Source organism: Chionomys nivalis, chromosome 9 (assembly GCF_950005125.1).
Source record: "Chionomys nivalis chromosome 9, mChiNiv1.1, whole genome shotgun sequence".
Lineage (NCBI taxonomy): Eukaryota > Metazoa > Chordata > Mammalia > Rodentia > Cricetidae > Chionomys > Chionomys nivalis.
In genome coordinates, this window is record NC_080094.1 from 56,542,448 (window position 1) to 56,686,626 (window position 144,179).

The window sequence follows — 144,179 nt, forward strand, 5'->3', positions numbered from 1 at the left end:
CTCTTTCTTCTTGCCTGTCTTGCTGAACAGGTACTTCTTATGTTGGTGTGAATGTCTTTTCATTTTGGGGCTATTTTTTCTAAAAAAAAAAAAAAAAGCGGAGAATCACAGTGTCTCCAGGCTGAAGTAACGGAAGAAACATCTCTCTCTGCTGCGTTCAGCATGACTCCAGACAGAAGCGGCAAGAGAATGAGCAACAAACACACAGACACAGAGAGAAGTTGGCATTGTGTGACCTGGCAATGTCTCTGCTGGAGAAAGCAGACTACCCCAGAAACTCAGCATGTTTCTTATAAACAGCTGAACAGAAGTGAGGGTTTACTGCCCACAACTGAACAAGGATGTGGGGTTATCACCTACAGATAAACAAGGAGGCGGGGTTAGCTAATCTCTGTAGGAGACATCTCTGTAGGGGAGCAGTCTTCAGGTAGTAACACCCAGGAGGGAGGAAACTCTGGTGGCCATTTCTGCACATAGATCAGAGGAAAGCTTTGCCATCCCTCTGCGTCCCCCCAGGAAACAGGGAATGGGGCTGGAGGTGGTGTGGGGGGCTTTGCCATTCTCGTGACTCTGAGGCTTTGGGGTCCTTGACATGGCTGTGCCTTTGTCAAACAATACATATTCACGTAGGACTTCCCACACTCGGGCTTCCTCCGCTCTCCCGCATAGTCTCCTCTATTGTATCAGCGGAACAAACATTGCGCAAGGTTGAGAGCCTGGCCGCTAGCCATGCAGCTCTTGGCAGAGAGAGACCTGGCGTCCAGTGATGTAAGATGTAGAAAGTGGTTCCGTGTGTTTGTAGGTTGAGTCCTGGGAACATAAAACATCAATTAGAATAGTAATTCTGGTTTGTCTGTTATGATAAAAATGAAGAGAAAACAAAGCAGACTCCATTAAATAAGGAGTTATGACCAAATACGCAAAAGGCCTCAAGTACAAAATCAACATTTATCAGGACGGCTCGCTCCTAGTCTACATCACACAGTGTGAGTTCAGAGAGAAACAGTATTTTGAATGTAAACTATGAAAAAGGACCCTTCAGAGACAGTGCAAGCTGTTTAAAATGCCTGGACGGGGCAGCCTGGCCTTGACTAATGAGCAGTCTCTGTGGCTATTCTCTTATTATTTATTTTGGAGATGTTACCCTGAGAAACACTATCTCTTTGCATGGCTGCTTAAGACCTCCGGGCTGGTTTGCATATAGCCTCACCATGCTACGCTAATTGCTCTCACTTCCTTAACTTTATATTACGCCAAGTACAGAAGTTTATGCTAGGGCCAAGCTCTCCATAACATATCATCTCATCATTTAATTACAATTGATGATTGATATTGTTTGCCAACGTGATAGGTTTAGAGGCAGTCTCATAGGAGAGAAACCTCTTACGGCTGTCGAGGAGGACAATTCCAGGGCGGTTTAACTGCAGGTGAGTAGCTGTACCATGAATACAGGGAGCACCACTCCCAGCCTGAACAAAGAGGAGAGGGTCTGTGGAGCACCAGCCTTCGTTTCCCCAGCTTCCTGACCAGGAAGAAGGCTATGTAACCAGCTGATTAATCCTCCAGTTGCCACAGGCTTCTCTGGCGTCATGGAGTGTGTCTCCTCAAACCAGGAGCCTAACTAAATCAACGCTTCTTTCCTTAGGTTGCTTTGATCTGGTGTTTTTTCATAGCAACTAGGCAAAGATAACTATCATAGAACCCAAGCTGTATTTTAATATGTAGGGCAAGCTACGGAACACAAGGGACAAACACATAAAACTCCGATGGGGTTAGTTCCATTTTGGATTCAAAGGCAAACTTACCAGTAGGAGGCCTGGCACCTATGTTGGTTTTCAGCCCAGGGTTGATGGTTGCCTTGAAATCATCCATCTTCTCCCCAGTAGTGGCTGTCTCAACAGCCCGCCCCCAGCAGTGGGAGATACCAGGAGCAGCACCGAGCAGTCTCAGCTGCTTCAGTGAGGGACCTGCGGCTTGTCTCAGGAAGTTCCTGGCAACTCTTTAATACTGTGCAGGTACAGGGTTGTGCAGGTGACATGACTTTGGAGCTAGCAACATGAGAAAGTTAATCAGGGTGCCACTGAGGGGACCCCCTCAGAGAAGAGAAATGTCTATCTGTCCCTTTATCTGAAGGAGGCACTGGGTCAGAAGCTCTCTTGAGGGCAGAGTTAAGAAGATCTTCTTCCCCAGCCCCAAATCACAGCAGGTATCAGAACATAGCTTCATCTTCATTCATGGTTTCTCTCTCTCTTTTTAAAAGATTTAAAGATTTATTTATTTATTGTGTATATAGTATTCTGTCTGCATACATGCCTGCAGGTCAGAAGAGGGCACTGGATCTCACTACAGAGATGGTTGTGAGCCACCATATGGTTGCCAGGGAACTCAGGACCTTTAGAAAAGCAGGCAGTGCTCTTAACCACTTAGCCATCTCTCCAGCCCCATTCGTGTTTAAAAACAAATCTCTAGGCATTGCTAAGAGCCCTGACTGCTTTTGCAGGGGACCTGAGTGCAGTTCCCAGCTCCCACATTGAGCTTCTTGCAACTGTCTGTAACTCTAGCTCTGGGTGGACCAGATACCCTTTCGTGGCCTTTAAGAGTACCCACAAGTGTGTGAGTGCACACTCATTTCTACACACACCCCAATTAAAATAGAAACCCTTAGAAACAAACCTCTGCAACTTACAGCTCTACTTCTTTGTGTGCGTGTGTGTGTGTGTGTGGGGGGGATGGTGGTGAGTGCACATCTGTGAGCACCAGTGAGTGCACATCTGTGAGCACCAGTGAGTGCACATCTGTGAGCACCAGCGTGTGCTAGTTGTTATCACCACCACCTGGCAAGCCGCACTCGACAGTCACAGCCCCTGAACAAGGTCACGTGACAATGCATGCCCTAACTCCTTTCACTTAAAAACAAAAACAACAGAAAAACCAAAGGCATCATTATGGTTTTGGAACAACAAGCATTGAAAAGCATCGAGCCTTAAACAAACAAACAAAAAACCCAAACAAACCATTGACCAGGACCTGATTCCATGCAGGCATCCACAGTGGACAGGAAGAAGAGGGAAGGTGCAGAATGAGGGAAATGGGAGGGGCAAAACTTTTCCTGTTTCCTACCTTTCTGTTTACTACAGAGGGATGTACCTGCTGCCCTGGAGAGCCCCAGGGAGCCATCTCTAGGAGCCGCACATTCTGGCAATGTGGCGCTCTCCCAGACCTCTCTGGATGCAGCAGCCTCACCACCCAGCCCTCTGAACCATGAACTCTGAACCACGAACTCCCATCATTGTTCCCCAACAGGCTCAGGGTCCAGCTGCCCCCAAATCACTACAGTACTAGCTAAAATGCAGGCTCCTATGTGGTACCCAGACCTGCAGAGTCAGGTTTATAATAAAAAAAAATCAGGGTGAAACTGGGGTTCAACCTGAAGGTCAGAAAAACAAAACAGCCAGCCCCTGGCTCTTACCTCTGCCTCAGTCTGAAATGGCGATCCTGCCTCCAGGAATCTCAAGATGAGACTGTGTCTGAGAGCTGTCTCCTCCAGTTTAATATTCCTCCCTAGGGCTAGGATTAAAGGCATGCACTGCCTGGCTTCTAAGGCAACTCCTGTGGCTACTGGGGTTAAAGGGGTCTGTAACCACTGCCTGGTCTGTAAGGCTGACCAGTGGGGCTGTTTTACTCTGATCTGGCAAGCTTTATTTATTAAAATACAAATGAAATGTCACTACAGGGTGAGACAAACACACCCCCAAGAGATACTCGGGCATCACTGAGAACCCACTGGCAGCAGGTTTAGTTCAGTTTTAGTTGTTAAAAATCATACCATAAAAAGATACTCAACCAAAACGCATTTTACTTGGAATAAAACAAGACTACCTGGGCTTCATTCTTTTAGACATGATTTACTTCCCAGTTCACCCTGGCTTATGTGGATGGCACTGTGGGTATGCTGGACTAGAACATGCTGGAAGTTAGTATAAAAAAGAGGAAGTAGAATAAAACATACCCTTTGAACACCTGCTGTTTTTATATAAATAAGTGAGAATTTCCTGTTTTTCTAAAGTCATCAAATGGTTTCTATTATCTATTTATAATATTTACTACTATTTTCAGATCTAATTTTCACTTCTCCCGTTTGAATGGCTATTTAAAGATACACCCAAGCACAGTTCAAGGAACCTGAGATTTCAGTCCGGTGGTCTCTCAAGTCAGACCTAACATCCAAGGAAAGCAAGAGCCTTTTAAAGGCAGAGGCAGTCATTTCAACAGATAACCAGCGCCATCTAGTGGATCTAAATAAATGTCAACTGTAGACCTTCGCAAGGCATGTTAGTTCTGATGTGACCTGAGGGGGAAAAGAACCCAAAACCTAATTTTTTGATGTCCACCTTCTCAAATATAAATCTGCACAATAATTATTCTAACTAGGGGGATATGAGAAATGAGCAATGAAGAATCTGAGACAAGTCCTAAGCATTCCACAAATGTCATTTTCAATAATGCTGAGCACAGAATCGTGGGAGGTATAGTCCGCTGTGGCACACACTAATAATCGCTGCTTCACAAGAAATGGCTTTTGAGTTTGCTCTGTGATGCTCTCCCAGCACACTGTTAAAGTTGGTAAAAAGTTTATGGTAAGACGAAGGAAATTGGGGCACTACATCTGGTAGCTGCAGCCCCAGATGGAGCACAATGTGGGCTTTTTCTCAGTCCTTCAAAACTGACTCCACTCAGAAGGAAAGTGTCAAGAGCGGGGAGAAGTGGGGAACAAAAACAAAATCTGACTCAAAATCAACACTGCCATATGTCCCCAAACCTGGAATCAGACCAGGGGAAATTCAGCTTCAAGCATGTTCATCCTACAAAAAGTCTTTCTGAATTCTCCTGCAGGCACACCGTTCTCCAGGGAGTATCGGCAGGATGCAGAACTGTAGAAAACACAGCTAGAAAAAGATGGCACTCCCTGTCCTCTTTGGACGTTAACTGTTTTGAGAGCATCACCCTCAATGTGACACAGAAGTATATGCAAAAAAGTTAAGAACAAATACATAACAACTCCAGTTTGTTAAAGTTTGCTCTCAGGGGCCACACAGACTCTGAGCAGTACAGGCAGGAAATAAAGTGAGAAGACATACAGAGACAGAAATGAACTCCTCAGCACTGTTTTAAGCAAATATGGTCAGGAAGGACTTAGTGTGGGATGACTGCAGAGTGAGAGGCACACATGTTGCTTCCATTTGGTTTATACAGTTCTCGTGTTGCATATATTTTCAAAGGCAACTGTTTAAAAAGGGAAAACACCAGAGATCATACGCAGTCTTCAGAGCTCTGTATTTTCCGTGTTTCCTTCCTTCGTCACATCACTAAGAAATGTGAAAAAATTTTAATGGGCCTCATTAAGCACCCAATATAAAAACTGGAGAAAGGGGTTGGGGACACAGCTCAGCAGGTTAAAAAAAAAGCACTTGAGTGTGAGGACCTGGGTTCATGTCCCTAAAGCCCCACAAAAGCTGGAGGGGTGATAGACATCTGTAAGCCCAGAGCTCCTCTGGGGAGATAAGGGGTGAGAAAAGGAAAATTCCAGAAAGTTCACGAGCTAGCCAGTCTCAATCTCACATATACCATGGAAAGATGAAAAAGAGATTCTGTCTCAAGCCAGGCGGAAGGTGAAGACTGACACTTGAGATTGTCCCTTGTTGACAGAGGTTTCTGTCTCGCCCGGTCCTGCAGCCGTTCATCCCAAAGAAATACACGAGGCCTACATTAATTATAAACTGGTTGGCCTATTAGCTCAGGCTTCTTATTAACTCTTATATCTTACATCTTAACCCATAATTCTTGTCTGTGTTAGCCATGTGGCTTGGTGCCTTTATCACAGGGCATCTCATCTTGTTTCCTTTTGCATCTGGGTAATGACTGCAGACCGAGCTTTCCTCTTCCCAGAATTCTCGTGTTCCTGTCGCCCTGCCTCCACCTCCTACCTGGCTACTGGCCAATCAGTGTTTTATTAAAAGTAATACAAGTGACAGGATAAAAGACCATTGTCCCACAGCAGTCCCTGACCTCCACACCCATATTGGCACACCTGGGTTGCATTTGCACACACATATGTGTATTACATAGTCCTTCACATAGTATACATACTTGCACATGCACATATATAAAGAACAGTGTGTTGGTATGTGGAAATCAAGAAGCAATTTGTGGTCCAGGAGCCCTGATGTCACCTGTGACAGTTCTACCAGAGACCTGATCAGCATTTTATCAAGATCATCCATTGGATGATGTATTTACCGTTAAAGGTGGAGCAGGTGGTGTCGATTTCTGACATCTTTGTTCTCAGGGCAGCCATGGTATCAGGAGTCTATGCAATAGTGAATCTAATGTGCATTGGGGACCAGAACTGCAAAGCCTGCCCAACCTCATTTCCCAAGTGCGGACATGGTGGCTCATAAACATTTGTGAATTTATCTAAGGCTATCCAACTATTCAATATTAGACCCCTAATAATGCTGCTTTCTTCCTTATTACAAACTTTTTTTAATTTCTTATTTTATGTGTATGGATGTTTTGCCTGCAAGTATGTCTGTGTATTATTTGTGTGCAGTGCTTGCGGAGGCCAGAGAGGGCATCAGATCCCACAGACTGTTGTAAGCCTATAGTGATACTTCGTTTATCATCTAACAAATGATGCCTGAAGATCAGAATGCAAAGCTAACCACACTAGTTAGCCATAGAGGCCGGGCAGTGGTGGCCACACTTTTAATCCCAGCAGCCACACTAGCCAGCTATGGAGGCCACCGGGCAGTTGTGCACGCCTTTAGTACCAGCTCTAGAGAGGAATATAAGGCAGGATGAGACAGGAACTCGCTCTCCTTTCAGTCTGAAGGTATCATAGAGGTAAGAGCTCTCTAGTGATTGGCTGCTTTGTTTCTCTAATCTTTCAGCTTGAACCCCAATATCCGCCTCTGTGTTTTTATTAGTAGTGTTACATAAGCCACCATATGGATGCTGAGGACTGAACCCCAGCCATCTTGAAGAGCAGCCAGTGCTCATAACCTCTGAGTCATATCTCCAGCCCTTCCTCTTTATTAAAACATTTAAAAAGTCGGTGTCATAATTTGGATAACTGTCCCCTAATGGTGCCAGGGCTTGTTGCCAGCCTGTGCTGCTATTGGGAGATGCTGCAGCCTTTTCATAAGGCAGTTGCATGAGATTGTTAGGTGACAGGGAAGGGGGGGGGACAGTCTCCTTGTCTTCGCTGCTCAGGTGTCATCAGGAAAGCTGGCCTGTCTACCAGTGCTTCTCCCATGATAGACTGTGCTGCCAGAACCCAAAGAGAAAGGGCCAAGTGACCATGAACTGAAAACGCCAAATGCATGGTCCAAAAATCCAAAAATCTTTCTTCTTTGTAAGTTTGTTTAAAGTGTGATTTTAGATGATTATGTCTTGGGGCAACAGGGCCTTCTCAGGAAGCAAGCCACATAGACAGCTGGGAAGCTGTATTCTAGGTAGAGAAACAGAGAAACTAGGGAGCTGGTGTGTGTGTGTGCCTGCACAAGCAGGCCCACTGCGCTCTCTCTCTCTCTCTCTCTCTCTCTCTCTCTCTCTCTCTCTCTGTATGTGTGTGTGTTGGAGAGACAAATTGTGTTTCTAAGCCCCTGACAAATACTGACCTTTCACATGGAGAGACAGGAAATCAGAACTGCAAGGTCTTGTTTCTCTTTTCCTTTGGTGCTGGTATCAAAGCAGGCTAAGCACACACAGGCTAAGTACAGATTCTGCAATTAAATTACTCTTAAAATACCTCCAACTTTTGTATTCTTACCATTATGATCCCCAAAGCATGTGTTCAAATAATAAGAACTATTAGGGCTGGAAATACCGCTTAGAGGTTAAACACTTGCCTCCTCGTACGTGTAAAGAAAACAAAGCTGTATTTCCATGTCCTCACCCCCACAAGGACAACAACACCAAAATACAAAGAAAGAAACCCCCCAAATCCAAATTATTAAATTTAGAAGAGTTTGGAAGAATTATAAATTATATTCAAATTCTGGAAAATGCAGAGACCATTACTAAGTAGTATTTGAATAATAAAATCTTAACTAAGAGACAACTGATACCAAGGCCAAAGGTTGTAGCATTTTTTGAGGAGAACAGAGGACACAGAATTATAGTTTAGGCCTACTGAACCAGGCTATCCCTGAGCAGTAGCTGTTAAGGTGAGCATAAGTGAGGTGTTTTTGTTTGTTTGTTTTTTTAATAGGTGACCTCCACAAACAGTAGTTTGTGGAGACAGTTAATTGGCGAGGCATTCTGATTAGTTAGCTAACTAGGCAAGTCCAGGCGAGAAATGCTGAAGGCACTGTGGACACTGTTTTTAGCTGCTTACCCAGCTCTGCTGGACCATTTTGTGTCTGGCTGTTAGCAGATGGGCAGTCCTCTCCCTGTATCTGGACTCCACTTTAGACAGGAAACCTTAGCTCCATCTTTGTCCTTGCTTTTGGTACTGCCATGGCTCGTACACAGGGCCTCTCACCTTCCAGTGAGGTACATGCCCAGTCTATTACTCATTTTTTCATATAGCATGTTAATCTACCAGTCAATACCGTGGATTGAAATTGGGAAGGTAAGGAATCCCAACATTGTGAATCCCAAACTCATTATTTCTTCGTTCTTTTTTTAATGTATGTATGTATGCATGTATGTATATATGTATGTGTGTATGCACATGTGCCATGATGCCCATGTGGAGGTCAGCAGAAACTGTGAGTTGTTTCTCTTCTCCTACCTTTACATGGGTTCTGTGGCTTGAATTCTGGCTTCCAGGCATGCATAGCAAATGCCTTTACTTGCTGAGCTGTCTCTCTGGCCCGCTTTTTTATTTCTTGAAACATTGTTTATAGAATTTTTTATAATGGATACAATGTATCAGCTTCCTAATGTTATTTTATTCCCAAGAATAATTCAGTGCAAGTTGGGTGTCGTGGTATAGGCTTATAGTTCTAGTGCTCAAGAAGCCTAGGCAGAAGGGTGGCAAGTTCCAGAACAATCTGGGATACACACACACACACACACACACAGAGAGAGAGAGAGAGAGAGAGAGAGAGAGAGAGAGAGAGAGAGAGAGAGCAGACAACACTAAAAGTGACTCCCTGCTGGCACAGGCAGGGCCCAAATACATATCAGCTCTAAGAAAGATGGGCAGACAAAACTGCATGCCCCTCCCTGGTGTTTCTGCCTGGGTTCCAGGAAGTGGGGACCCCAACTTGTGACTTAGCGTCATAATTTCTGCTCTTGCTTTGGCAGTGGTGCCCTGGATTCCTTTGGTTACATCTCTATGCAGGCTGTTAAGGGTTAATTCTCATCCAGAAGCAGAATATTTTCTCCATTGTTTTGGATCTCCAAACTTTAAGAAAAGGGGGATTTGGAAAAACATAAATTTTCTGAGAAGTCCAGTGGAAACATTAACAGTGAAGACTAGGGCAACAGAGGCTGGGGCAACATTTATCGGGAAGATATGGCAAGACTGGAGGCAGCAGTTTGATCATTAGGACCTGTGATCAGTGTAAGGATTCTGAGAAAAGGAGAGTCATGGGGGAGATGGAGCCAAGGACTGAGGTTCTGAACATACTGTAGGATACTGTGCTTCCAGTATATAGAAGGTGCGGAGGGGGGGGGGGGGGGAGGAGGTTGAACCAAAGAGACTACAGGTAGATTATTGCAAACAACAACGCGAAAGTGGGAACCCTGCAGGTGTGAGAAGCCTTCAGATTCTGATACATTTGAATGCAGACTGGTAGCATTCATAACACACGTGCGAGGAAGAAGAATAGGAGACTCGGTGCCAAAGTTGTTGAGCCTGAGAGCATGGGCTGGAGTGGAGAGAGAAGACTATGGAAAAGTGGCTTGATTTTTTTTTATCTGCTAAGTTTGAGAAGGTTCTCACACAGCTGAGGGGTCATGAGTTACTGAGGTCCGATAAAGGAATGGGGTTCAGGAGAGACGTCTGACCTGCAGATTTTTACACCCCGTTCTATTTTAGATTACAGCTGTGCTCTTTGGGCAACTCAATTTATACTCATTTGTTCTGACGAAAAAGGTTGAAGAAATACTGTACTTATCCAAAGGCGGGAGGATTAAGGGGCGCAGGGCGTAAAAACACCTTGTAAACAATCAAGGGCTATTCAGACCGTAACACAATAGGTGTTGCAAAAGTCCCGGGGATGAAGAAAGAACACCAGTTTGGTGATCCAGGCAGCGAGTCCTTATGCACTGCGCACAGAGGAATTATGAGTAATTATGAAGGTGTATAAAGCCATGATAATCCTTTATATTTTACTGCAGCCCAGTCCTTACAAAACACACACACGCACGCACGCATACACACACAGGTGTCCGAATTTGACAAGACTTTCACGTACGACACCTCTGAGCTGCACATCAGTTTTGCAAGGAGGAGATGACAGCGATACGGGAGGTAACTGAGATCTAAGAGGACAACTGGCTTGTAGGACATCCGAGAAGCCGGTCAGAGCCAAGTGAACAGCGGGATAATCGTTCCGGAGTCCAGCCTAAATAGGAACAAAGCATTCCTCACCTAGAACATTCAGTAAAGGTTATAGGCGGCCTTAGTCTCACAACCTCCACCCCCACCGCTTCAGCAATCTTCCTTGCACTTTCCGGTCCCCAGTGCCCATCTCCGACGGGACAGTCCTTTACACCTCTCGCGAGACCGAAAGCGCGCGCTTCTAGTTGCCAGGACAACAGCGTTCTTCCAGGCAGCGGGCTTGGGACCGCGGCATCTTTCATCTCCACAGAGGTGGTGGTGGTGGCGGGAAAGACCCGTCCCCTTCGAGGGGAAGTGGATGACGCTTGGATGTCAGCGGCGCCAGTTAGTGCCTAGGCGTCTAGCCTTCGTCCCTACCGGGAAGGTGAGGGACCGCACGGACCACGGGCAGAGGTCGGTAGCTGTACGGCAGGCACAACAGCGTGCGGACGGGTGGAGTCCTGTCGGGCCGCCACTAGGGGCAGAGGGCGGACTCGGTGCCTAGGGGCGGGGTCGTCGTGGTGGGTGTGGTCTGTCCTCCCAGGCCATAGCGGGGCGTGGCTACAGGGGCAAGGCTATGTCTGGGAGGGACTGTGGAGTCTCAGGGAAATCACAGTCCCAGCTGGAAACCCTCTGCAGTAGTCCATCTTTCTGAACCTTCTTGCCACTGAGGTCTAGAGAAATAGTAGTTTAGACTGTAAACCGCACATAGTCATGACGCAGAAAAAAGTGAAAATAGGAAGAGGACTGGTAGACATTGGCCGGGAACTCAGCTTTTCCTATGATGGAAGAAACGTAAACCAAACCTTTGAACATCCGTCAGGCTGGAGAATATGAACAGCCTTTTCAGACAACCAGATTGGCAACAAATCAATCTAGGGAAACGGGCGGTTTTACCACATCAGAGCAGATCATGTACTAACTACATGAGCTCATCAAAAGATGGTATAAAACGTTGGCATGTATGAGCAGCTATTTGCCACCATTAGAACCTGATCGCATATCTACTTCACTGACTATCATAAGATGTCTGATATTTTAATTTTGATTCTTTTAATACCTTAAGAAAATGTGCATTGTGTATCTTTAAACAAGGAAATGTCTGGAACAAAAATTCTGTTCGTACCAGTTGCTCTTTTCACAGTAGACCTGCATAAGAGTGATTACTAATAACCACATGACAAGCAAAATTAGGCTGTCCTGAAATCTCCTCTGCCAAGGAAACTGATCCATTGCTTTTCAATTTTGCCATAAGCAAATGTTTAGGACAAGGGCAGAAAGCATCCACATCCTTTGCACATGCTAATAATGTGCTGTGGCCCAGTTGGCTAGTTCTGTTCCCCCTGGAAGCTCTTGAGGTTTGTGGGCCTCCACAGACTACATAGCTCTCAGCACTTTGTCTTCCTCCCTCCTGCTAGGATGGCCAGATAAGCTCTGCTTACAAAGTTCAATGATTTTCCTAGTCTAGAGTCCCGGAGTCTTCCAATTCCTCCAAAACACAGTATAGTCAGACCTGTCCCAGAAATAATCCATTTCTTGGTTACCAGCTTCTGTCATAGTTACTTTTCTGTTACTGTGACAAAGAACCCAGACCAAGGCAACTTGTAAAAGAAAGCCTCCAATGGACTTACAGGTTCAGAAGGTTCGAGTTCATGATGGCAGAGCAAAGAGCATGGCATCAGGAACAGCTGCGAGCCACATCTGGGTCTGAAAGTAGAAGGCAGAGAGAGCTAAGAGGGAATGACAAGTGTTTATTGAAACCTCAAAGGGTGCCCCCTCTCTTGCAAACCACCTCCTCCAATAAGGCTACGCCTCCTAATCCTTCCCAAACATTTCTACCAATTGTGGACCAAGTAGTTCAACAGAAGAGCTTCTGGGGGTGTTCACATTCAAACCACCACACATGCTTAGCACATCAGTGACTTCTTTGCCAACTATATATTACTTTTAGCAATAGCTTTTGCTTTTACCAAAATAATATGGCCCAAGTGTTAAACTGTGAAGTGGAATAGAGAAGTTCCCGCTCACAGACGCTGGAGGCAGCCATCTTGAACTCTTAATTAACTCTTGTTTTGGCTTTATCAATTTTTGGATGTACTCTTCAATTTCCTATTATAACAGATTCTTCTAGATCCGTCCTTTTGGATACTGTTCCCCACCCCCATACATTCAGTGAAGGCATGATATTGGTTAAATCCATACTCAGTACTCATATAACTAAGCACACACTGTTTGGTTGCTTTCTTGTACAGCTCTTCATTTTTCACTTGGGATTTCTGTGTGACAAGTGGTTCCTTAAACACACAATACATCTATAAGCTCCCAGAACAATGGTCTTTATTCTGACTTCTTTTCCAGATGGTGAAATACAGACAGTCTGTGTCAGTTACATTTTCTGTGAACCATGATTTATTTAATTTGATATGCTTGGGAGGGAACATAATAGTAACAGACCAGATTTGGAAGCAAATGGAAAGATTTCTGGGCTCTTTTAACTGACCCATGACATGGATGGGTCCCTGTGCCCTGGCCTTTTTTGGATGTGTATTATATTGGTTCTGCCACATGCTTCCACTCCCCACTCCTCTCAGGCTGCAGTAAGTCCTCCTTGACAGGATGCTAAGGGCATGGAGAAGACATTTGGCCTTTTTGTGACTTATGCTTTTCAGTGGTGACGTGACGGGGCCAGGGTGATCCATCATCCCCCAGTAACCATGTCAGGCCCTTCCTGAGCGAGCCCTGGCCCTTTTACACCGTGTGAATAATGTTGACATCAATGCCTTTCAGTTGCTGAGTGGGAAGGGTTGGCCAACTGCTCTGTGCAGTCAGCAGCAGCAGCAGCACACCGGGCAGCTGGAGGCCAGGCCATGTCATTCCTCAGTGAGCTCGAGAGCAGCTTCAGCTCGTCAGTGTTGGTGGTTCCTTCAGTGTGCCGAGCCTCTTTGGACTCTGAGTCTGCGGCTCACACACTGAATGAAAGGCAGTTTTGTAGGATGAGGAGGGACGTTGCAGTCTTAGTGCCTACATATCCATTCATATTTGAGTGGGATTTTCAGTTTCTTCTGGTTTCCAGCATGATATTGTTCCCCCATCCCCAGCAGATCTGTAGGAGTCGTTATCAAGGGCAGGGTTTGGAAGGATCTCTCCACAGTGTTTGTCTTCTCCCGCTAGCTGAAGCCGTTCTGCCCAGTGTGAGGTAGTCTCACTTCCAGACTTCGCACTAGACATACAGTGGCGATGATGAAGACAGCCTGTGGACAGTCTTGTGCAAAGTGGTTAAGGAGGCGGTTGACAAAGCACAGCCAGATAATGCAAGTCTGTCCTGTAAATAAAGGCTGAAGGTTCTATTCCCTTGTGTCAGTTAGAAGCAAAACTGCGGACTTCAGGAGGGGAGAGCTGATTAAATGAGGGCTGTGCTGTGGGGGAAAGCGCTCCAAAAACTGTGGCCTATCTGGAGCAGGAAGGCTGGAAGGAGGCAGGCGGGAGGCCTTAGCAAGTCCTTATGATGCAGGGGGTTAGGGTTAGAGAGGTGTTCTTGGAGTGTTCTCCTGCGGAAGAGCAAGGTAGCACATTTTTGTTTTTGTTTTCCTGCATCAAGACAGTGAGACAGCGTTCACATCTGTATCCTGCTTTAACTGCTGTTGGTACCTGATGCATAATCCATGTACTAAGATTCTCTTGACACTGAGGAGCACTTGCTTGCGTATGTGACTGTGGTAGTGAATAGGTTCTGAGTCATTGTCTGGAAGCCTAAATTGATCAAGGAGACATTTAGACCTCTAAGTCACTTGCTTCTTAATTCTTTTGGCTTGGTTTAGGATGTCAATGGATATTATAAAGGGAAACTTAGATGGAATTTCAAAACCAGCCTCAAGTTCACGATCACGTCCTGGCAGCAGAAGTTGCAATGCTTCTCTGGAGGTGCTCTCGCCAGAGCCAGGGGCCTTCAAGGTAATCTTTCATTTGGAAAGGAATCAAGCTCTCTGCCACAACAATTGAGCATTTTGTCTTCAGACGGTATTCACAGGTTCCTGACTTTTCCGTAGATTGTTCAGGATGAGCATGCTAAGTTCTTTTCACTTCCTCCCCACTACCTTCTTTCTTTTTGGGTATGCTTTCTTAAAATCTGTGTTAAACTTCGTGTGTGTTGTTTGGCTTCATAAGGAAACTTTGTATTCCAGTATCTAATGTACACCCACTGACATTTACTATGAAAATGGCTCAGTATTTAAAAATAGATGGCTCAGGAGGTAAACTGCTTGCCGAGTACTGTGAGAACCTGAGCTTGAGCCCCCAGAACCACATAAATCTGGGTGTACCAGTGTACATTTGTACGTCCAGTGTGTCTGTGGTGAGGTGGGGGAGTGTTGGAGACAGGAGAACTCCCCAAAGCTTTTGGCTGGCTGGGTAACCTGCTGGCCACAGTGCCTAACAACAGAGACCTTGTGTTATGAAGAGACCCTGTGTTGCGCACTTGTCCGTTATTCTTAGAGTCCCTTTTGCCCTTGAGAGTGGTCTTAGGGCTGCCCATCACTGTGGTTGTGTGTCCCACGTGGGTCCATCCCAGCGGCTGAGGCTGGGGGGCTGGAGTAGACGGTCCCCCTCCGTGGAGAGAGTTTCTTTGAGAACTCAGCTCTTCCTGGGTGTGTTCACCTCACTGTGCCTCCCATTGTCCTGGGTGGATTTTGGAGGTTCGCCAATTGATTTCTCTTGACCCATCCGAGAATGTCCCTTTTTGCCCTCTCTCAGGAAAGCACGGTGGGGCCAAACTGCTGTTTTCACAATGAAGTTTGCTGAAGCACAAAGGGGAGCGGAAATAAAATAGGAGACTGAGATTCACCCAGCATGTGCGTCTCATTAGAAGACTTTCATTAGAAATACATCTCATTCACAATTCAGAACCGCTTCTGAGTCCTTCAGCTAGCTCAGCAGCGGGCCAGGGGACGGGCTGCTGCTGTGGACAGCGGGGAGCAGTGCTCCTGGCTCCCGAACAAAGCTCTTTGGGGCCAGTCTCAACTCTTCCCATTATTACTTAAGATGGGGGGGGGGCAATGGTATCAATTTAATTTTCAGTGAAGTTGCACTTCATTAACGTTTCTAGAACTCCAGTGCTGGTGTGGGTATTTACACAGCTCCATAGGGCTTTCATTAATGTTAAAGGCTACGATATGTGAAGTTTTAAGAAAACATATTATCCTTTTAAGTGTCTTTGAGTATGAGTATTGTAATTTGGAAATTCTTTTGTTGAAAATTATTTTCAGATTGACATGGTCAACAAGTTGAATTCTAATAAGGAGGGCCACTCATCCAGCAGTAGTGTGGAAGGGAGAAGAAATAGTCACGACTGTGAGTGGGCAGACGACTCTGAGCGCACAGGCCCAACCAGAGAGGGCTCAGATGAAGACCTGGACTTGGCTCAACCGATGGTCTCCGAGCCTTCAGGTGGGATGATCACTGGGATTGGCTGATGATAATCGCAGATACCATATTTAAAATATTAGAACTATACTTTTTCAGCTAAGTATAAACAATAAACCAAAAAGGAGACATGCTTTTGGTAAGAAATTAATCATGTTTTTTAGTCTTTAAATACATTTAGAAATATAACAAAACATGTTACTTGATAAGATTATTATTTTGCTCATATTCCATTCATTAAGGGGGAGTATTTCTGTATTGCATGGCGTGGTTCAAGGGTCAGTTTTGATGGCTAATGTTGCAGAATGAGATGTGTCAGGCCATTTCTAAGTACCTGTTAAGGGTAATCCCAGTGGTGATGACTGATCCTGATGTCTTAGGAGCTCTTTTTCTCATGATATTGAACTAATTCTGGTCAGACTGGGTTAGAACAGCAGTTCTCAGTTGTGAGGTGCAGACCTCTGGGGATGTGGGTGTCTCCGAGACTCTCACAGAGACCCTGGGAGGTGAACACCATTTTCATCCCACACTGAGGTGCCACCTGCATTTTGGCCTCCTGCCCTGGTAAAATGCTCTGGAAGTGATGATCCAGAAGTAATGGTGAGTCAGCTGCTTGGGCTGAACTGCCAGTCCAGACCCTGGCACCAAACTGTACGGGGTTGCAGTTGTTACACAGCTAAGGGGGTTGCTGAAATTAGCTAACTGGCTGTGCCCAGCATCTCTTTATATATTTTTTCATATTGTGCGAGTTTGTTCAAAATACAACCTGGCGTATGAACTAACTATGGACCGTGAGCCTGAGAATACCAGGACTGGTAGCTGGGAATTAAACTAGAAGCTATTATATTTGAAGTTTGCAAACAGCATCATCTTAGTAACCTCTTTATAGGTTGATGTTCTCTTTTGATGTCTTCCCTCTTTTTCTCTTAAAAAGGTAGAGATGTATGTTATAGGCAAACATCACTGACTCTGGGCTCTCACTTAGCATGACGCTCCTTTTCAAATGATTTGACCTGGGAGTTCTAAGACTTAGTACTGGAGCATTGGCGCCCATTTCAAGTTTGTCAGTTTTCACAGGGGGTAACTGAGGGGGTAGCTGGTAGCTAAGTGCTCGCACTATGGAGTCAGACACATGTGGGTGGAGCTTACCGTTTGTTTACTAGTTAGAACACTTTGAATATGCATGTAATTCAGATACAAATTTGCCTCAGTTTACTAATCAAAAGGAAGAGAGAATGCATTGGGCTGCATGAGACTGGCCAGGGTATATGAGTAAATCACTTTGCATTGTGCCCATTGGGCAAGTCTACCCATGACAGGTGCTGTGATTATCATTAGTTGTTATATTGTCAGTTAAGCCCTGAATGAGAAAACCTCCAAAGTCCTTCATTTTAAATAAGATATCACCTGTTATCATCTTCTCACAAACATCTTTATGTGATTCAGAAAACCGAAGAGAGAGAGAGAGAGAGCGAGAGCAGAAAAAGGCATGTTTGTTGATGTGGAATCAGTGTGTTTACCCACTCTGTGTGAATACCTACCCCGCGTGACCTGCCCTCTACTGGAGTTCTCTGGTACCTGTCTCCTCTTTCAGTCTGAAACAGTTTAAAAGAGGGTCCATGTCTCAGTCTTTACTTTGGATTTTGCAGGTTTGGATATAGACAATCTAGCAGGATGGAGGAGAAACAACTTGGGACTTAAAATGATAAGATAACCATTTCTGTGCCCAGCGCCATAACTTATTACCCCTTTAAAGGGTCCTGTGGTCCCACTGTACAACAGAGATAATAAATGTCTGCCTCTCAGTGTGATCAGACGGTTATATGAGAAGACACTCAAGAAATCACTTTGTCCATGAAATTTGTACTTGATACTAAATGTATTGGGTGTTACCATTGGCCATCGGTATTGATACTAAATGTATTGGGTGTTACCATTGGCCATCGGTATTGATACTAAATGTATTGGGTGTTACCATTGGCCATCGGTATTGATACTAAATGTATTGGGTGTTACCATTGGCCATTGGTATTGGTTGAATGAAAGAACGAGAAGTAAAATCAAAGCAAAGCTTTGCTGTTTTATCAAACCTCACATCGATTTCTCCCTTTAACACAATGCAGGTGATCCCAAGCTGGAAGAGCCAGCTGCTCAGCTCCTAAACGCTATTCGTAAGATGCACAGACTCGATAAGATACTGGCCAAAAGACAAAGCAGAGAGAAGGAAGTTAAAAAGCAAGGTGCAGAAATGAGGATTAAGCTGTGGGAAGAACTCAAGATGAGAACTGTAAGTCAGTTTCCTCGAATAGTAAGAAAAGTGTGGCCTGTGGTGGTGGTGATGTGGTTATGCCTTATTGATATGTTTCGAAAAAGTGGTGGCAGTGTGAGTGTGTGTGTGTGTGTGCGTGTGTGTGCGTGTGTGTGTGTTGGGATGGGTATTTTCTGGAGCCAGAGAGGATAATTGAGCTGTGACATTTCAGCCTTCTGGCCCTGCTCTGACACACTCATTACCTGTGGGCAAGCCCAGCAAACCTCTCTTGCTAGCATCTGAGTAGGAAGGGATGTGATGACGATTTTTATCAAAGATGTATACTGCTTTTTCTCCTTTGAGTTTATAGTTTGGAGAGAAATAGACAAGCACTCACAAAACATTAAGTCATTATTGGTGTTGTTGATTAAGTAACCCTTTGGGACAAACGAGTCACAGGGCTCACTACATAATGTGTTGCCCAGACTCTCCTGAGAAGTTACAAAATGGCCTCAGCCTGGGCTGGGCTCCATTTGCCTCCCTGTTGCCGCATTTCTGGAGCCTGATTTCAACTTTCTGTGGCCTTCGCTGGTCTCTGGTTCTCCATAGCATCAAGAGGTTGCAGTTGAACAAATGTTGGCACAGTCTCAGAGCCCTGACTCAGACGAGAGCAACTGTGAGAAAGGGATTCTGTGGCAGCACACGGGCCTTGCTGACAGTCATCCTTGTCACAGGCTAACTTCAGAGGACGCTCCCTAGGCAGTAAGAGTCAGAATGGAGTGAGCAGGGATACATTTGTGTGGGCCTCCTGGGAAGACCATCCGGGTGGGCAGAGAAACTTCTGCCAAATTTAAACAAGAGGATGATTTTATATAATTTAGCAGAAAAAGTGAGGCTGTTTTCTGCTGAAACACAAAACAAATTTTAATTTGTATAAAACTAAGAATTACAAATAGAAGCATAATAAAACATGAGGACAATTTTGAAATTTCAGTTTGGTGGGATACCTGTGGATAACTCAATACACACACATATGTAACTCAATATATATTTGTATGTACCTGTGCATCTCTCTCTCTATATATAGACACACACACATATATACATATATGAAGATATTTTAAACTATAACACTATGTATGTAAGTTCTTTTCTGGAATTTTGGGGAAACAGGAAATTGTAGCAGATTTCCTAGGCAAAGGAATGCAAATGAGTGACTGCTCCGTGTTCATTCCCAATTGAGAACTGGTTTGGAATAAGAACTGACAGGTATTTTTACTTTTCTTTTTCATATTTAAACTTAAACTCTTCTTCCATCAGTCTGCAAAAAGTACTGAAGACTTGGAAAATGACGAGGAGTTGGAAAACACGAAAACGTTTTTGTGTTTGACTTCGGAATCTGTAGGAACAGCTGGTAAGTGGAGGGAGGCCGCTAAGCCCTCTTATCCCAGGGTTAGTGTGTGCTGCCCCTTTTCTCTGTGAGTTGGCGTGTTTCAGAGGAAGAGATGATCACATTAGATAGGACTGGAGGGAAGTGTCTGAGGGTAGGTCTGCTTTAGTGTTTTCAGGGTTGTATCTATAGGGGAGAGAGGGCAGAGGAAACACTGAAGCCGGCCCGGGATGTCTTTGTATTCATTTCCTGTCCTCTTAGATCCTCTAGATGCTACTTCATAACCTCAGTCCTCTCCCTGCTGAGGTCTTGTAAGCAGTTGTTTCTTTCCTGCCTGCCAGTTCTCAAATAACCAACTCAGAGGTTGAATATGAATTATAAATTCTCAGCTGATAGCTGAGGCTTATTCCTAACTAGCTCTTATGCTTTAAGTTAACCCATATTCTTATTTACACTTTGCCACATGGTGGTACCTTTATTACTATAACACATTCATCTCCTTCTCCCTCTGTGTCTGGCTGGAGACTCCTCTGACTCCCATCATCCTTAGTTTGGTCACCCCACTGATAACTTCCTGTCTGGCTATAGGCCAATCAGCGCTTTATTAAACAAATTTGAGTGGCAAATCTTTTCAGTGTACAAGAGAGTTATTTTACAGCAAGGTGTCACCAGGGATCTCTCAGTCCTGTGCAACCCCTTTGTAAAAATGTATTGCTGGTTTGCCTATTTCTTGTTATCTCACAGCCCTGCCTTTAGAGGCCAGCTAGTTTGCTTCTTTCTTTCTTAGATTTTTTTTTGTTTCCCTGTCTCTCCTACCTTTCCTTCTTTCCTCCCTTCTTTTACAGTAGGGTAGTTTCAGACTCCCCTTCCACATGTCACATAGGTGATATTCCAGTTTTGTGTAGGTAGGGCTGCTCTAAGCAGGGCCTCTGAGTTCTGTGAGAAGGCTGGGTTCCTTTTGTCCTTTACAAAGGGAATGTTTAACATTTCAGAACCCAAATACTCTTCAGGCTACTGGAAGAGTTCTGGTGGAGGTGTGGTTTGAGGGAGAAAGTCTCTTCACACTTGCTCCTTTCTGGGTCCAGCACTGGGAGCTCAGAACCTTGAATGACTGTTTTTTTGTTTTGTTTTGTTTTGTTTTTTTCTAGTCAAGAATTTCTTTTATTGTTGTCAGTGTTTCTGCTGAATATATTTCTCCCAGCATGCATATTGCCTTTTCTGTGATGAAATAGCATTTAAGTCTATGGCACTTTGATGTTCCCGCTTAAAGCTTTAGGTATGCTCGTTACTATTGTGCACCAGACTTGTCTCCTAAGAGCCTGGGTGCTCCGTCTGCATTGCCCGTCTAGATTGAGGGACTTCTTTGTCAGTGAACTTTTCCAAGTCTTTGCTGGTTTTAATGAAAATGGTAAAAGATAGGCTGGAAAAAGGACAGCCTGTTAAATGACTAGTCCTGGCAAAACGTGATAGCCATCTGCAGAAGAATGAGACTAGACCCATGTCTCTCATCCCACACAAAAATCAATTCAAAGCAGATCCAAGTCCCTAGTTTAAACCCACAGTACTGAAACTGCTAGGGACACTTTAGGATATAGGCATTGAAGGAGTGTTCTGAATGGAACCCCAATGCCATAGAAAGTAGACCCAGGAATTGACAATGGGATTTTGAGAAACTAAAACCACTTGACGTGCCAACGACATGGCTCCGTGGGTAAAGGCACTTGCATCCAAGCCTGAAGACCTGGGTTCAAGCTCTAGAACCCACATGGTAGGTGGAGAGAACCGATCCTGCAAGTTGTCCTCTGACCTCCCATACCACACACATGCACATGAGAAATGAACAAATATATATTCAAATAAATTAAAATCTTTGACACAATGAAAGGAACTAACTACAAACTGAACTGAACAGAGAGCCTGCAGACCAGGAGACACTTTTTTTTTTTTTGGCCAGGACAGATATTCTCAAAAGGAGAAGTACAAATGACTAGTAAATATTTGTTAAAGTGTTCGGCATCCTTAATCACTGCAGAAATATCCATGAAAATGACTTAGGTATTCTGTCTCACACAAGTCAGAGTGACCGTCCTGGAGAAAGCAAATGACAGGTGCTGGGGAGGATGTGGGGAAGGAGGAACTCTTTCCCACTGGTCTGGGTATAAACTGGTGAAGCCACTGTGGAATCAGGGTGGAAGTGCCTCGGAAAGTCCAACCAGGACTGCCCTACAGCTCAGCGACACCACTCCCGGCCATCTGCCCCAAAGACTCCTGTTCTTACATAGAAACACACATACACTTGTGTTTTCTGCAGCTCTATTGACAACAACAAGAAAATGAATCAGTCTGGCTGTCCATCAAAAGGTGAACAGATAATGAAAATGCAGTTTATGCACACAGTGGGGTTTTACTGAGCAGTAAAAAAAATTGAAGTTTTCCAGAAAGGAGCTGATTTCCAGGGAAGTCGCCCAGTCTCAGAAAGCCTGGGGGAAAAAAATACACTTCCTTGTTCCTATGCTGATCTTAGATCCTACTTTTTATATGTGTGTGTTTATGTGGGAGTGAGTGTGTGCAGAGGTCAGGGAACTAGAAAATGGCCCAGGAGAAGGGGAAAAGCAGCACTGAGGGAGGCAGTTGGGCAGTGTAATAGAACTAATGTGAAAGCAGGCTGAGCGACAGAGGTGCTCTCAGTTAGGGTTTCCTTCTTCCTAGCTTGTGTCAAGTCGGCATAAAACTAGCTGGCACACTGATGTCTATCCATAGAGAGTTTCTGTGTCATTAGGAAAGTAGGATCTTCCCTTGCTGTGACCACAAAAGTGCCAAATATTTGTACATCAGCCACTGGGTGGCAGCATCTAGTCACAACCCGTTCTTAAAGGCCCAAAGCTCTTAGCAGGGGACCTAGTTTGTCCTGAATTTAAATTATGCACCTACAGTTAGTGCCGCCTGATTCCTAGAGGTCTTCCCTGAGTAACAGCTCCTCACAGGAGACTCTGTTCTGCCCCGGCAGCAGCTGGCTTTTTCTTCTCTCTTAGGAGTCTAGTCTTCAGCATTTCTCTCCTATACCATTTAGTTTTAGTCTCTCTCTCTCTCTTTCTCTTCCTGCTATCCTTATTTCCCTGTGGTATAACTGTATTAGTTTACCTGTTGCTGAATAACAAATTAACCTCATAACCTGATATATATATATATATATATATATATTTTTTTTTTTTTTTGGTTTTTCGAGACAGGGTTTCTCTGTGGTTTTGGAGCCTGTCCTGGAACTAGCTCTTGTAGACCAGGCTGGTCTCGAACTCACAGAGATCCACCTGCCTCTGCCTCCAAAGTGCTGGGATTAAAGGCGTGCGCCACCACCGCCCAGCATAACCTGGTATATTAAAAATAAAAAAAAAAAAAAAAAAAAAAAAAAAAAAAACCAAGCAAATCTTCTCTTAGAATTTTATCCATTTGGAGGCTGGGCGGTGGTGGCGCACGCCTTTAATCCCAGCACTTGGGAGGCAGAGGCAGGCGGATCTCTGTGAGTTCGAGACCAGTCTGGTCTACAGAGCTAGTTCCAGGACAGGCTCCAAAACCACAGAGAAACCCTGTCTCGAAAAACCAAAAAAAAAAAAAAAAAAAAAAAAAAAAAATCCATTTGGAGAAGTGTGGCTGGGTGGTTCTGACCAGGTTTCCTCCTGCCATCTGAACCATCTGAAGGCTCCGAGGAGGAGCCTGAGGCAGCTCCTAAAATCACTCACAGCGTTTCCAGGGAGATCTTAGTTCCCTGCTCACCCTTGACGGACTTCTTAAGTTTCTCATGAACTCCACGAATCCCACTGTAGAATGCTTATGTGTCCTTACAACGAGGCAGCTTGTATCCCTTAGTGCGGGGAATGAGTACTCAATAGATTGGGTTATAGTTAGCATTTCCGTGATTACTAGACAATAGTAAAAAGAATATGGTGTCTAACATAGGCTCTTTCGTGTACCAGGGAATTGGCAGGTTTCACATATTTATTAGCAGATTTATTGATTTTGTAGAGCTCTTTGCTATTGCTACCTCAATTAGGGACTACTTTGGCATATTTTCCCAAGGTCTAAGTGATATGGAGAAAAGAGTTTTTATAAATTTATGATTAACTATATTGTAATTTTTAATTATACTTGATTGCATAATATTTTATAATTAATTATATCATGCTATTCATTCTGATTATCTTTAGTTGTATGCCTTGGATTTTGTTAATTTTAAACATATCAACCAGAAAAAAATGTTATTTTTTTGTCTTCTTCAATAATTGTTTCATTCTCAACACTAACCATAGGTTTAGTGTTGAAGATTATTCAACCCATTTCAACACCTAATTAAATTATTATGGATTTCTTTCTTGATAAAATTAACATTTTTAAATTAACAGATTTAAACAATGAATCTATCTTTTACTCCTAGGTCAACCCTTCTTGCTTGTGGAAGATTATTCTTTTAGTTGGTACCGATTTGAATGATCAAATTTATTCAGATTTATTCAGAAGTTTTGTTTCTATAAAGCAGGATTAGAGGCAGAGAGATGGCTCAGTGGGTCGAGGTGCTGGCCGCCAAGCCTGATAAACCAAGTTCCATCTCAGAACCTGCATGGCTGAAGGAGAGAAAGAGGTCCCTTAAGTTGTCCTCTGACATCCACATGTGCACTGTGACTTGAGCATGCCCAGCATATATACACATCTATGCACATAAACAAACAAATAAGTAAACAAGTAGAAACAAAATGCGGCAGGATTAGGTTGTGTGTGTGTACATGTGTGAGCATTTGTATGTGCATGCACGGATGTTGTAGTGTGAGGGTGGGAGTGGGAGTAGTGTGTGTGTGTGTGTGTACATGTGTGAGCATTTGCATGTGCTTGCACAGATGTTGTAGTTTGAGGGTGGGAGTGGGAGTAGGGTGTGTGTGTGTGTGTACATGTGTGAGCATTTGCATGTGCTTGCACAGATGTTGTAGTTTGAGGGTGGGAGTGGGAGTAGGGTGTGTGTGTGTGTGTACATGTGTGAGCATTTGCATGTGCTTGCACAGATGTTGTAGTTTGAGGGTGGGAGTGGGAGTAGGGTGTGTGTATGCTTAGTTATGTCAACTTTAGAAAATGAGTGGTCATGGCCACCCATTTATTTCTATGCTTTGAAACAGTTTACATAACATGGGGATTATCTGTTCCCTGAAAGTCTGAACAATTTCACTGGGAAACCCATCTGGCTCAGATCATCTTAGAGGCATTCTCTGACTGTTTCCTTCCCGGCATCTGTCATGTCCACCGTCCTCGTTTGCTGGTTCTCTGACTCTCCCCGGCGTCTCTCATGTCTACCATCCCGTCCCCTTGTTTTCTGGTTCTCTGACTCTTCCCGGCATCTCTCATGCTCACCGTCCTCCCATTTGCTGTAGGATGTTCTTCTGGACAGGACTTCCTCACTCTAGACTTAAAGTCTCCACATACACAATAAGAAAAGCCCCACTAACGCAGCATCTCAGATCGGTATCTTATTAGTCATTCTCCGTTTTGTGTGTCTTCTCACTATGTCTAATTTTGTTCTTGGTTTTCCCTACTTGAAAAAATAAGAGAAAATTAAGAAAAAAATAAGCCTTTTAAATTTAGCATAGCTCCAAATTGGCAGAAAAATTACAAGGATGGTACAGAGATTTTTTTTTTCTGTCTACACTACCCCTTCAGGGATACCTTTCGTGAGTGTGGTATGTTTGAAGTGAACCAGGCTTGGTATGATCTTATTAAGAAGACTCCAACTCTATCCACTTTATTCACATTTCTTCAGTTTTTACCTGATGTTCTTTTCCTGTCCCAGGATCCCAGCGTTACATTAGCCCTCCTCATGGGCTCCTAGTTGTGGCACTTCTCCTGCTTCCTGTCTGAGATGGTCTTGGCAGTGCCGAGGCACACTGGTCTGGCATTTTGTAGCGTATCCACCAGTTGGAGTTGAGCTCATGATATTCCCATGATCAGACTGAATTGCACACTCTTGGGAGGAGGATGGTGAGGATGGCGGGGTTAGTGTGCCATTTTCATTACGTCACGGTGTTAGCTTGCATACCGACTGCGCTGTCGATGCTTACATCCCTCCCTGGCTGCGGCAGTGTTGGTCTGAGTTTTCCGTTGTAAAGCCACTCCCTCTGGCCAACTGTTGCTTTTATGAGGAAGAGACTACGCACAGTCTCCATCTGAGGACAGGGGAGCCTTGCTTTGCCTCAATGCAAGTAGACCATGGGCCTACATTATTCCGTGTTATTCTGCAGGGAGATGTATCTGTTTCTCTTTTACTCACGCACATCTGTATCAGCATTAGACTGGGAAAAGTGGGCTTTGGTTTTATACTTTGAGGTGGATTTCAGTGCACTTTATTGGGTTGGCTCCACTTTCCCATTTTGGCCACGCGGTGGTCTCTTAGCTGGTACTTGCCTCCCTTTCTGTCACTGTGGGATTTGTTCTGGGTCTCTTGCCAGGCATATCTTCTCGTTTTGGTTTCTGACTCTTCTATATTTCCAACCCAAGCTCCGAATTAGCCCCTTATGGACATGTCTGTAAGTGTGCCTATATGTAGCCTTCTCTGTATGACCCAAAATTGAGTTTGCACACACTCATGTGTCTGCCTGTACTCCACCACCCCACGTGGACCATGTGGCCTAACCCTCTTGCTTATCTGTCATGTTCTAGTTCTAGCCATCTCTCACCCTCTGCCATCTCCTTACTTAACTCTTCAGTTGCACGGCACACAGACAGTGTCGCTAACCCATAGAAGACACTTTGGTCACCTGCAATGTAGTCCTCACGTTTAGTTCCTGTTGCCTTTGGTCTTCCAGGCCCCATTTTTCAGAGAGAGAGTCTGGGCACCTTTTCATCTGTTTCTATTTCACAAGCTTGCACTCCGCATTTGTCGCACATCTGGATGGTCTCGCCGCATTTCTGCATTTCATATGCAGGATTCCTCAGTCTCTTAGTGAGTTTTTCAAAAGATCTACCAACGTTGATTTTCGCTCTTTATGTTCTGGTGGTAAATGCTTTTTAAAAAGCCAGTGCCATGCATTCACAATTACTGAGTGATATAGAATAGTTTAATTGCCCTAAAAGAACACATGTGTGAACCCTCATTCAACTCTCCTTTCTTCCCCAACCTTCTAGCTGCCACTAAATTTTACTTTATTTATCGTTTCGCCCTTTCAAGAATGTTGTGTAATTGGAATTTTCAGTGAAAACCTTTCCGGACTTCATTCTTTCACTCAGAAGTACGTTCTCATGCCTTCTGCAGACACGGTAGATAGTCTTTTGTTTGTTGTGAATAATATTTCATTCTATTGATTAATATCTCTTCTAGCTGCATTTTTGTTGCTGTGATAAAATATCCTGACAAAAAGCAATTTAGGGGAGAAAGAATTAGTTCCCAGTTCCCTGCTGCAGTCGTCACTGTGAGAAGTTACAGCAGCAGACGTTTGAGACCAGTGAAGGGGACAGGTGGTCACATCACACCAGTGAGGGGGACAGGTGGTCACATCACACCAGTGAGGGGGACAGGTGGTCACATCACACCAGTGAGGGGGACAGGTGGTCACATCACACCAGTGAGGGGGACAGGTGGTCACATCACACCAGTGAGGGGGACAGGTGGTTAGGCAGAACGGGTGCTGGAGGCAGGAACTGATGCAGAAGCCATGGAGGGGTGATGATTGCTGTCTTGCTCCTCATGGCTTTCTCAGACTGCTTTCTTATAGAACCAGGACCACATGCAAAGGATGATACCACCCACAGTGAGCTGGGCCTTCATGTACTTGTCTGTAAGCAACCTTTAGGGAGACATTTTCTCAACTGAGATTCCCTCTTCTCGAGTGACTTTCTAGCTGTGTCAAGTTGATGTAAAACTGGCCAGGACAAAGATACATTATGATCAAATTAGTTAATATGAAAACATAAAAAAATCACTGCTAAAGAAAAAAAAATGTTTAACATTGCAGTGTCCTTTATTCTGCATGGAACTTAGCTAACATGGAAGTTAGAAACTAAAAACTCTGTATGTGTATGTGTGCAGGTAGGTGGGAGATCAGAGGACTCTGTGGAGTTGGTTCTCTCCCTCCACCTGTACTTGGGATGGAGCTCAGGTCTTAAGGCTTGTGCAAGTGCCTTGGCCCGTGGAGCCATCTAGCAGGCTTTGTCTTTTTTTTTTTTTTTTTTTTTTTTGCATAGAGTCTTATGTGGCCCAGACTGGCCTTGAACTTGCTCTGAATTCCTGGGCCTCTTGAGTCTTTTTCCTGTTGCTGGAATTGCAGGAATTTTTAATTTTTTTATTTTTTATTTTATTTTATTTTTTTTGCCATCCTGCCTAGCTCAACGGCATTCTGCTAATGGCTGACTATACCTTTAAAACCTTCAACTTGGAGGCCTAAAATAAAGAGGAAAACATAATTCTGTTACCGACTGTGTACATTGCCTGTGTCACAAGCGCTGGGATCTGCCTAGGTCACCAACAGAGAATGGGGATGCTCTAGCATGTTCTCCTGTGTCTGGCCGTCCTCTACAGCTCTGAAGTGTGGTGATGACTGCCACGTCAACTTGGGAGCCACACTGACTTTTCCAGAACAGCTGTGGTGTATGGAGCAGACTTAGGAATAGTAGAGAGGTGTTCAATTCTTTCTCTCGTGTCCACTGTGTAGATTATTTTACTTTGTGGACGTTGAACGTTCTTTTTTTCTCTTTTTGTATTAGTAGAGCCTTCACACTGTGAGTTTGAAGACAACTTTTTCTCAGTGTTTCATACTCAGATTTCTCCAGAAAATTATGAAAATTGCATGCAGAATATGAAGACGGGTATGTTTAATTTGTGTGATTATATAGATTGCCACAAGAGAATGTTGACTGTATATGGAAATAGCCATGGATGAAGGGGACTTGGTACAATTTAGAGTAAATGGATGAAGAAGAAGGAGCTAGAGTTTGCACAAGGGCTTAGGCTGTAGCTCAATGGCAGAGAGCTCCCCTAGGACTTGAAAGGTACTAGGCTCAGTCACAGCACTACGAACATATGTGGCAAATAATCCTTTGTGAGTTGATCCATGGTGAAGTCACTGATTGAAACTTCATTATTGCATCCGATTACTGGATATTTGAAATTTTGCGTGATAGTTTTTAAAAAGTAGGTAGCAGACTACCTGTTCCTCTGGCTCTTTCAGCCTTTTTTTTTTTTTTTTTACAATTGTGATTACATAATTACTTTTAATTTTTTCAATGCTAGATTTTACCTGTGAGGAGGGAAAGAAATGATGCATTGATCAAAACAGAAAGGAAATCTTTTTCAAACACAGAGAGGAATTCCTCTTCCCTAACGTGCTCTGAGCCTTAGGTGCAGGAGTTGTCTTTAGATGTATCATTGGGGCTGGACGCTCCACCATTGTTTGCTCTCTGCATTTTGATTGGTTGTGAGAGAGGGGGAGATTGTTCTCTGCAGGAAAGAGCTTCCCAATTGGTTATCTAATACCAAGTGGTCAGTCCTCAAATCATATCATACAAGTAACTTTATGCAGACTGAGCAGATTGCATTTAAATGTTTGTGTATCTATATAATATATATGTCTCAACATTAAAGGAAAAGAGGCCATGATTTGGGAGATACAGAGAGCAAGTTAGGTACCTGGAAGTAGAGGTGGTAGGGGTTGGAGATAGGAAAGAGAAGGAGGGAAATGATATAATTGTATTTTAATTGCAAAATTATTTTAAAAAGTAGGCTGCCACTGATAGAAATCTGGCTTAAGGAGGATGGGGAGAAAATAAATCTAAAACAAAGAAAAAGTCCATACTCTGTTTCTGGGTCAAGAATTTAAAATTTATTTCTTCTATTTATGTTTTTTTTTTTTTTTTTTTTTTTTGGTTTTTCAAGACAGGGTTTCTCTGTGGTTTTGGAATTCTATTTATGTTTTTAAGATATATTTTAACATAAACTTAAATGAATTTTTTGTATGATTCACAATTGTAATTATGAGATCACTTTTAACTCTTCCAATACTAGATTTTACCTGTGATGTGCCATTGGTCAAAGCAGAAAAGAAACTCTTTCCAAGTACAGAAAAGATTGAGCTTAGGAGTAAACTCAGCCAAGACTTTATTAAGCGAAACATTGAGGTAGGTATCTCATGATTCGAGAGACAATGTGGGAGTAAGCTGGGGCAGAAAGGGTCCCAGTGTGTAGTTTATTTGCTGTCTCATGTGTGCATACATGGGTGCACATGCCCATACAAGCTTTCTAGTCTAATTACATCACGTCTCCCATCTTGCCCTGCCCTCCCCTGTCTCCTTCTATCCTGTTCTGTCTCTTTCAAAACAGCTAGCTGCAGCTAGGCTTTACTTGATCACTCAGGATAGTCAGAAAAGGGTTCGAGCAGTACTTTCCTCCAGATTTTAGTTTGTACATCAATAAAGTGTGCACACCAGTGTAACATGAGGGGGCCTGCTTGTTGGGGTTTCTGTCCTACCCGGTACCCCACAGCTGGCAAACCCCCAAAGAAAATCACACAGAGATCTCCATAAGTTATAAAACTGATTGGTCCATTAGCTCAGGCTACTTATTATCTCTTGTAGCTTATATTAACCCACTGTTCTTATCTATGGTAGCCACATGGCTCAATACCTTTCTCAGCTGGGCAGATACATCCTGCTTCTTCGGTGGTCTGGGCAAGACTGTGGAGGGAGCTTCCTGCTTCCCAGAATTCTCCTGTTCTCCTTGCTCCACCTCTACTTAATGTCTGGTTTTCCTGCCTATACTTCCTGCCTGGCCAATCAGCATTTATTTAAAACATGATTGACAGAATACAGACAATTCTCCCGCACCACGCCAGTATTTATTTATCAACTCATTTTCATTATGAGACTCGATATTGTAGCTACTGCATTTAGAACTTGGAGTGAAAACGTTCCTGGCAGAGCAGCAAGGCTGACTTAGAGAGACCAGCTGGTAATCTACCCCTCTGGCCCCACCTACTGAACCCACTTCCTACCCCCTTCAGCACCCCCTTCTATCCTCCCCTGATCCCCCAGCATTTGGTCACTATCCTTGATTCAGGGGTCCATCCTTGGTGCACCACAGTTCAGGTAACCTGATTTGGTGTGTCTTTAAGGTACACACAGATGAGTTAAGGGCACAGGGACTTCTTTATTAGCCCAGAATGCTAATTAATTAATCTACAAGATATGTCTGTGGGGTGTTCGACAGTAATGACTTGGACAGCTAGTCACTGGGAAGCCACATTGCAGCAGAGAGAGAGCTGTTTCCTCAGCTCAGGTCTGAAGTGCTTCTCACAACTGGCATGCCATTCCAGGCAGCTTGGTTCCAGAGTCAGTCTGCCACTGCCAGGCCGGCCTCGGCCACTCTGACTTCTGTGCTCCATGCGTGCGTAACTTCAGGGAACCGTCTCCAACCTCCTCTGCCCTTGTCTCTGCTGCCCGTTGGATCTTGATGTGCTGTTTTGTTTTCCAAGAGTAGTGGAGTTTCCCGTTTCTGAGTTCTTGCTGATGCACACAATAACTTCAACGTAGGTCCTCTTCTCCCCTTTCAACAGCAGCAATGGAATCTTTATTTAAATGCCTTCTATGATAGTCTAGAAATTAGTTTATTTTTGAGATAAGGTCTCATGTAGCCCAGGCTGGCCTCACACTTGGTGGGTAGTTGAGGATGACCTTGAACTTCTGATCCCTCTGCTTCAATGTCCCAAGTGCTGAGATTATAAATATGCACCATGCTGCCCAGCTTTATGACTGCCAGAGATTGAACCAAGGCCTTCATGCTTGGGAGGCTACTGATCTGTATGCCCGGTCCAACATTCTAAAAATACCAGAAAGTATCCAAGAGTCCTTCTTGGTGTTTCGGCAAATGTTTTTCTACTTCTACATCTGTATATCCATATCTTCTTTAGCAATACATCATCTATCATCTGTCTATCATCTGTATCTATATATCTGGAGAAGAAGTTTGAAAGCAGTTTACACTAATTTTTTTATATATATAAATGATTTTTGGTGTCTGGGCAGTGGTGGCGCACATCTTTAATCCCAGAACTCTGGAGGCAGAGGCAGAAGGATCTTTGTGAGTTCTAGTCCAGCCTGGTCTACAAGAGTGAGTTCGAGAACAGCCAGGGCTACACAGAGAAACCCTGTTTTGTGGTTAATAAGAAGGCCTGCCCGGAACCAGTGAGATGACTCAGTGGGTAAATAAAGGGTGCTTGCCTCAAGCCTGAGTTCTCTTCCTGGGCTCACACAATGAGAGAAAGGGCTCTTCAAGTTGTCTTCTGACCTCCACATATGTGCTGTAGCTGACAGATGCACACATGAGTTCCAGAACGTGAGCGCGCGCACACACACACACACACACACACACACACACACACACACACACACACACACACACAGATAAAAGAGGGCTTGCATGTCCTGAAAATATCTGCTTGGAGAATGGTCATCTAGATTTGTCATAAAATAAAATAACCTAGCAAATCAAAATGCCCGATCTCTCCCGTTTTAAAACTCAGTGTGTCTATTTTGTAGAGTTCTTGTTTATCCCTGGACTCCACACTGCACTGTTGTTTACATTTCTAACTGATACATCCTGTAGTTGGCCAAGAGCCCCAGAAGCCCGGTGGTTATGATCGACAGAGAGAAGAAAAGGCTGGACGAGCTCCTCAAAGGCCTAGACGACACAGACTCGGGCCTGTCCAGTTTTGAGGTATGTAAACTCGGATTGTGAATGACTTTACCTTTCTTAATCTTTATTACACCGTTGGCCTTTCATCCCAAATTGACACTTTTCCCCTTAGAAGATATTCTCTGCATTAAAACTCCTAATTTTTTCCAGGTTATTCCCTCAAAGAAACATGCTCTTTGTGCTCCCTGAAACACTTGGCATTCTGGTCTGACTTTAATTTCCTTGGGCTGAATAAGGATTTGACAGGAACAGAGCATCTCGGCCCTGCCTGTATCCCCTTTAGCCGTGTCTGTTTGTGTCAGATGGCCTGCAACCAAGTGGGAGACCACGGCACACAGGTGCACAGGGCAGAGTTGATTGGAGGTTCTAGAGCAGTCCATACGCAGTGATCACTGTGGTCATAGGGAGGCTGTGCCAGATAACGCTAGGCCTCAGCTCTGTGACTACCCCAGCTGCTAGGATCCTGCAAACATTTTGAGAGAAGCTAGAATATCAGACTTTTAAATGGGAAGCATGTGTTTTAAATGTCACCAATTAATTTCTTGGAAAAAATTGTATGTGAACAAACATAATAGCCCTTCTTCCACTCCAAATCCAAAGCAAACATCAGAACCTCACAGATTACAACCTCTGAAGGCCCGGTGGGTGCTGGGTGCAGTAACGGAGGCTGGAGCGTGGGGCAGATGAAGTGCACTGCTAAGTGCCACCGAAATCTGAGGTTACTTTAGTTTTGCTCATTATGGTAAATATCTTAGTTTACTGACAAAAACTTAGGTAGCAGAATTAGACACCCAGGTTTCATTGTTAGTTATTAACTGTGCAGCTGGGCGAGCCACTTCCTGTGGAGGTGGTCAGTATACGGTACCTCTCTCTCTAACTGTTCTTGCAATGCTTTGACAGTGAGTTTTATGATTAATATTGTTTGGCATATTGGCTTAGTTAGTATTTATGTTTTATCCCTCACATATTTTAAACTGCATAAAATCAGTTTAAACAGTATTTTGTTATTTTTAGTTATCTTTTGTTGTTATTTGGAATGACCACTGAGAATATTTGGAACATTTCCTGACTTTAAATTATGGATTTTAATGATTATATTTGATCTGTTTTATTCACTAACTCTTTTTCCCACACATTATTTGGGAATCCAGTCCCATTTCTGGCCTGATATTGTTATTATCTGTCAACTTTAGAAGTAGTTCCTTGTCCTGGCTGGGTTTGTGTGTCAACTTGACACAAGCTAGCGTCATCATAGAGGAAGGAGTCTCAGTTGAGGAGAGGCCTCCTTGAGATCCAGCTGTAAGGCGTTTTCTCAATTAGTGATCAATGGGGGAGGGCCCAGCTCGTGAGTGGTGCCACCCCAGGGCTGGTGGTGTAAGCACAGGGTTCTACAAGAAGGCAGGCTGAGCAAGCCAGGAGAAGCAAGCCAGCAAGCAGCACCCTCCATGGCCTCTGCATCAGCTCCTGCCTCCAGGATCCTGCCCTGTTTGAGTTCCTGTCCTGACTTCCTTCGGTGATGAACAGCGATGTTTGGAAGTGTAGGCCGAATAAACTCTTTCCATCAGAACCTGGTTTTTGGTCATGTTGTTTCATCACATCAATAGAAACCCCAACTAAGAAATTCCTAAAATCTTGTGTCTTGACCGGCCTAGGTTTGTGGTAGGATTGGTTTTCTCTTCCCCCACTCCTTTCTTTCCTCCTGAATATGTTGAAATCATCTGAACTTAAATTTCAGAACGTTAACAGTCTTTACCTTTGGAATGTTAAAAAATTTTACCTTTGGAAGAACATGTTTCTTGTATTTTAGGAATTCTTTTTAAAAACTGTGTATATTGCCAGGCGTTGGTGGTGGCACACGCCTTTAATCCCAGCACTCGGGAGGCAGAGGCAGGCGGATCTCTGTGAGTTTCAGACCAGCCTGGTCTACAAGAGCTAGTTCCAGGACAGGCTCCAAAGTTACAGACAAACCCTGTCTCAAAAAAACCAACCAAACAAACAAACAAAAATTGTGTGTATGTAGTGCTTTGTGTACATGTACATGAATGTGTAGACTGCAGACAGAAGCCGCTACTGTCCTTTGTAACAAAGCAGGTTTTGTAGTGGAACCCAGATCACTTAAACCCAATGCTAGTGAGTGGATGAGCCTGCCTGGTGGTTGCTAAGTTACCTCTTTGAGCCCTGACTGGCAAGAAGGTTGGGGAGATCATCTCTGGTTACTCTCTGGAAGGTAAGGTGCCTGCAAGCCAGAAAGTTGAAGCTTCCCACACAGGCTGGCGGTGTCTAGGTGGTGCTGGACGGCCAGAGTCAGACAGTGTTACCTTCCATGTAAAATGTGAAATTTCTTGCTGCAATTGCATGGTCCCTGACATCCATGTTTCTGTGGGGTTTCAGCGATAGGTTCCTTTAACTATAGCTTTGTTAAAAATAATTTCACTCAGGCAAGAGTTTTAAATTAATTACTATTTAGTCATTGATTCTATAGTTTTAGTTTTTGTAATTATTTATTACTTAGATCATTCAGTATTGATTTTATTTGGGAAGTTAAAGTAGGTTCTTATTTGTGACTAGTTGGGTAGTATTAGTTTCCTTGTAGTTTTGGATTTTTAGGCTTTTTATGCTTACTTTTTTTTTCTGCAAATAACATGACATAGTAATAACCTTTAGGTCAGTTTTCTGGGTGCAGAAACCACAGTTGAACACCACTCTTCACACCTTGTTCCACCTTTGCAGCCCTGAGTCTCACAAGTCCCGGATGCAGCTCTTTGTGCCCGTTCAGATGGGCTCATGGATCCTATAATTGAATCTTATAAGTTTTTAAAAGTTTTGTCTTTATTTATGAGTGTGCATGCATGCTGTGCACGTGTATGTGCCCACAGAGGCCAAAGCGGGGCGTCAGATCTGGAGGTGGAGCTATGGGCAGTTGTGAGCTACCTGATGTGTGTGCTAGGATCAGCGCTTGGTTCTTTTGCAGAAGCAGGGCCAGCTCTTAACCACTGAGCCATCTCAGCAACTGCCGTGATTGGCTGAGACTCAGTTACTTGGCTACAATAGCATACTGTTAGGTTATAACTGGTTTATATCTTAAGCTAGCTATAGTCCACTATACACAAAGACTTGGGGCTAAACTTATTTGGGCATAGAGACTAGCTAAGGTCAAATTATTTTGCTTCACTGGGATAAAGTTTAAAAATATTGTATTTATGATCAGTTAAGGCTGATTTCTTCCCATCGTGTCATAGTTTTATTTTTTGTGTGTTTGTAATTTTTAAGTAGAAGAGTGATTATATGAACGAGAATCATATGAGGCAGAGGGAGCCCAAAGAGGCCCTCAGAAGACACTTCACACAGACTGAGAAGAGAATGCAATCATAGCTTTCCTACCTTTCACTACCCAGGGTCGGTGCTGTGCTTGTAAGCCTGGGCTCTGATGGAGAGCTCTGAGAAGTATGTTTTGAAGCAAGTGTCGCGTGGGAATGACGTGGTCACATTGTTTTCCTTTTAGGGTGACCAGTGTGGTTGGCTGGTCCCGGGAGAAGGCTACACCCTTGCAGCCACCGAGTCTCAGAAGCTCGCTCAGATTGACACGAAACTTCGGGAATTCTCTGTGCTCTCACCAGCGGTCTTCAGTCTTTCTCCAAGACTCGAGAGTCAGAGCAATAAGGTATGTTATGTATGTATGTATGTATGTATGTATGTATGTATGTATGTTTGTTTATTTGAGGAGAGAGGGGGAGTTGAGACAGGGTCTCTCTCTATAGTAGTCCTGGCTGTCCTGGAACTCGCTCTGCAGAACAGGCTGGCCTCAAACTTACAGAGATCTTCCTGTTTCTGCCTCCCAAGTGCTGGGACTAAAGGCCTGCAGCTCCATGCCTGGCTGAACGATAAGCTGTATTTAACCCAGGAGCACAGATTGATGAGGTTAATGCCTGCAAACATTATCGCATGTGCTTTCTGATCTCAGCTGGAGAGGTTTGTCCCAGCTGCTCTTCTGTGAGTACAACTGCAAAATTTTCAGTTTTTCCAGCAGTGTGTATTTTCTTTCGGTTATGTCTACTTTTTTTGTTTTGTTTTGTTTTTTCAAGACAGGATTTCTCTGTAGCTTTGAAGCTTGTCCTGGAACTAGCTCTTGTAGCCCAGACTGGCCTCGAACTTAAAGAGATCCGCCTGCCTCTGCCTCCCGAGTACTGGGATTAAAGGCGTGCGCCACCACCGCCTGGCTGATTATGTCTACTTTCTACCCATTTAACTTTCAGTTTGGAATTTTCTAAATTGAGAAATGGGGCAATTGAGAAGCGACTTATTATCATTTCATCGTGGTGTAAGGTAACTTGTGGTCATGATTAGGAAGAAGGAAGAAAAGTGATAGTATTCATCAGTCCTTCCAGCCTTTCATCTTTTGGACCCAGATGTGAGCAGAGCTGGTCACGTGCCTCTTACCTGTTACGTTCTTCTAGGTCCTTTAGTAGCAAGAACGAAGCTTTCCTGTGATAATCTCTGTCCTCTGACAGCTTTGAAATAAGTGTGGATGGCTTGCTCTAAACTTCTGCGAAGTGCAGAGAGTGTAGCGGACAGAGAAGAGCAGGGCTCAACACAGAGAACTTCCTTCCTGCTCCTCTGCATTCCAGTTCCAAAGAACTGGTTTGGGCTTGGGTGGTGGTATGGAGAGAAAGTGGCGTGTGTGTATGTGTGTGTGCGTGTGTGTGTATGTGTGTGTGTTAGGGGGTGGTGTTGCCATCTCTCTTTCAGCTTTGTAAAAGTCTAAGCAAATCATTTTCACACAGTTCTATGGTTGTGGGGTTTTCTTTTGTCTTTCAAAAAATTTAAGTATCAGTAATTGAAGGTGTAAGTCACAAACAATCCCACACCAGTTTGGAAGGAGCTCCCGCAACAAGTAATTTATCAGTAAGTCCATTCTAGAAGATACTAATTGCTATCTGAAGTTACCTTAGCTAAAGAAACTCTGTTAAGATGTCCTGAAGAAACAGTTTAATAACTGGTGGCACCTTGGGAGCTATCTCAGCTTCCCTAGGTTAAGTTTCCAAGAGTGGGGAGGGAGCCATGCCTGACCCCTTGAGGCAGAAACTAGATTTTTGCTAGATTTTGTTTTCATCATCTAAGTCACATTTTTCTTCCAGAGCCCACATTATGGTTCAGGTAAAGTCATCTCCAAGCCATAATGAAATGGAGAGACCAGTGTACAGCTGTGCCGGTGTGGGCTGGGATCATACAACTGTGCCGGTGTGGGCTGAGGTCACACAACTGTCCGGTGTAGGCTGAGATCACACAACTCTGCCGGTGTGGGCTGAGGTCACACAACTCTGCCGGTGTGGGCTGAGGCCACACAACTCTGCCGGTGTGGGCTGAGGCCACACAACTCTGCCGGTGTGGGCTGAGGTCACACAACTGTGCCGGTGTGGGCTGAGGTCACACAACTGTGCCGGTGTGGGCTGAGGTCACACAACTGTGCTGGTGTGGGCTGAGGTCACACAACTCTGCCGGTGTGGGCTGAGGTCATACAACTGTGCTGGTGTGGGCTGAGGTCACACAACTCTGCCGGTGTGGGCTGAGGTCATACAACTGTGCTGGTGTGGGCTGAGATCACACAACTGTGCCGGTGTGGGCTGAGATGGTGCAGTTTTATGGGAAACAACACTTTTTTTTTTTTTACAAAGAAAAGAGAAAACTGCTCCTAGGCTTCCCACTGAATGCAGGAACAGACCAGGAGCGTCATAGTTGCTGAAAAGAAGTAACTGATGCTTCTTCCACACAAAACAGCACATCTTTTCAACATGTGTTCAGTTTCCTTTCGGAGCTTCTCACCCAAACCAGCACTGCACATTGAACTTGCAAGTAGAAATGCAAACCTAGCAAATTAATTCATGATAATTAATTTTGAATTGTGAAAAGAATGCGTAAGCTTTTTTTTTTTTTATCTCTGTGTTGCTGGTGAATGGGCTCCAATCTGTCGCTGAGCACAAACACTTAGCATTTGAATCCGCCTTAGTTTCATTCTTCTGCAGCCCAGTAGGCTCATCAGTGGTGTTTCTTCGCGAGCCTTCAGGAGAATGCCTTTTAAGTGGATTGCACATTCCTACTTAAAGACTTATTCTTATTTCTGTGTGCGCACGTGTGCAAGTGTGCCTGCTTGCCTGTGTATGTCTGCGTGCATATTCATGTGGGTGCTAGCAGAGACTGGAAGAGGGTGCCAGAGCCTTGAAGCTGGAGTTGCAGGCAGTTGTGAGCCACTCTGAGTGCTTCACAAGAGCCGTCAACACTTGTAACTGCAGAACCATCTCTCCTGTCTCTAGATTTCTGCTTTCAAACCAATTCAACAAACCTAGGGCTTACTGTTTATTAGAAATTACAGGGGCTTAAAGATAAGTCAGGCAAATGGGTTACCTTGGAGTACAAAAGCCTTGCTTTGAGTAACATTTTTCAGATTGAGTAGGTTCTATTTAAGATTATATATGTGTGTTCATATATACATTTAACAACAATAAAAAAAAATAAGAGGTCACTGAAGTGTCTGCTTCCAGAGCATGGGGACCCGAGTTTGATTCCCAGAAATCACCTCAAAAAAGCCACAGAAGACTGCCCACCACATAGCTCAAGGCTGGAGCTGGTGGCTGTGGCGCCAGATAAATTCATAGATGGGTCTCCTTAGGCTCACAAAGTGTTTACAAATGTTCGTAGTCAATATTTAAAAGTTAGGTGAATTCAAATAAAAATGCTAGTTTCTAGTTTTTCTTTGAGAAATTAGAGAATATGCCAGCCCTTCGCCTGATTCCTTGGTGTGGCTAGTGAACTAGCCTGAGCTAGGTGGCAGCTAGTGTCTCTTCTGGTTCTTCACTTTCCTGTCCGCTCGCCGTTCTGTATCATGTTGTCAAGAAAATGGTTTTCTGCACAAGTTGAACACACACAGGCTCCCTGGCATAGCTGCTTGTGGTTACTGTGTGATGTTAAGTTGGTAGGCATGGAAACCTATGACGCACACTTTGAAGGTCTCTCGAAATGATCACAGAGGGTACAATCAAAGCTCTGGTCTTTGCGAGAGGGAAGGGGAACATCACCTTTCCTTGACCTTAGAAGTTTGCATGTTGTGACCGTCCTTATATTAATCACATGCCTGCTGCTCTTAACTATGGAAATATGTTCTTTAAAGATTTATTTATTTTATGTATGTGAGTGCTCTATCTGCATGTATGCCTTTATGCCAGAAGAGGGCATCAGATCCCACTATAGATGGTTGTGAACCACTTTGTGGTTGCTGGGAATTGAACTCAGGACCTCTGGAAGAACAGCCAGTGCTCTTAACCACTGAGCCATCTCTCCAGCCCCAACTATGGAAAAAAGTTTCTAAAGCAACATTTGCCTTTTCCTCTGAAAACAAAGCCTGTTCTCTCGCTGCTGCTGTAATACTAACAATGTTGTGCCTGAGGTTTCCTTATGTGCTTTTAATCCTCATCTTTGGGAGCCAAAGAGAACCAATCTCAGCCATGTTTATTCCTAGGATCTGTGGATTAACCGTGCATACCTGTGCTTACCAATCTCTTGAGTTGCCAACAAGACAGTCAGTTCTTTCTCTGTATTGGAAAGCGCCCTGTAAAGTTGAGTGATGGCATATAATTTTTTTCTCATTTCTGCGTAGACTAGATTCCAGCTTTCTCCAGAAATATCTATGATATGGGAGAGTAGTGTGGCATTCAGTTCCTTAAATCCTCAGCAACTGGATTCAATAATCAGTGGTGTTCTTCTTGGCTCTTGTAAAGACACAGACTTTATTCATCTCTCATGCGATCAGTCTTACTAAATCTAGGATTCCACTTCATGGTTAGAGGGTTCTCCCCCTGCCCCCAACAAAGGCGAGTTTTCAGAAATGTCTCTTACTGACAAGAGGCAGTTCTTTGTTCTCAAACCACCTAACTTAATTGAATATAATGACTCTCTTTAACTTGATTTTTGTCCTGTGCTTAGAACATTAATTCCATCACTTACAGTTTGGTAATACAAAAACAAACAAACAACCCCCTCGAACCCTGCAACTATTTGAGTGAAGACAAAGTATTTATATTCATCTCTTTTCTTTCCAAAAATCACACAACCGCTGACAGCAAAAAAAAAATGAGTTTGGTTTGTTTGTTTCTTTCTCAACACTAGCTAAAAGTTCGGAGCAATTTGACATGTAATCCTGAAAAACTATATATTGCCAAGTCCATTTCCCCCCAGATTTAAAGCATGGGTTCAGAGCGGGAATCCAGTTACCACTTGGTTTATGCTAGTTACAAGCCCTGACTTTACCTCCCTGCAGAAACCACGGCAGCGTGTCTCAGGGGCATCTGCGTTTGCACTAAAGAATAAACCAGAACTTACTTTAGCATTCCTGGCCTCTAGAGCCAGGCTATTGGAATTCTCATTTAGATCTGGGAAATTGCTCTAGTCTCCCAGCCCCCATTTTTACAGATTGTTTTGAATTTTATACTTTTTTTCCCCTCATGATGCCTCCAATGCTGGCAAGGTTTCTTTCGCTTCATGGCAACATTCCAAGATGATAAAAATAGTCTGTTTGAAAGATTTTCCCCACTACATTTGGGCAACTGACCCATGTGAGACAAGAAATAGGAGTGACTTGTAGACACGCAGAGAGTGAGCCTGGATGTGCAGGGCAGGCTGGCTTCTCCCATGCAGGTCTGCGCTCTTACTACATGGCTTCTTCGAATATCAAATAACTCAGTGAGCTCTGAGTAATTTCCTTTGTATTTGACTTATGAAAAATGAGTTTATTTAGCTTCAAAAGCCTCTGTGGGCTCAGCCAACATCACAGATATTTTTTAAAGGGTAAACCAGAATCTCTTGGCAATCAGTTAGTCAGAATAACAAATATCAATTTACCTCGGGGTTAATTCTCTCCTTCTGATGCCGTCAGGCACTCTGAGTACATCACGGAGAGCTTTTGCTGAGTTCTCCACAAAATCCTTGCTGTCTGATTCAGAGCCACAGGAGCAGTCTGTTGCTCGGAGACTCCACTGAATTCAGTCTCAAAGATGGTGAAGATGGTTCCACTGGTGTTTGCGGTCAGGAAAGAACTCCCCGCACCAGGCGCTGGCTCAGTCTGCAGCGGGTCACTGGAGAGCACCAGTGATGTTCACTGTTCTCTCCTGGCCTGCCTTCATTACATGGTATTGCTCAGATACTTGAACTAGACAGTTATGCTGCCAGAGAGGACGACCAAGGGACCAAGAAAAGATCTCACATACCCCCCCTCGCAGTGCAGAGAATTGCAGATGAGGCAGCAGAAGTTAAGACTTGGGAAGAGGGAATGGCATCTTAGTTGCATACCTGATGGTCCTAGCAGAGTCTGACTGAGCTCTGACGGCCAGGCCTGTACTGTTGAATATGCAGAACATAATCTCTGTCAGAGCAGAACAGAAAGAGGGTTGGTGGAATGCCATGCTTGCTTAAAAATTTTTAAATAAATGATCTTTCTATTTATGAAATTTGTACATTTACTGTAGAAAATTCAAGAACCACAAAAACTAAGAACATTGGAACACACACATACACTGAATGCAGGGCTTCATGCATGCCAGTCAAGTATTCTATTACTGAAATAGATTCCCGGGGCTGGAGAGATGGGTCAGTGGTTAAGAGCACTGCTTGCTCTTCCAAAGGTCCTGAGTTCAATTCCTGGCAACCACATGGTGGCTCACAACCATCTGTAAGGAGGTCTGGTGCCCTCTTCTGGCCTGCAGACATGCACACAGACAGAATATTGTATATATAATTAATAAATAAATATTAAAAAATAGATTCCCATTATTAAATCAAGTTTTTTTTTCAAATCATCAAGTTAATTACTGTTAAACTTTCTTCCAGTTTATTCCTTTGCAAAGACAGCTACTGACCCCTTCCCAGGCAATATATCAGTTGGGACAAGAAACAGAAAGCACAGCCAGCTTGGATTTCAGATGCTTGTGCCACTGTGTCCAACTTTTTCATGGGTTCTGGGGACCCAAACTCAGGTCCTTGGGCTTGTGACAAGTGTTTTCACACACTGAGCGAACTCCCCACATTACTAGTTACGCAGGAGAACACTGTCTAATGTGCATTTTGCTGACATTTGTTGTAAGTATGATCAAACATTAATTGTGATCAAAGTTCTGAGAACCGACATTAGAGTTTATTGGTCAATACTTGAGCAGCTTCAGGGGTCTAGTTTGTGTACAGCAAGGTCAGTCATGCCGCTGTCTAGGTAGGGATGTGTGGTATGTGCAAGGAAGGGCCAAGTGATCATAGGAACAATAAGATGGACAAAGTGAGCAGGGTTTCCTTTCCAGGTACCAGAGAATACTTTAAGGTGGATACATGCTCAAGCTAGATTCAAATGAGTTAGTCTCTGAGGGAAGGTGGAGGGTGGATGCCTGGGGTAGTGGGGAATTAGCGGCGAGAGCATGGCTGAGGTTCGAATCTAAGATCCAGGTGAGTCCCCAGGCCATATACACCTCACCCCTTGCTGTGTTGTTTCTTGGCAGAGGAGGAATTAATCACCCTGGGACCCTTTAGTAGGCTTAAACAGTACATTAAGTAATTCTCTGTTGGGGACTGTGGTCCCTCAGACCCAGAATTTTCTGTGACCCCCTTGCCTGCCGGAGTAAACAACTTGTTTTCCTATGCTTGCAGCTGCTCTGAGCAAGAGACCCTCGTGAATTCCTGATGGTAGGGGAGTGGTTTCTGGTGGACTGGCAGCTGAAAAATCCTGAGAGCTAGGGCGTGACCATTAGTCAAGGAAAGCCCTATATAAGCTGCCCTGGAACACAATAAAGGGGGCATTCTTGTTTCAAGGATGACCCGTCTTTCTCTCTGTCTCTCTCTCTGTCTCTCTCTGTCTCTCTGTCTCTCTCTCTGTCTCTCTCTCTCTCTCTCTGTCTCTCTGTGTGTGTGTGTTTCAATCTCCAGCCCCTTACCCGATTCGTGAACCATCCCGTGGTAGACAGGTGGTAACATCATCTTAGTCAGGAGCCAGGTGGAACCGAGATGCAGAGCTTCTGATGTTGCCAAATCCAGTTTCTCCCATAACTGTACACCTGCTTCTAATAACACGGATGGGCACGCTTACAATGTAGCAACAGCAGCTGTGGTTACCCATGCAGTCTCAAGCAGCCACTGTTCCAGTATAGGTGGTGGAAGAACTCACGAAGCCCTGCTTCCAACCAAGGGGTTATTGGCAACTGGTAGCTGCTGGGGCAAGTAGAACCATTTCTTTTTGGAGGTGCGGTCACTGGTAGATGGCACATGCTTCATTCAATGGACGGCCCACAGAAGTGCACATACGTGCAGCACTAAACAGGTGTAGTGGGTTATTTATTTTTTAGAGGAGAGGACATGAAGTTGGGAGATAGGCATGTTGGGGAAGATCCAGGGGAACCAGAGAGGTGAATGGGGAGTGGATATGGTCATATTTCATTGTACAAATGTATTTGCAAAGAATTAGAGAAATTAAAATGAAACAACGTGACACTGCGTAGAGAAACTGAGCAGGACTCCGGCCCTACCCAGCTGTGGCTCTCCCTGCTGTACCTTCCTGGTTTCCAGACCATGCCAGCCCCTGAGTTTATTCCACCTTTTGTTTATGTGTATTTGGACTTTTAATTCCTCAGATAGGAAAACTGAAAAGAATTCTAAGCACAGGTTGAAGGGAAGAGACGTTGAGCAACGCAATTGACCCTTAAGTCTCGGTCACATTGGAGGGTTTATGGCTGTGCTTTAACCGGCCCGTGAGTGAATTATATTACTTTTAAATTAGGAACCTGACCTGGATGAAGAAGGAAATATGGAGCCAGCTCCAGGAGAAAAGATACTCCGGGACAACAAAGAGCAAAGGGACCAGCGGTCTCGACTGAGAGCCATTGATGGGAAGCTGAGAGAGATCAATGAACAGGTGTGCGCTTTCTCACTTAGCCTGATCGTAGTCCTTCATTGTACCGAGAAGCTGCTCAGAGTGTTTTTATGTGTTGAAATGGGCATGAGACCTTGCCAGTCTAAATCAAAGCAAAAAGTATGATTCATAGGATTTAAGATGATAATATGATTTAGTAATTTACACACTTATTACCTGTAAAGTACTATCTGAACTCAGAATCATAGTGCACATAATGGCCTGTCTGATAGGAACACACATGTGGAAAATATTCTTATGTATTAGCCTTAATGCTTAAATATTCCCACCTTTGGTTTATAATTAATACAATTTTAGTTTTAATACAGGGTTAGTAATTTTAAGTCTACTACATATTTTCTTACTTTTAATTTAAAGCTATATTATTACTGATGACAGATTATATATATTTTATCTAGAGTCTCACTATGTAGCGCAGGCTGGGCTTGGACTTGGTTTTAAGGTGGAAGGAGTCTTTTGGTTAACAGTTTGAGGTACAGTACATCACGCCAGGGAAAGTGTGGTGGAGAAAGTGACTTTAGCCACTGACTGTGGCAGCAGGAGCCTGAGGCAGCTGGTCACATTGTGTCTGAAGTCAGGAAGCAGAGAGAACAGAGGAACAGTCTCTGATGGATGCTTCTGGGAACTGCTTATTCTGCATTATTTTCTTATTATTGACCTTATGATAGAGTATCCGTTCCAGATACTGCTGTCTAAGCTCAGGATCTGAGTTCGAATCCTGAAAGTTATGGTAGAAGAGAGAACCAACTCTTGAAAGTTTTCTTCTGACCTCCATACATGTGCTGTGGCACCCACCTGCCCTCACACATATGCACGCACATGCACACACATACACACATACCCATAAACATACCACATGCACACACACACACATATATCACATTGCATGCACACGCACATATATATCACATGCACACATTATTATAAAAAAATCCCTGATTTGGTGAAAGGTATCATATATGGCCACAGGATTGGTGAGTTGAAGATCAAACTCACAGCCAGTCTTAGGGAAGGAAAAGGAAGAGCTAAACATGGTACAGGAATCCTGACACCTACTCCAGGAGACACCTGGCTCCCGGGACTGGCTTGTGAGCAAAGGCAGGAAAAGGTGCCTCGTTCTGTGCTCCGATGGTTGCCGATAGCTGTCGTGGTTAAGGTGAGCAGAGAGAGCGGGAGTCAAACATTCTGTAGATGGCCGCGGGCCTGTCATTGCCAGTGAACTTAGCTGTTAGGAGTTATGGGAAGAAGATACAGCACAGGAAGGTTGAATCCTACACATTTGTATTGAACTGAATATTCACACAGGACCCCAAGAAACAGCTACATAAAACGGCCTCCCTGGGCAAGCTCTCTATTACTTGCCATACAAATGACAAGACAGTCTCTGGGGCGGGCACTCTTGTGGTTTCCTCCCTTTGTTTTGGGTGTTCTTGTTCCATCCAGCCTCCTAACCCTCTCCCTCCCCCCCACACTTTATAATTTCCCAGACATATAGTCCTATTTTGCAAGCGTCAGTTATGGACACCATAGTTATGATCCAAATTGCTCGGGCTTGAATCTCAACTTTGTGTTGTTAGTATGTTGTGAGAATTTTTTCAGGAGATGTGAGCAATGTCCCCCTACCCCCAATTCCTTAGGTCCTAAAGCTCGACTCCACTGAAGTTCATCGTGGGGACCAATGAGTTCACTAGGCTTACTTCCAGATCCTGAAGGCAGGAGTATGGGTGAACTTAAAGCATTTCCAGTAGAAGAGCTACGCTCACATGGACGGGGGCTTCCCATGCTGCATGGATGGAGTCCTTCCCCAGCCTTCCTCAGCCTAGATATGTTAGCTCTTTCCCAGGCCCCAAGGTCACATGAGATTAGGGCAGAATTTGACTGGGAAGAGTGGATCCTCCGGTGAGAGTCCAGTGACTCGCTTCATCTCCTCCTCCTCTGAGGGAATGCCTAGTTGGCAAGCTTAGTTGTGATCTTTTGTGAGCAGACACATCAGTCTCAGGAAGACGGCAGTTATTCTGCTCTGACGATAGGACTGTGTATTTGGGTGAGCTTGTTTCTAGACTGAGGATGGAGCACACACGGTGATGGAAGCTGGAGTGGGGTAATTGTGCAGAGGACCCGTGATATCATCATCCTGGCCAAGGAGAGATGAAAGGTGGGAATGCTGAGAGCGAGGAAGGTCACTGCGTACACTAGCCATCAGAGAGAGGAGAAAGGACGGGATTGGGTCTCTGAGGGCCAGAAGAGTGTGCTGGTGAGCAGCGGCCCACGGGAAGCCCATCAGCAGAGACTGGCGGTCTCTCTGACAGCCTTCCAAAAAATAGAGACAGTAGGCAGTGAGTGGAAACAGGGTGAGGAGAGCTTGGATAATTGCAATGGCGGGTCAGAGGGGCGAGGGAGTTGATGGTACCTCAGATTTCATGACCAGAGGAAAAATAAATGCACTATGTGTGCCCCAGATATCAGCTTGGGATCTCATTGCCCTTCTTCGTTCCAGCTTCAGAATGTATTCCGTGTAACCCACACAGTGCCATGCAACTGCCAGATGTATGAGGTAGATCTCTACATGTCTAGATACACAAGGAGGAAGATGTCACTGCATGAATCAATGATTGTTGTGGCTCCATTTGTGTTGAGAATTCATGTGGAAATCCTGGACCCGTTTTGAGTCACGTGCTAGCCGCGATGGCTTTAGTAAGGATAGGGACGATGGAAAGGAAATACATGTTTTCTGGTGTGCTAAAGGGAAGAGCATATTGGGACGAAGGTGAATTTTATATTATGTTTTGCATTTTTCTCTATCTTCCCAACTTTAAAAGATGCACAGGTATTGTGTTTGTAAGAAGCGTTAATGTTTATGAACGTGAGAATTTACTGCTGTTTGTTGTCTCTTGCCTGATCTTTAAGCATTTAGAGACAGAGTCATTACAACAAATGGGATTTAGTCTTACTGGTGACTCAGATTCACATCCACACACCTGTTAGGCCAGTGGAAATATCAGCGATGTGGCATGATTGTGTGTGAGTGGGGTGAGTTGGGACACACATACTTGAACATGCTGCTAGCTTTCCAAATTGTTTCTTCCCCAGGAGACAATTGACTAATAAATATAACAGTGACTATAACATTATTTATATTTGTCCATATAATCTTACTTTTATAAATATTTCCAAAGAAATAATATCCAAGGAAAACCAAGCCAAATAGAACCGGGGGCACAGTAAATGCTCTCATATTAATGACTGCTCACGCAATTTACACACAGTGAGCCCAGCTGAGGCTATGGCAGGACAAAGATAATGAATACATGGACCTCAGGAATATGGGACCTTTATGTGGAAATGTCTGGTAGAAAACATAAAAGTCAAAGTTGAAGGTAGATCTTACCAAATGTATGTAATGCATGTCATGTGTCCATGCATATTAGTGTGTAATATGTGAATATGAATATGTAATATGTGACTAGGAGCAGCTTTCCTGCTTCCCACTGACTCCCCTTTTCTTCTAAAGAAAGAGGAGTCATAACTGAGGACATCCTATAAGTTCAGTGTCTCATTTAGAGATGTTTTAATTCATTGATGTAATGATGGACTTCTTGATAATTTAAGATGTAACAACAATTTGTGTTTTATCTAATTATCCAAACACTGAGTGTTCTGTTCTGATATTAAGGTTTTTTTTTTAAGACAAGAAGATCTTTACGTTCTAGACTGAGGTAAAAATGTCTTTAAGGAAGCAGCGTGGTAATTCCACAGTTAACCACTTTCAATTATGAGATTTGGGATTTTCAAAAGAACCAGCAGTTCGCCTTTACCTCGGCGAGCCCATGAATGTGTACAATGGACAGCGGTTTGTCAGCTTTGGGAAACGCTTCACGGTTCTAATGGTTCTAAAGTATCCACCACACGTTTCAGGTCTTTATTGTGTCTCCTTTGGGCTCTTTCAGTATTTTCTCTTCTGACGTTGCTACTATATCTTTGCACATTCCTTCCTGTTTCTGTTTCCTGGAAACCACAGGTTGGCCTTGTTTGGTGAGCGGAGTTATAATTGCATCAGGGTGCTTAGCTCTCTAAGCCCTGTTGCTAAGCATCGAGGATAAGAGTGTTGTTCGCAAAGGGCTATCAGTCCTTGTGTTCTTATGCTTGTTTTGGCTCGTGCTTATCATTTAGCTTGCTATAAGAATATACGGAGCTTGGCCCACAGAGCAGGGGCTTTGTTTGCTCAGAGTATGGCTTAGAGGGCTTCCCTCCAGTTGCTGAGCACTGGGAGATCAGATGTAGAGTGTGGAAGCCTGACTGTCACACAGGCCGTTCTGTAAGCTGGAAACCAATGCACTGAACAGGTAAATGAGTTTCCAGAAACTCACAATTAGTTAGCGGTAGACTTGGGCCAACCCTCAGTTTTTCTGGTACCTGAGTCTGTGAACTTCTCAAAAAATACAACTATTAATTACTTCCTTGTGGGTCAGCCATTCTATGTGTGGGATTTGTGACAGCCTCATATAGACTGAACCAGCGTGTCTGGCTTTTTTTATATTGTTCTGGGAATTCAGCTTAGGTCCTCATGCTTGCTCAGCAAATGCTTCACCGACTGAGCTCTCTCCTTGGTCCACATGCATGTAACTTTTATTAGAGTACTTCTGGCTGGTACCAGTCTCTTGGCGTGCCCAATTTATGAATTAAATGTATACATGTGTGTATAGGCGAGATGGGGCTTGATGCTAGCTGGGGTTTTAGGCATCCAGTGGAGCTCTTGGAACATGTCTTCTGGGGGAACGGATACTGCTTTTCTCCCCTTTCCCCTCCCCCCTCCCTCCCTCCCTCCCTCCCTCCCTCCCTCCCTCCCTCCCTCCCTCCCTCCTTCCTTCCTTCCGTTCTTGAGACAGGGTTTCTCTGTGGAATAGCCCTAGCTGTCCTGGAACTCACTTTGCTGCCCAGGCTGGCCTTGAACTCATAGAGATCTGCCTGCCTTCGCCTCCCAAGTTCTGGGATTAAAGGCGTGCACCACCATGACTGACTACTGCTTTTCTCATGGTTTCCATCTAAAGCTACTTCTGTCCTGAAGAAAGGATTGACTAAGGCAGTGACACACAGTGACAGCTGCCAGGGGTCTGCTTGCTACTGGTGGCTAAGAAATTTCTCCCAAGTATGAATCCAGACACTCTCTGCTTTATTGAGGAAGATTTGCTGACTAGCAGAGCTGATTTAATTCTGGCACAACTCCTTTGTGAAGACTAGTAGCTGACAGTTTGAGGGTGGGACTGACCAGTAGGCTGTGCTACGGCAGGTTGCTGAGTTCAGTCTGTCCTTTGTGCTGTTACCACAGCTGTGGCTTTAGCCTCCAAGCTTCTGGGTCTCAATACTTGACTCTCCTCTTTTTGTTCTCTATGTGGCCTTGTGTCTCCTGGACCCAGACTTTCCTAGATATACTCTTGATGTGGCTAGGTTCTGCCTTATGTTTAGTTTAATCACTGACTCCCACATGGCAGGGGATTATATGGAGGTTCATTTCCTGATGTACTGAACCTAGACATGATCTGAATGTATTAAATTCTTGTTCCTAGTATCTTTTGTTTACACGACACGATTGGTCTCCAGTTCTGTATTTTTTATACTATTATTTTCAGAGAAGACATGGTGGTACATGAAAAATATCATCCTTAAAATTCTACCTGAAAATTTTATTTAAAAAGTTTTTCAGGATTGGCAAGATGGTCCAGTGGGTCAGGGTGTCTGCTGGTAGGCCTGGTGATCTGAGTTTAGTTCTTGGGATACACATGGAGGAAGAGAACCTACTCCTGCAGGTTGTCCTCTGACCTGCACCTGTGGGCCATGGCACCTGAGCGCCCCCCCCAAAAGCACACAACCAATAAAAAAAAAGTAAAAAAAGTTTGATTTTGATTTTTGATCAACTTTATGTATTGACCTAAATGTTGTTTGCTTTGGCTTCAAAAATAAGACAACTTAAAAAGACACATTAACCCACTGTGACAGTGGAACTGATCTATTGGGAGCTCTCCAAGGCCAGCTGGACTGGGACTGAATAAGCATGGGTTGAAACTGGACTCTCTGAACATGGCGGACAATGAAGGCTGATGAGAAGCCAAGGACAATGGCACTAGGTTTCGATCCTAATACATGAACTGGCTTTGTGGGAGCTTAGCCTGTTTGGATGCTCACCTTCCTGGGCCTAGATAGAAGTGGGAGGACCTTGGTCTTCCTGTAGGGCAGGGAATTTGGACTGCTCTTCAGTATCAAGAGGGAGGGGGAATGGACTTGGGGGAGGAGAAGAGGAGTGGGGATAGGGGTAGGGGAGCGGGGGGAGGGGGCAATATGTGGGAGGAGGGGGAGGGAAATGGGAAACGGGGAGCAGTTGGAAATTTTAATTAAAAAAGAATAAAAAAAATGAAAAAAAAAGACACATTAATAATAAGAGATGTGTGTTTGTAGGGCAGACATTCAGTAGAAGTGCAAATGTCAGTGTCACTTAGCCTGGGTGTTCACTAAGGCGACAGTAGAGAGTGAGCTGGGATAGACGAAGCTCCTGAGGAGGGAAGGGGTGCAAAGGTCAGATTTTCACAGGTATGGCAAAAGGTTTGAAGAAGGACTAACCTGAAAATATTGCCTGGAATAATGAATCAGATAAGGTTTCACATATAGAGACAAACATGGCCATGCAGTCAAATTCTGTGCCAACCTCCGGGTAAGAAAGTTCTGGTTTTACTTGCATCACAGACTAGATATCTGCAGAAACTCAAAAAGACCCAAACAAGCTGCACAAGATATAATTTTAAAATGGACTCTTCTTATTGAGATATAACCTTTCATTTTTATGGGGTAGAGTTTGACAATTTGATACATTGCTTCATCAAGTCATGGTAACGAACACCCTCAGCCTCTTGAATGTCAATAATGTCTACATAGTGGGGACTTTGGTCTCTTTTAATTATTTGAAAAAAATCATGTTATCGTAACTGATAATTATCCTATATGCTGTAGGAAATCACAGTGGATTTCTCCTGTCTGTGCTTTGATTCCTTTACCTAACTTCCTTCTGTTCCCTTCCCTCCGCACCCTTCCCTCTCTCCAGTGAGCACCATTTCACCTCATTTCTCAGATCAACATTTTAGTTTCCATGAATGAGTGAGAACTGTATTTTTCTTTCTGTGCCTGGCTTGTTTCCCTTAACACCATGGCCTCCAGTTCTATCTGTGGCAGCGTGAACGGCAGGATTTCATTTATTTTTCTAAGACTGAATAACATTCCGCTGTACACACACAGTGTATTTTCCAGGCCCGTTTATTCCTTGGGGGACAGCTTGGCGGACTCTGGACGTGGCTATCGTGAGTGGGGCAGCATGGTGGTGCGGAAGGCAGCAGGCCTCTCTTAGGTACAGTGACTTCATTGCTTTGGGGCATGTACTTGTTGGTGGGACGTCTGGATCATATGGTAGCTGTATTTTTAAAGTTGTTTCTGTGCTGTTTTCTATAATTTTACTAGTTTTTCTTTAATCAATAATGAACAAAAGAGTTCCTTTGTCTGCACGAACCTTCAGTATTTACAGAGGTTTTGATAATAGCCATTCTTACTGGGACGAGTGATACTGTGGTTTTGGTAAACATTTACCCCAAGGCTAGTGATGGGGAGAGCATGTTCTCAAGCACTTCCTGGCCATTTGGATGTCTTCTTTTGATAAAGGTCCATTCAGACATTAACAGTAGCCTTGAGCACTCTGGCCATGAAGTCCTCGTTGGATGGACTCTTACACCTGTTCTCTCCCATTCAGAATCTGTGTCCTAACCGTCCTGTGTTACCTTTCTTGTACAGAACTTATTCGGTAAAATCTCATTTTTACTTTTGTTGACTGCTTTCAGGGGGTTGTTCCCCAAATTCTTTGCCTATACAAATGCCTTAAAGTCTTTCTCCTGCGTTTTCTTGTAGTGATTTCAGAGTTTAACAGTCAGGTCTTTGGTAAATTTTGAGTTGGTGTTTTCTGTATGGTGAGAGACAGTCGATCTAATGTCACTGTTTTGCATGTGTATGTTCAGTCTTACCCTTTGCATTCACTAAAAAGACCCCTCTCCAGAGTTTGCTCTTGATACAGGGTAAAGAAAAACCACCTGGCTAAAGTTATGAGGATTAGTTTTGGGGGTTTGTATTCTGTTCCATTGACTTGTGTGTTGATTTCTTTGCCAGTAGCATGTTGTTTCAGTTACTGTAGCTTTGCAGTATGTTTTGATGCTAAGCATTCTGAAGCCTTCAGCATTTGACAAGGTGGGAGTGGGATTGCCTTGGCTGTTCCTAGCCTTTATAGTTTCACGTGAATTTTAGGGGTTTTCTTTTATTTCTGTGTAGGATACTATTGATGTTTTGATGGGAAGTTCATTGAATTTCAGATGCTTTTGGGCAGCACAGCCATGTTAACGATACTAGTACTTCTGAGCCACAAACGTGGGGTATATTTCTATTTTTTTTTTGCCTTGTATAATTTCTTTCATCAGAATTTTGTAATTGTAATTGTACAAACTCTGACTTCCATGGTTAAATTTACTTCTAAATATTGCTTTTGCAGATGTTATAAATGGGGTTGCATTCTTGACTTCTTTTTTCAACGAGTTCAATCTTAGGGCCTGAAAGCACTGCTGTTTGAATGGTAGTGTTTGCATCCTTCAAACATACCAAATTTCTCCATCAGTTCCAATGACTTTTCAGAAAGATTTGTCTATTTATTTATTTAGTGTGTGTGAGCGTTTTGCCTGCATGTAATCTGTGCACTGTGTGTGTGCCTGGTGCCTGCAGAGGCCAGAGAGTATCATCAGATAGATTCCTTGGGGGTGAAGTTACAGACATAAGTTGACATACGGGTGCTGGAAATCAAATCTGGGTCCTCTTGAGGAGCTGCCAGTGCTCTTAACAGCTGAGCCAGCTCCCCAGTACCATGTAGAACATGGCTGAGCTGGCAGAAAAATAATAGAGTTTCTTGGAAGACAGAACTAGGAAGACAAGAGGAACTGAGATGGAGGTAAGTGACAGCTGGGATAGCCATTGTCCCTGTATTAGCCATTGGTTTCCAATGTGAGGTGTGAGCTTTAACAGGATGTTTATAGGGTTTCAGGAAGTGAAGCACAAGGCAGGGCGCAGGTCAACCAGAACTCCCATGCTGAGCAGTGCCCCACACAGTGAAAGGCCAGTGGAAGAATTAGGAAGAACCTGGGTCTGGAGAGGAAATTGGAGTGTGTGTGTGTGTGTGTGTGTGTGTGTGTGTGTATGTATGTATATGTGTGTTTGTGGCACATATATCTCTGCTTAGGTTGTGGGTGGGCTAGGGTAAAGAAAAATCTCCTGAAAATTTCTAAGTAGAACATTTGGTTCTGAGTTTACATCCTCACTGCTCATAGTTTTAGGTCGTAGATGGGGGGAGCATCACTCCTGGTTGAAGAAAAGGGAAATGCCCTTGAAGAATGAAGTTTAAACCCAGGCATTAACTAATTCTCACGAGCAAAGCTGAAGGAGCATGAATCCACAATAAAGAACTCCCTGCTTCCCTTCCTGCCAAGGCCTAAGGGAATAACCAACTGTGAACAAGAGTCGACAGGAAAGCCACTGTGGAGTCACTTCCACACGGAGCACAGAGTTTGGAAAGTCCTATTTCAGAAGGTAACCCCACTCTGTTTAATGTGGTTAAAGAAGTCAAAGGGGCTCCGGACTGCGTCAAAAGAAGCCGTGAAAAGATGTCCTGTAGTGCTTACACAAATACAAGAATAAAGAGGAGGACATGCTTGGGGCTGGGCTTTGATCTTTTACAGAGTCCTGGTCCCTCACCTGTTTCTGTGGCTTTTCTAAAGCCTTGTTTTGTTATGGAGAGAATACTGTCGGTATTTTCAAACCCATCAGAGAAACATTGTTCTGGAGCTTTTCAGTGCTGGTAGATACCAGGTGTCCACATGATACGTATGTATATTATTACAACTTAATCAGGATAATGATTTCACTGCTTAGTATCTCAGTTTTCCATTTGCTCATCCTTCCTTCCCTTCCCGTGAGCTCTAGGCAATTCTGATCTTTGCAGTGGCTCATTTTGCCCAGTATGGCACCCAGCAGGATTAATACAGTATGTAAACCTCCAGACGTGTTCCCGTCAATTACTCCTGCCTATTGAATGCGCTCCCTTGATCTTCCATGCGTTATCACTGAGATGCAGTCCAATGCACCGTGTTCCTGGTTTACCTGCAGAAGTACATCTTGATTGCGTCCACATTTTGGCAGCTTTAAACCCGCTGTAATCATTCCTGTGTAGGCTTCTGGGTGGATGTGTTTTCAATTCACTTGGCCATGTATCCAGGAAAACACTTGATAAATTTTATGACAAGGTGCTGCTGTTTTAGTTTGCAGCTCCTGATGACAAGCGAGGCAGAGCCCCTACTTATATGCCTCTTTATCAAATGCGTATGTTCTTTGGTAAGTTGTCTGCTCAGATATCCTTGCCATTTTCAGATTGGGATCTTCATTTGTTTATTGGTGACTTTTATTTATTTTTTTATTTCAGATAGAAGTTCTTTATAAAATATGAGTTTTAGAAATCTCTCTCCCTTTTGTCTAAGTTCACAAAACTTCTCATTGCCTCCATGGATTAGTTTTCTTTTCTTTTCTTTTTTTTTAATATTTATTTATTTATTATGTATACAATATTCTGTGTGTATGCCTGCAGGCCAGAAGAAGGCACCAGACCCCATTACAGATGGTTGTGAGCCACCATATGGTTGCTGGGAATTGAACTCAGGACCTTTGAAAGAGCAGGCAATGCTCTTAACCTCTGAGCCATCTCTCCAGCCCCTAGTTTTATTTTCTTGTTGCAAATAAAAAATCTTGATGTAATTTAAAACAACATAAAACCCTACAGTTTAAAGAATTGATTTGAGTAATATATAATTGCTCTTTCCGTAGGTCAAAAGTGGGGTATTGGCAACTTTATATAATTTGGCCCAATAGAAACCAGAACTCCTGTCTGTAGCTTTCCGCGTGAGCACCTGCTGCTCAAGAGATGATTCTGGGCAGAAGCTACACTCATTTTGGAATCACAGCAGATTCAGACTGCACAGCACAGCCTCAGCTTCCCAAGAGAACCCCGGTGTCAATTCCTTTGCTCACCTACCATAGAAATGGCTCTTACCCTACGAATCCTTCCTGTCTAAAACTGCATGTGAAATGTGAACGGGCCTGGTCATGGCACAAATATCCTGGCTCCTGTTTTTGGTTTAGAGCATCTCTTCCCCTCTCTAGAAGCACAAGCATTTCTGTCTTTCTGAATTCTGCACCGAGTTCATGCAGGACCCCTTGGGGTGCAAAGGGACCACTAAAGCTTTGGCTAGCCTGGGACCAGCCTTTCTTTCCCAATGCAAAGGGTAGCCCTTCGGGTATTTGTCAGGCAGGGCTTCAGAATGGAAGCATTGAACTGTTGTTTTTTTGGAGTCACAATTCATGACTAGTTTTATATTACTTTTACTTATTCCACAATAGAAAAGGCTCAGAATTAATTAGATTTAATCAGATTTCTTCAAATTTACTATGTATATTATAGTATATTATATATACTACATATTTCCTGAAAATGGAAAGTGAGGTATAGGCTCAAACTTGATTTTGGGGAAAGGATGGAGCTATTCACCAAGTGTGATCATGTGCAGGAGAAAAGAAAACAGCAAGAGATATGTGAAAAAAGTGCTTAACTCGGCCCAAACAGGCACTGTCAGAATGGAGACTAATTGCCGGGGAGGCTGCAGGAGAGGCTCTGTGGAGCTGAAGCACACAATAAACCTCGAAGGAGGGTTTCATTGGCTCGAATGAAGGCGGGAGTAAGCGGGACTGTACTACTGGGGAGGGCCAGCTGTGGAGAACTTGGGCTGATCAGCAGCACTTGGGGGTGAATCATAGGAAGTCTGGACTTTCTGCCCCTGACCCAGAGATTCATGATGTTTTAGAAACCTGAGTTTTGCTGAAGCTAAACTGTGAATAGGCTTGTTTGGGCCCAAGCCACTGAGAACATTTTCCAAGCTGAGAGCGTATTCTCGGCACCCGGGTGACATGCTCACTCTCCACCTGCCTTGGCCTCCATACTCGTGAGAGCCGAAAAACCACATTTCAATGTCCTTTCAAGTAAAGACCTTGGGGTAGTGCTCAGAAAGACGGCAACACCACCTCTGGTCAGTTTGAGTAGATTTGATATTACAGAGATGGCTGACGTGAGTTTAGAATCTGTGGTGTCTGGGGTGTGTGCTTGTGCTGGCGGATTGAAGTTAATAAAGGGAAGCAACGCTGTATAAGCACAAGGGAGCCGTATTGAGTAGCAGCCAGTGAGTGGCTAGTGAAATTTTCAGAACAGTTTGATAAGATCTGAGCTGAACTTTTAGCAGATTATTCTTGGCTGGTTGACTGTGTTTTTATTATCAACAAAGATACATGTGAAAGTTACTTGGAGGACAATTTAACACATAGTTGTTCAGTAGAATGAAAGAATTCATACACAAATACTACGTTGTCAAAGCTTCCATTCTCCTTAATCTGTGTCCAACACAAATACTGCGGACTTTTCTGGATTCTTCTGTAATTTCTCTCTTGATACTTAGATCCTCTCTCTCTTAAAGACTTGCAAGCATATTGGTAAAGATACAGTTACAGTAGACCCCCCCCGTAACCTCCCACCCTAGTCTATTGCTGTCCCCTCTTATTGTCAGAATTCTGAGGCAGCAGCCACATTCCTAAGGAAAGCCCCTCACTCTTCCTTGTGATGGAGGTGCCAGGAGGGAGAGGCGGTTCTGTATAATAAGACCAAAGTGGAAGTTTTCTCATAAGAAAAAGACTTGGCTGGCCTGTGTCTCTGTCCTTCCCCTTTCTTCATGGTTGGCATTTGAGGAGATTGCCTGGGCCCTTTGGAGGCATCTGAAACCGCAAAAGCAGTGCAGAGTGTGGTGAAGGCTGGGACAGGGAGGGTGTCACAACACCACTGCGTCACCGTCTCTCTTTACCTTGAGCTGATTTCTTCAAATAGAAAACAAAAACAACCAACCAAACAACCCTTTAGTTTGCTGGATTTCTTTTCTGGAAACCATGATAATTAATCTATAGTTCACCTCTGGGCAGATGCAAGACGGTGAACATTTCCTGCTGGGGACAGAGGAGTTCCAGAGTTTCACAAGGGACAGACAAGGCACTTTAGTGGGTTTACTCTGCGATAACTGAGTTTGAACCCCAAATGGAAGGTTACACATTCCATCATCAGTAGCAGGCCGGAACTCCTCCCCGCCATGCAAGCATGTGTGGTATAGAAGACCATGGAGTGTGGACACTGACAACTGAACACAGTAGAGCCGGAACTTCAGGCCAGCGCAGAGTCTCTTGGTGGAGAATAAGTAACTGATGACAGTTTCGTAGACCCCTGAAGATGGTACTGATGAAGACTTGTTATCTAGGGGCTATAGTGAGCATGTAGAGTGTGAGGGACTCTCTTTAGAATCCTGACATAGTAAAGTAATGTCCTAGACCACTACTGTCCCCCAAAAACTGCATCTTTGGAAATCTCCCCAATAGTTAAGAAGGCAGAAAGAAAATACAGAAATGATATTTAGCCCAACACACCCCAACTATGTAAATGTGTTGTATCTACTTCACATTGTCTCTGAAATGTAGCCTGTGAGCCACAGAACACATCATGGTCTGACCAGCCCAGTTCAAGGGCACAGTCACACAGGGATAGTGACTGTCGTGGCTCCAGAGAACAAAATGACAGGTAGTGCTCATGCAGGCTGAGTTATCCTTTTCCAAAGCATTTTCATCTAATTCTACTTTTCTGATGCTGTAGAAGAAATTTCTAGAAGGCTCTAACACTAGGGAAAGGTTCTGTGGCCATGTTTATGCTCTCAGAGTGAGTCTGAGCCGGGCCGTTAGATTAGATCTTTAATACTGGTGGGTAAGGGTGAAAACAGAAATCTCACGGTCACTGAAACCTCATGTGTGGTCTCGGAAAAGAAAGACTGCTCTTAATTTTCTCTTCATTTTCCCTTTCCGGCATATGGAGAGGTAGGCAGAGAAGACCTGTTTGGAGTCGCTCACAGCATGGTGTCTGACTGACAGGATGGGGATCTGTCAGTTTGCTTTTTTTTCTTTCTTTCTTTCTTTTTACCATTGTGCTGCTACAGGCTTTTCCATTAAGCTGGGAAGGGTGAAAAAAAAAATGACTCCGGAGTGCAGTGCAGGCTGGGCGCCTTCATAGTAGAACTACTGGGCTTCCCTAGGCTGTTTTTGCCTCCCAAGGCCTGAGTGTCTCAACAGCATTTCTTTGGGTGCTGTCTGCTAATGTGACCATTATTTATCCCAGACCATAGGATGCATCAGGTATTCCAGGAAGTGTCAGCACTTGATCAATTAGCATCAGCTTCGTGGGACGGTGTTTAGGCTCCATCGCCACTAAAATGCTTCCCACAGAAGCACTAGACTTGTGGGAGGGTTTCTGGGTATGTGGAGGCTTTACACCATTCTCTTGCTGCCTGCCCTGCCCTTCCTCTTGGGCTCCCCTTCCCTTCCTCATCCTTCCCTGGTCTCCTCTCCCTTCATCCCTCTTTCATACCCTTCTGCTACTTCTTCTTTCTCTTTGTAACTAGATTCACTTTGTAATCGAAAAACAAATTCCTTTGTGCCTAACTTGGAACAACAGAGAACCATTTCAGGAAATAAAGAAGGCAAATTTATTGAGAGAGTTCTTTCCAGTTGTAAAGTACTTATGCAAATATGGTCAGCATTCAGATTTATCTACATAGCAAAAATGATGTTTTAGGAAACCCGGCAACTTAGAAAAATATGTGTCCCCCAAATTCATCCCCCATCATACAGACACAGACATCAACATGGAGACAGATGTACATAGATACACATAGACACACACAGACACACACACACACACATACAACACATACACACAGACACATACAAACACACACAGAGACACACACAGACACACAACACATATACATAGAGACACACAAATACACACACATACGTACCCTTTATTCTTTCCTTTCCTCTGTTCCTCTTTTACTTCTTTCTCTTCTTTCATTATCATTTTACAAAGCCTAGGTCATATCCTTGCATGTATTTTAGAGTCTCACTATTTTAATAATACACAATGCAGGGCAGAGAGATCACTAGTGGTCAGGAGTAGGTTTTGTGCTTGCAGAGGACCCACATTGGGTTCTGGTCACTCCTGTAGCGTAGCTCATAACCATGTGTATCTCCAGCTCCAGGGGATCCAACACGTCTGATCTTTGAGAGCATCTGCACTCATGTGCAATCCCCCTTGCATACACACAATTAAAAATAATAAAAATAAAATATTTTAAAAATAGACAATGGATGATTTAATAGTATGCTATCATATGACTATTGAATGATTCCACTCTTGGTTCATGTCTTGTTATGTCAATGTTTTTGTTGTTATAAATCATGATAGCATGAGTGCATGTTTGTACCATCATTTTCTTTAGATATGTTATCAAAACTATTGGTGCTGGAGATCAACCTCATATCTGTCACCGAGTTACATCTCAGCCTTTAGTTTTTGACCCAGGGTCTTGCTATGTAGCTCAGATGCTTGAGATGTTGTTCTTCCTGCCTCGGCCTCCCAAGTGCTGGAATTACAACCTTTAGCTGGCAGGACTCATGTGTAAGTGGAATTGCCTGGAGTAGAAGTGTGAAGGGTTTGGTGATGTGGTACCATGTTGGCTCCAGAGAGCTTTTTAATCTGTAGTCTCACTAACAGAGTCTAGAGAGCCGGACCTGTGCCTGCAGTGGTAGCATTCTTTTTAATTTTGCCAATCTGATAATTTCAAGATGATGTCATGCCTTAATTTACATTTTTGGATTCTAGAGAAGTTGAATGTGCTTTCAAATATTTATTAGTAGTTTGTATCTTGGAGCATTTATTTATCAAGGTATTTTTCTTTTAAAAATCTGTCTTTCTATATGTAGAGCATATACTTGCTGTCATACACTTCCACATTTAGCTTTTTCCTAAATGTTAATTCTGACTGTTGTTCTCTGACATTAAATTGTTTGCGCCCTTCTTTCCCAATGGAGTCACTGGTGAGAATCGCATTTGGCTGTTGCAACTTGTTTTTCATTTCTTGAAAGGATTCATCAAAAGTATTTATTTCCTTTTATGTGTGAGCCCTGCACTATCTCTAGACTGTGTTTTGAGGAATGCCCCTCAAATCCCCAGCTAATTACATCACGAAAGTACTTGGCATTAGCTTTGAAGACTGCAGCTAATCTCTTCTTTGCTGCATTTCTTAGCATCTAAGGTTCAGATAAGCAATGACAAGTAGAAACAGAAAAAGCTATTTTTTATTGATTGAGTCAGCTTTTAGTATTTAAATATAATTGAGACGCAGCAGTTGCACCCTTTGTATTTTTGTTCATTTAGTTTTTACATTTTATAAAATTGTGTACAACCGACATGACCTAAACTCATCCTTCAGGGAATGTCCTCGGTGAGTTGCTCAAGCAAAGGTTAGTCATCAATGCTCTTGATAGTCTATGGTGACTGAGGCACCGTGTGACAGGGCCACCCACTGTCATGAAGATAGCATGGTGATATTAACTTTATGGATTATAATAAAATTAAGGTCCAATGAGCTGTCTCATTGGGTAAGACATTTGTTTTGTAAGTCTGATGACCTAAATTCAGTTCCAGGAGGCCGCAGTGGAAGGAGAGAACTCACTCTCAAAAGTTGTCCTTTGACCTTCACACAGGTGCTGTGGCAAATGTATGCATGTGTGCGCGTGTGCATGCACATGCGCACAAACACACACACAGACACCCCCCCCCACAGAAACACAGACAACACACTCCACAATAAAAATAAAAATAAATAATTTTTAAAAGATAATAAAAGTAAATCTGTATCTCTAAGAATTTAAAATTAAGTAGGGGACACAAGACAAAAGATAAAACTAGTGGGTATATAAATAATCACGAGAGGTTTTGAAGGATGCATTGTGGAAGATGATAGGCAAGAAAGAAAACATGACAGGTAGAGGTTGAGATGTCATTCCAAGAGGAAAGGAGGTCTACAGCCGAAGAGGAGCAGTTGGGCACCAGACGCCACAGGGTATGTCTGGGACTTGGCAGCCACAGTAGGCAGCTGGCAGAGGGCATCGAGGCAGTGGTCAGCAGTGCTCCAGGGTCTCACCCCAGAGAGCCAGTGAGTTGTTTTGCCAATGACATGGCTACCACATGAACCTCAGGAAAACAGGCTAAAACACGGATACAGGGAGGCGAGAGAAATAGTGCCCACAGGAAAGCAAGATGGCGATCTAAGGGACCCAAACTGTATGCTTCTAGGACTCTGTCTGCTGGGAACGTATAAATACTGACAGTGCATCCTACTATAAAATTGGGGCAAGCAGTGGCCTGAAAAAGAGAGATCTGTGAGTGATTGCGAGTCTCTACCTCCCTCACTATAGATATGTCTGCACCTTTTCACTGGGTGACTTTGTGTCTTTAAAAGTGAGTCCATGGCCGGGTGATGGTGGCGCATGCCTTTAATCCCAGCACTCGGGAGGCAGAGGCAGGCGGATCTCTGTGGGTTCGAGGCCAGCCTGGTCTATAAGAGATAGTTCTAGGGCTGGAGAGATGGCTCAGAGGTTAAGAGCATTGCCTGCTCTTCCAAAGGTCCTGAGTTCAATTCCCAGCAACCACATGGTGGCTCACAACCATCTATAATGAGATTTGGTGCCCTCTTCTGGCATGTATGTATACTAAATAAATAAAGTCTTTTTAAAAAAAAAAAAAAAAAAAAAAAAAAAAAAAAAGAGATAGTTCTAGGACAGGCTCCAAAGCCACAAAGAACCCTGTCTCAAAAAAACAAAACAAAAAACAAACCAAACAAAAACCAACCAAACAAAAAAACCCCCAAAAAACAAAAACAAAAAAAAAAGTGAGTCCATGCCTAATAAGAGCTTGGCACACTGCTGCGCTCAAACTCGGGACTTCATGGGCCATTACAGACGGCATCTGGATCACTTTGTTTCCTAATGTTTGGTAGGCCTTAGTCACTCATTTAAAGTCTTTAGACAAACCTACAGTTCCTAAAGTTTGACATGTTGATTTCTGTATTCTTAACCACAGCAGGTTGAGGAATGCCCAATGATAAGCCACAGTAAATGGAATCTGCGGATTACGTGGAGATGGCTACTTGCTAAAATCCTTGAATCAGAGTGAAAAAAAGTACGCCATTTGTAAAGTATAACTATTTTGTCTATTTTTTATATACGTCACGGTTCTCAGAGTGTGCATCCCTCTGCAATTTAAAATTTAATTGATGTGGCAAATAACAGTTGTGTATCTCATTGACACATGATGTTCTGATGTATGTGTACACAGTAAGAAGATTAAATCCAGCTAATAAATACAGCCACCACCTCGCTTTATTGTTTCTCTGCACGTATGAGAACGTTTCAAATCTATTCCTTAGGTTTCCTGCGGCTGGGATACAATATTCGTGCCAGCCTGGCAGGTAGGTGGCACAGCCATCATTACTTCTGTTACCTGCAGGCGACAATACCAAGACCCTGATGGACAGTGGGGACTTGCCCATCCCCCACATTTCCTGCCTTCCAGAACAGTGCTGTTAACACCGCTGTTTTAAGCCTCCTTTACCATGATCATTTGAGTCTCTCCAAGGCCAAGAGCCTCGCTCTGTTGCACATGTCATTTGGTTGCAGGCTGCTTACCCGTGGTATTCAGATCTTTGAAAGGCGAGTTGGTCCTTTCCTGAGTAGGATAACAATATGGTTCCAGCTCACACAGGTGGTTAGGATCTTTAACTCTTACTCGGGCAGACGTTTTGGGAAATGAGGTGTAGCTAGGTCAAGCGCCACGCACTCGGCTAGGTCTTCCCCCAGAGGCTTTATTGTTGTGTTTAAGCCCAGGGGGTAAAGCGGGCCGCAGCATCTTTCACTGAGCCTGTGGTCATGGAGTGTGCCTCATTCATCAGCGCATCTGCAAGGGCACAAACGCGGCACAAACTCTTTCACACCATCTTTACACGGTTCCTGTGGCTTGTACACTGGGCTGTTTGGGAGCTACCAGACCATAAAATCCAGCCAGCAAGAAAGCTGGAAGTCACACAGCCCAAAGGTTTATTAAGTGGCATGAAGCGCTATTGTCTTGTGCATGTGTTAAATCACCGCTGTCAGCATAGGACTGTTAAAAAAATCCCAGCTAGTAATAACACGAATAGCTCTTTACGGCTTCAAAAGGAGATAAAGAAAGCTCTTAGTCAGCGCTCTGATGGCATCCCAGCACACGTCCTCCTCCGTTCGGTTTTATGAGGACTTTGCTCTTGGCAGATGCTATTGCTTCTGGCAGCAGACTCTAATTATCATACAAATTAAGCTGGGAACTGAGGGGAGGCACCCAGCCTGGCCCTAGCTGCTTGGACCATAGTTTCTAGGGCTACAATGCCAAGCAGGCATAATGCATAAGACCGGGCTAGGCCTTTGGGAGGATAGGGCTCTGCTCTGTTCCTTCCCACTGAGTTCCACTGCAGGAACCTTAAGTGGCTTAGCTGCCATGCACACACTGGGACCATTCTTTCTCTTTTCTCCCCTACCCCCACCCCAGCTTCTTACCCAGGGTTGTCTCTACAGCGTTCCATGAATTAGCCTGACCCACCTGCTCTCATTCAGTGGCTCACATTATGTTTCGGCAGCCATTCTTACACACGAGATTACAAGCGTCTTCACCTGAATCACTTGTAAGTTGTCCTGAAATTGAGGGTTAGTGGTTTCCTTTCAGAGGGTAACAGGCTTTGCTGTGTTGTGTGAGGGGATTAAGCCCTCCATTTAAAAGCCAAAGATAAAGACGCGGATGATGAATTATTTTTTTTCCCTGTATTTTATTCAAGCCAGAGTGTCATTCAGAACTCAGTAATGCCTGCATTTCATGGGTGAAATGATGCTAAGCACTTAGGTAGCTCAGGGATGTGAGTCGCGGAGCCCAGCGTGTAGAAAAGAATTGTGATCCTTGGAGTGGAATCGGGATTTTTAGTTGCTAAACATTTCCCACATAAGCTATTTTGTTTGGACTTTAAATAACCCTTGGCAGGGGTAACTTGGGGTTAATGTGAGGTGAATATTAAGGCCACAGGATTGGCGGCACAGCTGGTACCCAGACATCCAGACATACATGCCATCTCCTTTTTTGGTGGGGTGATTGTTTCTTTCACTTCATTCTGTTGATTGATTTCAGGTCTCTCTGCCCCATTAGCTCACACCTGTCTCAAGTTCCTGGTCAAATTATCACCCCCCCCATTAATATTCTTTCTATTTTTTTTAACTAGACTTTTGGAACTTGATCATAATTTGTAGCACCTAAAAAGAATCCCTTGGGAACATTTTGTGTAAATTTACATTTTGCTGATAGTATAAACATTTCCCCCACTCTGGCAAAGAAAGCTGTTCTACCTTAAAAAACCAAAAACAAAATAAAACACAACAAAAACCAAACCAAAACAAAAACTTCTCTTTTCTTCCTGTGCTCCACCTCCCCACTTCCCACTAGCCCGTCTCTATGTTCGTTCATTCCCTCCGTCCCTCCCTCTCTCCCTTTCCCTGTTCCTCTCTTGTCCATCTCTTCCCTTGCTCCTTTCTTACAAGGCTTTAAGCCTCTTGAAAGAATTGCTAGGGTGGACTGGGGAAGATCCCTTTCAGAACCACCTAGTTCAAAAGGAGAGACTCACAGATGGTTTCTCTTCAGAGAGGAGCTGGGGAGATTCAGATGGGTGGAGGGTAGGGTGCCAATCTTGCTATCCTCTGTCCCCATGAGGAACCCGAGCATCCACCCATCCTCTGCCGGATTGGCTTCACCGGTCAGGGTCGGCACTTTGGAAAGGACCTTGAGTGACCAATGTCTAGAACGTTGATTCTAGAACTTAATTTCCTGAAGAAGTTTTAGCCTTGGTGGTGCCAGGTGGAACCATGGGGGTGCCAGGCGGAACCACGAAGACTATGCACTGTCCAGAGGTGACTGGCAAAGGGCAGGAAGGGGCTGAGACCTGCTGATCTCCATGTGGTTGGTGCATTCCCGGCGCACTGCCACTTGTCACACATTACTCTAGCCACCTGTCATTTCAACAGATGTGTTTCTGCCTTTCCAGGTGTGACTGAGATCTGTGCTGGCCCTCAGAGCGGGAGCACATGACACCATTTGTCCAATCACCAGAGCCACACACATCGCACCTTCCCTTTTTCTCTTTTCTCCAAGTTTGGAAGAATGTTCTGGCACGTTGCTCTTTAGCTGAACACAGGAGCCCATCCCTCTCCAAACACTTGAGTTGACCCTTGCCTTTGTCATTGTACAGAGGGAAAGGTCTAGGAATTTTGGAGCAGGAGCTATGAAGCAAGAGGCTACAAAGGCAGGGTGCAAGGCAGGAGCAAACACATTTCAAACTCTCTTGGGGACCCGCCTGAGCCCGTGATATGTTGGAAATGAGTATGAATGAGTGGGCAGAACTGCCTATGCCTCATCCCTGCAAGCCATAAACAGAGTCAACAACAGGGTTCCAGATAAATCAAATGCCCACTGCTTGAACTAGATCTAATGGCGTCACTCTAGTCATGGGGAATTTGCTAACTGTAGGTGCTGCAAGGTCTTAGGCTGGGTTGATTTAAAAAAATCTCTTAAAACCTCAACACTATTTGTTTAGATTAGATACCAAGTGATGTACATTCTGTCTAGTGTGCAGAGTCCCTTGGCTTTGAACATCCTGGGGCTTCTTGACAATTATAGGGCTTTGTTGTTTGTTTATTTACTTACTTATTCATTCATTTACAGCTTTTGTGCACAGGGCTTATGAAGTGACCTAACTTCACTTAAACACTTAGCCAAAACGCCTGTACCAGCCAAATTTCATAGCTTGGAAAATCTTGAGAGTCATGTTGCTGAGTCCCATTGTTTGATAGTGTAGATATCTGACTCACAGCCTTCGGGCATGGCATTTTGAAGAGGGTGTGGACGATGCTTTCGTTCTCAGATAACCACCTTATGTAAGGCGAGGCAGAAAGGATTCCTGTTGGGCCCTTTCCGAAGATACCTATGACAAAAAGGATGAGAAAGCCATCTCAGTTCTGTCCTGTGAGCTGAAGGATGCTTTTCTTCAGACAGAATCAACATCCTGTCTATACTGAGCGGGGTCTTCTTAGTTAATTTTCTACTGCTGTTGTAAACACCATGACCAGGGCAACTTGTGAAAGAAAGAATTTATTTGGCCTTATGGTTCCCGAGTGGTAATCGTCCGTCACAGCGGGCATCGTGGCAGCAGGTGGCAGATGTAGCAGCAGGGACAGCTGAGAACTCATATCTCAGACCCAAAACAAGAAGCAGAACTGGGAATGACTTTCTGACAAAACATTGTATTTAGTAGTTATAGGGAGAATTAAAGTGTGTCTTCTAAGTTTTATCTTTGCTCATTTGTTAAATGTTAAGTGTGGTACCTTCTTTTGAGGCACCGTTGATTCTTTGGGACAGCTCTGAAGTACTATTAGGAGATGGAGCAGGGTAGTGGTGCCACCTAGTGGCCACCCTGGGGTGTCTGGACAGGATTGCCGTTTGAAGCTGGCGCAGGGACGTCCTGGAGAAAGCCCTTGGGAAGGGGTGACAATGAGAAGCATGCTTTTGCCCTTGGTGGGATAATATTTTATCATTGCTTTCTGGTTACCAAGATTCTCTTGTTCCAAACTTATTTGAAATTAGTTTCAAACAACCTCCCCCCCTTATATTTTAAGCTAATTGTGTTAATCAAAATTTTGGATTAAACTTGAAAATCATAGCTTAGTCATAGTTTACCATTTTATCGACATGTTCTCACATGTGATATTGAGAAGCACTCAGGATATCTGCGGGGTATCCCAGATCTTAAGCAAACCCAAACCTGGACAATGGCCAGTTACAGTGAACTCTCATCAAAGCCTGTTCTTTTGGGAACAATCTGTTTTACAGAATAGCATAGAAAGAAGCGCAATGAAAATCTGTGTTTTTTAAAGAATATTTTTAGTTGAATTGTGTTTCCCAAACACCCAGCACATCAGAGAGGCCACAGGTAACCCCCACTATTAATCTCTCTCTCCTTTAAATCTTTAAAGCATCGGTAATCAAAACTATAACAAATACTGAAGTTTTTCAAAACAAACCACTAGTGATAGAGATCTTGAATATGAGAACTATCCCCAGGTGGCATGGCAGATTGCCTACTTAGTAACAAGAAGCCTTTGAAGGTTCCTTTCCATCAAAGGCAGAGCCCTCCCCCCCAACCCCAAATATTTTTAGGAAAGGACTTTTGCTGACTGTCTCAGGGTTTCTATTGCTGTGAAAAGACACTATGATCACGACAACCCTTATAAGGAAAACATTTAATTGGAGCTGGCTTACAGTTCAGAGGTTAGTCCATCATCTAGGGCGGGAAGCATGACAGTGTGCATGCAGACACACATGGTGCCGGAGAATCAGCCTAGAGTTCTACATCCAGATCCCCGGGCAGCAGGAAGTGAGCCCCTGGGCCTGGCTTGAGCTTTTGAAACCTCAAAGCCCACCTCTGGTGAAGCATTTCTTCCAGCAAGGCCACACTTCTGTAACTTCACTTCCTATACATCTGTGGGGGCCATTTTCACTCAGACCACCACACTGACATACAATTTCTTCAGGAAGATTTTCCTTGATTAGTATCGTGGAGTTCTGTGGGGATCCACACAGGGGAATGTTTCTGTGAAAAACCATAACATGTGATACATGCAGCACTGTATCACACACAGATACTTTCCTTCATGGAAAGTCTCCAAGGGGGAGTGAAATAATCGTTATAGAGGCCTTAGGAGGTCTCTCCAGAACACACTAACTTGAGCTAAAGCTCGCCCTCCCTGTAGATGGCGCTGGATTTGTAGACAGCCCTGATGTCACACAGTTATTAGATTTCATAGCTGCCCGGACTTACTGGACAAATCAAATCAAACCACCAACAAGCCAAACCAACCAAACCAAACCAAATAAACCAAACCAAACTAAACCAAATAAACCAAACCAAACCAAACCAACCCAAACCAAATAAACCAAACCACCAAAACAAACTAAATCAAATAAACCAAACCATCAAGGCAAACAAACCAAATGTCAAACCAAACTAAATCAAATAAACCAAACCATCAAGGCAAACAAACCAAATGTCAAACCAAACCAAACCAAACTAAACCAAATAAACCAAACCAAACCAAACCAAACCAAACCAAACCAAACCAAATAAACCATACCACCAAAACAAACTAAACCAAATAAACCAAACCATCAAAGCAAACCAAATCAAACCAAACCAAACCAGAACAGAAGAAAGCATGATAATGTTTGGGTTCAAATTGCTGGTATTTCAGTCCTTGCTCTGCCTTGACAGCACAGCACCTTTAAGTAGCTCTTTGTTCCTTCATTCTGTTAGTGCAGGTAATAAAACCTCACAGGGTTGAAGGTAAATGCTTGGGATAGTGCCTACTTGGTGTTCCACATATGTGAGCAGTTTTCATCCTGTTATGGTAGGGTGGTCACAGTAAGGACACAGTGAGGAGGACAGGGAAACACTCTCTTATTGAGTAAGAAATAAAGATGACGGTCTAGGGAGTTGATAGAAGAACAATGCATATAGGTTGAGATAATTTGGAAAAGAACTAGGAAATAAATCTGGATTTTAGTATTTCAAAATGCAAGTTATGTTATGTTAGTTTTTCTCATTTGATTTTCCACTAAGGAGAATAGTTCATGATGATTCCTGGTACTACATAAGGGTGTGCACCATTCCCTTGTCTTTCATCCAGTGTCTGTTTGGGGTTTATATCTGTGCCCAAGCATGAGGTGACAGCCTTACAGGTTCAGGTTCTATTCTCCAACATTTTTTTTAAAGATTTCATTTTATTTTATTTTGAGATTTTGAGATGGGGTCTCATTCTGTAACACTGGTTGGCTTGGAATTTGTACGTAGATAAGGCTGATCTCAAACTTACAGGGATCTGCCTGCCTCTGCCCTCTGAGTCCTGGAATTAAAGATGGATACTACCATGCTTGACTTTATTTTATTTTTAAATCGCGCACACCTGCGTGTGTGTCTGTGTGTGTGTGTGTGTGTGTGTATAGGTGCCTGTGGAGGGCAGAAGATAGCATTGTATCCTTCGGAGCTGGAGGTAACGTGGGACTGTGGGATGCTGATGTGGGTGCTGGTGACCACTCTCCTATCTTCTGCAGCAGCTGCAAGCTTGCCAGCACAGCTATCTGCAGCAGACAGCTGCAGACTCCTTGAGCAGTGCCTCAGAAGTCAAAGCACACTGGAGTTCTTTTTTTTTTTTTTTTTTTTGATTTTTTTTTGTTGTTTTTTGATTTTTTTTATTCTTTTTTACTTAAAATTTCCAACTGCTCCCCGTTTCCCATTTCCCTCCCCCTCCTCCCACATATTGCCCCCTCCCCCCGCTCCCCTCCCCCTATCCCCACTCCACTTCTCCTCCCCCTAGTCCACTCCCCCTCCCTCTCGATACTGAAGAGCAGTCCAAATTCCCTGCTCTACATGAAGACCAAGGTCCTCCCACTTCTATCTAGGTCCAGGAAGGTAAGCATCCAAACAGGCTACGCTCCCACAAAGCCAGTTCATGTATTAGGATCGAAACCTAGTGCCATTGTCCTTGGCTTCTCATCAGCCTTCATTGTCCGCCTTGTTCAGAGAGTCCAGTTTCAACCCATGCTTATTCAGTCCCAGTCCAGCTGGCCTTGGAGAGCTCCCAATAGATCAGTTCCACTGTCACAGTGGGTGGGTGCACCCCTCGTGGTCCTGATTTCCTTGCTCATGTTCTCCCTCCTTCTGCTCCTCATTTGGACCTTAAGAGCTCAGACGGTTGATCCAAATTGGGTCTCTGTCTCTCTCTCGATCCATCGCCAGATGAAAGTTCCTGTGCCATTCTCCTTGGCCTCTCGTCAGCTCTCATTGTCCACCACATTAAGAGAGTCCGGTTTTATCCCATGTTTTTTTTCAGTAGCAGTCCAGCTGACCTTGGTGAGCTCCCAATAGATCGGCCCCACTGTCTCAGTGGTTGGGTGCACCCCTCATGGTCCTGACTTCCTTGTTCATGTTCTCTCTCCTTCTGCTCCTCATTATAACCTTGGGAGCTCAGTCCGGTGCTCCCACACTGGAGTTCTTCATTGCCAATTGGTGTTAAGAGCAAATGTGTGGGTTTCATATCTCTAGTTGTTTTTCCCCCCCATCAAGGTAAAGTATGTAGGTGTCAGTGCTGAACAGGCCACATTTCTTCTGATGAAAACAGTGGGAACGAAGTATGTTTTATAGGCACATGTAAATGTCAGGTCCTAATGATTTTAGTGTGCAGGTGTAAAAATTCTGGCTAATATTTAAGACATTAGGGTCTGTAAAGACAGAAGACCATGGGAAGTAATCAATAAGTCATCTGCTGGAAACGGTGCTTGAAACCTCACCCAGCAGTGATGTAGAGAACATTTTATTTCAATTTCTACACGGCTTGCATGCTCTCTGACTTTCAGTAACTCGCACTCTGTCCTAAAAGTTATTAGTTTGGGTATTTGAAACTGAGCCTCAAAGTTTCAAAAGCCTTGTTTGTGTTTGGAGATGTGAGAGGTGGTTCCCTTCTAGGGGCTGTCCTGGGACTATCTCAGAGTGTGGTGCTGATGCCCAAGCCAGCAGGTGCTTTCTTCTGAACCACACATTTCTTGTCACCAGGGTGACGTACCGAGTCCCCCCACCCCACCCAACGCCCCCTCCACCCCTGTCAGTCAGGATGCTCAGGGAAAAAAAAATGATCCTGTATTGGACACATCTACAGGACCTTAGCCCGTGTGTACATGCCTGTATCTGGAATCTTCTTCACTTGACTTCTTTGGTAATTTTAGCTTTTTCAGGTGCCTGCCCTCCCTCCATGCCATGCTCAGTTACTGTTACTAGAGCTTTAAATCAAGTTGGAATAATGTAGCTGGAAATGGAGTTTTGAAAAAAATGAGTTTTGTTATATTTTTTCAGCAAGTTCACACTTTTTCCATAACTCACAATTGTACATGTGCTCTTCAATGACAAAATTGTAGGCCTGGAAATTTCTGATTGCTATTATGACATATGGTACGCATTGCTCTTCCAGAGGAGCCAGTTTGGGTTCCCCGCACCCACATGAGGTGATTTACAACCAGAGAATCTGATGCCCCTTTCTGGCCTCTGAGGGCACTCACATACACATGTGCACTCACACACACGCGTACTAACACACACATGTATACGCACACACGTGCATTCACACATATATGCACTCACACGCATGCATACTCACGCATACATGTGCACACATACACACGTGTATCCAAACATGTATTCAACACACATGCACTCACACACACGTGCCCTCAACACACGTGCACTCACACATGTGCACATACACATACTTTTACAAAAAGAAATCTTCATGGCTTTCTCAAATGATTATGGTAATACTAGATGAGTATAAAAATGCAGAGATCATAGAAGTGTTAAACACAGGAATAAAGGTACTTCGAAATTCTTTCTTTTGGAAAAGAAAAAACCATCCTAAAACCAAATCCTCAAACCTAAAAAACTATCTGGTGTTATGTGGCGTGACTTCAAGTTTGTCACACTGCATTTATAATGAACATCTCTCGCTGTATGTTTATGTGTATGCATGTGTATGTGTGCATGAATGCTTGTGTGGAGGCCAGAGGTTGACATGGGACGTCTTCCTCTAACGTTTTCAACCATATTAATTAATTTTTTGCAGCAACATCGCTCACTGGATCTGAAGCTTGCCAGTTGGCTAGACGGATGGGTCGGTGGCCCTCACCCTTTCCCTCCAGTGCTGAAGTTACAGAATCATGCTACCACGCCTGGCTTTCTGGGCGCTGGAGATCTAGACTTGAGTCCTCACGCTTACACGGCTAGCGCTTTCCCCACTCTGTCCCTCCGCAGCCCCATTGTTTCATTTTCCTATAGACATCTCAACAGTGTAACTTCGTGCTTTCTTGCTGCGGGTGAGAAGGCTCATCATTTCTGCTTCGGGAGGAAGGGTTCTTTTTCCTTTATATAACAGACCAGTGCAGCTACAGGTCTCTAACAGTGGGGTTCACAACCCACATCGCATCAGTGTTGGATGGACTTTTGTCCTGGTACTGAGTCTAAATAATTACGGGACAAACTAGTCAATCTCTCTCCCTCCTATGTGTAGGATTTACGGGAGATCCAGGGCTGTCTGGAGTTGCAGTTAACAAAAACTGGGTCTCCTTGTACCCTGATGCTGGTTTGTGTACCGTGATGCGATCCAAGATGGCTGCTGAAGCTCTGAGTATTGCAATCATTTCTCAAGTCAGGGATGAAGTCATCTGAGAAGTTGCATATAATATGCATATCCGTTATCTACTTAGAAGAAAAAGATGCCGGGGAATGTGTCTTTTAACCAACTGGCTGTATAGGCAGCTAAAGACTGATAATGATGTCAAAAGGGAGCTTCACTGGGAGCCAGCTTGCACCATATCTCAGCACTGGTCGTTACTGAGGTACGGAGGTGTTCCGATGGGGCTCTCCTTACTGGTTCCTGATCCAGACACTTCACAGGTGCCTTGGAAAACTTGGTCGTGTTTTCATTTTCTGCTTCTTCACCAGAATATTGGCCAATGGATGTTTCTGAACTTCTGCATAAAGATCTATCTTCTTTTATCCTAAAATTTGTCTTTAAATGCTTTAAGAAGCCGGGCAGTGGTGGCACACGCCTTTAATCCCAGCACTTGGAGGCAGAGGCAGGCGGATCTCTGTGAGTTCGAGACCAGCCTGGTCTACAAGAGCTAGTTCCAGGACAGGCTCCAAAACCACAGAGAAACCCTGTCTCGAAAAACCAAAAAAAAAAAAATGCTTTAAGATCTTGGGGACTCATTCTTTCAGTTCCCCTAGGTCTTCCCGCCACTTATTTGGAGAGGTGTGCTTTATTCATGAAGCTAGCCGAGCACTGTGAGAATGTGTTCCCAAGTTAGACCTCCTCAGGTGGCTGCTGTATGGATTGCAGCTATGTGACCATAAATGTTCACAGAACCGCTGAAGATTCAGACCTAAAAAGGCTGAAGGCACAGTATCTTCTAGGTGATGGTAGCTTTGGCATCTTGTGCTAGTTCAGAACCAGCGGGAAATTGTGTAGCAAGGAAAAGGCATTGTCAACGTTGCTTGTATAGTTGGCTCCTTCTCCTTTCTTGGGTTGGTGTTTCTTAACAAGAGTCAGTCATTGAAATAGTGAGTGTGGGTGTTCCCTAGGGCACCTGCAGCCTCCGGGCACATGGTGGCAGCCTCCTGCTTGATCAGCTGTCAGGCCGGCTCACATTTGGCAGAACTAGGTTAGATTCCACTGTTGTTTCTGTCTCTACTCTGTGACGAGAGTCTGGGTGTTAATGGGGGACTTGACCTCTTTCCTGTGACATTTTCAAGGCTCAGAAGTCTTGTCCTGGGTTTATCCAGATATGGCTGATTTCCTTCCCTTCCCTTCCCTTCCCTTCCCTTCCCTTCCCTTCCCTTCCCTTCCCTTCCCTTCCCTTCCCTTCCCCTTCCCCTTCCCCTTCCCCTTCCCCTTCCTTCCCTTCCCCTTCCTTCCTTCCTTCCTTCCTTCCTTCCTTCCTTCCTTCCTTCCTTCCTTCCTTCCTTCCTTCCTTCCTTCCTTCCTTCTTTCTTTTCTCCTCTTTTAAAAAAGATTTTCCATTTATTTATTTTTATTATTTATTTGTCGTGTGTAGGAGGACAGCTTGTGAGAGTCAGTCCTCTCCCTATGATTTTTGGATCTTAGGGGTCCAACTAAGGTTCTCAGGATTGGTGGCAAGAGCCTTTTACCCTGTGAGCCACCACATTAGTCCCTGTCTGATTTTTAAAGCTGGGTTGAAGGTATCCAGGGTTCCTGTGGCCTACCATGTAGTCTTTCGGAACGTGTTGACTACTACAATAGCAACCTTGAACTATTCTCTTTCTAAAAACATTAATGAAAATTTAGTTGCTTTTAATTTATAAAAGTAAAAGTTGATTTTTTAAGCCCTGGGTAGCTTAGTGAACTTGGCTAAGAATAGACGTGTTAATGTGGACAGGAGAACATCCAGACAAGTCCACCCTTGCTTGTAAATTCTCTTTTGAGACCTTTATGATGGGATTTTACTATATTAGAAAAAAAGCAATAAAATGATACATAAGGAATTAACCCCCCCTAAAATCCCACATCATTTTTCAACCATTTAATCCCAGCAGCTTCATGGCTGGGTGTGGTCAGTTTCCACAGAAAGGCAGACAGGTCCAGGTGATTTCAGGGGCTCTCCTGCATCCCTGGACTGTCCCCGGGGAGGACCCAGGGAGGACCCCGGAACTCTGATGTAGTTATTGACTTTAACGCGAAAGAGCGAGAGGATGAATCGGAAGCAGGGAAGAGAGACGCTGCAGCCTGGGTGGGAACTGGGTGGGGGAAGAGTCGCATTGCCACAAAGTGAAGTTTAGGGGTGGTTACATTTTCTGGTATGTATTACTTTAAAATAACTTGAGAATAGTTTTGCGATGTGTGCCTCAGTATTATAAATATGAATGAATGCTGCTCTGTTCCCAACAGAGCACCCCCTCACTATTTACCTTTCCGATGGGATACTTGACTTGCGGCTCTATTTTTAAAGCCTGTGCTCATTTTGGTGGAGTTGTTCTTGTGGAGTTAGACCACATTTGCATATTTTCCTCCCCCATGAGTGTCTCATTTCAGACTTAAAAGACTATCAAAAGCTTTATTTTTTGTAGTTGTTGGATAGTTTACAGTTAGAAAACACAAGCAAAAGCAGTTACATCTGTCAGCCAAATTCAGCTTTTTTTATTCATCGAGTATAATTTTTGTAAATTTTTAAATGTGATGATTGGCTAGGTTGTATGTCTTAGTAAATGTATTAACTCTTGCTTTAACATTTTCATATATTCACTGTGTATCTATATAAGCAAATATTATGATATCTACATGACAGAGCAGTCTACATGCACATATGTGTGCACGATATACAGGAAGTCAGTAATTATGCTTTGTAAACGCACTTTTAATACCTGTCTAAGCCTTTGCCACACTGTGTGGGGTTTCATATTTCTCATTTAGATTTTGTACTGTCAAAAATTATTCTAGGGGCTGGAGAGATGGCTCAGCGGCTAAGTGTTGCTTTTACAGAGGACCTGAGTGTGGTTCCTAGCACCTACATCAGGCGTCTCACAACCTCCTATAATTTCAGCTCCAGGGAAGCCAGGAAATGTGTGTGTGAGTGTGTGCACGCATTCATGCACAAGCACATGAGTGTGCCTGTATCAGAATGCTTGCTACACAATAATTCTTTTTTATGTTTATAGCACTGTCAACATATGCATGTGACTTTGGAATGTGCAGATGCTCCTCTGTGATTTGTTGTTTCTGAAGGATTGGGCCCCTAAACTCTTCCTCTAATCCCCACCCCTGAGCCCCAAGCAGGAGTGTTCTACTTACTCTATATCTCTAGAGATATAGATTGTAATACTGGGATTAAACCCAGAGCCTCTTTTTTATTTTTATTGATTTTTATTGAACTCTACATTTTTCTCTGCTCTCCTCCCTGCCTCTCCCCTCCCCTTCAACCCTCTTCCAAGGTCCCCATGCTCCCAATTTACTCAGGAGATCTTGTCTTTTTCTTCTTCCCGTGTAGATTAGATTCATGTATGTCTCTCTTAGAGTCCTCATTGTTGTCTAGGTTCTCTGCAATTGTGATTTTTAGGCTGGTTTTCTTTGGTTTATGTTTAAAAACCCAGAGTCTCTTACATACTTACATACTAGGCAAGCGCTCTGCCACAAGACACACTCCCAGCCCCCATATGTGTTCTTTTGAAATGATATATCATAGAACATAGCTTAGGAAACAAAAACACTTTCATTTTGGCTATTGTCTATCACAAACCACACGCCTACTGACACTGACACCATCGATCTGGAGTATTCCATGGGTGTCCCCACAGTGCCTCACTCACACCTGGCTCTGTCTCATTTCCGGGTAGTATGAAACTCCCTGTGTTCACCTGTGTCCTGACATCTGTCATAGGCAAGCAGCACAGCCGTGACATTTGGGAGAGTTGAAGGATACAAACTTTTATTGTATTTACTTTCCTTTTTCTTTGTGGGATGTGTGTGTGTTTGTGTGTGTGCAAGGATGTGCGAGTGTGAGTGTGTACATTTCTCTCTGTACACACACAAGTTAGAGGAGGATGTTGGGTGTCTTTCTCTACAGCTCTTTGTCTTATTCCCTTGGCAGGGTGTTTCAATGTCCCAGAGCTTGCCATTTCAACGAGGCTAGCTGGCCCCTAACCTCCTCGTACATCCCGTGGAGTATGGGAACACATAGCCACGCCTGGCTTTTTATGTGGATACTCAGGGTGCAAACTCAGGTCTTCCTGGGTGCTCAGCTTACCAACAAGCTATCTTTCCCCCTAGCTCACCTACTTCTCTTTCTCCAAGGCAGAAAGACAGTTATTTCATGTGCAGTCTTTATAAATGTGTGTCAGTCATGCAGGACTGGAACTTGACCACCTAAAGCAATGAGCATGCATGTGGTGCTTTCATATCTAACTTACGGATTCTCTAGCATGACTGTCTTAATAGTGTAAAAATGTCAGTCATTACAGGATTTAGGACAGCGTGTTGATGGACTGTGTCTAACGACTATAGCATGTTAAATATCTGATAGTCTGAAACAGCGCTTCATCCTAGGGTACTCTGATGTGCCTTGGAGGTGAAGCCCACACTCCTGGAGTTTTGTCTGAGCATTGCACCCTCTCCCCATGTCCAGAGCACACCCTCCTCGGGAATAGTTACTCTATTCACTGAGCTCCTCAGGCTTCTAATTTAGTAACTAAAGGGGCTCCTTTGCTCCTCTTAAAGGTGACCTTTGGGTGAACGTGTGACTGTCTCCATTCACTCAGAGATGGTCACAAATGGGCGTTGTACTGACTGTGGCAAGGTAGATTATGTGGGTGTCTTCTGGAATGTGCCTTTTTAGGGTAATGGCCCTAGTGTTTTTCTCGTCCCCTAGTTTTCCAAGGCTGTGTTTATGGCTGAGTGTGTGAACTCGATGTCAAATTAGCATGCAAAGTGTCCTAATGGATACACAAGCGCAGGTGGTCTAAGGTCTGCTAGCAGTCACTGTTAGTTACACCCGCTTGTATTTCCTTTGATCAAGATGAGTCGCGTAGTTTCAGTATGGAGTAAAATAAGTGAAGCAGATTACATGTCATATCACAGAAGCTACAGAGTTTGCGCTGTTCAGTGTTTAGGTGGGTGGGGGCTTTAGTTTGATAACAATCAAATTTGGATACATGGTTTAATGTGATCTTGTATTTTTTTTAAAAAAGATTTATTTATTTATTATGTATACAGTGTTCTGTCTGCATGTATGCCTACAGACCAGAAGAGGGCACCAGATCTCATTATAGATAGTTGTGAGCCACCATACGGTTGCTGGGAATTGAACTCAGGACCTTTAGAAGAGCAGGCAATGCTCTTAACCACTGCACCATCTCTCCAGCCCGTGATCTTGTATTTTTTATTTGAGTTTATATTTGGTTAAAGAGTACCTTTGTGTTGTTAATCTCCTGAGACTTGGTTTATAGGGTTTATAGTCTGTCTTATGTTGAAACCATCTATTATCTATCTATCTATCTATCTATCTATCTATCTATCTATCTATCTATCTATCATATATCCATCCACCTACTTACCTATCATCTATCACCCCATAAATCTGTCTATTTACATCTCTCTCTCTCTTCCTCTCTCTCTATTTATCTGTCATCTAGCTCTATCATCTATCCATCCATCTACCTATCATCTATCTATCTATCTATCTATCTATCTATCTATCTATCATCTATTTTTTGGCAATGTTGAGTATTGAACCTAGAGTTTCATGCATGCCAGGCAAGCACTTTTACCACTGAGCTACAGTGCCAATCATATGCCTGTGTGTTTGCATGCAGCAGTAGTGTGTCATTGTTAAGGGATGTATAATGACCATGGTGGGCTGAATTTGCCTTAATTTATTGAATATTGTTGCTATGATCTATGTGAATGTGTCATCTGCACTACATGGACAAAACTGTCCCTAGTTTCTACTTTGAGTGGATTTAGTGGGTAGCAATCATATTAGAAGTTCTGGTGACACAGCCTTCCAAAGGACTTGGACTAGTTTGTATTCTTGTTGACAATGCTTAGGAAACCTTGCTCACCTGTCTTTTGGTATTACCAGACTTTAAATTTTTGCCAACTATATGTGGTTTTATAATGAACTTAATTTGCATTTCCTTGATTACCGAGGAAGTTAAATGATTGTTTATATTCTTTTTACTATAAACCTTCTCTTTAAGAATGACCACTCATTGTCCATTATGTTCAGCAAGTCCGGTTTTATCCCATGCTTTTTCAGACCCAGGCCAGCTGGCCTTGGTGAGTTCCTGATAGAACATCCCCATTGTCTCAGTGTGTGGGTGCACCCCTCGCGGTCCTGAGTTCCTTGCTCGTGCTCTGTCTCCTGCTCTTGATTTGGACCTTGAGATTTCAGTCCGGTGCTCCAATGTGGGTCTTTGTCTCTGTCCAGTTTGGATGCTCACCTTACTAGACCTGGATGGAGGTGGGTGGTCCTTGGACTTCCCACAGGGCAGGGAACCCGGATTACTCTTAGGGATGATGAGGGAGGGGAACTTGATGGGGGAGGGGGAGGGAAATGGGAGGTGGTGGCAGGGAGAAGGCAGAAATCTTTAATAAATAAATAAATAAATCAATAAATCAATAAATAAATAAATAGAATGGCCACTCAACAAACAAACAAACAAACAAAAGAAAAAGAGCCGAGCCTGTATGAAAAACAAGAACTATTTTAATTTCTTTCTTATTATAGGAACTCTTTAGATAGGTTTTTATTTTTAGTTATGTGTAAGCTCATGTGTGAGGATACCTGTGGGGGCAGAAGAGGGCCGTGGTCCCTGGAGTAGGAGTTTCAGTCAGTTGCGAGCTCCCCACCATGGTGCTGGGCACTGAACTCAGGCCTCTGCATGAGCAGGACGCCCCCATCTTTTCACACAGTTGGTACCAATCTTTAGGTGTTGTTATGGACGAGAGGAATCCTCCCTGCTTTGTAACTCGTGGCTTCACTTTTGTTAAGACAACTTTGGATTCGCATATGTTCTTCTAAAAGTAAGGCTCCTCAGTACTTTATTCTCATTTAAAAATTGCAAATAAATAAAAACATTGTGTGGGTAAACTGTGAATGAGGACATAAAGTTCATTTTTCTACTTCTCATTCTGCATGAGTTTGTTTTTGTCAGGGAATAAGTGCATCAAATATACTTGATACTGAAAATGTAAAATTAGATTCCGTTCCTGAATCTAATGTATTCTTTTTTCTTTCAAATTTTTAACGGGGATGTGTCTGGGACGTAGCTCAGTTGGTAGAGTGCTTGCCTAGCATGCATGAAGTCCTGGGTGTGATCCCCAGTGTTACGTAAATTGGATGTGGTGGCAAAGGCCTATAATTCTAGCATTCAGGATCAGGAGGTAGAGGCAGGAGGATCAAAAGTTCCAGGTCATCCCTGGCTTCATAGGGAGCTCTTGGCCAGACTATGCCAGACACCATATCACAGGTTTCTTTTCCCAATGGGTTAAAGCAAAAAATAATTATTAAAATTTAAATGATATAATTAAAAATAAACATTATATATTAAAATATGACTTGAACACACATCAGCGATAAATGTGTGATTCAGGATAGCAGGCTGTGTAGCTGGGATGGAGAGAAACATTTGTTGTTTATGAATTGTCCGTGTTCTCAGTCTTGTGTCAAGTGCCAGGCCATGAGGCATGTTATAGTATTTGAAATATACAGGCATGCATAAAATGTAAATGACTAAATACAGAATTTGGCAATCATGGACAGATAAGCAGATGTGCCATAAGCTAAAAATAATAATTAACCAATTCTATGGTGGCTTAAAGAAATTTCACGTGTACTCTCATAATATTGAGTTGTGTTTGTTCTTAAGTTACTAAAAAGAGCCTTTGAAAAGCCCCCATTTGTTCTTCATCATGACTCGCTAAGTTCCCTTTAATATAGAGACACTGGGGCAGGTTTTGGTCCTGAGGTTTGCCTCCCCATACACTAAGAACGCGCCTACTGCTGCAGTGAAGTCACAGTCATCCGTGCTGTCGGCTGCTCAGCTCTGAAGTGATCAGCTGACTGATGGCCCACATTAAAGCTGACAGTACAGAATGCACTGTCAGAGGGTCTCGCACCTTCTTTTGGTTACTTGGATCACACAGTTCCATACCCAACATGCCAGAGATTCCCCTCCCACCTCACCCCACCATCTCCTCCCTTGATGAACACAGGAGTGTGAGCTCTGTAACCTGGGGAGGACACCGAGAAGAATCGCACTTTTCTCCTCTGCCTGATTGTTTCTCAGAGAAAAGGGAAGAGAGGCAGGCAGACAGGCATCCCTTAGAGCCAAGCTCTTTCGAAGTACAGCTGAGGGACAGGAGTGCATACCGTGCTGGTGAGAAGGGCGGCTGGGGGGGGGGGCAGTCTCTCTGTGACAGCCCTGAATTCTCACCAGCTCCCTGAAGCAGACCTTCATCTGGAGAGAAGGAAGCCGAGGCTTGGAGAGGTCTAGTCCCTAGTTCAGTGCCATCCTGGTAGTGATTGGTAGAGCCAGGAGACAGGAGTGGTGCAGTCTCAGACTCATACAGGTACTCACCACCTGTGCAGAGTCTGTTCCGGCAGGAGAATGCGAGGTGCCTGCAGTGGGGGCCCCAACAAGAAGGTGATTTAGTCCAATTCCCAGAGCCCTTTGGGACGCGACTTTACCCACGAGGAACTTGGGGAGTAATTTGGTCACTTTGCATTGAAAGTTTAACTTGAAGTGGCTTCTTTTCATCATTTGCTATGGATAAAGACCATTTAGATGTGTGACATTCGTGGCTGTGGCCGCATTTGGGATTTTTATGTCAGAGAACCAAGGTTTATGAAACCCTTCGGAAAATATTCGCAGCATGCTGAAATAAAGCTGGCGCTGAATAAAAACGTGCATTAGTGCAGGAATCCTCGGCTCCCCAGTAAGCACAAGAGGCGTCTGTTGAACCTTGGGAAAAACAAACTCTCGCTCTCTTGGCTTTGGGGGGTGGCACTAAAATTTGGCGGTTGTGCCCAGGAGTGGGGTAGCAGTGTAGAATGAAAACAGCCTATGGGAGCCTTTAGGACTTTCAAACTCAACCAAATTCAACACCAACAGAGTCTTTATAGACCCAGTCCCCGAGTCCTTCATCCCACACAGACAGCTGGGTCATGAAACAAACTGTTTTTGAAAGACAAATTCAATTTAAAAAGATAATTTGCTCTTCTATTTTTACCTCGGATTTAATCCCTCATGCTTAACCGAAGGATAAAAGTATAAAATTTTTCTGTATAAAATTTCTTCTCAGGCACATCAAAACACCACACAGAAATTATTTAAATTTTTAGTTTTAAATTTTAAGTAATTTATAAAAAATAATTTTAAATAAATTTTTAAATTTTATTTTTTGTTGTTGTTGTTTTGCTTCCTTTATTCAATTAAAGGAAAATGCTCAGAAAGTCATTACTATTCATGGTTCAGCCCGATGAACAAGTATTTTATCACAAATGAAGTATGTCTTAGAAATGATTAAACATTAACAAAAACCAAACATCAACCTAGTTTTTTTCAGCACCTTTTCTCTGTGGGAGGTAACTTTTTTTTTTTTAGCTGTTTTTCAAGCACTATTTTTTCAGCCTCCCTCTGGCTTTAGTAGAGCACATTTGGTTTAGTTTTGAACTCAGTAAAGAATATGATCGAGTTCCAAAATACAAAATAACATCGTATTTTTCAGACCTGCTTTATAAAAACGCACAGTTAGAAGTTGTTCCCACAGTCTCTGGGCCGTCCCCAAACATTCGGTATTGCTGCGAGCTGAAGCTTTTGGTAACATGGTCACTTTTGAGTCACAAGAAGTTTCTCCTGGCAGCCGGATTAGACTTTCCAATTAAGTGATTTTAGCAACACAGCCGTTGACCACATGCTGACAGCTGGGTCTGTCCAGGAAAGAACTTGGGCTCCCTATTCTAGGCTAATGTAACTTCAGTATTTTTGTTGTTGCTTTTTGTCTTGTTTTCTTTTGAGTCCTGTCTTGCTGTGTGGTTCAGGCTGGCCTCAGATTTGCCATCATCCTGCATCCACTAAGGCCGGGAGCACAGGTGTATACCACCGTACCTGTCTTCCCCAGATTTCTTCGACAGCGTTAGCAAGTTAAGAACCATCTGTGACTGTGATGCGATGCTTTTCATTTATTCCTAGTAGATGGGAAAATAGGTTTTGTTCCCATTATGGCAGAGTTTCTTTTCTGAGCTCCTATTTCTCCTCACCCATCAGTCGCTACTAGGACAGATCTACTCACTCAAGAAGATTGAACACAAAGCACCCAGGGAATAGTGTTTGAGTGGGCAGTTGCTGGCTGAATGAAGACAGCTTTTGGCTACCGCGTTCTCAAGAAATGGCAGCGTGCAGCCAAGATAGCTCACCCACGGCCTCTAGATCAGTTCTTGATAGTGTCCTTGTTCCCTCCTGAAACCTCATGAAGCTTCTGCGCTCATATTATTTAGTGGTTTGAGTCAACAATTATCTTCATATCGTGGTTACCCAAGCTGTGTTTTAAAAATTAGCCTTAGATGCATGCGTTGGCGTTCCAGTGTTTAAACATTGTTTCCAGATTTAGGTAAAAGTGAAGTTGTGTCGTTGGTCATAAGAACATATAGAAAAGTATTGTAATTTGGAAGGATGGAGCCTTCCATAGGTGAGGGCTTGCTCCCAGGACATCTTTCCTGTTGTCCCATGGTGGTGCCACAGGGTGCGCTCTATGATGCTAATGTCGTTAGCAATCACAGCTGCTTGCTAAGCAGCAGCCTGCCCTTCAACTTCAAACTCATTCCTTTTCCCATCAAACTGAACATTGCCTGTGTGTCTCTGTCCCACTTATTGCTAACTTTCATTGTAGACCCAGTGCAGAGGTCGTTACCACGAGACAGCCTGGATGCTGTGGGCAGTTGCCATGACATGGTCCGAATGACAGTCTGTCTTGAAATTTCCTCCACTACACAGATGAGTCCATCACTTCTGAATTCAGCCTCACTCAAGTTCTCAAGGAACGGGTAGAATGCAGCCAAAATAGCACACCAATGGCCTCTAGCCCAGTTCCTGGTAGTGTCCTTGTTCCCTTCTGAAACCTCATTAATAGGTTTTTTTGTACCCTGATAATAGGTTTCTCTGCCAATGTAGTAAGTGAGATCAAGTCGAATTGAAAAGTAAAAGTCCAGGTTTATACTGAGCAAAGCAACTCCAGGTGAGTCCTCCAGCGCCCCCCCCAACCCCCCAGAGGTGGAGGCGGGGAAGAGGCAGTAGATCACAAGGCATAACTAAAGCAGGGTGCTTATGCACCCTGTAGTCAAGGGATGGTGATGTCTTCTCCATAAGCTGGGTTTATGCCCAATTATAACGCTTTAGGTGGGGATTAGGCCGCTGAGAACTTCAGGGGAGAAGCTGCCTGCCATGGCCAAGAATGTGGAACTGGGGTTTTGCTGAGAGGGTTTGGAGAGAGAGAAATGGGGCTTTGGAGGAGCGAGCTGGAGCTTTCAGCCAAACACTCAGGAGCCGGGCCTCCACTGACCTAGTTTCTCTCAGTATTCTTTCAAGCCTCCTCACCCCCATGGCCCCTAAAGCTCTTGCTTGCAGGGTATACTGACTTTTCTAGCCCAGCGTTCCCAGCCCTTGGGGTCCCTCCTGTAAAAACAGGGCCTCAGAATTGCGGCAATGGTGCTGCTTTCTGGTACGAGTTTTCTGTGTCAGTGTCTTGTCTTGTGGCTGGGACAAAATGCTGAGCACGATCAACCTAAGAAACGAGGCTTTTTTTTGGCTTACCATTCTAGGAGACACATTCAGTCATGATTGGGGAGTCCTGGGCTGCTGCTCACATGACATCCGTGCCCAGGAAGCAGAGATGGATGCTCCTGCTCAGCCAGCTCTGTAGTTGGCATTTTCATTGGGCCGCCAACCAGCTTCCCAAATAAAGTCACAGAGACTTGTTATTAGTCACGGATGCCGGGCCTTAGTCCCACTAGACTTTTAGCCCATTTCTAGTCATCTACATTTTGCCTTGGGACTTTTGACCATTCGTTCGTTCTATATGTCTTGCTTTCTTGCTTCTTTCATGTCCTTCTGTCTGTCTGTTCCCTAGTATCTCCCTGTTTTCCTCTGTCTCTCCTGAGCCTAGATTTCTCCTACTACTTATTCTCTTTGCCTGGAAGTCCTGCCAGTACTTCCTGCCAGTACTTCCTGCCAGTTCTTCCTGCCTAGCTATTGGCCATTTTTGGCTTTTTATTAGACCAATCAGGTGCCTTAGGCAGGCAAGGTAAACAAATACAACACATCTTTACATGGTTAAACTAATATTCCACAACATAGTGCTCTCTTTCTCTCTCTCTCATTTCTCAAGACAGGGTTTCTCTGTGAAACAGCTCTAGCTGCCTTAGAACTGGCTCTGTAGACCAGGCTGGCCTCGAACTCACAGAGATCCACCTGCCTCTGCCTCCCGAGTGCTGGGATTAAAGCTGTGCACCACCACCACCTGGCAAAACAATTTTATTACTTTATATATATGGTTGCTCTTTCTTTCTGGGCATCTGATCCCATTACAGATGGATGTGAGACACCATGTGGTTGCTAGGAATTGAACTTAGGACCTCAGGAAGAACAGCTAATGCTCTTAACCACTGAGCCATCTCTCCAGCTGGCTGTCTCTTTTTTTTAAATGGAGTTTTAAGATCCCAAGATCCCAGCCCATGGAACAGTGCCTCCCACATTCCGGGTGATTTCCATCTCAATTAACTCTCCATGATTTTTTACTAGTAAATTTATGTATCCTGTAATGTCATATTAAAAAAAAAATCACAGCAATTTTGATTTACTTAACATACTGTTTTCCTTGAGTCGTTTTATTATAAGAAATGATAGCATTTAAATACTCTTAATTAAACCATTTTTAAGGGCGTTTGGGGGCATCGTACTGAGATGAGGGAGTACCAAGCCCTTTGCCACTCTTTCTCATTAAGTCTCCTGTATGTTTGCTGTTGTTTTGTTTTTGTTTGAACCCATAGACTCATCTCTTTAGATTTGAGGGTCTTGTCAGAGAAGACTAGAACTTGAGGCAGAATAGAAAGCAGGAGATTGTGGACACGGAGGGGAGGGAGTGTGGTCGCCGCTTCTCAGCAGCTGAAAGCAGCACTCCAGCACATTTACCTTGTGTGAAGGCCCACGGAGACAATGCTCTTTCTATACAGAGATGTTTTCTAATATGAAAGTTAAAATAGAGAAGAATCATTTTTAAAGCCCAAGTATACGTTGTTAGTTACTGCTGTGGTGGCCAGCCCTGGAGGCTCTCTCGTCATCACCTGTCACCTGGTGTCTTTCCACACACACCCCTTAAAAGTGCCTGCCAGTCACAGTCCTTTCTCTTGCTTTTGTTGCTGCTCTCTGGCCTGTTCTGTCTGTCTGTCTGTCTGTCTGTCTGCCTGCCTCTCTCATGTCCCCAGTCTGAGACAGCCTTTCACTCATTCGCCCTCCCCACTCCCTTACCCTCGTGTGCTAATTCCGTTGCCTGTGCTGTGTTTTCTTGGTGGCACACCTTGACAGGGCGCGCCGCAGGTACCCACATCGTGGCTTTTTATCCTTTGCTATACCCTCTCCTCTTTCTGTTTCCTGGTAATTCCACAAGCAACACTATTCATTTTGTTTACATGGAAGACATCTTAAGGTCTCAGACAGCTCTTGTGATGTAAGGTTTTCCCTGATCTACTGTAATCCTATTCCGTGAATCTCAGGAAATACTCCACGATCTCGTTTTCATCCCTTAGTAACCTCTTGAAGATAGTAATTTCAAAACCAAACAGCAAAATCACACATGGGAAAGACCAGTAGGTAGGATTCTCCATGGAGAAGCCCATATGCTCTTGGGTATGTTATTAACCCTTGTGCTTAAAATCCATGGTTTAAAAAAAAAATCTCTCTTAATAAATTCTAACTTTGCTTCCTGCAGGCATGCCCTGAAATTCCTTTCAGTGGTGCCGGCAAGGATCCAGCTTTACCTGAACGGAATTCCCTGAAAAGGACTCCCTAGGCAGCAGCAGGCGGTGGGGGTGGGTGGGGGTGGGGGTGGGGGTGGGCGGAGGTAGACTACGTCTCTGAAGGACTCCCTGGATCAGATGCAAATCTCCACATAAAGAGCTCATTTCACAGCTGTTTTGTGCTGGTCTGAGTTCTTACTTTAGAACGGACACCTTCCATTTTCATAGGGACCGCGCGGAATGTCTGGAATTCTGCTTAGAGAAAGGAATCCACCTCTTGCTGTGTGGCAGAAAGCTCTTGCTTTTTTTCTTCAGCCCAGCTCACTGGCTTCTCAGACTTTCCTCCGCTACAGGCTACAACTGCCTGTGCCCAACTGCAGAATTGCTGTAGGCAAACAGAAGGGTTAGATACCCAGCTTCTGAAACACCACAGTTGGAAAGGTTTCAACATCTGGGTCGTTCACTTTGAATGTGGGATTTAATTAGACACTGTGTCTTTGTGTTTCATTTTGCAAGCATTTATTTTATGAGTATTTCCCATGAATATCTGTATTTACTCTAAACAAACTAAAACAATTAGTAGTTTAATATTGTTATTCATTTTAAAGATATGGGGGTGCGTGGTCCCATGAGGGGCTGTAGCGGGTCACCTGAGGCCTGGGGGGGAGGGGGCTGCAGCAGGTCACCCAAGGTCTGTGGGTTAGTGGTGGGCAGGACTCCACAGTGGGTGAGAGACAGATACGCCATGCAGAGAGAATTTGGGTATAGAGTTTATTTAGTGGGTTATGGAGGGTAAAGGGAAAGGGGGAGGGGAGAAGGGGGAAGAAAGAGAGAGGCAGAGGGGGGAGAAGGGAGAGAAAAGAGTGAGAGGGGAGAAAGAGAGGGAGACAAAGACACACACACAGAGAGAGAGAGAGAGAGAGGGAGAGGGAGAGGGAGAGGGAGAGGGAGAGGGAGAGAGAGAGAGAGAGAGAGAGAGAGAGAGAGAGAGAGAGAGAGAGAGAGAAAGAGAGGAAGCAGCCACCTTGTCAGAAGAAGGACTAAAAGAGAGAGATGGCAGGCTGGAGGAGGCGGAGATCCACTTGCCTCGGCAGAAGGGGGGGAGGGGAGGGTTAGAGTGGGCGGGACTTGTCTCTTAAAGGGACAGGATCCCCAGGTGACAGACCAGCAGATCATAACAAGTATACTCATGGTTCCATCCTGGGTGCTTCTGTAATAAATGCCACAGCCAATGGACCGAACAATAGTTAACAATTCTCCGTGCAAAGAAATGGAAAACAATCAAAATAATCCCTTTCTTTGGAAATTTGCTTTTTTTATTATACTAAAACTAATTCTTGTAAATTGTAACTTCTTTGTTATGTTTGTCTTTCCAGCTCTTGACTGTGCCCTGCTACATACATGACCTGTACTAGAAGTCGGAGTTTTAAAATGTTGTCATTTTCATTAGATTGACCATTTTTACTTTGAGAGGTCCCGGATGCACAGAGCCGCAGATCAGTTAGTATGTTCTCTTGCTCCGTCATTCTATCCTGTCTATCGTTAACTAGCTCCAGGTGGCTGATATTTTATTTAATTCTTACGTTTGCTAGAGTTAGTAAGTATGTGAGGTTCTCCTAAGGCCTTTGCTTTCTATGTTGTGAATGCCATCTCTCTTTGTGAAATACAAGAATTCATGAAAGAAAAGGATATTTGCTGTTTTTCTTTTATACTCATTATCTTTTGAGACACCACAGAGAAAAGAACAGCTATTTGGATGAAAAAACAAAGAAGAGTAAGGACAGGAAAGGATTTCTCCTAGGTATGGCAGAGGGAAAGTTAATTACAGGTACACGGGAGAACACAGCCAGGGACAGGGATATCTGGTCAACTCCAGAGAGGGTATGACCAGGCTGAGCTGGGCCGTGTGGGGAAAGAGGGAGAAGAAGGGAGAGAAGAGAGAGGGGTCCGAGGCAGCTCAGTAGCCTGGAGGCCAAGGTTACAAAAGGGTGGGTAATCAAAATGTCTGGATTATACAGGGCAGAGCCTCTGGGGGAAGGGCAGCCTAGTCCCTGGGCTTGAGAGTTCAGGGTAGAGGGGGTGTGTATGCCAGCCATACCCTGTAACAAGTAAGCACTGATAGATGCCAGGAGAACCTGGAGGCCAGGTCTGCTTTGATGTGGTAAATAAACAGGCTCCTCAGCCATTTGTGGGTTTGAAACTTAACACTATTGTACTTCCTACATGGCTTTTGTTTAGTTCTGGATGGTACAGTTTGTCTAGAGGAGATACCTGGTCATTAGTTTTTGTTTTGTTTAGGTGATTTTTCTCCACTAGCGTTCAGCCAGCTTGCAGCAATTTTCTTGGTTTTAATGAAGTTTAATAGGGCTGAACGCTTTGATTGGTTACAACAAATAACTTTGGCGAATGAACGGATTGCTTACCTATTTTTAGGGACCTGTTTGAACTTGAATGTCGGTTTAGAAATTCTTGAAAGCGTGCCCATTTATCAGGCAAAATTAAATTTAATTTCTTCCAATTTATTTAAAGCACAGACTTTTGCACACTGGCAATAAAATGCACCTCACCCCAGTTTTAAATTGACACATAGACCCGTTAGCCAGCTTTTAACAGTGGACTAAATCGTACCGGCTGAAGGGGTTGCTGTTGAACTTTCAGGAGTTGTAATTTTGGTAGCGTGGAAAAGTCTGGTTTTGGCCAGTACTGTTTCATGTGAAGACCTCCCTCATCTGGCTGTTGTCGGGGGAGCTGTGTTGTGGCCCACGGGAATTATGCAGTGAGTGCAGCTGATGAGCAGATGACTGACCCACCAGAACGGATGTGTTCTGATGGAGATGAACACAGCTCTCAGGGCGCTGGGCCCACCACCTTTGGTATATTGGCTGATTCTCACAGTGGATCTCTTGTGAAGCCATGAATACTCTTCCTTGGTGCAAGATTCAGCAGAGTGTGGATTACTGGGCACCGCTTTTTCTCATGTACTGGTTGGTATATTTGGTCATTCCTCCCACTCTGTGGAACCACCAGTGGGAAATTTCATCACACAGTCAATAATCTTGGTTCTCATGGTCTAGTCTCCGCTTTGTTCCCTGAGATACATTAGAAACCACCTCCCTGCAACCATCTTCCATTTGGCAGGACATGCAGTCAGGAAAGGAGTCTTTCATATAGACCACATTTGGGACCTTCAAAGATAAAGGGACATCCACGCTCAGAGAATTGCCTTTGTTTTGCGTGTGTATACAAACTGGAAACTTTACAGAACAGGAGGAGACCAGCAGGAGAAGAATAAAGAAACTGGTGCAGAAAAGTAGGGGAGAATTGATTTCGCCCTCAGATCTAAGTCCTGTGCTTGCTGTGAGCCTTCTTCTGAACCCCGAGGGGACATTGAGCCTGGCACGCAGAGGTCCCTGAGAGAGCTGTTCTGTTCTTCCCTTCGCTGTATTTCTTTTAACATTCCTCCAATGCTTCAAACAGCTTTTAGTCACTATTAGAAATGGGTCTACAGTTGGTGACAGACTATACAACACCATTGAACAAGGCTCCATTACTTCCCACTGTGTAATATTTGTCTCCAAGAGCTTCCTTCTTTACAGGGAGGGAGAAGTCAGACTGTCAAACCACTGAGTAAGGCCTTAAAGACTTTAAAAGCCCAGGTTGTAGGAAGATTTTCTGTCCCACCAGCCGGTTTTCCAAATACCACACAGAGACTTATTATTAATTATAAATGCTTGGCTGATAGCTTAGGCTTACTTTAACTATCTCTTATAACTTACATTAACCCATTTCTACTCATCTATGTCCTGCCCTGAGGCTTGTTTACCTCCTGTACGCACTTCTCATCCTGCTTGCTCTGTGTCTCCTGATGTCTCCTCTCGCTCTGCCCTTCTCCCCTTCTCTCCAACATTCTCTCTGCCCCCCAAATCCTGCCTAGCCATGGGCCAGACAGCATTTTATGAACAATGAGACAACTTTTTATTAACAGTGAGAGCAACACGTCTTCACAGTACAAAACGATTATTCCACAACACCGGGTACCTATCCTTTGGAGACTTTTGGCCAGTCTCTTAAAACACTTAAAAAAAAGTTGGGCGGTCGTGGCGCACACCTTTAATCCCAGCACTTGGGAGGCAGAGGCAGGCAGATCTCTGTGAGTTTGAGACCAGCCTGGTCTACAAGAATTAGTTCCAGGAAAGCTAGGGCTGTTACATAGAGAAACCCTGTCTCGAAAAAACAAAAAACAAAGAAAAAAAAAAAACCAAAACAAAGCAAAACAACAACAACAAAACCAAAATCCAAAAACCAAAAAAATCAAAGAAACAAAACAACAACAACAAAACCTTTAAAAGTCTATTGCTACAAGTATTCATTGTGTTCTTTCTAGTGATGTAGTGGCTTTTTCTCAATCTCACTCTGTTGTGCTGGATAGGAAGATAATCCCACCTGTCCCCCAAAGCATAAGGAAGTTGAAGAACTGCCCAGAATAGATGTGGCAGGCTGGAGCCCTTACTGTCCCCTAATGTGTGCCTGGATCTTCTTCATGAGCAACCTTGCTTGAGGAAGAATTGTGGAGTGTATGACTTAGAGTCTAAATCTAGAATGTCCATCACTTGCCTTTCTTACTGTAATCTTCCCTCATCATTTTTGGTTATATACCAGAACCCTCATTACAATTCATCTCCCAAAGAATTCTCTTAGACATTGTTCAGTTGTCAGCCTTCCTTGATTAGCTTTGTTCTAGGTGTGCAGGATCTAGAGTCTGCATAACCAGAATAACATCATTAATATTTAACAATAATTTAACTTGCCTAAAGCAATTTTCCTTGAGTACATTTGAGCGCTGATCTACGCTCCCTGCTCCTCAGAGCTCTCCCTCCTCCCCGACTCCAGCCCGAAAGAGAGGCAAGCGCTGTATATTAAATAGGACATCCTTTTTATGCCATACACTGGATACTCAGCTGCTTCTGGTTAGTCAGTGGCTTGTCTGCCTGCATTATGATATTCTTCAGGGGTGATCTAGTAGGTTTTAAAAGACATCCTAGCCTGCCTAAGAATATATATACCTTTCCAGCCTTGCTCTGTATCAGGTGTTAATGGGTGCAGGAGAGTGGGGCCCTGATGGGCAATGAATAATAGCCCTATATTCCCCACTAATGGCAAAACCAGGAGAGCTGAGTAAATGAAGAATGCTTTACAGCTGGGCTGAGCTCTATTAGCTGTGACCTGGAAATTTATATCTGTGGTCGGGAAGCCGCATCTCCAGGAGTGTGACGGAGGAGGACTGGGGTAATAAAGTTAATTAGTTTTGACATCTGTAACCAGACCCATGGTGCCCTGACTCTAGGTTGTCACACTTTCAGCAGTTTGAGAAAAATAAATTTTCACTAACATTGTCTAGAAAAAGAGAAAAAAAAAAACAATAAAGAAACAGTCTATCCTAGATGTTAAGTAAACACACCACATCCTTTTGAAGTTATAATTTAAATCTATACCTCACTCAGACTTTTTTTTTCTCAGTGTGATCATGTTATTAAGTACTGGCATGAGAAATGATTCAAATAATACATGTACAAAGAGTCAGACTGACTTAAGCGGGAAAGCTTTACACCAGCTAATCTAGGCTTAGGCAGGCCAGTCTCAGCAGCTGCTCTCCTTCTCCGGGCCTGAAGTGCTCACCACTTAGAGGAGGAGGCTACCCTGCTCTGTGCTGAGGGAGCTTGTTAAGATAATGGGAGAAGGGGAACATTTAACCCAAGAGTTTGAAGTTACTATTTGGTTTACCAGTACCCAGTAACTTTTCAGTAGAGATCCCAAGAAGGATGCTTATGGATTGTGTGCACATGCACGTGCATTTCATGACACATGTCAAGGTCAGATTATAACGTAGTCTGTGTTTTTGTCCATTTAATGCTGCTACAAAGGAATTTCTGAGCGTGGGTAATTTATAAAGGGCAGAGGTTTGTGACTCTAGAGACTGGGACAAGAGTAAGGGCCCTAGAGCTGGCAGAGGTCTTCTCACCATGTCCTTACGACAGAAGGCAGAGGGAGGAAGGGAGAGGAGATCAGAGGGAGGACAGACGTTCTGGGAGGTGGTGAATTTTAAAGCCTGGGACCCCCCCCCACCCTTCAGAAATAATGGCACCCCTCTGTCACAAAGGCAGAGCCTCAGTGAACTGATTACCACTTAAAGGTCCCACCTCTCCAAGTGTTTGCAGTAAGTTTCCAGCACATGCATTTTGGGGAGCACGTTCCACACTTTGGGGGGCACATTCCAACCATGGCTTGGATCTTTTGTTTCAGGAACACATAACTAGTTTTGTAGGAAGGAGGTTGGGAGGCCGGGAGAGGTGCCAGAATCGAAAAGGGCAGAGCTCAGAAGGAGGCTGGCCAGGTATGTAGATTTGCTTGGTTTCACAGGAGCCCTATAGGGAACACGGTGCACATTGAAGTAACATTGCAATGCTAACTGAATGGTACCCTTTGTCCCCAGTGACTTGTGTGGTACTCCTGAGAATGGCTGCACTGTAGTATTAGGTTCCTGCAACCTCATCCTTCATTACATCCTCTCGTGAATTCTGACCACGGACTCCCTGCCCCAGTCAGGTCTATCTTCTTGGTGCTGATAATGACATCTCCACTTCCTGTTCCATCCAGGCCCACCCTCCTCAACCCAGGAGTCCTTCCCCAGGGCCTTCAGTGGTTTTCTCTCTTCCTTCTCCCAGATTCTGTCTGTCCAGTCCTAGCCCACCTTTACAGCTTGGTCAAGACCCTTCTCCATTCGAACTTCCCACAAAGGAAGACAGAGGGGTAGGACAGAGGATATTCAAAGTAGCTGTAACCAGTCATTGTGAGGAAACACCCACATCGCCTACAACATCAAATGCGCCCTTTCAGCTCCCTTCGTATGTGCAGCTCGCTGGTGTCAGGCTGACTCTGGTTCTGGTGCAGCCAGCGCCACAGTTCATCCCCAGTGTGTTTCCTCTTCCAAGTGGAACTGTAGTCCATGAACACAAGCCCCCCATTCCCTCCTCCACCAGTCCCTGGCAGCCGCTCTCTGTCCCCGGGAATCGGCCACCCTTAGCAGCACATGTAAGCTCACACAGCTTACCGGATTCCGTTTGCTGATTTCACTTGATATATGTCCTCCAGTTTCGTTTATGCTGCTGAAGGGCCAGAGTTCATCGTTTCCAGGCTGAATTATGCCTCGATTCGTTTGTCCACTGTGCTTTGTTTACCATTCATCGTCTGTCAGTGGGTGCTTGGGTTGCTTCCACGTTCTAGCTGTTGTAAAGAATGCTGCTATTAACACGGGTGTCTACATTTCTGTTTGAATCTCTGCTTTCAGTTCTTTTGGGCATATTCCCAGAAGTGGGATTGCTGAGTCCTATGGTAACTCTGTGTTTGAACGCTTAAAGAACCGCTGTGCTGTTTTTCACAGCAGCTGCACCATTTTACACTCCTACCAGCAGCCTGCAAGGATCCGAGTTTCTCCAAAGCCACAATAGCATTCATTGTTTCCTACTTTCTCCTTAATTTTCACACCCCAGTGATTAATGAGGGAGATTGAGCATTGTTTCATGTGCTTGTTACCATTTCTATAATCTTCTTTAGAGGAGAGTCTATTCGTATTCCTGGCCCATTTTTTAAAATGTTTTTTTTTTTTTTTTTAATTTTCTCCTATTGAGTTGTTTCCTGTTGTCTTTCTCCATGTGATGTCTGCCTGTCTTGAAACACTTGCCAATGTCTGGCTTGTGTTGGCATGAGCTGCATGTGCCCCTGCCTTCTAGACAAGGTTAGAGCCTAAAAGACAGCAATGGCTTACCTACTTCATTTTCTGGTATGTTTTATGAGGAATTTGAAGTAGTTTACGTGTGCAATTCAATTTGAGTGAGAATGAGAAACCCAGGAAAGTGAAAATTCAACACTGTGTTAAGGAGCTCAGGACGCATATTCCTTTACCATACACCTATGCCATACTCTACATGAGGAACGATGAGTGACAGCCCAGAACCGAGACCTGCAAGCCCTCACTGCTACAGTCTGGAATTTACAATACTCTACCAGGGGCCAGAAGCTTCTGGAAGGCAGAAGCTTTGCTACTGATTGTGCAGTAGCTGAGAGGCTTACTTCAGAGCTGATTACAGAGAATGGAGTATCCAGACCTCTGTTCCGTTTCCAGTTCTTATCCAGATTATCCAGATTACTACAAATCACCAGGAGTGGGAACTCTGAGTATCTTCTTTCTAACCCCACATTTAGCACAATATGCAGTTGATGCTTGTGCTGGCTGCTGTCACATCAGCTTAGCACAACTAGAGTCATTTGGGAGGCGGTGACCACAACTGAGAAAGCGTCCCCGGTGGGCAATCCTGTGCGACATTTTCTTGATTGGCGTGGGAGGGCCCAGCTCACTGTGCGTGGTGCCATTCCTTGGTTAGTGGTCCTGGTCGCTATAAGAAAGCAGACTGAGCAAGCCTGAGGAAGAAGTCAATCAGCAGCACTCCTCCATGGTCTCTGCTTCCGTTCTTGCCTTCAGGTTCATGCCTTGAGTTCCTGCCCCGACTCCCTGGCTGATACACTGCAAGCTGTATAATGAAATAAACCTTTGCCCTTTCCAGTAGATTTCGGTCCTGGTGTTTTTATCACAGCATTAGAAACCCTAACTAAGGCAATGTTGAATAAGCTTTTTTGGCTAATAAGTTAGTTATGTTCAACCTAGTCTAAAAGAGAATTGTGTTTGCTTAAGGAATTTCAGCCAGTTAATAGCTATTAGATGCTGTTAAGAAGGTAGTGTTTTTGGATTGAGTTTTTGAGCAGTTTCATAGATAATCTTCCTTTTCCTTTGGTTTTTGAAGTTATTTAAATTAAATCCTGTAGAGAGGAAGTCTGCTTAGATGAGTATATCCAAGATTTTTTTTTAAAAGAAAAAGATTAGATAAGTGAAATCTTTTGATCATCCACTCCACATGTACAAAATTCACAACACTTCTTTATTTCTGTATTCCTTTATCCCCGAATAAGTAGAATTTGCTTTTATAAATACAGATGAAAGTTGAAAATACGTAACTGACAAAGCCCTAACTCCAAATGTAGCAGATGTTTAGAATTAACTTTTAATCAAAACATCAGCACATGTGATTGCAGCCTGCACTGGAAAGTACTCATTGCGGCTAATGAGTTATTCTTTATTCTTGAATAGCGCTGAGTTTTAGGGTTTGTGCGTATATGTGTGTATGTGAGCGAGAGTGTGTGAGTGTAGTGTGTGTGGGGGAGAGAATATGTATAAGTGCATGTGTGTGTGTGTCGTATGTGTGCCTGAGGGGACATATGGGTGCATGTGGAGACCACAGGTCAATAGTGGGTGTTGTCTTCCATCATTTTCTTAGTTTTTGGGATGGGTTTTTCACTGAACCCAGAGCCTGCTGGTTCAGCTATGTTGCCTGGCCATTGAGATTCTCGGACTGCCTGTCTCTGTCCACTGATCCTGTGGTTTCAGACTTTCTACCATGGCAGGCTCTTTAGATGGGTCCTGGGGGCCCAGATGCAGGTCCTCAAGCTGGCACAGTGAGCCCTTTACCCACTGAGCCATCTCCCCAGCTATAGGAAAACGTTTGCTGATTTAAATCCAAATGACAAGAAACCCAAATGAATAGTCATTTTATTTAAAGAAGGAAAATAATAAGAAATGCATTAGAGCCAGCATAGAGACTTTTAAAATCATTTATTCTTTGAGAATTTCATGCAATGCATTTTGGTCTCATTTACCCCCTTATCACTTTTCCCAGATCTAACCCCTTCCTTCTAAAGGCCAATTTGTGCTGCCCATATATTCTTGGATGTGTAGCTTTCCTTTGGAACAAGACTAATTTACTGGGAACTACACTCTTAAAGAAAGCTGACTCTCCCTCTCCAGGCAACTGCCAGTCACCAATAGCTTCTTGGTTAGGGTGGGACCTTGTTCCTGCCTCCTCTCTCCATGCAGAGATTTGGTCTGGCTTGAACTTGCATGGGGCTTGTGCATGCTTCACAATCAATGTAAGTTCATGTGCACAGCTGCCTCCTGTATCTGGAGGACACCGTTCCCCGTGTTTATCCATCTCCTCGGCTCTTCCAGTCTTTCCTCATCTTCTGCAGGGGTCCTGAGCCTCGGGAGGAGAGGATTCTGTATACTTCTTAGAAAACTCCTGGGGGTGTGGCTTAGTCACTGTTCTGCTGCTGTGAAGAGACACCATGACCAAGGCAACTCTTATAAAGGAAAGCATTTAACTGGGGACTTACTTATAGCTTCAGAGGCTTAGTCCATTATCATCATGGCTGGGAGCATGATGGCACACAGGCAGACATGGTGCTGGAGAAGTAACTGAGAGTTCTATATCCTGATATCCTGATCCACAGCAGTAAAGAGAGAGAGGGAGAGGGAGAGGGGAAAGATAGGGCTGGATATGGGTTTTGGAAACCTCAAAGTCCACCCACAGTGACGTACTTTCTCCAATAAGGCTATACCTCTTAATCCTCTTAACCTTTCAAAGAGTTCCACTCTCTGGTCACTGAACACTCAAATATATGCACCTTGGAAGGCATTCTTATTCAAGCCACCACTTTCCATTCCCTGGTCCCCATAGCCATATGTAGCCATATCATAATGCAAAATGCATTTAGCCAAACTTCTGAAGTCCTCATAGTGTGTCAGTCTCAACGCTATTTAAAAGTCTAAAGTCCAAAGACTCTTCCGAGACTTAAGGCAATCTCTCAACTGTAAACCCCTGTGAAATCAAAATAAAAGAGCAGGTCACATACTTCCAGCATACAATGGCACAGAATATAAATACCTATTCCCAAAGGAATGGAAATGTAGCATAATGAGGAAATACTGGACCAAAGCAAGACCAGGATCAGTAGAGCAAACTCTGACTTCTGCATCTCTATGGCTGATGTCAAAGCACTCTTCAGACCTTCAACTCCTTTCAGCTTTGTTGACTGCAACACACTTCTCTCTCTTGGGCTGGTTCCATATCGGGTTTCTAGTGCTCCTCGGCAGGTATTCTGTGATTCTGGCATCTTTAACATCTTAGAGCTTTACCTTCACAGCTCCACACAATGCCTTCTCTGGGCCTCCATGTATGGACGCCGGACACCTGGTACATGCCTGGCCCCAGCAGCTTTCCTTAGCCAGGACCCACAACCCTTTCTTGTATTTGTCTTTAAAGCCAGAACCACATGGTTGAAGTCTCTGAGTTGTGTTGCCTGATGGGGTATCAGATTTCTGTTGGTGATGGTCTCCTTCACTGCTTGTGCTTTGCTTTAATTCCTTTCCACAAGAAGGAGGCTTAGAGCTGGATGGGTCATCACTCTCTTTATTCTTTTTAGCATCAACCGTTTCCTTAAACTTTTTATCTCCTTGAGCACAGGACTAGACTTCAACAAAACATTTCCTGGTGTCCCTTTTTTCCTCAAACTGTATTTTGTTTGTTTGCTTGTTTTTTTTTTTGTTTGTTTGTTTTTCAAGACAGGTTTTTTTCTGTGTATTTTTGGCTGTCCTGGAACTCACTCTGTAGACCAGGCTGGCCTTGAACTCAGAGATCTGTCACATTTTATATCTCTCCTTTTCATCGCAAATCTACATGAGAGTGACCACTAAAAACCACATGACACAGCCAGTACTAGACTGTCTTAGAATTTCATCTGCCAAAGTCACTAATCCAAAGCCTTTCAATTTAGCTTCAGGCAGACTTTAGGACAAAGGCAAAAAACAGCCACTTTCTTTGCCAAAATCTTAGTAAGTAGACTACTTGCTAATATTCTTCCCTCCATATCTTCCTGAGCTGAGCCCCCAGACTTCAAATTTCCCTCAGCACTGTCTTCCATGTTCCTGCTCCCATTAAGCACTGCAGTGTGGGAATGAAACCTTTAGATCTGGGCGTCTTTCCTCACTGCTCTGATGGACACTGAGGCACAGGGAAGTGGTTTGCAGGAAGTCCTTTTGAGAAGTGGAGTCATTTTCTCTGGCTTCAGTTGCCAAAGATTTACCAGTAGTTCCACTTCCTAAGGTAAAATGGGTAAATTAAGCATTTTAGAACATTTTCATCAAAGACTGAGACAAGTACATATTGCTTGGTCTTTGCTTTTCAGGGGTGGTAGGAGGTAACTCTTTAGATATTTAAAGGGGACTAAGGAACAAAAAATTAAAAGAAAGGAGACTAGATGTATGCAAAGAAGGAAAGAAGAATAAAATAATAACACCTAATAATATCCAGTGGTGTATAATTAAGTGATAAAACGTGAAGCATCAGCTTTAACTATTCAGAGACAGCATTTTCCGAACAGGGTTTCCTTGGGGTATCAGTTAATATGGTATGGGATTTTCACGCTCACATGTCCTCGTTAGTGTTAACAGTCACTTTGGCACAGCCTAGAGTCATCTTAGAGGAAAGCCTCAACAGAGGAAAGGCCCAGTCAGCTTGGCCCCTGGGCCTGTCTGTGGGAGACTGTCTTGACTGTTCCTTAGTTCAGGAGGGCCCGGCCCACTGTGGTTCACGCCTGTCTAGAAGTGGTGTTAGTGAGCACTCCCCTCCATGGTTCCCGCTGTATTTCTTTGGCTGGGAAGTGAGCTCCTTGGCTGGAGGTAGAGCCATATTGAAATAGCAGGCAGGCTCCTTAACTTCCCTCAGTGATGGACTATGACTGGCGTTATACGTCGAAATGAGCCATTCCATTCTCCCAATCGCTTTTGGTTAGAATGCTACAGGAACAGCAAAGAAACGGGAACACACAGGGAGTCTGTGGAATGCTGATTCTTAACAACCCATGCCAACTTATTAAAGGCTCAAAGAGTTCACAAACACGCTTGACTTAGTTCAGATCAGTTCCAGATTGGTTTGAAATGTTAACCGTGCTAGAACAGGGCTACGTGAAGCCAGAATGAAGCATGCTGGTTAGGGTTCCTGAGGATGAGAAAGAAAGTTGACTCGCAACCTGGCATGACGGGGGCAGTTCTGCTGAGGACCTGATATCCAAGCCGGGCACTTAGGAACAGGACGGGCAAGGGTGCAGAACTAGCGTCACCGCCGGTCCTGGCAATCAGCTGGCATTCAGTAAATGCCTGCCGAGTCAACACAGGAGGAACAGCTCTGTCTCAGTGGAAGGCCATGGGGCTGTTGCTTGACTGGAATGAAGATGTTGGAAGAGGTGGAAAGAAAGCTGAAGAGGCAGACGTTGTCAGGTTGCGGAGGGTCAAGCAGGGTGTTAGAGACTTGAGCCCACAAGGAGCTCTTGTTGGTTTCTGCACAGAGGGAGACATAGTAGAAACAGTGTTTGGGGGAAAAATAACCCGAGGTGGGATGGAAAAGACCTAAAATATGACGAAGAGCAAAGAGCCCGGAAAGCATAACCTCTGTGGCTGGAAAGTAGGTCACGTACTGACTGACTTTTTAGACAGGCCTAAGTAGGGACATAAACATAGGGTCCTTTCAAATATGGGAGAGAAAAAAATAAACTAGACTGTGCCACCTAAGCTCTCTGTGACATCTTGACCAACAGGGACAATGAAGTTTTATCAGGTTGGGTAGAAAAAATATTCTTACTTTTCTATTAAACTGCGCTAGTTACTATTTTTCTAGAGTATGGAATTCATGAGAAATGCATCTGTCAGGACATCACCAGCTAAGAGAGGGCTAGCGTGGATTTACAAAGTGTTTTTGATGTCTTTACGTTACAAACATGTATGTGAATGAGCCTGCAAGCTCTTCCTCTGCCTCTTAATCCTCTTAGCATCTTATGGGGATCTTCACGGAGCTTTCTGGAAGAGAACTAAGACAGTGGTCTGTCAATGGCATAGATCTGGTCTTCGTTTTGCTGTCGAGGGTTTGGTGGTTTTTCCTTGTTGTTCTGTTTTCTGTTTCCTGTAGGGCAAAGTGTTTTCTGGACCAGACACACATGTGATCAAAAGGGGGAAACTCCGCAGCAACACACCTCAGACATCCTAGGTAGCAAACTCCGCAGCAACACACCTCAGATATCCTAGGTAGTGTTTATTTAAAAATGATGATGTAAAAATGGCACACTATATAGGGCCTTTATTGCTTGGCAGCTTCCGTGCTCAAATTTCCTTAAGGGCTGGTCTTGAAATGCGTCACCCTGTGGTCTGCTCTGTGGGAATGATGTCTATGTCAAATCCAGATTATGAAAGCAGTCCATAAGGAGTCATACAAAGCCACAAGTCCTATGGCCATATGGCAAATGTTTTAGTAAGTTAGGGACTAAAATTAAACTCGTCTGGGTAATTTCAATTGCCAGTACACTCTCAAATTTCTCTGTTTTTTCTTTTTGTAACAGTTTAATAACAGATTTTTGTAGCAATTTATGTTTTTTCCCCCTTTCAGCAAGTGCTGGGGATTGAACCCAGGAACTTGAGCATGCTAAAAACACATTCTAGCACTTGAGCTATTTCCTTGTCCTCCAGTGACTAACTTGATCAACTCAGACAGTAAAGCACGGTCACATTAAGCTTACTTTTAAACTCCAAACTTTGTGCGTCACTCAACATTTTGAAAACCAGTATACCAATTCCATATTCCCGTGTCCCAATTTACTAGATAGTGGTAGAATATTCATGTGTCTTCTGGAAAATTTGCCTGAGGAAGTCTTTATATATATCTTGGTCCATCCTTGGTGTTTGCAGTCCTGGATTGATTATTTCTTTTGGGAGAGGCAGTCAGTACTGGGGATTGGACCTAGGACAAGCATCTGTCACTGAAATGTATGCCCAGCTCAAGAGAGCACAGGTTTGGTTCTCCTGGGGCCAGAAGGACCAGACATGGACATGTGATGCCCCAACCAGAAAACAAAGCCAGATGCTTATGATGGAACCCTCCCTCCCGCCCTCTGTCCTGTGTTTCTTAGCAGCAGCTCTGTTCCGGCAGTTTCTATGGGCTAGAACTGCCTGATGATGGCTCAGTGCCCTTCCTGGGCTTCTGAGTGAGGAATGGAGTGACAGCATTTTACAAGAACAGTGTGAAAACTTAAGGCTTTTTTCAACCCCAGTGGGGAGCAGGCCATGCAAACAAGTTCCCCAAACAACATGAAATGAACTGTAAGGCAGTTTACTCACAAATTCAAAGTCTCCACTATGTCCACTCTTCTGTGCTTGTCCAGAAACCAGTGTCTGTCCTGAAACTTTGAATGTTAATATCTTTGGATACTGCCCTTTTGCCCCCGTGGGAATACTTATTCTTCTCGGGTTCTAAATTTGAAGGTATGGGGCAAGAGTTCCTAACAGCCGTAAAACAAGTCATGGGCAATTAAAACAAAGGTTGTCTTCGTGTGTCTGTGTCTTAGATGCGCACCTGGAGCAAACCATCATGCTAGATTTGACTGATGAACGGGTTGGAAGGCTGATGCATGGCATGCCAGTTTGACAGGATGCCTTGGCTGGTGGCAGCCACAGAGGATTTGGAGGGACCTGTCCTTGGGAAACAAAATGGCCAGCTGTTCCCAGCCATCAGTCACCTCTGGAATAGCTATTTTAAGTCCAGAAGTCTAGCTGATATGGACACTCAGCTGGGCGACTGGAGGTTAATGTGTCTTCCTGCCGTGGGAGGAAGCCCTCAAGGTAACCCGGTTTTGGGTTGTGATGAGCATGGCATTCTAGAAGGAGGTATGTGTGGAGGGGCCAGAGTACAGGGGATGTTTCTGAAGTTTGTTTTAAGAACTTAATACTGAAGCCTGGAATCTAACAAGATGTCTCCCAGGCTCTCTTAGTTGGCTGGTAGTTTCAGCTAAGGAAAATTCCTGTTAGCAAGGTGTGCCACTCAAAGGCCTCCTGGCATTGGGCCCTTTGTAGACTTAGAAACCACGCAGCTACATTTTGGCCCTTCAGATATTATTTTAATTTATGGTTGGCACATATCCTTGGCTTTGCAGAATTTTCCACTCATACCAGAGTAAACTGGATGGTTTAAAAAATGTGTTGCTGAGGTTTCAAGGCAGGGTTCAATTTAAGTAACTTCCTTATGAAAGAATATTTCTCCTGGAACTCAAACTGCGAAAGAACCTTTGTTAAGTATGTGGCAACTTACAGGAATAACCCCCTAAAGGACTAGTCCTGGTGTTCCCCTTAATTTGGCTGATGCCTAGTGTTTCTCACCAGATATGTTAAAGAGCTCCAGAACAAATTCAGATAAACTTAAGACTCAGACGTGTTTCCTGCTCTCTCTTTGGTAGTTGACAGACAAGCTTGTTATTTTTATTTTTTCTATTTTTTGAGACAGGGTTTCTCTGTGTAGCTCTGGTTGTCCTGGAACCCTCACTGTAGACCAGGCTGGCCTCAAACTCAGAGACCCGCCTGCCTTTGCCTCCTGAGTGCTGGGATTAAAGGTGTGCACCACGACTCCTGGCCCAACAGGCTTGTTTCTGATCATAAAATTGGCAAAAAATTTGCTCATGGCCACCCCTTCTGAGTACCTTGGGACTTGTTAATGCCCAAGTCCACCTTGTGAGGCAGCTTGCATAGGAGCCTCCTTTGGAGCGTGCTTTGTCAGGATTTATGTGTGCATGTATTTTTCCAGAGTTTCTCGGTTTTTATTTCACTAATGACATTGGTTTTGAAACCAGTAAGAAGAAAATAAAGTCCTTGGACCACATCATGCCACTGGTTAACATTTAAATATTTTAATCCATATAAACTTTGGTATTTCCTCCTGAAATGAAGCAGTTGGCCCCTTCATCTGTGGGTTATTCTTCCCTTTATTGTCCTCTCATCCCCACTCGATGTTGAATGCAGATCTTTTCTGTTAGGATCTAAGTGGGTTCAGCCACAGTTTGACCTCAGGTGTAAATGATTTAGTATACTGCTGTAGGATTTTTTTCTGGAAAGGGCTCTGTAACTTTGAACTTGCAGGCCGAGTCCCGGCAGGACTGAATATAAAGCAGAAGAAAGCATGTGTGCATTCTCACCCTGAGCAGCGTCCTTTATCCCTTCAGATTCCTGTCACAAAAGAATTTGGCTAAATCCAAAGACCCCGAGGTACAAAGGTACAAAAAGACTTTTAAGAGCCACCTGCAATCTGTGAGTGAGCTGGAGCCAGTCCCTCGCAGGGGTTAGCCCTGCCTAGCTATCGCTCACAAGCAAGTTAAAAACAAAAAACAAATTAATTATAGCGTGAGGGAGGCGAAATGTGTACTAAGCTGTATCCAGGAAATACCGTGAGCATCTGTAGAGCTGTGTGCGCAGTGAAGAGATGGTCATTAAAGGGTCATTTTTGTACCACGAATGCTCACAGTGTGATACCGTGAGCTTATGCCACCGCGACATCCATAGTGTCTTGGCATCTTAGTAACTTCGGCAAGTATAACATTAAAATTGGAGGCTCCACAGCAAAATATTAAATATGAAATCAAAAACATGAAGAGTAATTGCAGGGCTCCCGACCCACATTCTATTCCTGTGACTGCAGTTTGGATTCTTGCAGCACCCTGTAATTGAGCGCTGCTCAATACTTTTGTGACTATTCGCAGCACCAGAAGACTCACAGCTGCAGGAGATTTACACTGGCAGCTGGGTGATTTGTTCTGAGTTCTGGAATTTTTTTATTGTGCTGTTTATTGATTATAAAGGCCCTAGATGGGAGTGGTGGAGCTTGTACTTTTTAAAAGAAGATTTTAATTTTGTTTATGTGTATGGGTATGTGTGTGTGTGTATGTATGTATGTATGTATGTATGTGCACATATGTTTGGGTGCCTGCAGAGGGGAGGAAACAGCATCAGATCTCCTGGAGCTGCCTGATCAGGGTGCTGGGAATTGAACTCTGGTCCTTTGGAAGAGCATCCATCTCTCCAGCCTGCAACTGGCATTTCAATTGGATGTAATTATGTTATGCCATAGGAAAGAGGACAGATTTTGGTCATAACTCATGCTAATGGTGACAAACTCAATGCCACAACTCAGTTCATTCATTCAACATCTGGAACAACATCTCATTGGGTAAACACTAAGAAAAACTGCGGCTGGAAAGCCAAGAAGGAAATCTGGTTGTTTGAGGCAGGGTTTCATCCCCGTGTAGCTCAGGCTGGCTTTATCACGAACCTCCTGCCTCGCCTTTCCATATCACTTTATGTATCATAGTTTATCTGTCATCCTGATTGATCACTTTATTAAACATTTTGTTAATTGGGGCCAGTTTCCGTGATTCCTTTTTTATTCCTGTCAGTTTAATACGACTGGGTACCATGTGGGATGAGAGGTGCAAAGCAGACATCGGGGAAACTGCATCTTCTCATCACTGACAACCTGATAGTCATCAGTACCCATGGTGCCTCTTCAGAAGACCTGACCGTTGCTTCTTGTTCTGGTGGTGGGTGAGGAGCTGATGCCACAGCTCAGCCTGCTGTGCCCCGGGGAGCCAGTCCCTCTTCCTGCTTCCTGGAGAAGGACAGGAATTCCGAAAATTCTTTGTTTGACTTAGAAATAGGTAAATGTCATGTGTGCGATGTATTATCATCTTCCCGCGCTCCCTTTCATGGTTGTTGGAGGCACGCTTGTCTCTAAGCATTTCCAGATGGCACTCCTCAGGGCGCCAATGTGAGCCAGCTAGTGTGCTTCACGGTGCCCTGGTCGAAGAGGAATTTTGGAGCTGGACGTTCCCTTCCTTGTTACCATTTCTGAACCTCCTCTGGACTGAGCAGCTGTGGATATGGAGCCTTCCCCTAGCATTTAGTTTTTGTTAGTTTTGTTGCAAAATCCTAGTACAAGACAGGAGCTGGATAGTTAGGGACCTGATGTAGCATTAATATAGTTTTACAAATTTGACTGTTAAATTTTACCTAACACTGATAGAAAGAATGAAGTGTGGGAGGCAGAGGACTAACTCATGAGCCCTATGCATCTGCTGAAACCAGTTTCCACTACCCTCCAGGTGAACTTGGGGCACGGGGAGAAGGGGGGCTCGCTGGTGACGGGGTAGCACTGCTATTAGAATGGAAGTAGTGGGGAATCCAAATAAGAAGTGGTCTGAGAAATATTATATTCTTAATGAATGATTAAAATTATTGCCAAGCCAAGTGTAGTGGTGCATGCCTTTAATTTCAGCACCAGGAGGCAGAGGCAGACCTCTGTGAGTTCTAGGGCAGCTTGGTCTACAGAGTGAGTTCCAGGCCAGCCAGGCTGCTTAATGAGACCCTGTTTCAAAAATCTAATAACCCAAACCAAGCAATATAAAAACTATATTCAATGCAAGTTAATGAGTATCAATTCAATACAAGTAAATGATGTCAGACTTCGGAGTTCTGTGTGGCATGGGGTCAAGTTTTCTTCCTGCCATAGACACAGGAATACAGATAGAACTCAAACTCTCCAAAAAGTTCCTCTGCTGTGTTAAAGGGGTGAACCAAGTGGTCTCCAGGATCTCTTCCAGCTTAGGCTCTGTGTCTCAGATAAACACAGGCTCCCAAACAACACAGGCAGACTGGACCTTAGGTCGTGTTTGTTAGGCCTGCTAGGGCAGAGGAGACCTACACCAGGGCAGACTCTCTCCTCAGAGGCTCCCACAGCTGCTTCGTTCACATCGAACCCCTGTAATTTGAAAACAGGGTCTGCAATATGGCTGGACCAATGGACAAACTGCTGACCGGAATACCCAAAGACGAGTGCTAGTCTTTCTTCTTGTGGTTTGCTTTCTCTCTCTTTCCTGTTCTTATCTTCCCAACATCAACTCACCCTTAACAATTACTTATAGATTTCTCATCTGAGGCGCAAGAATAATTTAACTTAAATTGAACATATAGGTAAAATAACTACTTAGGTTTGTTCCCCCCACACGATAGCTGTTCTTTATGCAGTCAGCACACTCCTTCTGAGCTTCTCCACCAGGTAACTTAGTAAGTTCTGGGGTGACAACCACAGCGAGGCAAACTTGGCTGTTGCCCAAAGGGCAGAGTACTATATGTACTGTTTTCATTTCTAAAGCGTTTAGATATGTATGTTTGTGTATGTGTGCACACACATGTCAATCTTGAGTGTTGTTCTCAAGAGCTATCCACCTTGTCTTTTATGAGACAGAGTAATTGGGGTCTGGTGCTTGCCAATTGGGTTCTGGAGATTCCCCCTTCTCGGCACTGGTACAAACGCCAACACACCCATCTTTTTATGTGGATGCCAGGGGTGAACTTGGGTCCTCAGACTTGCATTCTCTCTCTCTCTCTCTCTCTCTCTCTCTCTCTCTCTCTCTCTCTCTCACACACACACACACACACACACCAATAAAAAAATAAAGCAAATTAAAAAAATAAATGTGGAAAAATAAAGCTAATCTCCATACCTATGCTTCCGAATATCCAACATTTGACAGTGCATTGCTTCTTTCTTTATATCTGTTATTTCAAGTAGGGAAGGTATTCTTCATGTCACTGTGTACTGTAGGTAAGAACCAAGGGCAAACCCCTGCAAATGATAGGGCTCGTGTGAACCCCTGGCATAGTCACCCCCAGTGCAAAATCGCAATGGGAAACACAGCATATCCCCTTGCCAAATACAGCCTTTGAAAAACCACGATTGTAGAGTTCTGCACACCAGCTTCTAATTCGCTTTTGTTTTTATCCTAAATTACACATAGCTGAAATTGTTTGTTCCGATGACAGATGAGGCTTGCGGTTTCCTGGCTTTCTTTTTCCTCTCAGACTTGGAAGAGCTATACTTAAGAAAATGGAGTCAGAAGAATAAGAAAAGTGCCCGTTCTGGTTCATCACTTCCAGTGCACGCCTCCCGAATTCCTCTAGACCCAGCCTACCCCCTGCAGGCCTTCTGTGTTCAGTCAGCACTGACCTCTTGGGTGCAGCTTCAGAAAAAACCAGAACACTGTGCCTTGGTCTTTGGTGTTGGTGTTGGTCAGGAACCCAGAGAATCTGGTAAATGTGTAAATGTGACTTGTGTCTTGAGTCTTCAAGCCTGTGTCTTGAAGTCATCTCCCTTCCCCTTCCCCTTCTTTCTTGTTTCTAGTAGGAGAGTGGAATCTCACAGTATTCCTCAAATCTCATGGGCTACGTTTAGAATCTGAGTGTTTACCTCTGTATTTGTTTTCTTTTTTATTTAAATAACATTTTTTCATTTATTTTACATACCAACCAGTTTCCTCTCCCTTTCTCCATTCATCCCCTCCACTTTCCCATCTACTCCCTCCCCTCCCCTCCTCCTCCATCTCCACTCAGAAAGGGACCGGACTCCCTCAGGCTTGCACAAAGTAGAGGCAGACCGGAGCTCCTCCCCTTATGTTGAGGAGGGGCCAGGTAATCCAGCATGGGGAATGGGTTCCCAAAAGTCAGCTGAGCACCTGGGAGAGAGAAATCCTTCTTTCACTGTTAGAAATTTTATTAAGGGACCAAGCTACACGATTGTCACACACATGCAGAGGTCCTTGGTTGGTCCTATACAGGCTCCCTGACTGTCGGTCCAGTGCCTGTGAACTCCTGGGAGCTCAGATCGGCTGTGTCTGTGGGTCCCCCCATCATGACGCACCTGGTTGGTACAATCCCTGCTCCCTTTCTTCTGCAAGACTCTGGGAGCTCAGTGCAGTGCTTGTCAGTGGGTCTCTGCCTCTGCTTCCATCAGCCACTGGGTAGAGTATCTCCATTAGCCACTGAATAGATTATCTCCATCAGCCACTGGATAGAGTATCTCCATTAGCCACTGGATAGAGTATCTCCATCAGCCACTGGGTAGAGTATCTCCATCAGCCACTGGGTAGATTATATCCGACCTGTTTTCAGCATGTAACATTGAATCTTAAGTAACCTGGCATTAGTTTCTTATAATTTAGAAGGAAGGAAAAAAGAGTGATAGGGTTTAAGGCTTCTGTCAAAATGGAGCAAGTTTGCTAGTCCAAGTCACATACACGTATGTAGAACGAATAGCCCATTCTTTTCCTTTCTACAGATTTTTGTTTCTTTCTGACTTCCCTCCCCTTCCCTCTCAGTCCCCATTGTAGGGCATTCAGCCCCAGTGGTGTTCAGGGCTTTCTCACTGAGACAGTTATGTGTAATCAAAATACACAGAGCGAAATGGATGAACGTCTTCAACACTAGCGTGTGGACTGTCACAGCCCTCGCAGTTTTCCGTGGCTTGTAGCAAGGGGGGAGGGGGACATCTCTGTCCAACACAGGTAATTACTGTTTCTTTCTGTAGCAACTGTATCCTCCGTCTGCTTTGTTTCCCTGATTATGAGGACTATATTTACTATACATGACCCAGCTATACTGCTCCTTGTCACATGCCCAGATTTGACATCCTCCCCTGTATACACTTGTTCAGCCATGCTCATTGCTGTATCATTCACAGTGGTTAGGAAATGGAAACCAAAGTTCCTTAACTGATGAAAGGATAAGAAAAATGTGGTGCATATACACAGTAGAATATTGTGAGTTTGTAAAGAAAAAAATGCAATCATAAAACCGCAGGTAAATGGGCAGAAGGAGAAAATGGTATATTGAGTAAGGTAGCTGGTGTGTGTCTGTGTGAGGAGGGTCAGCTGGACACAAGATAGAGTTGTCTGAGAACAGGGATCCTACAGGTTAGCCTGTAGGCATGCTGATGGGCATCTTCTTGGTTAGTAATTGATGGGAGGGTCTAGTCCATTGTGGGAGGTACCACTCCTGGGAGGGTGGTCCTGGATGGTATAAACAGGCTAAGACATGAAGTACAAGCCAGTAAGCAGTGTTCCTCCATGGCCTCTGCACTAGCTCCTGCCCTGGCTTCCCTCAGTGCAGCCTGAGAGCGGTAAGCTGAAACAAGCCTTTTCCTCCCCAAGCTGCTTTTGGTCGTGGTGTTTATCACAGAGTAGAAACCCTATCTAGGACAGTATCCGAGACCGAGAAAGACAAATGTTCTGTCTATTCGTGGTTCCTAACTTCAGATCTTCTGACGTGAGTCAATCACCTGAAGTACCAGCAGATACCAGGAAAGTAGAAAGGGACCATGGGGCATGGGGATGGAGCTCAGGATAGGGCTGGGGAAGTCAGACACAAACGATGGGAAGTGGGGGATGGGAACAACAGAGCTGGGGAGGCTTACCTGGAGGGGGGGGGGAGAAATCCTCTTTTTTTTTTTTAATATTGTGAGAAAACAAAAAGCAAAAACAGCCTGCGAAGATGAAATGTCTGAAATCACTAGGGACTCCCTGGTTCCCTTGCCTAGCCCCAGGCTTCCTTTGACCCTTCTGCCATGGCCTTCCTGATGTCTCTCTGGGCTTTGACCTGCTCTGCATTGTGCTTTAGACCTGTTTATGGGGGAAAGATAGACTCAAGCTACTCTGGGAATTTTTCTCTTCTTTGATGCACATATCTGTCCAAATCGGTAACAAATGTTTTCCTGTGGGTTTAAAATATTCTTGGGAAAATATTAGCAGATATTTTTAAATACTTTTTATGAATCAGCCTTATTGAATACTGAGGGGGAAAAGATGAAGGATGACGAATATTATTTCCAGATTCTGTAATTTGCATGGTCAAGGGAGCAGCTCACCAGCTCTCTGTTTGCTGTGAAACATTCTTCTGCACCATCTTCTGCAAATTAAGGAAAGTTTTGCAACATTTTTGAACTTTGTATGAAATTTTTCCAACTCTGGTCCCTATAAAACTCTGTAATTTTTTTTGAAATAATGATGCTTCCTAATTGTTGTGAAATAGAATATTTATTTAACTACATAAAGATGTATTGCATTTGTTTATGTTGCATTTGTTTAATTATGAAAAGATGTGATGCTGTTTCACCTTGCCTGCCTAAGGCACCTGATTGGTCTAATAAAAAGCTAAACGTCCAATACTTAGGCAGAGAAGGGATAGGTGGGGCTGGCAGGCAGAGAGAAAGGAGGGCCAGCTGTGTGTGTGGGGGAGCCAGCCAGACACGGAAGAAGCAGGAAAGCAGGATGGACAGTTTGTAGATGAGTAGACGAGGTTCAGGGCAGCACAGAGATTAACAACAATGGGTTCAGTTAAAAAAGAGCTGGTCAGAAACAAGCCTAAGCTAAGGCTGAGCATTCATGATCAATAATAGGTCTCTGTGTCATGATTTGGGGGTTGGCAGCCCAAGAAAGCCTCTTACACCTAATGATACAAGGAGATGCTTGTAAGGGTTATTTGGCTTTGAACCTCCTTATTTATGAAGCATGGAACTGGGCATTCCACATTGTGTGACTCTTAGCAGGAAACCCAACTTGCCTCTCACTGAGAATTCTGGGACCCCCTATTGGTGTTCCTAGTTCTGCTACAGGCATTTGCTGGGTGTAGGCTAGTGGGTATCTATACCCAGAACTGAAGGATGGGCAGTCCACTTAGTGTTTGTCATGGTGGTGGAAACACACAGTTACCAAGGCAGTGAGGAGAGTGGTCTAGGCAGTGGCATTGTGACCCAGGTGATACGAAGTTGGTGCATTAAGATCAGCAGAAATACCAGCCACAGATTCCTCGGTGGGGTTTTGCTCAGGCAGACTCCAATTTGCTCCTGGTTGGTTGCCAGCACCCTTCTCTAGCCTCCTCAAAAATGGTGCGAGCACATCTGACATGATTTTAATTCTGTTTCTGCTGCAGAAGCCAGTAATATCAGGTTGGCTCTTTTTATTATTTGTTTCTAAGAACCCTGATGGATGTGGAATTTGACCCAGGGAATGGCTACAGGAAGTAGAACTGCCAGGGCAGGTGTGGCCACTGGGGTTGCTGTCTCGGTTGGTTGGAGCGGATGGTAGTGAAGAATGCAGCTCTAGCAGAGATGGGATGTAGGCACGCTGTCACACACAGAGGAAACCACACAAGGGGAGACTCCATGAGCTACTGGAATAAGGTGCACAGGGAGGGAAAGGCTCACAGGCACGTGCAGGGAGGGAAAGGCTCACAGCACGCGCAGGGAGGGAAAGGCTCACAGGCACGCCCAGGGCTTCCATTACCAGCTCCAAAGGGATGAGAACCAACAACAGCGAGGTGATGCGGCTACTGCTTCTTACCAAGACAGGTGGTCTAAAGAGAGAGAACATGAACTAAAATCCCTAAGTTACCTGTCTCGCTATGGCTCAGAACATAAAACATTCTTATGAACACATATAAAGAAACTCACGTATTTTGTTTTGTAAAGGTGAAAAGTCAAATGCCGAATGCTAAATGATAGTGTTGGTTAAATCCATAGCCAGGTCCCTTAGGCTAAAGTTACGGCATATCCAGGGAGTGGGACCTAAAAATAGGCAGGGGATAGCAGTAGAAGTTGGTGGACTTGGGGTGCTTTAAGACCCCAGAGTCCTTTAAGCCAATTCTTCCAGCTGAAGAAGTCCTGTACCTCACTTTGCTGGGGTTCTTCCTGCCCTGAAAATGTCTGTCTCCTGACTCCAGCTGTGTTAGTAGGCAGATCCGTCCTCTTCACTCATGTTGTGGCGCTGTAATCACACTTGGATCCTGGCATACCTCAAAAGAACACTGATACTCCTTTGGATCGTGAGACTTCAGTCCGGTTCCAATGTGGGTCTCTGTCTCTGTCTTCTTTCATCGCCTGATGAAGGTTAATATTCAGGAGGATGCTTATATGTTTTTCTTTGTGTTCACCTTCTTATTTAGCTTCTCTAGAATCACGAATTATAGTCTCAATGCCCTTTATTTATGGCTAGAAACCAAATATGAGTGAGTACATCCCATGTTCCTCTTTTTGGGTCTGACTTAACTCACTCAGGATAGTGTTTTCAATTTCTGTCCATTTGTATGCAAAATTCAAGAAGTCATTATTTTTTACTGCTGAGTAGTACTCTAATATGGGGATGTTCTATCGGGAACTCACCAAGGCCGGCTGGCTGGGGTCTGAAAAAGCATGGGACAAAACCGGACTCGCTGAACATAGCCGACAATGAGGACTACTGAGAACTCATGAACAATGGCAATGGGTTTTTGATCCTATTGCACGTAATGGCTTTGTGGGAGCCTAAGCAGTTTGGATGCTCACCTTACTAGACCTGGATGGAGGTGGGTGGTCCTTGGACCTCCCACAGGGCAGGGAACCCTGATTGTTCTTTGGGCTGACGAGGGAGGAAGACTTGATTGGGGGAGGGGGAAGGAAATGGGAGGTGGTGGCGGGGAAGAGGCAGAAATCTTTAAGAAAGAAATAAATAAATAAATTAAAAAAAAAGAAAAAAACAAACAAACAAAAAACAACACTGATAAAGGCAAAGCTAGGAGGAAACATTCTATGGTGGTAAAAAGTTGCCAAACCTCGCCAACTATCCCTGACAAGACACCCAGGGAACGTGTTTGACAACCACATTTGAAGGGTCTGGGACAAGTAAAGAAAAATAGAGTTTTTGATGGGTTGGATTTCTTGCCAGGGAAGCGCTGAGCCAGAGACTCTGCATCCAATATGCTAACACGCACAGATGACGTTGATTCTAATAGGCTCTTTGATCTGTTGACCAAAATTTGAACCTTAGCCCTAAATGAGATGTGATATTGGATCACAAATACCAACACCCAAAGCTAAGATTGTTGCAGGGGTGGGGGAATGTCCTGAGCGTGGAGACCTGTATGACCACTGGGTTCCTTAAGAGGGTCTTGATGGAGACTTTTGGACGAGAACCTGGAAGATTAATGATGAGGGGCCACTGGAGTCTTTGCGAACAAGAGAACCATTCTGCACTGGCCAGTCCTGATGATGGATGAGGCTACAGGTGTTGCTAGGGACGTTAGGCACATGCAGTAGTGCTTTAGAAGTCCTAGCACTGTACCACCAGGAGACACTGTGGGTAAAATAGCGGCTACAATGCGCATAAAATGCATATTTAAACAGGAATAACTAATAAGGGTCCTTGGACATGATCATTGATAACAGGATCTTAGTAACTGAAATAGTCACAGAATTAACTATGTCATCTGGTTTTTATGACAGAAACTCTTGGCTTTGTTTAAGTCAATAAACAGACCAAGACCTACGAGTTTATGGGGCTGTTACTATAGAAGGTAGGAGATCTCCCAAAGAAGGTAAAGGTGCTTACTGCCAGACCTGATGACCTGGAACCCACATGGTGGAAGGAGAGAATAGGTGCCCCCAAATTGTCCTCTGAGACACACACACACAAAGGCAACATCATGAAGCCTACAAATCTTCATCAAGTGTCTGTCATTTGCCAGGCCTTGGGAAGATATGGGGACACAGGGTCGAAGAGGACCCTATTCCCTCATTGAAGAACTTAACATGTATAGAAGGTAGACAGAGGATACTGCAATGCTGGAACCTGGAGTTCCATGTCTGGGGGACACAGGGTGCCTGCCCTCTCCTGGACTTCTCTTGTTCAGGTGGTGAAAGGGGCTTTTGCTCTAGGCTACTGTTAGATGTTAAGCAGAAGGGGAGGCATGTGCCCTGCATGCTGTCGTCAAGGCATTTCTCTGGGAACAGAATTTAAACTCTCTTGAGCATCAGCACAAAGACAGTTGTGAAGATGAAAAGGCCCTGGCTGCATTGTTTATTAGATCTGGACCTTGGGTAAAGGTATTTAATCTCTCTGAGCCTTAATTTTCTTATCATTTTAATGCAGTACTCTCAACCCTGTTTATCTCAGCCTCAACTTCACCTGACTCCGGTGCAGCTGGCTGATGACACGGTCTTGTCTGGACTCTTGTCTAATAAAGGACGATGTGCAGGGAAGCAGAGGGATTTGTCTCGGCTTTCTGGGAAAGGGACCATAGAATGCATCACTTACGAAACAATAAAGCATGCCATGCGGATCCTTCTGCATTTGTGTCCAGCTCACTAGGAGGCTCGTCTACTCTGCTGGCCAGAGAATTTAGCTTCCAGGATTTGGATGCCAGCATGGCTCGGAGCATGCTACCCACAGTGTATCATTCTTGGTGGCAGCGCGATCTCACTTTGAAACTGGAAATGTAAAAGGACAGTTCACTGAGCAGCGCTATTAATGGGAGTGCCGTGTTTATGTCGGGCTTTGTGTGCCGTTTGGAAGGCACGGGGTAATTAGATGCTTCAGATACATGTCTAGACAGGGCCAGGCTGTGGGGGCACTTCAACCCTGGGAAACGCTACAGGTCGCTTGTTTGTGATCAGGAATGGCTGTCCCTCATCGGCAAATTCAATGTGAGGTTAGATCTATGGTGCTAGGTTTGTAACCCGCAGGAAAATCAAAGCTGATGCAATTTGACAGGACAGACGGTTTGTCCAACTGGGCCAGGACTGACTTTGCTTGGTGTGGCCTGATTTGAAGTGCTGAAAGGGATGGCTGGCTTCCAGATAGCTTTCTGCCATCTGGCTGTGGGCCGGGATTCTGAACTTCCTAGAATCAGGGCTTTGGGTTACATCATTCTGACTCAAAAGGGCTCCTCTAATGTGCGTTATTCCTTGAAAGAGTTATATGGTGTGGTCTCAGGAGAGTAACGGGGAAGCACAGTTTAGGGCAGGTGGGCCTGAGGTGAGGCAGTAGGACATGCTTTGAGGTTTTGGACAGAGTATATTGCATGGGGATGGTGTGCTTAGATCCAGAGGGGAGAGTGGGCAGCAGGAGATCTACGGATGCCTTTGAGAAGCAGATCTTAGCCTTCCTAAGGCTGCAATCCTTGAATGCAGTGCCTCGTGTTGTGGTGACCCCAACCATAACATTTTTCCACTTCTACTTCATAGCTGTAATTTTGCTACTGCTATGAATCATAATGTAAATGTCTGATATGCAGGTTATCTGGTACTTGGCCCCCAAAGGGGTTGCAATCCACAGATTGAGAACCACCACCTTAGGGTCTCGAAGGGGGAAAGGGATAGTGGATGCCTATGTGGGTAAAGCAAGAGACATCCCGATACCTACACCCCACGCCCCACATACTCACACAGAGATCTCATTACTTTGAACAAAGGTAAAAGTATCTTGAAGTCAGCCGCCTTCTGGTTATTTCCTTTGGTACTCTCTGGTGCTGGAGATGCAGCTGGCCTCGCTGTAAGCTGGAAGAGTTACATTCTACCTTTGTCCCATGTTGGCTGGCTCTCTCCCAGGATCTAACAGTCTCTGTAGCCCCTAGCCTTTCAAATCCGTCAGGATACGTGGGAATCTACTCATGGCAAGTGTTGAAGCTTCATTCTTGGTACCTCAGAGAGACCCTCAAAGCTAAGGGCCAGTCGAATCTGGAAAGTGCGAACTTCAGCCTGTAGCTTCCTGAGAAAGCCATCTAGTAGCAGCTGCTGCCAGCTGCAGAGGAAGCTGCATGCTCACGTCCTGGTGGTGGCTGGCACCTTCCAGCTTGCACCTCTTCTGAGTCAGGCTTATACAACGAGCAGCTTTATGCATGCCTATCTTGCTCAGTACAAATGCTTACTTGTTAGTGTTTCTTAAACTACTACTTTGGAGTCAGCTAGACCCTAGCATATTTGCCAGTTAGAAGTCTTTGAGTGGGAGGTTCTGTGGTTTGTCCAATTTTAAACTAGGGGAGGAAAAAGAGGACAGGTTTAAACTTAGAAATGCCTGTCTCCCCCTGCTACTCGGTGGTGCTGCTAAATGCATTGCCTGTCCCTGTGGGGAGAAAAACGATAGTTTCTAGAAAGACAATAGGCAAACCTAAGGAACATTTCACCTGAGGCGTTTTCCCACGTGGCCATGGGATTGCACAGAATGTAGAAAACAGCATGGAGAAGGATACCGGAGACACATCTGAGATGCAGAGGAACGCCCCGTGTTTGCACGACCTGCCTGGGGCTGCCAGGGACTGTGGCTTAACTCCCGTCAGACCTACCCTTGTGCTCTGCCCGCAGAAGGTGAGCAGCCCTCCTGTCTTTGCTGTGGACAAGTGAACCTTAGCAGCCGAACAGCACTACGTAGTCTCTCTTCTACCTCATGCCTGTCATTCTCTGCCTGTTTAGCTATGATTTTGGCTTTCTTCCCCTGGCTCAGTTCATAGTCTCCCTTTATGCTCCCTCTGGCTGCTCTGAATAAATATCCTCTCAAGTTTCCAAAGAAATTCCTCCTTCCATCCTGCCCTTTGGGTCACACTCTGCCACTTGGGTCTTGGCAATGACAATAGGAATCAGCTGGTAAGCCCTGAACCTCAGGGACCCTCAAGTACCACTTTGCTTTCAATGGTGTTGATGCTGCTGGCCATGACTCTGTGGTTCCTGTACATTGTGAGCACAGCTCCGTGGGCCTTGTGGATCAATTTTTAGAGAGTGGGTGGAGTTCACTGGTGCTGTGTCCCCAGTTGCACCCAACGGATCAAACTGCCACCCTCAGAGTCTTGCCAGGAAGAGGAAGCTATTGCTTCTTGTCTCATTGGGAACAGCAGAACTTGGGGAAATGCTTGGGTGGTTACCACCTAATTATTCAAAGACACAGCTAAGAAACAGAAGCAGGTCAGGGCTCACAGGCAAGTGTGACCGATGGTTTCCTGTTGTGAGCTATCTCTAGAGGTATCATGGCCTGACTATCTGCTGGGGGAAGGAATTGACTCATTTGCTCCCACTCCATTGGCTGAGCTTGGCCTTGAATGCAGTGATGCTCAACTTGTGGGTTGTGACACCTTTGGCACACATCTATCTCCAAAAATATTGACATGACGACTCATAACACTACCAAAATTAGTTATGAAGTAGCAATGAAATAATTTTATGGTTGGGGGTCACCACATCATGAGGAACTGTATTAGAGGATCGCAGCATTAGGAAGGTTGAGAAGCACTGCCTACCTGGTATTCATTCTCTTGCCGTCATGCAGATCCAGGTGATGGACAAACCGAGTCTCCTCACACTGGAGTGCTTCAGTGGCAGGACAGTTTGGCTCCTGGACATGGTACTGTGAGAAAATTTCTTGGCCATGCAAGGGATTGCTCAACTCTTCTTTTTAGTTCCTAAGTTTGAGCATTGTTTCTTGTGTGGGTTGGGTCCAGGTGAGTGTTCTCTCTCATGGGGGATGGACATCTATTTAAATCATCTCACAAGTTAGAGGAATCATCTTTGGGGTAGCTATGGTTGTGAACTAATCACATATTGAGGCCCCATCTCTGGAAATCAGGAGTCCTTATGATCCTGAGTCAAGTCCTTGTCCCAGTTCTTGACAGGTTGCATGAGACCAGGTATGTCTACTTTGTCTTTACCTAGATTTTGTACCAATAAACAGTCACCATAGTGCCATTTGTGCTTAGATGTGTGTGGACTTCATTTATTATTCTTTATTATCATTCAACCCTTGTTGACCTGACCTGGCCTTAGATGAGTTCTTCTGCAAGGAAACCCTGTGCTTAGCAGCCATCTCAATCCAGCCAAGAAAACATTGTTGAAGACCTTAGGGACAGTGTTTTAATGGTACCGTAGCTTTGGTTCAAAGTTTGGGTAGCGACAAGGACAAGGTAGCAAGCTGTAGAGAGGCTGTCCCTGTGAGATAGAGAGGTTCCTGAGGGGCCAGTGACACTTTTGACTCCTAGATGTAATGAGGTAAGATTTGGCTCTGCCCAAGGCTAAGACTATTGGCTAATGGATGTCTTGACTTCTGCTCCTATCATGACTTCTCCTAACTCAACTCACTTCTATCTAGTAAAACTAAGCATGCACTTTGAGGATAGAAGGCCTTCAACCATGCAAATAATTCTCATAGCTCACACAAGGCAGGACATCAGGAATCCCAGTGAATTGTGGGAGTGACGTAGTGGATATTCGTTCCTAGGGTAAGGTATGGAGAAGTCATCTAGTCCTTTACGACCTGAACATCTACTCAACCTGGAACGCCTTTTAGCTTCTTTTTGCAAAGTTGCAAACCTTATGCCCCAGTCAACTTTATTTTTCTGGGAAAACGGGGTGTGGGGGGGAGCAGACCCTCTTTTCTGTAGAACTAGAGCCCTGGCCTGGTATCAGGAAGGGGAAGAGATAGATATGTGATAAAGGCTATTCCAGTGGCTTGCCCAAGACAAAAGGGACCATGTTTCTAGTATTCGGAAGCAGGAATCTCTCCAAATCCTCTAACAGTAATTGTCCCACAAAATAGAGAAATCAGGACCCTTATTACCAGACACCCACTAGAAATCAGAGCAGTGAGCTTGGTCTTTCTCCTGGGCATTTCCACACCTTTCTAACTATGTCAACACAACCACAAAAAGCCACCGCCTCTTCGCCCTTCATCACATGTAGTGGTTTTCATTCCTCCAGTCCTCCCAGCTTCTGACCAGTAAGTGGAATACAGAGGGGCGGACCCAGGGAAAGGACAATAGCCCAAGCCCTCTTGAATCCTTAGTTCAACTGGGGCAGCTGTTAAAATGAACACTAATTACTTTATAGCCGCACTCTTAAGATCTGTTTAACGAACAAGGTTAAAAGAAGTGATATGAGCCTCGTAAGTGTACTATCCCAGTTTGAGTTCAGATGGCTGTACTCTAGTCCACCTGGAATGCATTTATAATCTTGTTGGCAAGGAAATGCTCTCCTTCCTTCCATCTGTCTGTCTTGCTTTGTGGTCCAGGCCCTCCTCCAGCTTGCAATCTCCTCACCTCAGCTTGCTGAGTGCTAGGATTACAGGCAGGCGTCACCACACCCAACCACAAGTAGATGTTTTCCCACAAGCAATTCGATTTTATACCTTAGTTCACTATTCAGTGTGTGCTCAGATTTAATGAGGTTAGTGATGTTGGGCAACACCTTGACAGATAACCCTTGAACTGGCTAGAGAAGTGTCGTTAACTGACAAGTCCTTTCTCACAGTTTATGTGCTGTGCTTCACAATTACCAACATGGTAGTTTTGGACTGTATCTCCTGCCTTGCTTATGCCTGTTCTTGGGGAATCATTCCTACTCCCAATTCCGCCTGAAGCATTGACTTGGTTGGCCATGTTTATACTATGCGAGCCTCACTATAGGAGATTAGACCAGTGGTGGACACTTGAACCTGACATAGCAAGTCCATCAACTTGACAACGATCATAAAGATACCTTGTTGAAAATTTGATCTAAAGGTCAAAGTGTCTCTAGTGGGTACCAGTTGCACAGGTGAGTGGAGTGGTGGAGGGGAGAAATGGAGTGGATGGAGAGGTTGCCCTGTAGAGAGGAGGATGCACCCGGAAGGAGCACATGAAGAGGCCTGGACCAGAGAGTGACGGACTCTTGACGGGGCTCCTGGTAGCTCAGCTCTAGACTCCAGAAAGCCTGTTGAACTTCATTTCCTGCTCTTGCTGTCCATTAAATGACCTCTTAGACTTCATACCTGTAACTTTGTCACCCTTTCTTTTTAATTTTATGTATATGTCTGTATGAGTGAATGCTGTGTGTATGCCTCTGTGTGTGTGTGTGTGTGTGTGTGTGTGTGCGTACATGCTTGATTGAGTACACACAGAGGCCAGAAGAAGACTTTGGAGTCTGAGTTTATAAGTGGTCATGAGTCAATCAGCGTGGTTACCGGGATCCAAACTCAGGTTCTTTCGATTGGTGCAGGTCTTTAACTGCTGAGCCATCTCTCTAGCCACCCACAGCCTTTTTTTTAAATAAAAGGTTTCTATTGATTATACTCCTAAACCTTAACTAAAATAAACTAATACCCACGTGCTGCCAGCAGGGATTGGAGAGTTGTTAACATTTATCTTGGTAATTAAGATGGAATGTTTTCTCGTTGTTTGTTTTGAAGGAGAAGTTGTTTTCAGTGAAAACCTTTTTACCTTCGCTCTTGCAGTTGATGATCTAGGACATTCTGCCTGTCCACCCACTCTCCCTTGTGATCTGGAAATGGTTTTTAGATGGTGTTCTTCAGGAACTCTGTTGGGGAAAAGATGCCTGACAACTTAAGCTCACATCAAAGTCCCGGATTGCTTCTGCAAGCTTGTAATGGTGGATTTTACGGTTGTTTGCACTACGCACCTAATCTCAGTGGCTCTGTCAACAAATCTGGTGCCCAAGTAATTAGAGACTTTTATGGCTGGGGAAACTATAGATGTTGAACACAGGAGAGGTAGGGCTGGGAGTGAGGCAGTCCACATCTGTTTCACCTCCAGCAATCAAAAGTTTCCTCGAATCAGATTTACTTCCTATACCCAAACTGGCATTATCTGGGCAGGGAGTGTAAACAGTGGCCACCCTGAACTTTGGGTTCAGAAACTTTGGCTGTAGTGTTTTTATTTTATCTTATTTTTTAATGAGTTAAAAGAAAGGATACTGTGTTTATCTAAAACATAAATCTAGTCTGGGTCAAGATTGAGGATCAAGTGAAATACTTATGGAAGAGATTTTTTCCCTTCTTAAGAAAATGGATAGAAAGGAAAAGAGCATCAGTGTAGAAGAAGACACTTGGAGAACGAGAGAGAGAGACACTATTTACAGTGACTTCCGTTCAGACTCTGGACCCAAACCATCTGTGTTCAACAAACCTCAACTCTATTACTGGGTGGCTGTAGACATTGGACATTATTTAATTTATTGGTGCCTCATTTTCCATATCTATAAAGTGAAAATAATAGTAAGAATGATATCTATCTCTCAGGGTCACTGTGAAGATTAAAGGAATCAGTGCATATAACATGCATAGAGAAACATCTGGCCTAGAGTAAGTACTTAGAAAATGTTAATTATTACTGTTTTGCAACATATCAGATAGTGTCGGTCAGATCAGTAAGGTGCCTGAGAATTAACCCTACATGTTCTATATGATTTCTCTGATGAAACAAAGCCCAATACCTTTACTCTGACTATTTTCTGTGTGCACAATGACTAATAAAAAAGAATATTCAAAACAAAAGAACTTCTCTGAGTTAGATGAGATAGCTGAAGAATACACATTTTTCTTAGCAGTCTATAGAGCTTCTTTAAAATAGATCATACAGCAGGACCCAAAGCAAGTCTTAATAAGTATAAGAAAACTAACAATTCCTTGTCTCTCTCTGACTGCAGTGGACTAAATCTAGACATCAGTAGCTAAGAAGCTACAGAACTGCAGAAACTCAAGGAGATTAAACATTGCACTACTGGACGATAACTACGTTCTTAAATAAATCAAGAAGGAAGCAAAAATCCAAAAATTGAATGAAAATGAAAGCATACATACCAAAAACATATGAGATACCATGAAAGCAGGCCTTTCAGGGAACTTTACAGCTCCAAGTGACACGTGAGAAATCAGATCTAAAGCAAACAACTAGCACTGCACATTAGGGTCCTGGGAAAGTAAGAACAAGCCAAACCCCAAGCAGTGAGAGAAATAAGATCAGAGTGGAAATTAATGGACTAGAAGTGAAAAAAAGAGAATTCATGAATCTATGAAATGAAGAACTGGAAAGATTACCAAGTTCAACAAACTGTTAACCAAAATTAAAAAGAGAGCCAAACCAATAAAATTAGAGATGAAGGGCAGACAGTACAGCACATGCCAGTAAAATTCAGAAAACTATCAGGATATAACTTAAAAATGTATAATGCACTAAACTGTTAAATCCAAAATATGAGATAAATATTATGAGACCTGTAACAAGCAATGAGATAGAAACAGTAATGTAAAATTTCCCACCTAGACAAAGGGAAGGGCCAAAGAAATTTGCTGATGGATCCTACCAGACTGTTAGAGGTGAACTTACGTCAATCATTCTCAAATTACTCTGTGAAACAGTGAAAGATGGAGTGCTGTCAAATTCTGCTCACAAAGTCAGCATCCTCCTGATACCACGAGCAGACACGGACACGACAACAAGCAATGGTGTGGACCAGTGGTAGCAGGAGGATGCTGACTTTGTGAGCAGGGTTTTATCATTCCATGGAGCACACAGATGTAAGAATCACCAGTAAAATGCCAGCAAACCAAATTCAAGAACACGTCAAAAGTGCCATTCACCACAGTATGCTGCTTTCATTGCAGAGATTCAGGGGTGGGTCAACATATGCAAATCAATAAATGTAATATGTCATAGAAATCATCCGAAGTAAATCACATGACCGTTGAGATGTATGTTGAAGGGCTTCTTGTCAAAAATCCAGTAATTCTTTGTGGCAAAAGTCCCAAAGAGACAAGAAAGAAAAGGAATGCATTTCAAGATAAAGGATATCCGTGACAAACCTGTAGTCAACATTATACTAACTGGGGACCAGACTGGATAGCCACATGGGGAAGAATAAAGGTATGTCCTGTCTGTCTCCTTCCCTGCATGAAATTCAACTCTAGAAGAATCTAGTGCCTTAATTTAAGTCCCGAAACTGTAAGGGGAAGACAGCAGAGAAAATAGTTCAAGATATTGACATAGGCAAGTGCTTTTTCGCCAGGGCTCTAGTTGCTCAGCCATCTGTAAGTGGGATCCCTGAAATGAAAAGCTGTGTAGCAAAGGAAAACATTGAGAGAAGAGGCAGCCCACAGAATGGGGAGAATTCCTCAGTAACTGCACACTTGACAGAACATTAATATCTAGAACACAAAGAACCCCAGAAGTTGAACAACAGCAACAAAAAAAAAAAAAAAAAATCAAACAACCCAGCCAACAGATGGGCTAAGGAAATGAACAGCCAGTTCTCAGAAGATGAAATACAATAAACATGAACAAATGTTCTCCCTCACTAGTACGCAGCTTCAGAGGAACACAAATAAAAATGGCACCGAGATTCCATCTCACCCCAGCAGGATGGCAGACCTCAAGAAAATAAGCAACAGCAGATGCTGGCAGACGTGGACGTTAAGAGAACCTTATGATTGTTGGTGGAGCTCTGAACTGTTGTGGTCACTGTGAGAGTCGGCATGGAGGTTTCTCAGAACAGATATGCCACATGACTCAGCCACATCACTCCTGGGTGTTTAACCAGAGGAATCCAAGTTAATGTATTACGGACATATTTATACAGCAGTGGTTATTATAGTATTTCTCACAGTAGCTAAGTTATGGAGCCAACCTAGGTGTCCAACAACTTGGCAGTGGGTAAGGAAAATTTATGAATGTTTAGTGGGGCCTTTTTTAAAAAAAAAAAAACAAAACTCATAAAGAATGAAGCTGTATTGTTGGAAGGAAAGTGGAGGCAACTGGAGATAATTGTATGAAGTGAATTAAGCCCGTCTCAGAAAGACAACTATTGGTTGATTTTCTCTAACTGTGACTCTTACACACACACACACACACACACACACACACACACACACACACACACACACAGCAATGATATAAAAGTAGAAGTCAAACAGCTTAGGGGAACAAAGGGGCTAATAGGAAGGAGAGAGAAGGAGCCACATGGGAAACAGCCTCAAAGTACAGTATATACTTTTACAAAACCTTTAAAAAAAATAGAAGGAAAGAGGACTTTAAAAGGGGGAACTGAAATGAAGAAGGGGAGAAGGGCTTTTGCTCTCGGTGGCAGCGGGATCACGCCTGGATGAGCTAGATGGGCAGGGATGACAAGAATAGCTGGCTCATGACAGTGTGGAAATCAGCGGTCGTGGACGGTGGATTCTTGGAGGTGAGTGCTTGAACAGGTTCCTAGACTTCTCACACGAAATGACTCAGTCTTGGAGCTTGCTAACTTAGGAGTGTCATGAGCAATCTGGACGAAGCCTTGGCCGTCATAGTCAGGGATGGCTGTATAGAGCCTAGCATCTGTGAGCAGCTAAGTACTTTCTAGAACACTCTGGGCCTCCTTCACTTATTTGATTTCTATCATAGCCATTTATTGAGTTTTTCCGTGGGCAAGGCTCTATTGGGAACCACGAGATGGGATAAGTGGCTCATGTGGCATTTTCTGATCTACACTGGCACCCAGAAACACTGGACTAAACTTAAAATTTCAAGATTACTATATTTGACTCACTTCTGCTGGTAATGATTTTGGGGGAAAAATGATAACAGTTTATCACTGTATTGTGGAGAGGCTAAAGAATACAAGTTTTATTTTTAAAATTGTTTTTGTACCCATAGCCAGCTGCTCTCCTGTGTTAACAGGGAAGTGTTTTCTGCATTGGCTTTTGTATGCTTTTCTTTGCATTTTGGTGGCACTGCGGACTGAATCCAGAGCCTGCACATGATATATACTCCCTGTCCCTTGCACATGATGTTTACTCCCTGCCCCCCAGCAGTGCCTGCCCCCAGCAGCGCCTCTGCCCTTTATCTCTTTTTAAAATACCAGTTCTTTATAGAAAACCATTTCAGAGGAGTTAGCTGAAAGCTCATCTTTGGTTCTCCATTTCCAAGGTCTTTGTTTGTCCTACAGATAAAAATCACTTTTCTTTTGCCTGGTTCTCCCTCTTCCCCATCCTCTGTATATGTTTGACTCCGCACCCTTCATTTTTATAAAATGTTTTGCTGTCCTCTCAGAGTTCATAATTGCTTTACTCTTCTGGGTATCTAGCCAAAGTCATCGTCAGAATTTCCAAGCTTCTAATCTATCGGTGTTGCTCTTGGAAACAGCCAAACCTAGACGATTCCTTGCCAGTTCCCCCTCCCACCTGCTGCCTCAGAGGCCTGACTTCTACAGTCCTTTATTCTCTCGCTCCAACAGGGGCCAGTTGTTCTGTTGTCTGACAACCTCATAAGGACAAACGTCCGATAAGGGGGTTTATATAGTGCCTTCTTTCTAAATCCAGCTGGCAGTCCCCTCCTTGTGAACGTTTCATGTAAGCAGCATTGGAAGGTGTATTTTAAGCCCCTACTGCTGTATGAGGACTGCCTTTGCTGTCTAGTTAATTAGGTTTGTATAGTAGGGTGAAGGAGATGCTCTGAAAATAGGACCAATACCACATCTGGATTCTGGAAGTTATTTATTAAAAATATGATTTGCTATTATATAATTCAACTCCTATTTCTTCACATGTATATTGACTTCACGTTAAGCTAGCTGAATTGTATTCCAGATTGTCCCTATGAAAAAATTTCTAGACAATTTCTTATTATTGTCAAACTCACAGTGGTTGCCACTGAGTTTTTATTTTCTTAAAAAAATTTTCATGTGAGACAGGATTGCAATGCTGACTGGCCTGGAACTCACTATGTAGATCAAACTGGCCTTGGACTCATAGAGATGCACCTGCCTCTGTCCTCCTGAGTGCTGGGTGGGATTAAAGTTGTGCATAACCATGCCTTGAGTGACTGAGTTTTACAGATTAGATCAATGTAATTTGGAAAAAATATGATCTATTTTAAAAGCATAATATAAAATTTGTTACTCTACTGCTTGTTAGTTGCCTGAGAAGGGGTGGGGGAGAGGAAGGAGTCAATTATGCTTGTTCTAATAATGGCAAGACCAGCCAGTACTGTACATGTTCCTGTACAGCATATACAGAATGTTAGCTGCTTCTTCTGGTTTTGGAGTGTGTGTGTGTGTGTTACTGGGGATTGAATTCAGGGTCTCGTACACGGTAGATAGGTACTTCCCCACTGACCTACGTCTCTCATTCCTTCTTTGTGGATATTCACAGTAGGCGAAGAGCATTGCTGAGGTAGAAGCTATAGCAGTTGCCATTGATAAGTAAGCTTTCTTATGGGGCCTGCTTGTTGTCAGGTAGGCGTACTAGTTAGTGTTTTCCTCCGTGTCTCTGAATGCCGACTTACTGGAGGAGGCCACTTTTCCATTGTGTTTCAGTGAAGGAAGCCATTCCTTTCTGAACAGGTTCAGTTTTGTGTTTCCTTAACACATCACTGGAAGAAAACTGCGGGGTTTTAATGTCAATTACATTTGTTTTTAGAGAATGTCACACATATCGTCAACACACACCAGCCACTCTGCAACTCAGTTGGCAGAATGCTTGCCTACCATGTGCAGAGTCCTGGGTTCAAGTCTCTGGTGTAAACCAGGTGTGATGGCCCATGATGGTACAGGAAAAAGGGTTTTTAAATTCATGTCTTGTTTAAAACACTCATCCCTGCATAGTCTTTACAAGTGGAGACTGAATATGTGTGATCAAATCTTTCTTCCCGGATGCACTGCCCTGGGAATGCCCCTGGCCTCTGCTGAGGCCTGTTACTTGGAAGCAACTGCACAACTCAGGACGGTCCACACCTTCAGCCTTCCTCTTCTGTCCTCGGCAGTATTGTCTACTGAAAGCAGTGGACAGACACGTGAATGGTGAATTCCGGGGGTGGGGGGTGATGGCCGTGCCATTGGTCCTGGTTTCCCCCAGTTTCAGAATTGAGTGGCATGCAGTCTTCCCCGAGGACTGGGTGGAGACAGAGGAATTCTGACAGGAAGTCATGGAAAGATTCCTTTCCGTGTGACCCAGTGGAAGGTGCTTCCTCTTCAGCTCCAGTTGTTTCTCGGTGTGTGGAGGGTGCTAGTGCTTCATTTTTTTAAATCAGTGTTGTATGAGTTCCTCCTCCAGACTGCTGTGTACAATTGATTCTGAATTTATTCTGGGCGTTACTGTCTAGCCTCCTGCAGCTGGGAAGACTTCAGAACAACCCCACTTCCTGTTTGCACGTGTCAGGTGTGTGCTTTCCTGACACTTGAAGTTCCACTGTATTCCTGGACGCTTACCCAGGATAAACACGTTCAGTCAGCCACTTGACTGTGAAAACTTCCGATCTTTCTCCTCAGCTGAACTCCACACGTCTCTCCGAGGAGCAGCTGAAGTGTCTTCTGGAGCAGTGCGTATCCCAACAGAAATGTGTCCCTCTTGCCCTTTCTTCTGGAGGGGAAAACAAAGACGTTGACGCAGCCCTTGAGCCCCCCCAGCTTTGCCCATCCACCCCCTGCAGATTACTAGATGAGTCCAAAGTCGAGGACCAGAAATCCCCGCTAGATGATGCAAATAGGCTTGAGGACGAGGGGTGTGGACCTGCCTTGGGCTCCTATCTCACCAGAGCCTTGGCTGGGCACTACAAAGCAGAAGCTCTCATGGCAGACATGGAGACCATGAAAGAGCTCCAGTTCGCCAAGGAGGAGGCTTTCAGCGATGCAGCAGACTATTTTATGTCAAAGACCGTTGGCATTGGGAGACTGAAAAAGCCCCCTTTCTTGGAGGATGCCATCAATGTGGAGTCCTCTTCAGAAGACCGACAGCCAAAGCTTCATCCAGAGGAGCCAGCAGCAGCAGGTAGGCTGGAGAGCGTGTGGTTTGTGAACATTTCTCAGAGTCATCTCAACACAGTGATCCTGTGGGCTAAAGGAGAGGAGGGTGCAATGACGCGCATCGAACGTCAGCCCAGGCACTGCCATCAGGAGCGGGCAAGCCTAGGCGCGTGTTTATCAGTGTTCTTAAGAGGTAAGGAGAGGTTAACGCGCTCAGGAGTCTTCACTGTAATTCTGTCATCCTGAAGACAGTGTTGATTTTTAGACAGAGAGAGAAGGCGTTTTGAATAGCAATAAGTAATTTAAAAAGATTTCAGCCTCTAAACTTTAATGATAAACTTTGCTCTCAGGGAATACGTTTGTAAAATACCATGCTCAGATGTAAAATGCCTGCCCAGACCACTCTTACATTTCTAGATATGATGCATTTTACAATAGTGCAGTGGCTCAGGAGCCAATCACTATGAGTAGCTTTTAACACAAACAAGTATTCAATTACTTATCTGTGTCAGAAATTGATGTCATAATTTGTGAGCCTATTTAAACAGTTTAAGCTTTAATCTCTAATGTAGTCTACTCTAAAATCCATTCTCTCTCTCTCTCTCTCTCTGTTACTATCTATCTATCATCTATCTATCTATCTATCTATCTATCTATCTATCTATCTATCTATCCGTCTATTCCCTTTGAGGTCTATGATTGGTTCATTTTGAACTAATACTCACCCCAGTCCCGTGTTTCTGCCTGCTGGGCTACTTGACAACCCCACTCTCATTTCTCCATCTTTCCCTCTTAACTCATGTTTCCCTCCTGATTCCTGTTTCTTTAACCACTTGGGATGAGTCTGTATTGAGTTGGGTGAGATTACAGGAGAAGCAATGAATGCTGGGAGATGGGAGGTGTGATTAGAGGTTAGCCCCCAAGCGTGAATAGCCCTTTGCTGGGTGGGATTTGACCACTGCACAGAAGAGGACTCAAATGCACAAAGCACAGAGCATGCATGTGATGCTATAGCCCCTTCCTTTCCTGTCCCAGCTCCCTCTACATCCTGTTTGATACTTCCTTGTAACTACACCGTCACCACAGTTCTTTACGTTGAACCTCTGTAAGTTTGCATGTTCCGAGTATTTCCTGAAGGTGGCATTATAACACACACTTTCTGTGCTTGCTTTTTACACAGAGCACAGCGTTCTCCAGATTTACCCATGTTGCAGCATGTATCCCTGCTCTGCTCTTTTTACTTTGAGTAATATTCCCTTGTATTGATATAGCCCATTTTATCTATCTGTTCATTAATTGATAAGTTCTTGGGCCCTTTCCACTTTTCAGCTATTACATATAATGCTGATATAAATATTTAAATATGAAGTTTTGTTGGGCATTTTTTTTTTGTGTGTGTTGTTTTCCCTCGAGCTTGGGCATATACGAAGGAGTGGAATTGTGAGGCCTATAGTAACCTTTTGAGGGCAGACAATTTTTGACTACACAACCTACAACTTTCTCCTGATTCCCTTTTTATTGTCTTCTCTTATTTGATTTCATTGTGGTTCTACCTTTTTTGTTAGCCTTTCTACCAAAGACAGAAAACTATGTTCCATTTGCGGAGCAATTTCCCCCCTCTTTTTTAAGAGAAAAAGGCAGTGGGTCCTCATGAATCCTACATGCAGCATTTACTTTTGGCTTCAACCTACTCCTCAGAAGCTTCGTAGAAAGCCGAAAGGTAATTTTTACGTCTTCCCCTAAATCTCCAATCTTTCAACCCTCAATTGTTTTCTGAACTATAGCCCCAGTGAAAACAGAGACCTTATTTTCCCTGTTGATGTCGTCTGCAGTTTTTTTTTTTTTTTTGGTTTTTCGAGCCAGGGTTTCTCTGTGGCTTTGGAGCCTGTCCTGGAACTAGCTCTGTAGACCAGGCTGGTCTCGAACTCACAGAGATCCGCCTGCCTCTGCCTCCCGAGTGCTGGGATTAAAGGCGTGCGCCACCACGCCCGGCTCTCGTCTGCAGTTTTTGATAACTATTCTATAACAGCAAACAGGCTGTGGTCATTATGTTATACAGCAGAATGAATGACTTAATGCTTAACAGGCTGAGTATTAATTATGCGTGTATTCCTGGTTGCATAATCACTGTAGTTATTTTATTAGCAGATACACAGGAGCCTGGGGATGCTGTTGATGAACCAGAAGAACGGGAAGCATGACTTTCTGGGGTTTAAGCCTAAGAAAGTTGGAAATGAAGTGGCGCTATCTAATTTTTTTCCTGAATCCTTCGTAGTAGTGAATGCGTCATAGAGACTATTCCCCAAATGATCTCAATGTTTGAATTCCCTTCTTTGCTGATTACATTCTTTTGATAGTTTTGAAACTTGGGATGTAAATGTTTGCTGGTTTTTATTCATTGAAATTCCTGGGGAAATTGTTTACAGATGTATCGCTAATGTTATGATCTCAAGGATACTCTATAAGAACCAACATTGTAACATACACAGGTGGCGTGAAGTCTAGTGGACACTAGTTTATTGCTCTCTGTTTCATTCTGTTGGGGGCAGTGCAGGGGATGGAATTCAGGGCCTTGTGCATCTGGATGCAAATGTTTTGTTACTAAACTGTATCTCCAGCCCACTGTGTTGGGCTTATGTGTTTCCACTCTTTATGATTCAGGTGGATTGTGGCCACCGTGGCTTTTTGTTCTGCCTCATTTTCCCTTCTCTGTGCCCGTCTGATTGTTTGTCCACAAGTACAGCTTGCCTTGGGAAGAAATGAATTCCCATAACAAAGGAAAACTGCTGAGTCTGTCCTAGTTAGTGACAATACCTTTCTTTTCTCTCTTTTTTAAAAATACATTTGAAAAATGATTCATTTTTAGTTTATGTACATTGGTATTTTGCCTGCGTGTATGTTTGTGTGAGGGCGTTGGGTCCCCTGGAACTAGAGTTACAGACAGGTGTGAGCTGCCATGTGGGTGCTTGGGACTGGCCGCTGAGCCAGATGATACCTTTCTTAAGTTGCAGTGTGATGGATTTTTTATTACTCTCAATCTATTACGTTCTTCTGGAGGGTGGGCCTTTTAGCATGCAGGAAATAAAGGTGGGCCTTATTAAAAGAAAGTCTGTAGCACCACTTCAAGAGAGAATGCTTGTCCAGTTCTGGGTCAGTAATCTGATCTCATGAGAAGCTTTTATGGCCATGTGTATATGTTGGGTTGACCTCATAGATGTAAGACTAGTTCATTCCTAATTCATAATAAGCTTATCCCAGCCCAGACTTAGTTTGGATTACTGCATGGACAGCATTGTTTGCTTTTGTCCCCTTTGTTTGCTGTCCCTGCTTGACATCAATGATTGCTTATATATTTTCCTGACTTGCTGAGGTGCAGAATCCTATAGCTATTCAAGGGCATGAACATTCCTATGGCTATCTTTGTCCTGTCTTCCCGTTTCAGTTTCCTGTTGGTTCATTTCTGTCGATTTTGAGATACAGGGGACTAAACCCAGGGCCATGCACACGCTAGCCAAGAAGCACTCTCCCACAGAGCCACACCCTAGCCTATTGTTTACCCATTTAAAATAGCAATGGCACACACTGATGTCCATGTACTGCAGTGTGGTTTATCGTAATGCCTGACTTTTGCTGTGTGATGCTGGCAAAAATTAAAAGAGATCATGATCTTGGGTTCTCTCATAATGCTTTGTGGCACTCCTGGGTACTGAAGAGTTTGGTGGGAACAATCAGAGGGCAGGGGTGGCATGGGGGGCACTTGGAAGTGGGACAGAGAGAAGGAGGAAGCTATTATTGCGCACCAGCCCTTTAGAAGAGCGCAAGCTTCCTACATCCATGCTTTTCTTGTATTTGGGCTGTGTGTATGAGAGGGGGGTGGTGATGGAGAGACAGAGACATAGAGGAGAGGAGAGGAGAGAGAAGAGGGAAGCCGAGAGAGAAACACAAAGGAAGCCATTTCTAGGGAAATTGCACAGGCTTATGACTTTACAGACAGCTTCTGCAGATGGTGTTTGAGGTACAAGGAGCCTGGCTATTGCCAGAGTTAGGCAAGGGGAAGGAAATAATGAGGTTTGGTAATGAACTTTTTAATTAAAAAGAGGACACCCTTCCACAGCATGCCAGCTGAAAGTGGCAAGGGTGGATGAGCAAGCTATACAGTATAATTTAACAGCAGTCTCCTGATTTAAAACCTAACCAAGCCACACCATGCCACACCACTCTGGCTTCCTATAAGCTGGGGTGTTTCCTCCAGAACAAGAACAAGAATAAAAATTATAGGAGAGAGAGAGAGAGAGAGAGAGAGAGAGAGAGAGAGAGAGAGAGAGAGAGAGAGAGAGAGGAGAGAGAGACTTTATGAAGGTATTCAGGGGCTATAGTATAGTTTTTCTAGACAGGACTCTTGAGTAAGCCACCAACACCGCTTTGACTGTAAGTTCTGCAGGACCCAGTTTATGGCCTTCCAGCCAAACATTCCTAGAACACATGACAATAAACTCCCGTATGACTCAGAGTCTATTGTCCTGATGATGTAATTCTAGTTTTTAAAAGTCTTTAATCTGGTAGATCCTACTGACTTGAAGGTCGTTCCTACAGTGAAATGGAACAAGCCTGGCCTGAAAGCGCCGACCTGGCCACTTTTCCTGCCTCAGCCCGGAGTTCTCCATCATCTTTGCTGCAACATTTTGCTAAAAATTCAATAGGATTCTCCTTCAGGAATCCACATAGGGAGCAACCTGAGCGGAGCTGAGGCCACATTTCAGTCGTTGTTACTGTCGATCATGTGCTCTGCAACCTGTTAGCTGTCACTGCTTCTCTGTGGGCCTGTGGGGCAGGTGCGGCACTTCCTCTTTGCCTCACACCACCCAAGTCCGTGGTTTTCGACTAGAGAAGTCCAGGCAGGGAAGCAGACTCCAGTTCACACAGCCAATGTGTTCTAGTGTTTCCCAGACCTCAAAGCCATCTTTCACCTACTAGTATTTCTCCCTTCATTTATCTGTTTATTAGAATTGGAAATTAATCAGCTCTGCACATCCATGGTTAATCCATCCAAGCCTCAAATTCTGCCCAGATGTTGAACAGGATAACATTGTCTTCACTGAATAACTTCACACCCACATACATGCCTTCTAAAATTTGCTGTGTTGTAACAAAGTGAACAAAATGATGATGCTAATGATGAGTGAGTGTGTGTGTGTGTGTGTGTGTGTAAATGTGAGTGCAGGCACCTACAAAGGCGACAAGAGGACCTCAGACCCCTGGCAAGTGTTGCAGGAGATGGCGGTGCTGCCCACAAGGGACGCTGTGCTTCGGCTCTCTGCCAACTGCTAAGCCATCTCTCTAGCCACACCTCTGTAATTCTTTAGTTCTCTGTTTGTGCCCTAAGTCTGCTTTCTCCAAACTACTGTCTGAAGCACTAGACTCAGTCCCAGGACAGCTCCTCCCTGAGGCTTCCCTGGGAGCCGCTGTTCTGTGATCCTGTGATATCACGTAGGGTCAGGAAAAGTCACATGTTCTCCCAGCTGTCCTTTCCTTTGTCATCACTGTTCCTTTTAGAAACAGAACTGGACTTAGAAGATTCAACATAAGACACCTAATATTAATAAAATATGAAATGTTTTCTTTGGGGCTTTGTGACTCAAGGGTCATTTTTATTTTAAGGTTTTCATGTGGCAGATTCATGCTTGTTTTTTTCTTTCAAAAAATCTAGCAATGTGTCTTCTGAGTCTAGTGTCAATCACACAGGAACCATGAATGCTATTTCCTGCCATGCTGTATATGTGGTTAACTGTGCTGTTGGTTAAAGGATGACTTTTGCCCCTACCCCATGAAGCCAGACAATAAAGAACAAAATAAACACAGACACAGAAAGTATAAATATAAATTTCCATATGATTTATTGTTGTTCCTTGTACATAAGAAACAGTAAAATACAAGTTACACTGCTTTAGAATGTAAAATGGATAAAAATGTGTACAAAAAAAAGCATGTTCCTAGAAAACAGGGGTATTGGCAAATAGTAAAAACTGGGGAGTCAAAAGCAAAGACAAAAACTAAACCAAAGAAACAAACTAAAACAAAATAAGAAAAACCGACATTTCTTCAATTCAGTGTGCAAACATATAAAAATAGAAATACTAACTCTACAGACAGTATTTCCTGATAAATTATTTAAATAGCATATCTACATAGCTGAGATCTCTGTTCCAATGGCGATGAGAAAATAATTTATAAAAATAAAGCAACAGAGTACAAGATGTTAGGACAAAACCAGAACCTTGAGAGGTTGTATTTAACATTTCAAAGCTATTTCTTTATTGGGATCATCTTCCGCAAAGGATGCTTATGCTATCTACAACACTGACTTTTCAGACACGACAGTAGTTTTAAGTTTATTGACACTTAAACTCTTTCTACTTGATCCAAAATTCTTTACTCAGTCACACAACAAATGAGGTAATATTTGTATATAAGTTCCACCTTTGTCTCTTGTGGGGAAATGAGAGAGAAAAAAAGAAAGGTGATTATGTTTTCTCCTCCCTGGAAATAGGCACGGGGTGGTGTGGACTAGCCCTAGAGTGTTCATGGCTTCCTTTACAAGGAGAAGATTGTGCAGCTGGTGGCCACCTAATTCCACTTGAAAAGACAGAAAACCCAGGGGAAAAGCCAAGAGAGCCTGAATCATTCACTCTAAGCCCCCAACCGAGAAGCAGCAACTTCTGCTGGCTTTCTACACACTGGTTTTGGAGAGCTTTGTTGATCCACCTCAGCTACCTGCTCGCAAACATTTGCCATGTGCAATCTAATTCCAGGTAGAACAGGGTTAATAAATAATCTGTATTTACAATCTTACAGTCATAAAGACTCACTACGAGGGTGATTCAGATAGTCCCACGCTTCCTGTTTCAGTAACAATCCTTCAGACGTGTCCTCTCCAGAGTAGGGAGAAAAAAAATATAAATATATTACATTGCTAAAGCGTTTGTTAAACGAAAACCAGAAGAGAATTGGGAAACTCCATGGTAACCGAGGAAACAGAAAAAAGAAAAGAGGAAAAGGAATGTTTCAGGTAGGTTGATAGAAAATTTGTGCCGTTCTAACCATAAAATGAAGGCATGCTGCCCCTCCTGCAGAGGCAGCGAGAGCTCACTGAGATGGTCTCCTGTGCTCCTGCTACTTCTGCACATTGCGTGTGCAGAACAAACCGTCAGTTCCAGCATGACCAGCCAAGGGCAGCCAGCGTGGCCTTACACTTCTGACCCCTACCCTGACCACTGCAGATGTGTGAGGAGCGCCTGAAGGTAGGAAGTCTGGAAGCCCGGCTTTCCTTCCCTTCCTGTTACTCAAGCGCCCGTATGGATGGTAGGGTTAACTCACACAGGTCAGCAGATGGAAATGCAGCAAGTCTTTCTGTCTGTCCCCTGAAAATGACTTAGTACCGAACGAGTAACAGCTCCTCCGTATTCTCTTCATACCATCGTCTCTCGGGTAAGCATCCTCCTTTGGCTCCTGCTTCTCCACTCCTGAGGACCTACGTCAGGGGTGGCTCGGTGCTGAGTTCTAGCGAGTCCTTCTTTCTCTGACGTGCCTGGAAACGCTTCTGAGAGCGCTGCCTGGAGATGGCCTCACAGAAGCCCTGGCTCTGTGAGGAAGGCAGAGTGCAGTGGGCACCTTCCCCATGGGAAGTAAAGAGACACTTTCGCTTTCGCGAAAGCAAACTGACGTCATTAGTCTTCATGTTCTTGGAAGATCCATTCTCATTCGTTAAAGGCCGAGAGTGTTGAGTCTGGGTTTGAAGACTACATTTTCTTGAGGCAGGTCACAGGCTCTAGAAGTCCATACTACACAAGAAGAGAAGCAAGGAAGGCAGGGAGAGGTGGTCCTGGCAGGGGGGTTTCCTTTAGCCCTTGGTTCCAGAAGGTGCAATGCCAGTGCTGGTTATGACTGACAGCTAGTGATTAGGAATCTGTTAAGTAAGCAAAGACGCATGTAAAGGGAAAGCAATCAACAGGCACACAGTCATCCTCGTATGAATCACTGGACTAGCGGCTCAGGGCTGACTCTCTAGCTCTGACAGGGACAGAATCATGAGCTTGCGGACATCAGACTCAGCAAATATGTACTTGCTCTGTGGTCGGTCTGATGCTAGAGTTCAAGTAACCATGGGATGAAGAAAATGGAGGCACTAAAGCTAAGGCTATTAGTGAAAATTAATACTCTTCCTGTGCCTGGTCTTGTGTTGTGATGGCATGAATAAAACCGTAAGCCAAGTGTGAGCTACATAAGCACACAGACCTTCAAAGCGCTACCAGAAAGGTCTAATGTTTGTAGCTACTTGCTTACTGTCTGCCTCCGACCTGTGCAGGAGGAGTTCAGAGACTGCTGGGCGAGCTCATATTCCTGATAAAGATTCAGGATGCCATAGATTTCACGTTTAGCATTGTATGCTCAAAAGCAAAATGGAAATGACCAGCCCTCTCCCCAACATCGTCTTCACATGAGACCCTTCCGTCACTGCCGTCCTTTCGATCTGTAGACATGTTAACTGTATGTTCGTGGGTGTTGCTCCTACCTCGACATTCGTATTTCATGTCTGAGAAGAACACCATTTCTTGAGAGAAGACAAATAGGCCTAGTCTACCGCCAGCGTAGGTTTTATCGTAAATGGGTCCTGAGTCGGCCATGATTTTCTTTCCTTCATACATCACCACCCTGCACAGAAGAAAAAGACCTCATTCATGGGACTGCCACTTCCTGGTCTTATCCTCTGAGCCGATTTGGTGGCTATAGTGAAATGCAATCACGGCAACCTTACCTGATGTAACCCGTCTTTGGCCTGTGGCTAAGCCGCCACCTGTAAGCAGTGAAATCCTTCCAGCCTATGTGACGAGGGTCATGCCACAGGGTGCGCACCTGAAGGAAAAGGACCAGAAAAGGTTGAAACACAGCCTCCTCTGAAGATTAGTGTTTCATTCCACATGAAACAGCTTAAAAGGTACCGAGTTGACCTGTGTTTGGAGAAGGGGCAGTATGGAACTTTCCCGAAGTCATCTCTCAGTTACTGTGTGTCACTCAGTGACCATAAAGCAGAGAGGGGACAAGGAAAGAAGGGTTTGGCTTGAAGTGGCTGATGCTGCCTGAGGATTTAAAGCGAAACTCTTGGCTTTAACCCACTCACTTCTAGCACACTAGAGTTCTGTACCACAGTTGGTGAAGCTGGGAGCTTGACAGTCAAGACTCCCCAGTGTGAACTGTCTCCTGTCCTCCCCAGGGGCCCATCAACTCCCTTCTAGATGATGTAGCTTCTCACCTGGCCAGGGGTGTTTCCTGTGTGCCACAGGGCATTCCGCAGGTGCTCGCCAGGCCCCGTGGTGGAATTCACAACCTTTACAGACAGGCCCGAATATCCCTGAGCCCTTGTGGGGTTGGTGTCCCAGTAGGTCTGGGTGACTTGTTTCCACATCACGACGTAGAAGCGGCTGCTGGACTGGTAGCCGAACACGAAGCCAGCATAGTCGTCATCCCTCTCGGTGTTGATGAAGAAGGTACCACTGAAGTCCACGGCATTAAACTCATCATAGCCTGGAAGGACAAGACCAGAGTCAGATTAAAGGCGGCGACTTCTACAGGGTTCTCCACGATGTTCCCAGATACCCTGAGGTCATAGGTCCCCTCCATAGGCTCAACGGTCATAATTCGTGTTTGCCTCCTTCTGGCGTTATCCCCTCTGGATCTAAGGAGCTCACTACTCACCCACAGCAAGACCAGGGTCACAGTTCACTGTCTGGACAAGCTCTTTGCCCTGATGGCGCACGACCCAGTTAGGGTCATTTTGGGAGGTCCCCTTGGGATCTAGAGGAATCATCTGGAACCGGCGGAAATCGGTTTCACTGATGTCAACGTTCTCAGGACAGATGTCATCAATGTCTGGCACACTGTCATGATCAAAGTCATCTTTGCAGGCGTCACCTCGGCCATCACCTAAGGTCAAAGAAGGCAAACATTGAGTGAAATTCTGAAGTGCTATTATGAGTGGGTCACAAATTCACAGTCTCATAGAAATACTGGTGTTTGGCTACTTTGTCTTCTCGGGGGCTCTGCTTTTCTTCCTCCTAGACAGCTAAGGTGTCAGGCATGCTATTCAGTAGTGGCCACATGACTCACCATCAGAGTCCTTCTGGTCAGGATTGGGCACCAGCCTGCAATTGTCCCTGTCATCAGGAATGCCGTCATTGTCATCATCATGGTCGCAGGCATCTCCTTTGCCATCTTTGTCATGGTCGGCCTGGTTGGCATTAGGCACATAGGGACAGTTGTCCATATTGTTCTGATGGCCATCCTCATCGATGTCCTGATTGTTGTCACAGGTGTCCCCTATGCGGTCTGAGTCAGAGTCCAGCTGGAAGAGAAGCATCAGCGGAGGGTGAATCGAATAATACATTATTGCTAATTATTGTTAAAGGTAATATCAGTGCCCCTGGGGCAGGGAAATTCTCTGTGTTGGACATGGACAGTGGGACCCAGGTTTACTTCCCTATTACCACAGAAGGACTCATCAAGTTTTAAAGAGGGTTTTACCTTGATCCTTATTTTTATGTGAAAGTTGAGAAGAGATATTTAATATTTGAAAAATATACACAAGAAGGCTTTCTAACTAACACACAGTTATTTTTACACCATTCAAGGGAACTCGATGTTTATTGTTTACATCGTAATGCTAACTGAAATCCCCTGATGTACATTTTGTAATTTCCCATTGACATTAACAGCAAACTACCGACAGGTGAACTTCTACTCCAGGCCTTGAATCATGGCACAGTCTTGAATCATGGCTTAATATGTATGAGATATTTAATTACTTTTTTATTTTTGAGGCATTTGACCTTATACATCTATTCCATAAAGATTTCATCTGTTGGCACAGATAAAGTCAAACCCTAAAATTTTTTCAAAACAGATTTTCCCAGAATGCTTACCACTCAATATGTGTCAGGTGCTTAGGGACTGTTTATATAAACACTGGATGTTTTCTTGCTAGTATTTACACAGACTTTGTTTTTGAGATTTTTGTATGATGTTTAAATTTGCTTATAAAATTTACTCTTATCTGAGGAATCAAAAACTCATTCAGTGAGGTTAAGATGTTTAATAATCTGGTAGGCCCACACACAAATAGATGATCTCTTCAGAGAGTACAGGGCAATCAGGGTTTCCTATGATGCTGGCTTGAAGTCATCTTGCTTTTAGAATGATACAACTTCATAATTAGGAGGAACTTGAGTTCTCATTTCTCTAATCCTTAAAAATATTTCTGTTTGAATTTCTGATTGCTAAACCTTTCAGAACCATCATTTTAAGAATAAGAAAACTCACGATGCACAATGACACAAAAGGAGAACTCTGGCCCTGGAAACCCGTGTGCTGACACGCATCTACACCATTGGGAACCCGTGTGCTGACACACACATTTGCACCATCGGGAGCACCCACAGCTTACACGGGGAGGAGCCCAGAGGCTGGGTTCATTGGGAGAATGGGAGAAATCAGGCTTTCTCTAGCTCTGAGAAGTCGTTTAGCTTCCCGATTTCCTCCCAGACTGTTGCTGGCCACGACACAGGTGCTTATTTCACTTCTGGTTACCGCCTTCCTGTTTTCCACGCGTCGGACACGACTGTAACTGCCAATCTTAGCTCTGTGTGTAATTTATCTTAACGGCAGCAGCAAACAAGACCAAGGTCACAGGATTTCTACACTAATCTCGGGAGAGTTTGCCAAAGGCTCATATCAGGCAAACTCTTTACAGTGCATTGCAAATGGCTCTGGGGATCCCGGGAACCCCAGTAATGGTGGAGCTTGAAGTCTGTTGAACTCACCGCCTTAAAGGCATAGAAAGGAAGACACAACACCTCCTGGAGTGATTCTGAGGGGAGTTCACCTACCTGGTCTGGATTGTGCTCCAGGGGGCAATTGTCACACTGATCTCCAACTCCATCCATGTCAGTGTCCTTCTGGTCCACGTTGTAAACATACTGGCAGTTGTCTCGTTCATTGAGGATGCCTATGGAGGAAGTATAGATGGGAGCTGAGTCCTGCAACCCCATACATGTCAACTAAATCCCACAGTAGCAGACACTAAGCCCTGTGTGTCACTGTCTCTTCAGGCCGTCAAGCCAGGGAAAGCCTTACCATCTCCGTCAATGTCCACAGCGCAGGCATCCCCCTCTCCATTGCTGTCTGTGTCTGCCTGGTCAGGGTTGTGGTTGTAGGGGCAGTTATCACAGCGGTCTCCCACGTCATCTCTGTCCCAGTCATACTGGGCTGGGTTGTAATGGAACGGACAGTTGTCCTGCACAGAGGAGAAATGGACATTCTATGAGACTGCCTAGAAAACCAGCTGATGCCTTCAACCCATATACAGAACTATAAACCCCTAAGGATCTGCAGTGGTCGTCTTGTACTTGGTCGATACACTAACAATATTCAGTGCAGGTAAAATACCAACATGGGAAGACATGATGGATGAAAACTAGATTCCTTTTTGGTGACAATGAAGAGAGACACAAGGTATAACTTCATCATCTCAGCTATCATCATAAAAATACATTCAGACATTATATCTGAATTGAATCTTGGGAACACAATGCTATGTGTATTCTCTGTAATTTCTCAAACTGGGAGAGGCCATGATGAAAAATGAACCTCTTTAACCATTCTTTAAGCAACACCTGTGTCCAAAGACTATGGAGACGCACTGACGAGTTTCTAATGATCTAACACATCAGTTTGGCCTATGTGTTTTGCTATTGTTCTGCAAGGCCCTCAGATTCTAGTGTTTCGGGTTGCCATTGTTCCACGAGGATGGAGGAGGACTAGAGAGCTTCTTGTCCCTACCCTGTCATCTGGGATTTTGTCATTGTCATCGTCGTCATCACAGGCATCACCGATTCCATCTTTGTCATAGTCTTCCTGCCCTGAGTTGGGAAGGTTGGGGCAGTTGTCCTAAGGGGGAAGAAAAGAAGACACGCAACAGCTACAGTTAGCATTCCCTCGCTTGGTGCATACATGAAGGCCCACACTGGGATATCCTAATAGAAAGCTCAGGCGCAGGCATGCTTTTAGGGCAAGGTGAAGCCACGAGAGGTATTTTAGGAGGTTACTCTTGTGGAGTTCATACATGCTGTGGCCGTAAGGCATGCGCACTCTGCAAGGCACCAGCAGAGCGGCCTTCTTGAACAAAACAATTGACTCTGGGATACAGATGTCAAAAGAGCCTGTTCTATTGGAGATCTTGGCACCAAATGACTCCAAGATGATGAGAGTCAATGCCCTTCTGCACCCGGGAGGCTTAATCTTTGTTTCATTTTCAGTTCCTCAACACTCAAAATTCCTCGGCACACTCCCGAGAGGGAAGCCCACCAGGGAGGCTGGCGGTACCTTTTTGCAGTGGTAAGTTGCATTGGCCACGCACACCAGGTTCTCGTTAGGCCAGCCGTCGAGGTCCGTGTCCTCTCCACAGATGATGCCATTGCCCGCGTAGCCAGGCTTGCACTCACAGCGGTACATGGGGTCACTGTAGTGGCCCAGGTAGTTGCACTTGGCATTCTTGTTGCAGTCGTGTGTCCCATCCGTGCAGGGGTTTCGTGGCTTGCACACCTGAGGGCACAATATCCCCAGGCTATCACAGAATGCTCAAAAGTCCCAAGACACTATAGAGTCTAGGTCCCTCCCCTCCTGAAGCAGACAGAGGCCCTACTAGGAGAAAGGGGGGATCCTCTGTCCCTCTCCATTCTGAGTATATCCAGGCTACTGGAAAAAGCTGACATTGAACTGCCGAGCATGTAAAACATGGCATCTGTAAGCCCATCGGACACAGTTCCTCTCAGCACAGCAGTTTCAAATTATGTTGGCCGCCCAGTCTTATATCTGAGACTGGGCATTCCATGCCCTCTGCTTGTCAGTGGTTTGGTCTACAGCCCTCTTCTACTACTCTGTCCTGCTCCTCCACTGTACCTGCTTGTTGGCCATGGCATGTTCGACCCCTCTGCCAAAGGGCTGGGTGCCAGTGAACCGTGGCGGGCAGGGCAGGCAGTTGTAACCAGGGTCTGTGTTCTTACACCGGTGTTCTCCATTGTGATTGAAGCAGGCATCAGGCACTTCTGTGCACTGTGGATGAAATTGAGAGTTTGCTTAGCACTTGGAAAAAAACGCTGTCTTAAGGAAGGGCCCTGGGCCAGGTTAGCTGCTTTCTCCTTTCTGATTGGTTCCTTACCTCATCGACATCTTTGCACTGGATGCCATTTCCACTGTAGCCAGGAGGACATGCGCCACATTTCCAGCTGCCATCAGGATAACTGGTACACTTGGCACCAGCGAAGCAGGGGTTGGACAGGCATCCATCTGAGACGAGGTAAGAGATAGGTGGTAAATGGCTGCATCTAGGTTGCTGTTACTGTCATGTGCTACTTAGAAATGGTACAGAGGAAGACATCGTAGGGTCTCTGTTACTGGGAATGGTCCCCATGCATCTTAGAGTAATCAGACCGCCAGGACCAATGAGAGACGGACAGCCTCCCCTCCCTTAGTGAGTGCTGACTGTGACATTCCTAGATCAGAAAGCTCCCAGGGTGGATTTGTTCCTGGCTTCACAGCTCACCAATTGGACAGTCCTGCTTGTTGCAAACTTGATTTTCAGTGACGTCACCAATGCAGTCTTTGCCTCCGAACTGGGGTGTGGGGTTGTTACAGAGTCGGTTGCGTCTCTGCACCCCTCCTCCACAGGTGACAGAGCAGATGTCCCATGGTGACCAGGGACCCCAGCCTCCATTGACTGTAAGAAAATAAGCCGCATGTAAAAATTCAGTTTTCAGGTGCTTTTGCTGTCCCAGAAGCCTGTCTGGAACCTGTTGGAAGTGCCGTCTAACCTGGCCATGGGGAGAAAGCTTGGGAACCGAGGATGGTTGGAATGTTTTTCTTTCTGTTTTTCATTAAAAGAAGTCGCTGAACATGCAGGACTTTGCTTCTGTTTTTTCTCTAGTGATTGAGCCCCCATGCTCCACGGTCCACTGAACTGGAGGCCACAGAGAGGAGGCAGCCAGCCCGGTAGAGCTGCCTCCCATGTGTCCCGGGGTCAGGCCCACACTTACTTGGGCAGGCGTCTTTCTTGCAGGCTTTGGTCTCCCGAGCTTCACCTTCACAGGGCTTCCCATTCATCTGGGGGCTGGGAGAGTTACAGAGCCGGATCCTTGTGATCACGCCATCCCCGCAGGTCACAGAACAAGACGACCATGGGGACCAGTGGCTCCAGCCACCATCCTGTTTAACTGAAAGGTAAATCGGATAGTCACAAACGGTGCTGCTTTCGAGGGGGCCACAAAGGAAGTCTCAGACACCAGTAATTCTAACAAGTGGTCACTTAAACTAATGAATAGTAGAAACTATGACCACATGCCAATATACAGGAGAGATAGTATTTAGCTGTCTGTGTGAGTTGATATCAATAGCCAAACATTTATAGGTTGCTGGTCAAGAGCCAAGGTCTATTCAAATTGTTTCATGTGTATTTTCTAGAGAAAATGCCTAATAAAACTTTACCAAGAATGGTTATCATTCCCACGTTATAGATGAGGAGGGGCCTCAGCGAGGGAAGGCCGTGCTCAAGAGTGCAGAGGTTTGGAGTATAATGAAGACTCAGATCTCAGATCCCAAGCCCAGAACCTGTGCCCTCAGGCTCCTCGCTACAAAGCTCCTCTTGGTGGGGACAGCATGGAGAAGTGAGATTGTTACCCCTTAGTGACCATGATGCTTACATCTCTTGTCACACTCCTGGATGTGGCAGGTCCTTGTCTGTACTGAAGAGCCCTCGCATCTGTTGTTGAGGCTGTCACAGGAGCGACCGCGCTGCTGGATTCCATTACCACATGTCGCAGAGCAGGAAGTCCACTCAGACCAGGGGGACCAGCCGTCATCAGCAGAGTCGCTGGCTGTGGGGAGAAATGGGGTCATTTGGCACCCAATGACCGTGTGACCCGTAAGAGATCTCCCTGGACAAAGGGCACAGAGGGTCCATCATGCAGGAGAAAAAGCAGCACAAATCTTGGACCAGTGGCCCAGGAGTTCATCCCGGGTCATCATGTGTACAGGTCTGGGGTGAAGGCGTGCCCTGCGAAGGCCTGCTCACACAGCATGTCCTCTCCTGCTCCCCCATCAAGGTTTCTCCTCTGTGCATCTCAAGCGAGTTCCCCCTTACTGTCTCAAGTGTTTCCAGGTACTGATGTCGGAGAGCATCAGTGTCTTAGGCAGCTAGTCTGTATCCTTCCTGTCAGTCAGGAAAGCCCCGGGCCAGGTGTTTGAAGGCAGTCTGACGGGGCTTTGTCTCTGCCTCAGCCATGAGGTTAGCGGGCTTGTCTGTCCTCTTACCCTGGCGTCTGGTGTTCTCGTACTCAGTTTCACAAGAGGAAACTGTTTGTTTACTATCTGCTCAGACACCATGACAACAATCACAAGTGTCTGCCAGAGGACAGGGACTCCTGGTTCAGGCTCACAGCCCCGCTAGCTCTCAGCTGGCTTTGTCCCCTGTAACTCACACCTCAGATAGACGTTGGACAGAGAAAGATCTGCCCAACACAGAAAAACATG

General features: G+C 44.3%; 2 protein-coding genes across 2 annotated transcripts in view; one reads left to right on the forward strand and one right to left on the reverse strand.

Moving 5' to 3' along the window:
* The first annotated feature begins 10,876 nt into the window (after nt 1-10,876).
* On the forward strand, nt 10,877-62,550 carry Fsip1 (fibrous sheath interacting protein 1). The gene is made up of 12 exons (XM_057781717.1): nt 10,877-10,969; nt 14,374-14,506; nt 15,817-15,997; nt 18,097-18,260; nt 19,542-19,635; nt 27,068-27,075; nt 28,350-28,446; nt 29,642-29,754; nt 32,237-32,347; nt 35,829-35,996; nt 44,127-44,261; nt 62,461-62,550. The coding sequence occupies exons 2-12, from the start codon at nt 14,375-14,377 to the stop codon at nt 62,548-62,550; spliced, it is 1,293 nt and encodes a 430-aa protein (XP_057637700.1). The 5' UTR covers nt 10,877-10,969; nt 14,374.
* A 70,887-nt stretch (nt 62,551-133,437) lies between these two features.
* Nucleotides 133,438-144,179, reverse strand: part of Thbs1 (thrombospondin 1) — a 15,494-nt gene continuing 4,752 nt past the window's right edge. The window contains exons 8-22 of the mRNA XM_057780889.1: nt 143,351-143,524; nt 142,688-142,864; nt 142,198-142,371; nt 141,814-141,941; nt 141,555-141,707; nt 140,979-141,197; nt 140,436-140,543; nt 139,731-139,890; nt 139,484-139,602; nt 137,709-137,943; nt 137,298-137,525; nt 136,855-137,126; nt 136,360-136,457; nt 136,117-136,256; nt 133,438-135,510 (exon numbers count right to left, since the gene is read on the reverse strand). Of these exons, the coding sequence (XP_057636872.1) occupies nt 135,503-135,510; nt 136,117-136,256; nt 136,360-136,457; nt 136,855-137,126; nt 137,298-137,525; nt 137,709-137,943; nt 139,484-139,602; nt 139,731-139,890; nt 140,436-140,543; nt 140,979-141,197; nt 141,555-141,707; nt 141,814-141,941; nt 142,198-142,371; nt 142,688-142,864; nt 143,351-143,524 (2,393 nt within the window). The 3' untranslated portion in view covers nt 133,438-135,502. The remainder of the gene's footprint in view (nt 135,511-136,116; nt 136,257-136,359; nt 136,458-136,854; nt 137,127-137,297; nt 137,526-137,708; nt 137,944-139,483; nt 139,603-139,730; nt 139,891-140,435; nt 140,544-140,978; nt 141,198-141,554; nt 141,708-141,813; nt 141,942-142,197; nt 142,372-142,687; nt 142,865-143,350; nt 143,525-144,179) is intronic.

What these genes read in the sequence shown, in the direction of transcription:
- Fsip1 (XM_057781717.1), top strand. Translation starts at nt 14,375, where the DNA reads ATGTCAATGGATATTATAAAGGGAAACTTAGATGGAATTTCAAAACCA. An exon ending in GATGGTCTCCGAGCCTTCAG is followed by an intron (nt 15,998 to 18,096) that starts GTGGGATGATCA and finishes AACACAATGCAG; the next exon opens with GTGATCCCAAGCTGGAAGAG. An exon ending in TTATTAAGCGAAACATTGAG is followed by an intron (nt 29,755 to 32,236) that starts GTAGGTATCTCA and finishes TACATCCTGTAG; the next exon opens with TTGGCCAAGAGCCCCAGAAG.